This window comes from Polyodon spathula, chromosome 10 (assembly GCF_017654505.1).
Source record: "Polyodon spathula isolate WHYD16114869_AA chromosome 10, ASM1765450v1, whole genome shotgun sequence".
In the NCBI taxonomy this organism is placed as follows: Eukaryota; Metazoa; Chordata; class Actinopteri; order Acipenseriformes; family Polyodontidae; genus Polyodon; species Polyodon spathula.
In genome coordinates, this window is record NC_054543.1 from 34,845,738 (window position 1) to 34,989,916 (window position 144,179).

Sequence of the window (144,179 nt, forward strand, 5' to 3'; positions counted from 1 at the left end):
TAGTGGTACCCCAAAATGTTACAAGTGGTCTGAGTAGGACAGTAAATGTCCAATCCTGTCTTTTGTCCTTACCCTTATAAAGGTTTACAACAGTATTCTTGCACTGTATTGTTTTACCATGTGGTTATACTGTGCATTTTAAATAGTTTACCCTGGTTTTCCATGTTCAGGAAAGGCTGGTGGAAGTTACAACCTTTGCTAATTATTACATATCTACTAGATCTATTATCTATCTATCTATCTATCTATCTATCTATCTATCTATCTATCTATCTATATATCTATATATATATATATATTATATATATATATATATATATATATATATATATATATATATATATATATATATATATATATTATACAACATCAATAGATCACAACACAGTATCATAGCATCACAAACCATATGAGCTAGACGAAAATACTTTTACTTCGAAAAATACTTTACTTCCTCGACTACAATTGAAATAAAAACTATATGCTTGTAATAACCTATACTGCACAGAATCCACGTGTTTATGTATGCTATCAGTTCATCATTTATGTTGTATAGTAGGTATTATTCATGTCCAAGTCCACGGCATCGTCTTTCCATGTTTTCTTTTTTGTTTCCCAAAGTTTTTGTAATTTTACATATTATAAAGTAATTTTTGTTTGGTGACACATACAATTGCTTTATTCATTCTGTTCAGGGAACTGCAAGAATCCTCGTGTATTCCAAGTTTTTTTTTTTTTTTTTTTAGCTCACGTCAAATCAGATCAAATCGAACTTGTTTAGATTCCAAAATTGACACATTGCCGTCGTACGACAATTATGGATTCGGTGTGTAAGGTGCAATAGGGAATGCGCATGATCGGTTTTTTTTTTTTTTTTTTAGACACTCGTTAAAATCTGATGCATGATCAGATCTAGTGTGCAATGCTCTTTAGAGTATTCATTTGGGATTGTATCAAACCAGTCATTTGCCTAAAGCAAGCATTTAGAATGGATTACTAGGTCCACATCCAAGGACGATCCAGCAATTTACTGGATAGATATTTATTAAGCATATTATATGGTAAAGCAGATTGGTTGGCTGTCTAAATTATTTACATTTCACAAGGCTTATTTATCTTAAGGGAAATAACAGCACATTGTACGGTAAAACGTTGAAGTCACTAAGGCAAGTAGAGAAACGTTTTGGTTAGTGCCTTTTATTACGATGGCAGAAACTCTGATCGAAATGCTTGCCTACTTGTCTAAAGGTTCATTTAAGGCCTCATGCCTGCATTTTTTTTCGTCACATAAAGATGTGATATGTTGAACATAGGTAAGGTAACAATTCTCTTTTATGACCATATTGCGCGCGATGTGTTATGCACCATATAGACCAAGTCGACGTTTTGCAAACAGGAGGTAAACTAGGGCATATCAACTATGAAGGCAGTGAAATAACATCCAGATGAAAAGGAAACATTGACAGTCGATAAAGTGAACAAAAACAGTTTTCTCGCTGCTTTGCAATTATATCTCGGGAAAAGAACACCCTGTAACTTCACTTCACTTATTAGATTAAATAGCAACTCAACGTTGCTGCTTGGTGGGCAGTACGGTAAAACGCAGCCATAACTGTCGAAATCGGGTACAATACTCTGTACTGTGATTTTAAAATAGTGAAGAACACGTCCTTGTCTGAACAACACTCCGGCTCCAGCTGCAGTGACTCGCCCTTGTTATGTAGTTACTTTGTATTCCAGCCGGAAGCGGAAACTCAGTTGCTTTATAAAAGTTTACAGAAGTTTGGCAAATCCAGCTGAGCTGCTCTTCCTGCATCTGTGTCAGAGAGAAACAATAAAAGAAAAACACACGCACAAGTTAGTGTCAGATGATGGTAAGTTGATGTTTCTTGTTTCGGTATAGCTGTCAATACAATTTCTTTACCGACGCTAGGCTATAAGCACATTGACTGGATATGATTGGGTTTTGTAGTAGTTGAGTTATGTTACTGTGACTGTGCACCGATGATCCTAAACGTAGTAAGTATTGTATTTTTACATTGTCAAACCTAAAGGACCGGTTTATTAAAAAAAAAACTACTTGTGCTCATAAGAACAACATAAGTGTTAGGGCTTTCTTGTTGTAAAGTTTGGCTCAAGATTGAGCCATGTCACGCTTACATGCAGTGTGTTGTGGAATCATAATTTTTACACAACTTTGTAACTAGATCAGGAGTAAAAGTTGTATTTTAACGAGTGAACACGTGGGCCAAAATAGTTCCATAAAACAAACGTATTGTGCAAAGTTGTCGTTATTTCACGTCACAGAAATGTGTACTTTATCACCGCAAAATAAACTGCTGAACGATCAACTTCTCCACATTTTCATTTTCTCATGTGAGGAATCCTCATTGTCTAAGTTGTGCTAGTCTTTACTGGACTTGTTACATATATTGATTCAGGACTGTTTATTGCACGGTGAGACCTACTTCTGAATAAGGCGGATGCAGCTGGACAGAGGCTCACCTGTTGGTTTAAGGTTTGAGTTAATCTGATTTGTGATGAACGGACATTTGTTTGGGGGGGGGGGGCAAAAAAACAAAACAAAAAAAAAACTTCTGTGTTAGGATGTATTGGTTGCTTCCCAGCTCCGTACTAAAGTTTGGGGTGAGTCAATGACAATTTCTGAGTCACTGTTAGCAAATGTCTCTTTTTTTTCAGTAGGCATTGACCTTACCTAAAACAATAATCAGGAAGTCCCAGTGCACCAATGAAATTCGCTGCAATTGCACGCTATTAATACCTAATCAAAGAGAAATGTGACATTGTGATGTAGATATCTTGCATGTTTTATCTGTCAATAACAGCATTTTCTGGATAGTTTCACTTCAGGTCTAAACTAACAGGCAGAAAATGTGATGTTTATCTTCATCAATAGCAAAAAGATTTCTTAAACAGACAGTAAAATAATAGTACAAAATAAAAAAATACCAGGAAGACTAGATTCTGTTACATGCACATCAAGAAATATGTTACATAAGGACATTCCAATAGGGAGAAGAAACAACGTAGAAATGGAACATTAAGAAGTTCTGAAAAGTTTCATTGAGGAATATTATAATATATGTTTTCAATCAAGGAAGTGATGCAACAAGTGGTCTACTTTACGTAACTCTATACAATTTTTTTTCAAATCAGAAAGCTATTTACCTTGCTCTGAATTGACTAGAGAAGCAACGTTGCCTGTAGAATGTCTAGGGTTAAACATTGAATGTCTTGTTTTTACAACAAGAAACATTCATTAACTATCTTGCCAATTAAGAAAAAAATGGCCCCTTTAAGCCAGTAACCTGTATACTGTAACACCTTTCGCACTATCCTTTTTTTCATTTTAAATTAATCTAAGAGTCCACATTTGAAACACTCTGTACTCAATCGTGCCGGTCTCCCTTATGTAAGGTTATGCAAACCACCAGATATTTATTTTTCCATTAGGTATCTTCTACCGACTAGATAAGTGTGTGCCTAAATCAATATTTTCTGTTTCTAGGTTGCCCTCTACGTGAATTTGTTTTAATGCTGTGCATGTAGAAGGGAACAGAAGAGATGATGAATTGCTATAGATAATGAAATCATTTCACTTCCATTTGATATGCCAGTCTATAGGCAGTTGTGCAAGAAGCACATTTTGTGTTTAACATGTACAATATTTAGTACGGGATTCTGCAGTCACCGTCCATGTTTGAACTATCGCCCAACCACCGCTTTTAGCTGAATGTCAGTTTTTCACTGTTTTATAATAACCATGAGCAAAAAAAATAACCATGTGCAAACAATGCCTGAGATTTCAAATCTCGTGCTTCAAATGAGTACAACAAGCTGTGTAGCACAGTAGTTGCTCTGTGCATCGACTGAATACATTGGAATTACTTTTTTTTTTTTTTTTTTTTTTTTTTTTTTTTTTAAATAGACTTCAGTTTTAAAGGTTTAATGTGTGTTTTATGAACATGTAAAATGACATTCCAGTGGAAGTACGCAGCATCCTTTCTTTCAGGCAAACACTTTACTTTTGTATTTAACATTAGAACCGCCGCGGTTATACTCATACCTAGAACTGCCATAGGCAGTCACTGTGATTGTCTTTCATTTTAAACATCAAACAAAATGAAAGACAAACTTTCGGATACAACTCAAAAGTTTTATTCCAGCACATTGTATCAAACATCCGCACAGCCGAAAGTATAAAGCACCTCATATAAAGCACTACTTTTAAAAAACGAAAAACTATAAGAAAGTAAACATTTCAAAAGAAACTAGTGTGTAAACGGGTATATGTACATACAAAACTATGCAAAGAAAGTCATTTTTAATTAAAACGAAAGTAACATATTTTCTCTTGCATGTGTCTCGTTGCAGCACAGAAGCGAAGTTGATTCGCTGCAGCCTCCTGCTGCTTTGTAGTTTTATGATCGAAATATTTCTGCCGAAGCTCTGTATCTTGATTCTTTAGTGTAACTGTGTGCTGTGCTTTACCGTTTGAGTTTTAAACATGCCTAATTCTAAACTTAGAATCCGTGGCGGTTCCTTGGGGTAGGCAAGGGAGGCACTGCTGCCTTGATTAATTTAAGCAAAAAAAAAATGAATAAAAAAATCACATACTTAGTGATCACATACTTTTATTGGCATAAATATTACTTATTTTGCATGTAAGATGCTCCATGTGGTTGAGAGCAATATCAATTGACGGAAAATCTCACTTCTCTGTGCTGGCTGAAGGAAGGAAGGACAAGGGCGATTCTGCCTACTTCTGCAGTGTGATTAGCCAATCGCACTACGCCTACTTTCAACGTCACTCACGTAAAAAAAAAAAAAAAAAAAAAATACATTTAAAAAAAAAATGGAACCTGGTCCCGTTTTTGCGAATTCGTCGCATGACAACGACACAACTGAGCAATCGGAGAACACGAATCAAGCCTGTTTCGTTATGTGATGGGGTAGCCACCCCTTGTGTTGGTATTCATTTTGTTGTTATTATAATTATATCAATATATCGTATTTATGTGCAGACGGGCGAAATATGTCCGATATGATTATTTATTAATTTAAGATGATTGCGAAAAGCCATGCATTTATGTTTTGTTTATTTATTTAAAAACCTTGTGCAGAAGGTGATCAGTTGTTGATTTAATTTGTTGCTAATCGGGAGACTGTCACCTGTATCAAAACCTGCAGCTTTCTGCGCTGTAGGAGTGTCAGAGGTGAGACGTGAGTTTTAATTAAGAAAACCATTACTATAACTGAAATATACTTCTTTAAAATTGTTAGTGTTTGTTTTACTTTGGCAAGAGTGACCTTTGCTTTGTGATTTTGTGTTTTGTTTAAACTGTTTATTTTTTGAATTATTAAATACGAGCACAGCAGCGCCGTTTTGCACGTACAACCATTGTTGTTGTTAAATTTCCTGGTCTGACATCACCCACACGTACCATTGAAAGCAGAGGGCACTCTATTGTGTTTGTTTGTTAGTAATCCTACTTTCTGAAAGATCTGGCAAATTTCCAGCGGTTGCGTCGTGTCTGAACGCTTCTGGTATGCACAGTGTTTTCAGAGCGAATTTGTTCTGTTGCCCCTAGGGTTGCCACCTGGCCTCATAATTCCGGAGCACTTTGGGACGGGACATGGTTTAAGTTGCCCTTAAACTGAAAGCAATAAATAAGTGAATTGAGCACTAAGCACTTGCTTAATTTATGCTGCTTCTTAATTATCCGAATCATTGTGATAATACAAATCTTAAATAAAAAAAAAAAAAAAAAAAAAAAAAAGCGTCTTGGAATTTTTATTTTGTACAAAATGATATTTCAGTTCTCAATATTTAAAATATGCTATTTATATCCTATTAATTAGTAATATATAGTCCTAATTTACATTGATTCTCGCAATTAAATAACAACACTGATCCGGTGTTCACGCTGTCTGGTGTCAGGAATAGTGAACAACTGCTCAGTATTAACGATTTCAGTGGGAGAAGGTGATATACTATTAGAAACTATAAAGAAACTTTAAAATTAAAACTATTAATAAAATAAATATTGATGTACTTATTTATTTCATTTGTTAAAAGCTATTATTGTATTGTCATGCTGCCTTGAGATAATTAATCACCAGAATCAATTTAGCAAAGGTTTAGGGCTCAATTCACATGTTGATTTCCATCATTTTAAAGGCAACTTCAAAATCTGTTCTGTCTCCCAATGTTCTGGAATTATGGGGCCAGGTGGTAACCCTAGTTGCCTCTGGTGTGTGTGAAGGCCTTTAACATGTGTTGATTTGTGTGGAAGATGGCATTAGAGAAATCTAGAAGTGAATGACAATACCAGTAACTCTCTTATTTTAATTTTTTTTTTGTGAAGTGTAAAAAAAATAATAAAATAAATAAAAACCATAACCAAACATACAGATGCTTAAAGTGCTTTATTTCAAATCTTCAACACCAGTTTTTCCGGTATAATTTAAAATCTGATGTTATTTATGACAAGTAAACTTGTTGGTTGGCAGTGAATTGTACTGTATGTCTGTCTGTCTATCTCTTTATCTCTCTATCTATAATATGTCATTTTCTTTTTAATCAATCATCATCAAGGGGATTTTTTAAATTTTTTATAATAGGCAGTCTGTCTGGGTTGTTGTTATATGGTGTTGCACAATTGCATATTAAATATTAGTGCTTTGCTTTGTTGGTGTATAATAAATAAAACAAAGTGTTTGGGTAAATTGAGGCAATTGTATTAAATAGCATATTTTCAAATGTAATAGGAAATAAGTCGAACCCACTGTCAAAGTTTTGCCTTCCCAATTTTTGGGGCCACCAGCTGCTAATGTGTAGAATGAGATTACAGTGGATTTACACAGCATCCCTTTTTTCAGGCAAAAGGTTTACTTTTTATTTCACTATTTAATAAATCTTAACTGCATTTCTTGATTCTTTAATTGTGTGCTGTGACTTTTGTTTTTTTTTAAATTTTAAACATTATCTAGCTAATGTTAAAAATATTACAGTAATGTTGGTTGTTATTTCGCCCGTCTTGAGTCAACACCCCTCCCCAACTTTTGCCTTGACGTCAACTCCACAGCCTCCGGGGTGTTGACTCTGCAGAATCCGGTAATATAAAGACAATTGGTGAGTTAAATAACTCACAGTTGCTACTCTGTTAGACAAACAGGTTAAATATGAATATTGTGCAAGCAGTTCAGTAACTGTATTGAAGAAAAAAAAAACTTATAATGGTCAAGTCTAATCAAAGATCAAGCAAAGAATTTGGCGCTATTTGAAGCAGGAATGGTAATCTCTGCTCCACACATTGTAGTGCAACAAGCCACCCAAATCTGACAAGGAACTAAAAATGTAATTAACAATATTAAACACAGACCTGCGTCACTTTTTGTTTTAAACTTTGCCCTATTGGCAGTATATCTTATGTTTGCATTGTCAGGAAAACATCTGGCTAGCGGTACTGTACTAATCTTAAACATATACTCTTCAGCAAGAAGTCAATCTAAAGGCATGATCAGAAATCTTCCAATCCCTGTAGAATAATATTTTAGTCACTGTTTAACAGTGACTAACTAATGACCTTCATTCTAAATACAAGGCATTTAAAAATAAATCCTAATTTTAAATACCCTGAGGGTATGTATGATTTTTAAACTATTGCCATACTGCAGGGTGTTGTGATCTGGTAGGATTTGAAAAAGATGATCTGGTTCATGTTGTGAAATGTTTTAAAAATGAGGAGAATGTTTGGCTTGTTCTGTATTTTAAATTAATCAAACGACAATAACATAGCAATACATTGGCAGTAATATATAATTTTATAAAATCGCTTGGATAAATTAAGTGCTGTGATTGGCCGAACAAGATCACATGACCATGCGATAATTGTCTTACCACACATCTATGACACCATAGACCAACTTACCTGCCTGATCTATTAATATAGCTATGCCTTAATAGTAACAATTATCTAAACAGTATTTCTGTTGGTAAAAATGTCAACATACAACTGAAACAGCATTTAAATCACTCAATCTTTTTTTATTATTTTATTTTTTTCCCATCTAAGAATTACAGAAAAATTGGCAAATATACAGTGGTATTTATTTAGTCGGGGAACAGAACAAAGAAAACTACGAGGCAAGCAGTAGCACTATTCAAACACCATCTGAGAAATCACCACGCAAGTCTCACTCAGCATGTAATATACTGTATATGCAGCAGCTACATCTATTTTTTAAACTAAATAGTGCCTTATCAAACTGATTAGCGAGTATGCAATATTTAAACTCCACACAACAGATACATCTCACCACTACCCTCCGATTTCAGAAACATGTTTAAAACAAAATTAAAATCTCTCCTGTTCTCTGCTGACACAACCGTTGGGCTTTTAAACAAGGTTGGGTTCAGAATGGAATTCTGTTGTGCTCGCCGCGGACGGGAAGGAGTGCAGTACTGTGCAAACTGACATGGAAGTAGTTTAGTCCACATAGCATCTAATTCTGGTTTACAATCTAGGGAAATTATGCCAGTTACCAGCATTGGTGTTCAGACAGCCTCAGAAATTACTGGTCAGCTTCTCTTGAAGACTGCAAAGCCTTGAAGTAGGATCATTTATTACAAAAAAAAACAAAAAAAAAACACACGGAAGCCCCTCCCTGCCTAGTTGCAGAACGTTTGAAGGGAGTCTTGAATCTTCCCTGTCAGACGAAAGTGGGGTGTTAACAGTAAATTGAGGCCAAATGTCATTTAATCTCAAAATGTTACTACAAATGGCAATGTAATGTTTAATGCAAAAAAAAAGTACAAAATATTACAATCAAACAATAGTTAGTCTTCAGGAACTATTTTTTCTCAATGTAAGGATACATAATATATTTCTTTTTTTTTCCTTAAAGCCAGTTGGTGCAATTATTTTCATTTTTCGCCATTTTATAAGGGAAATAACCCATGACCTGTGGCCTTGTGCCTCACAACGCACACAGGGTGTGCGGTAAGAATTGTCTTACCGCACTCCCTGTCATGGGTTATTTCTTCTAACACGGCTTGGAAAAATAACCACCTCTGATTGGTTAAACAGCATCACATGACCGTCAGTGTGTGTGTGTGTGTGTGTGTGTGTAATATATATATATATATATATATATATATATATATATATATATATATATATATATATATATATATATGTGTGTATACCATGGCCTGCATACTAATGAGCCACTTCACATTGAATAAATCACTACGCACCACTACATTCTAAATTCCATGACAAGCTGCCATTTTATTTGTTGTTAGTTACACACCACTGCCAGAAGTGAGTGGCATTTCATTTGTTCCCTTTAATGTGTTTGGGGATGAAAATCCACATAACTGGTACAACACCAACTTTCTGAGTGAAGACAGCTGTTCATCTGAAAAAAAATAAATTAAATTAAATAAGTGCACCAGCAAGACAAGACACAACAGTTGATGAGGAACAGCTAAAGGAAATAGAAGAAAACAAAGATTGAAAAACAAACAAACAAACAAAAAAAAAAACCTACAGCATGGGCTGGTTAATGTACTTAAAGAAAAAAAATATGGACGTTCATTTTATGGAAATAAATGAAAAATAATCTCAACAACATAAGGGAATTTTATGCCAGTGCAAGAAGTTAAACTAAGGACCAGTATTCAGTCTCCAGTTTTATAACGCTAAGCTGGACTAAACACATATTTTAACAGTAGAAGTTTTAACATCTCTGCTGACAGCAAGTTTAAAACCAGCGGTGATGTATTCATGTCAGTCTGTAAAAAAAACTCTTAGAAAAGCAGGTAACGACATGGCCAGACACGACCCACCGAATTACCGGCCTGGATTTTAAATATCTGAGGGAAACTGACACTGCGGTCGGATTGGTGCGTAAAGTCTGGTTCGAACGTCAACTTAATCTGGCACGACTTGGATGCAAGGGTGTCTGACAAATAACAAAAGCATATTTTGAGTTCGAAAAGAATGAAAACGCACTAGAATACGTGTAAACTTTACAGCAAATGCTTGCATATAACAAGTTAAGTTATCCGGCTTCAGTCTTTGTCTAACTGCTCTCCCTGCTTTGTGTAATTTGAAACTCCGCCCATCGTCCAGTTTGTACTCAGCTCTCCAGTTTCTAGTAAGATGGCACTTTCGATGCAGAAATTCACAATAAACGAACATGTGCAATTTAATTTATCACCACCCCAGGCATGGTGTATATCATTGCAACCGCACAGCCTGTCGTGGTTTATACCTTATAAATAATTACACACAAATGTATGTTTTAATGTGTGTAAAATATATATATATATATATATATATTTTGCTATTTATTTTGCTAAGTTCAAACAAGTCTCTGTCAAGTTCCCATGGTAATCTTTTTTTTGCACCCTTTTTTTTTTTTTTTTTTTTTTTTTTTTGTAAATGTAGGCTCGATCTGGGCTACATTGCACATATATAGCAAGCAACTAGGAAGTAACAAGTAAAAGACCAAAGTAAAAACAGTGTTTTGAGTAACTTCTAAGAAGAACCACTCAGAATGGTTGCTATAGGACAGTAAAAACAGTAATTTGAGCTACTTCAATGTTTTTCACCATTATGCTGTTACAGCTGTTCTTGGTGTACAACTTGTATGCAGACCTCGGCATTCTCCCCAGGAATTCTGTACAGCCGGGCGGCATATACATTATAGCCGGGAGTACTTTTAACGAAAATAAACTTGCCTTAACTTAAATATATAGTACGACAACATTTGAATAATGTGTTGTCTTTCATTGACTATCTTTGATTGCGCTTTTTAATGTTCCACATTTACTTTTTCATTACTGTTTTCTATTGTGGTAAATGTACCGTGCTTATTTAGGCACTGTACGATTTGGCTGTGGAAAAAATAACGTAGGTTTATTGGGGTTAACAAAAAAGATACATTTTCACTTCCTTTTTTAGCTTAATATATTGAGTTTACTGCTTCATTTAAATTGATTTTAAGTTTTCAGGGCATTTTGTTAATGCGTGTCTATTTTTAGTTTTTCGTTCTACATTTTGTGAATGCAAGTGTTCATTTTAACCACAGTACTCGCACACGTTTTGGTAACCATAATTTCCATGAAACGGGTGTAATAAATTACCTCTGCATTTGAATATAAACTGAGAGTTCTGACGATATCCCATCATGCCTTTCTTAAAGGCATACAGCCTCTATATATGAACCACCAATATCTCTCAAGCACCTGGGTACATATTTTTATGCTATCACAAAAAAAGGAATCTGCTTTTTTTTGGGGGGGTGCATATGTATAACTATTATGTACTGTATATTAACTTGCCGTACAATAACACGACAAAAAATGGGCAATGATAATACCCGAAAATAATCTTTATTTTTAATAAAGTAGCCGGCGCAAATAGTGTTAGGTGGTGGATTGCGCCGATTGCCGGCTTATTTTGAAAACCCTGCATTCTTTGTCGCTATTTTTGGTTTGAAAATCGTATTTATTTATTTATTTATTTATTTTTAGCAGTCATCTTTAACCTTTTAGACTCTAAGTGCTTAACACAGACCCCCACCCCGCCCCATCCAGCATTGCACAAGTGGTCTATTCTGCTCAAAGTGCAATTGGTCATTATTGTTAAAGGCATCTGCAAGATCGTTTTTTTTTTTTTTTTTTTTGAGCTGGTCGGCTCTCCCAGCTGAAAATTCCTGGGAAAACCCAGGACCTCTACTGTAAAAAGTAATGGGAATATGCTTTGCAAGTTAATGCCACGCATTTACTTTTGTGTGTTTGTTTTAATTGGTAAGATCGATAAAGCTAAGCTTAAAAAGCCAGAACATTTCAATTGTGTTTGAACTGTTCTGGTATTTTTTGTGTTTAATTCCTGCTCTTGGAGTCTAAAGGCTGAACAATTCCATTAGCAAATGATTGAAAAACTTCCATGGCCTGCCATTCGCAGTATCTCAAACATCCACATGTGGAAGAAACAAAGAATAGGGCTATTTTTAGAACTGTATTTAATGTGACTTCAATAAGGTTTCACATTGCTTTCGAAAAGGAAGGTACTGTACGTCTCTGTGCAAAGTTCCTCATATGGAGGTTTAAAAGTTTCTATTTTGATGTTGAAATATGTTGGTGGTAAAATGTTACATTTACACTGCTTGTTGATGCAAGTAACTTGAAAATTCACTTGTTTTTGAAGGAAGTTTAATGCGTTGCAGAAGTTTTTCATAAATGCAGTAAGTAGAACCGGTTTCTGGTTTTGATTTGTATGGGCCCTTCAGAATCAAATGTTTAAATGTAGTTCTCTTATTACATGCCAATGGCTGTTTAGGTTCCAGCCTGTTCCAATCTTATAACTCTGTGTTAAACTTGTGTCTTTATGTATTTGGTAAAACGTTTTTAGCTCTGCAATTGATCTTGATAAACTGAATTAAACTTTAAACTGAGAGCAGGTGTTTGGTTCCTGAGACAGCCTATTACACAACAGTACTGCTCTGCTGGCAAAAATGTTTAAAAATCAAAACTTTGAGCAGCAACTTTGAAGCCAATAGCCATAGCAGCCAAAGTTCTGCTTTTCATGTCTGTAGCTACTGTAGAGTGAAACATATTCTCTCTCTCTCTCTCTCTCTCTCTCTCTCTCTCTCTCTCTCTCTCTCTCTCCTTTTTCATTTAAACTATCCTTTTTAAATTTTGATGCTTTCTGTCATTTTGAGAGGGGGGGGGGTGCACGATGAGCACCTGTTGTACACATGCAAAATGTTTTTTTTTCTGTCTTTTTTTTTTTTTATGGATATGTACAGTTACTCATTTTAAACTGTTGTATGAACAGCGTTGTCAAGGCACTAACCCAAGTTTGCCATATGGTGGCTTCTCAGAACTTTAGTCTGTACAGTGCTGGCTTCCCTTTTGGTTAATGATTAAAGCGGTTATTATAAATGCTTCCTGAAACGGGCACAAAACTCACATAATGTACCTCGTCCTTAAAAGTACAAAGACATGGCTTTATGAAAAGGTATTTACTATTCCTCTTCTGTTTTGAGAACTTTGTGCACTGGATGTGAATAGTGCTATTAATGTAAAGCTGTACTTTGGCCTGCAAACCATTTTCTGTTGACATGACTGTTGTCACATGTAGGGATTCAAATTGATGGATTTTTATGGGATTTTAATCTGGTTGGTGAGTGACCTGCTTTCAGTAAGAAATTGTGCATGTATTCTAATTGTTAAACCCTTGAAAGATACCTTTTTCAGAAGTTTACAGTACATAGCTGCTTTTAGTATTTATGGAAATGAATGTAGCTACGGTGTATGAAGCATTTCTCCTGTGTTGAGCAGTCCTGGGGAATTCTAGAATGCTTTTTTTTTTTTTTTTTTTTTTTTTTTGCTAATCCTTTGAACATGTTTACAAAAAAGCAAAACTTAATCCAAGACATATGTTCAGAGACAGTTGTACAGTTTGCAGTATTTGAGAATTACACTGGTAATTTCTGTTTTATGCGTGTGTTAAAGTATTGCCCATGCAAACTAAAGTTCTGTATGTCTGTTACATGTAAAGGAGTAATGCAAAACAGTGTTTAAAAATAAAATTCCTGATGGAAGCGATATTAAAATATATGCAGGTATCAAGATATTGCAAGTCCAGTATTATGAATAGGCTCACGTTCACTCTAGGAACCCAGTTTATAACCTGTATGTTTTTTTTGAAAGCCCATGGGTTTAAAATGAATGCCACCAATAGGTGTTCCCACCAGAGAGCTGCTGGACAGTATCCAGTATAGTTGTTGCAAACAATGTTACAGTTAAACATTTGCGTCACTTTGCAAAGTACTCTGTAGATGGTCTTTTTAGATATATTTTGTAGCTGAATTCAGAAGGTCAGCTGTGGTTAAACGTTACTTTTTACTGCTGTGCTCTTTATTGAAGTTGCGTTTTGGAACTGTTTGTACCAATCTGCATAATTCAGCAATTAGAGTAATGTGACTTTGCAGCAGAATATTGTAGCGTTTGTTGGAAATGTTCACCTTTTGGACACGTCAGACATCAGCTGAATAGGAGAGTTGAGTTCTAAATGCCTTAAACAGTCCAATCTTTTTGTGGTGCTTGCAGAATATGCAGCCTTGTGAACTGTAGCTTTGTTTTTTTTTCTCTCATGGATGTTTCCCTTTTATGAAAAAAAATGCAGATGCAGAGTTGCTTCAGAGCAGATTTCCTGCCTTTCCTTTTGAAACCCATTAATTTCAAACCATGTATGGTACCCATTTTCTACTAATTTCAGACCTTCAGTTAGGTTTTAAAACTGCAAGTTTGTTATATTTTCAGCTAATCTTTTATCCAGTTGTTGCATAATTGTTTATTTACTGTACTTGTTGGCAGTATACTTTTTCTTTTGTAATTGTTTAGTATGTGTTATTCATTTTACTATGCTCTAAGAATGTCTTCTTGTAAGTAGATGGATCCTGAGAGGTGTAAGCAAGAACATGGTCTTGATGTCATAGACTATAAACTTATCCACTGCAGGGGATGAAATTCCCAGTGGTGGGAATATACAGTAGTTAAGGTGGTTGTCTGTCAGTCCTTTTGTACATATTGTATGTCTTCCCTGCTTTCCCTATAGCTTCCTCTTGTCAGAGGAGCTGTGGTTTTACCATTGGACTTGATCAATCTGGTGTTTTTTAGGCACTGTCCTGAGCAAATAGTTGGTCAACATGTTAGAAACGCTGTATCTAATAATTAATGTAGGGAAGTTGCCTGTGGAAGTCTGTTTTCTAGAACAGCTAATGTGCAACACTAAAAGTACAATGGTGCTCCCATTGTAATGCCTGTTTGCTGCATAGTAATACATCAGTGTAACCCTGACCTGTGTTTTGCTGTCTATAAAATATGTTTTTAATTGCCACCAGCCACAGTACTTGTCCCATTAATATTGAAGCAACCCTAGACCATTTACTTTTGAGTCCATGCCATTTCTGCTCAGTATTGCATCCTTTTAAAGTAGGAAGTGCCTGGGGGCTTTTGTTTACATATATTAGCATGGACAAAAATGGAATTGGAAAGCATGGGACTCTGTAATGGCACTGTACTTCTTCATATCTGTCAGTACTGGAATGGGTACCCTGCCAGGAAAAAAAATAAAAATAAAAGCAGGCAATTGTGTATGGGTTATTCTGTACTAGTGATACAACAGAAAATATATTTAAATATACGATTTCCCTGTATAAATAAATTAATACATATATGTTAAACTTTTTGCAAATTTACTAAACTTGGTATTACAGAAAATATAATCTAAAAATACACTTATGCATTTACATTTAAATATGTCCAGCATTTTTATGGTGGTAAATGGGATGTACCAGTGGAGTGATTTTCAGTTTAGCATTGCACAAAATCGTGTTTCTCTTGGTGAATAATGATTTATATGCAATAAAGTGGATAACTGTGTATTTTTGTGTAGTGTTTGTCAACATTTTGTTTTATTTTTATGTAAAAAATGATGTGCTGAAAATGTGTGTTTCGTAGGTAATCGTGTCTGTCAGAAATGTTGCATCATTTAATAGACAATGTAATAATTATTTAAGACATTCATGAAAGTCTGTCTTTAGACTCAAGTTTTGCAGTGCTGAGTTGTGTATCCCTGTTAATTTTTTTGTTTTACTAGTCCAACTTTTCAATAGCAATGTCTGTCCAAAATAAATAACGTGTGTAACATTTAGGTCCTGCATTTATTAAACAAATAGTGGAAAGATTAAAAAAGTCACATGTAGTGCTTTACAGTAGGATGTGTGACATCATAAAACACACTTAGTTTTTCACATGGCACTAAAAAGCTGGAAAGTGTTTTCTGTCTAAGAATTTACATGCGTTACGAATGTTGCATATGAGTCATAAGCCCTTCTATAATTGTTAGCTTTGATTTGAGTTGTGTGATATTTGGGACATTAGGAGGCAATGTGGTCCAGGGCTTTAACCCGAAGGTCACCATTCAAATCGCACCACTGACTTACTCGCTGTGTGACCCTGAGCTAGCCACTTCATCTCCTTGTGCTCCAGCCTGCAGATGAGATTTTAAATCTATGTCCTTTTGTAAGTGACTGCATATAATGCACAGTTCACAGCCTACCTCTGTAAAGCACTTTGTGATGGTGGTCCACTGTGAAAGGTGCTATATAAAAATAGATGATATTATTACTTACTATTATTAGTAGTAGTTACTATTTTTAGACAGTTATAATTCCCATGCTTGAGCTGTCCTAGCTTCACTGATCACTTTGGCAGACTTGCTTAAGTCGCGTCTTTATTGAAGACCTAAACAAAGTGACCCTGGGTGTGAATATGCGGTCTTCTCCATCTTGCTTTTGTCCTCTGACGGTTTTCCTACCTGTCCTCCAATAACAGCCAAGTGTCGCTGCATCAGAAAGTGTACCAATGACAGGTCTCTGCAGATGTGTGGTTTTATACAGCTAATTACTCGCTTCTACAAGGGTTTGCCCGTTATAGGAAGAGGTGCAAAGTTTTTGGTGGGTAAGCAAGTGCAAGGCCAAATCCTTACATCTCAATTCTCTTAGTATTCCAGATCCCCACCCTATTCTTCATTTTGAATGCATTCAGTATTATAAAGTGCTGATTTGATGGTGGATGTGCAGAATGCCAGGTGAAAACCATTCTTTAAATATGCCATATTTTTAGTGGCCACTAAAGTCCCACTTTGTCTGCTTATTGCAGTTTGCGCGTGCAAAACGCTGATTTTTGGCTGCAATATCGGTGTTTTGCAGCCGCAAATCCCTTTGCATGTATCCTTACATCAGCCCCTATATATCCGTCTAAAGTTACAAATGTAGTTTATTCGGTTTACAATATAAAATGGTAGATAAATGCTACTATTATTATTATTATTAGGCTTTAATAATACTTACTTTGGTTTATATTACTTTATGGAAGATTTTATTTGTTACTGGGACAAAGTTAAGGACTACAAGAATGAGCTGCTCAAAATAACTATCGTTAGTTATAACTAGACTTTAAACAATCTGTCTGAATTTTAGTTTAGCAATTTTATGGATTAATATCCAATATACAGTAACAAATGTTGTGTATAAGTATAATAAATATGTAACTAACTAAACGTCTAATTGACATTATTGAGGTCCCAGTACTTTTTCAAATGTATGTCGTAATGTAGCGGATACATTTTCTTGTTGACCTGCCTGTAATCAGAATTTAAATAATTAGTTTAACCCATATTGATTATAAAACCACTAGAAACTTTATCCGATTCTCATCTCAAATTGGAGGGTGGTATTGTACAATGTCCCAAAGAGCTGCACACACGTGTGCAGACCTTTTTGTAAGGCTGCAAACCTGATGGCCTGCAGGACTTTGTGCTCAAAAGCAGATTTTCAGGAATGATACAAAACGGCAGTGTTTGAAATTCGATCCCTGTTGTGTGGTTGAGTGTTTTGTAGTGTGTTGCATTTCAACTATGTGAGTCATCTATGTGGTGTTTGTTGGTTTTTTTTTTTTTTAAATAAAGTTGGTTTCATGCGCAGGGGATATTGCAGAAGGGCGGTGGCATTTTGAACTTATCCACTATTGAGCAAGAATTGTCATGATCTTAAATCTTTAACTCCCATTATCTGTGGCTTCCATCCCCCTCCAAGTTAATACACTAGGTAAAATACTTTCTCTTTCTCTCTCCACACTTTTTTTTTGTTTTGTTTTATTCTATTTTTGGTGCAGACACATGCCTTCGCAATATCCCTGTACCCAGGGATGGTCATCCATACTGGTGGATAATTAAGCTGCTCTCTCCCCTGAAAGAGGGAAGAATGAATGACAGTATTTTTTCTTTGCTCAATTAGATTGTGTAATTTTAACCCTCCTGTTGGAAAACATGGATCGAGAATTGATTAACAGTTTGCTATGCATGTGGACTGGCAGAGCTATACTGGTGTTCTCTTCTGAATAGAGACTGATTTTGCAGATAGCAGACTGTTTGGTCCAAATTGCATGTACTGCTAACAATTGATTCTTGCCCAGCATTGACTGCAAGCTAACAAGATAACAATGCTGTGGACCAGAAGGGGCCAGGCTCTAAGACTTTTGGAATGCAAAGCATAAAGGGGCTAAAAGGCTCCCAGGGACTGGCGTTGGACCCAAAGGTTCTCGGAGAGATCCAAAGAGATAATGCCACTGGAATTAAAGGGTGAAGATGACAAAAACCAGATGTATGGACCTTTTGGGCACCAGGGGTCTGAAGAATGCACCGAGTTCAGAGGTCGACACACTAGACTACACACAGACACACACACACAATAAATTAAATATATGGTAACAGAATAATGTGTTGTACCTTTGCTATTGATAAAGTGTCAGAGAAAGAGGAGGTGGACCATCTGTACAGAAGGGTATTTAATGTCATGCAAAAATTGTAAGAATGAGTATTCTGTTTGTCCTGTACCTGGGACCAGACTCCCTGCATATTTCAATAAACCTAACAACTGATTGAAGAAAATGACTGTGCATTTTCTTGAATCTACTTACTCACCATTCTTTTTTTTTTTTTTTTTTTTTTTTTTTTTTTTTGACTGTTTTAAGACTTGTCTTTTGGTGTGTTGCCTAAATGTTGGATAATCGCATATCGGACCCTATAAAATGTTGACTTCAGTTTGACACACGTCTGATTATTTCATTTTGGCCTGTTCCAACCCTTGTCTGGTTTTCAGGCAATACAAAAAAGATACAATATCAAAAATACATGGCTGAAAGGACTTTGTTTTAAAATTAAGTAAGCTTCAATTTAGATGTACTGTATTGAAATGTAGTGCATACTTTTAAATCTGATCCGTCTTCTAGCAGTGTAAAATTCCCTGTTAACGACCCAACGGTAAAATGAATCAAAATGTTACCCATGCACAGAACTGTGTATTACAAAAGGTAAAGGTAAGGAGACAGTGTGGTCCAGTGGTTAAAGAAAAGGGCTTGTAACCAGGAGGTTCCCCGGTTCAACTCCTGGTTCACTTGCTGACTCATTGTGTGACTCTGAGCAAGTTACTTAGTCTCCTTGTGCTATGTCTTTCGGGTGAGACGTTGTGGTTAGTGACTTTGCAGCTGATGCATAGTTCGCCTTGGATAAAGGCATCTGCTAAATACACAAATAATAATTTAGCACAAGATTTAAAAAAAAAAAAAAAGTATCCAAAGTCAGTATTCAAATTGCAGAATATAGTGTTCGATAAGGCCCTGATGTCACAGTTCACTTGCAAATGACAATGCACAAAAGCAACTAAAGATCAGATTAAATAAAATACATTGCAGTATCTAAATGATTAACTGTTACATTACTGTAGCTTGGCTCGTTCGCTTTGTTTTGGCTGCATTTCCCTCATGTGAAACGGGAGGAATCACTTGTGTAACTGCATAATAAAAACTGATTGATTTGATTTTTTAAATTAATAAAATGGGGATTGATTTTATTCTTAATACAAGATAAAATGGGAGAAAAGACTTGTATCTGGGCAACGGATATCCGAATGCTGACTATAAATTGGTATCTGCCTGGTGTGTGTTTTATTTTTTAAACAATGTACTTTATTAAATGCCTCTGGAAGGTACATTCATACAGTGTGAATAAATGTTTTTGAGGTTTATTTTTCATGTAAATGAGCCTGTTACTTGTAAAAGTATATCGATACTGTAAACTGTTTTACACAGACTTTCTCCTGCTACTTTCCAATGTTCATACTGTAGGTGGTATTTGGTAAATGTTTTTGTTACAATTTTACTAAGACGATAGGCAACAAATAAATAATGTTATGAAATGCCATTTAACACCTGATGGATGTAGTGTACATGTTTTGAATAAAAATTGTAGAAATATTTAAAGTTTAACTGTGTTAAACTGAAAGTGTGTCTAAGAATATTTAATCTATCCAGTTTTCTTGGGATTTTAATTATTTTCCTGTGTATTGCAATTCCTTTGAAATTTGTAGGTCCAAAACAGGAAATGACTATGCACCAGCTTGTAATCTTTTAACTAAACAGACACTTCCTGTTAAACCATGTATTCTTAGAGTTACGATATCTTGCCTCCTGCATTATATATAGAAATGCATATAAATGCTCCTTTTTTTTTTTTTTTTTTTTTTTTTTTTTTTTTTTTTGACTTGGCTGGGAAGAGGATTGGGTAAATATCATCTCTTTTTATTTGGTATGAGGGAGGTGGGCATACTGACTGTAATGTGGGATATGTGGTTTTGTGCAGTAGGTGATTTTTTCAATGTGTATTTAGGTAACAAATATACAAAATACATACAATTTACAAATAAATTATGTATTTTGGTATCATATTTAAAATAAGTAAGTAAAGCTTGTACCAGTGTTCTCTTCTTTTTAATTTCCAGGTTAACATAGCTGTGCAGTAGTGAGACAGCAGCCTTCACTATGGAGGACTCTGTGGCTGACAGTCATCCACATCCTTGGAAAGTTGCCACAGAAAAGAGGAAGGCTTGGGCTAGAAGCAGAGACTCCTGGCAGGCCTCTGAGTCGGTAGATGTGGCTACAGAGGAGCAGTGTTCTCCAGGCTCTAGAGAAGAAAAACTTCCAGTCTCTGTAGATCCAGGTAAATAACTAATACGGAGGAGCTTAAACTTTGGACCATGATAGTACTAGATGTATATGAAACTTGGCTGTATAAATACCTTTCTTGATAGCTAGAAAGATATGTCTATATATTTGTGCTCTGTATCTGTCTGACAGGAGGTGCATTGGTTTACAAGAATAATGTGGATGTAATCCAACTCTGTTCAGGTTTGCTCATTATAGATGTATTTTTTTTTTGTTTTTTTTTTTTTAGGAGGAATACCTAATGAGAATATTGCAATATGGCTTAAAGATTGCAGGTATGATGAGTTATGTTTGCTGACTTCTCAAGAAAATGAGTTTCACTACAAAAAACATGTCTTTTTAAAACTAAGTGTCTTTTTTTTCCGTTTGGAATATTTTTTATAATTATCTTGCCATCGTAACCTACGGTATGAATCTACAAACTTTTAAAGAAGTTGCTGATATTTTAAACTCTGCCCAACTTTGAGGTCTGCTTTTCTCTTTTCTGTTTATATTGGGCAAACTGAAATAGCATCCAACATGTAAGGTGCTTGTTTGAATCTCTATCATATCCATGAGATGGAATAGCTATTCCATGCATAGTGGAAATCCTAGTATTAATGTTGAGTTTTTAAGCGTGCTAAATATAATAACGTACAGTAAGTTCATATGACAGGCAAGCTAATGCACACAGTCTTCTGTACTGTTTTTGAATAAGCTGGTTAAATACAAGGTTAGTAACTTTGCGGTGAGTGCAGAATTGGATTGTACTTTTAGGTTGTGAAATGTATGTGCACATAGATGTCTAACATGCTTTACTTTTTTAAATTGAAGTGGATTTCTGAACTGTCATTTCTGTGGTTTTCAGGACACCACTAGGGGCTTCTCTGGATGATCAAAATAACCCAGCACTAAAAGGTAAGTTGCAAAGTTATCAATTTGAAGATGTCATGCTGGAGATACAGTAGACATTACTGTACAGCATGTGTGCCAGAACCAATTACAATATGTGGTTATGTCTGCTCCTGTCTTTATGAGCTAACGCTCTGTTCTTGATGAGAACGCTCTGTTCTGTTTTTTCATTTTGAAAGTGTTTTGACTTGTTTTTAACAGTCTTTGTTTTAACTTGGACCTCATACTAGGCTGAAAGGCTCGGCACTAGATGAATATGTAGGTGTGCATTATGGCTTGCCAGTTAGGATTGAGAAAGTACCACACCTTAAAGTGTATTGAACTTTGGAGTCCTGACTGCCAGGTAGCTGCTGAGCACAGTAAGAAAGTGAATTGCAAAGGCAGCACACCAGAAACCTGTGTCAATAATGCCCTTTTATTTGGTGCGCAATAATTTTTGTTGTGTGTTGGGTTGCTACACAAAACCAGGACCTCATGACAGCCAGCCACAGTAACATACTGCAATAGTTAGAATCTACAGCTACATGGGTTGTTATCAGAACAGTGATTGCGTAGGTAAGAAGTACACAAGAAAGTGCTTGTGTTTTTTAGATCTTAAATTCTTTTTTACAAAGTTGTTCAGCAATTGTCAGGAGTGTGTGTACTTTTTAAAAAACATATATACATGTACAATACTAGGAACAGTCTGTATTTTAAGTTAATGTTCCAGTAATCTTGGTTTTAAGCAGGCTTTGTTTTTTAAAAAAAAGTTTGTACTCAATCATAACTGGTTCATTGATTTGTATATATTTGGTTAATCTCAGCAATTCAAATAGGTAAAATGATTTATTTTTTTTAAAAAATTTTAGTCTGTTTGTGTGTTAACTGTACATTTTAGCTAATGTTTGTTTTTTTTATCCAGTCCTAAATACTATAATGTCTCTTCAGGAACAATAAAAAATGGGGGTAGCTTTGAAGATGACTTGTCGTTGGGAGCAGAAGGTGAGTAACCCTTAAACGAACAACTATTGAACATGCATTTGCTTTTTTTAAGGAACTAGTTTTATGTATTTTTCGATCTGGTCAAAATATAGGATTTCTTTGTAAACGTGCTATGTAGCAATATCATTTTGTGTGTGTATATGTGTAATTATATATATATATATAATATATATATATATATATATATATATATATATATATATATATATATATATATATATATATATATATATATATAATGTATGTATATATATATATATATATATATATATATATATATATATATATATATGTATAAAATGAATGAATGACATTCTGGCTTCACTGAAATGTTTTCTTGCTTTTAAAACTCAATCCTAATCCTTGTCCTTTTTAAAACAGTACCTGCCTTGAACTTTGTTTCCATGTTGGCCAATTTTAAACAAACACAGTATAAACATGTTTAAACTGTTGAAGGTATCCAGCCTTCATTGTGTTAGTCTTCACAGGAACTGAAGTGGTGTTTCCATTGAAATATTCTTTAGACATCTGTCGACATGCTGGAACAAGTTAGCTCAGTCTGCAGTAGCTTGGGATTTTCAAGTTCAGGAGTGCTGTAGGTTGATTTGTCATCTCAGATTTTGAGATAATAGGATTTAGACAGGCCTGTCAGTGAAGATTTATTTTCCAGTTGCAGGAAAAATAAAAGTAGTTGCATTTATCAGTGTTCTACTAATTGCCAGGTCTTAGGACAGTTATTCTGCTAATTTTCAAAGTGACAACTTGTATTCTTTTGAGAAACAGTACAGTACAAAACACTTTGCTTTGTACTGTGCTACGTGTCTGTTTCTTAATAGATAAGAAAATGTATGTCTGGCAGATTTTAAGTCCTTGTTTGTAAAATTCAATTCCTAATAGTTCTGTGATTGTTATCGGTTCACATAATGTTTGCTCTGTAAATTTTGAATAATAGATAAATTGACAACCACTCAAGGATTTGCTGGTAACTGAACTAAAACCTGCTTTACTGGCAATTACTGACAAGTTACAAATCTGTAAAACAATATATTTGTTGTGTAATAATATCCACAAATTGTTGAAATTTATTTATTTATTTATTTATTTTCCCCCCAGAGATCTCTAAAATCGCTTGTAACAAAATGTCTTGCCACACATCCAAAATATGATAGCTTAAAGTGCAGTAGAAATAAAATAGGTTTTGGTGGAAACAATGGAGGTTAGCTTGTGACTTCGTAGTCTTACTGCTGATGAAAGAAAGTCGATTTTGAAGATTATTTTTTTAATCTTCTGCAGAAAAGGCCATATTTGTTACTAACATGTAGTGTACTCAAATGTCATTGTATTTAACACAGATGGATACAGATACCCTCCAGTAGTACAAGTGACCAGCCCCCCATGAAGACAAATCTGTCCATGCCTTTCAATGATGGAGATTTCCTCCATTTGGGCTCCTTCTCTCTTTACTGTGGTGGTCATAATGGAGGGATTCGACTGAATTAGATTGCTGGCGCAATGGTCATTGCTAGACTTTTTTACAAAAATGTGCATGGCATCAGACTGCAATATACAAAGTGAACAAGACCAATACTGTACTGAAAGAAGCTCAAGGGTGGGAAGCAAACACGATTGACAAGGGATTAGGGCACCTTCAACGGGTGATGTTCACAACTACGAGCCTGAAGAGACTTGCATGTACATGGGGTGTTTTACAGGGCTCAGCTGTTGTAACATCTACTGCTTACTGGCCTTGTGTAATTAATACATTCATTCTTTTTCCCACAGCTAATCATCTTCGTCCAACCAGTAACGAGACAGGGACAACATGGTCAGTAAGATTTATTATTTGTATTTTTTTTTTTTTTATTCCCATCAAATGTGTGCACTCATTTACATTATTTATTTGAACTTTTTGTAGTGGTATTTTTAACATTTGACTTTTTTCATTGTAGTTTTGGAATGTTGGCCAAAGACAAACGGAATTGGTTTCATCAAAAGGGAAGCATGAACTCCACTGGCTCTGGGAAGAGTAGCACAACGTTATCGAGGTAAGGGGATTCAAACACATGTTTCCAACCTTGTATCCATTTACATTATACAGTTGGCACTGGAAAGCAGTGCAAGTGTGTGTATATAAGGCGGTTTTAAGAAGCTGGTCTTTTTTAAAGCAAAAGATAGAGTACTCCATTAATGGTTTTCTCAGTTTGCCAAAATGTTTTGAACCAAGATCATAGCAAAATATTTACAGATAGCCACACTGTCTTATACAATGTTATCATAACTTGCTCCACGAACAGCTTATTTAACTGCTTTTAACTGAATTCTGCAGTGTGTCAGAATTGTTGGATCTTTACGAAGAAGATCCGGAGGAAGTCCTGTATAATCTTGGGTTTGGCACTGAAGAGCCAGACATCGCTTCAAAGATTCCATCCAGATTTTTTAATTCCGCCTCTGGTGCCAGCGGGATAGATATCAAGGTGTATTTGAATGCTCAAATACAGCGTATGGAGGTGGAGAATCCAAGTTATGCTTTGACAAGTAAGTCTGCTGCTTTTTGTAAGTCAAAAAAAATTATAACCACATTGGATTATTTTATTTTTGTATGCTCTGCCAAAATCTTGCTAAGAAACCAGATTCAAACAAATGGGTGTTATGGTATAATACCATGTGTTGCTTGAAACTGGTTTAGTTTTGCTTCTGGCTTCTTGAAAGTATACTTTTTGTAGGTGAGTTTTTGGTTTTGATAAGGTGTTTGTTTTTATAAACCGCTACATTGGGATCTTCTGTTAATGAGTAATGGTGGAATATCTGTGGTCGGCCTGCACTTTCACCATATTTCTTGCCTTCTGAAGCTGTGCAGTCTGGGTGATTGAGTGAAGTTTTTTTGTCATCAAAGCTATTAAATATTGAGTTAAACATATTGACATTCTTCTGGATTGTGTTGTAGCTGGGAGTCATGGTAATTTATTAACTTGTAGACACCTACTGCCCTCCACCCTCCTCGGGTGAATTGCCTCGGACATTTTATTTTATCAAGACTTAATGTTGAAGTGGTTGGAGGTGTGTCAGTTTTAAGTTCACTTTTTGTGTCTCCACACATTTATGTCCCCAATACCATTCACAATTGGTTATAAGGACCAGGGACAAACAATTTGCTGAGAAAAGAATTCTGACAAGGATACTGTTTATTATTTATAAATTTAACTTTAGCTCTGTGACTCTGGTGTAAGCTTCAGTTTTAGCAATCTACTCTCATCAAATTACTTGCCAATTGAGGTTTATTTTGAAAGAACAGTCTGGTTTCTGAGAATCTTTCACATATATATATATATATATATATATATATATATATATATATATATATATATATATATAAAAGCTATTTCGAGTTTCTCGCTGACGGGTTGCTCGGCAGTTTGATTAGAAATACATTGCCATGGAGACAACCGTTAGCTGCTCCGGCCACTCTGAAAAGGTGATAAATGCTGTTTGCAGAAAAGCCCCTAGAAACATGTAAGGACAAAGAGGAAAAAGGAGTAACATGCCTTTTTTTTATAGTTAAGCAATAGAGGCTCTTATTCTCTGCCATTTTCATTCTAGTAAGCTGTTAGTGGTAATAGGAGTACAGAACAGAGGGTACTGTATCCTTTACACAGGTCTGTAAAGGCATATATATGTGTGTGTGTGTGTGTGTCACACATTAATCTTCATCTCTTTTTTTTTTTCTTCTTTTTAATCTAGGTCGTTTTCGTCAGATTGAAGTACTCACGACTGTGGCCAATGCCTTCTCTTCACTTTATTCTCAAGTGTCAGGACTACCCCTTCAACAGATTGGGAATGGAGCTACACTGCCTTCTGAAAATGAGGACAAAGATGTACCTCCTTTCAAAAGAAGTAGCTCTGCATTGAATGTTGCTAGCAAATTAAAGAAAACCATATCGAGACTTAATCTACATGGAGCTCTGCAACCGGGTACTGAAGTTAATTCCTCAACCGCTCCTGCAAGTACAGGTAAAGAAAACAAAGCTGTTTTAGGAACAGAGGCCAATACAGGGAAGGCTGAAGAGAGGAATGAACAAAAAGCACAGAAACCATTGAGAAAAAAAGATTCTCCTTCACTAGAGACAGTAAAGGAAGAGGTGCCTGTTGGCCTGTGTTCCACTTCAGAAAATGGCTGCCTAGAATTGAACAATGTGTCTCGGATAGAGGGTCATGGGAAAGTAGGACTGCATGATGAATCTGGTTTTACTGATTCTTCACTTCTAAACAAGGACTTAAATGCATCCACTGAAGGCAATCTTGAGACCAACTGTGAGCACAAACAGACCGTGACATCTACACCTGAAAAAGAGCCTTTGTCACATCTTCAGAATCCCTTGCTTGCACATGTGTTTTCACTTCAAAAGGATTCCTTTGAGATGGAAGAGGTAGGAGTTTATCATTAGTGTACAGTGTGTGTTTTTTACAGTTAATGCAACAGCTCCCTGTGCTCTGTTCGGTAGAGATGTAGTAATGATAGTAAATAAGTTGCAGGATGACCTTCTACTATGCGTGTAGAATCTAAAAATAGATTTGTTCCAAGCATTGGAACCCGTTTTAACATCACCCCCTATGAACTTGCGGGTATTATCATGTTGAAATGTCAGTCGTTGGGGATTCTCAGACTCCTGTGAATGTCGCTGCCCTTTTAGGGCAGTGGTTCCCAAACTTGTTGCTGCGTTGAGACAGCCTCTGTCACTCACTTGCTCTCCAACTGTGCTCAAGCATGCCCTCCTATTTATCTGTTTGCATTAATCTGCGCCCTCCATCCGCTTTCACCACAGTTTATATAATATATATATATATATATATATATATATATATATATATATGATGGATACACTTTATTATAATCACTATTCGTAGTTATATTCACATCAGTACATAGTCCCTTATTCTCGTTCTTCATTCCAGAAAATAAGGACGTGTAGGATTTAAAGAACATTTAATTGTTTCGCAGCAAAACCCTATAAATTGAACTGTTTTTTGTTATTGTTATTACAGTATACCTTTTATTTATATCAGTGTGGTTTTACTAGTAGTAACGCTCTTGGTGCTTAATCTACGATCATTGAAACACATTTAAATTTTGTTTGTGGAATAAAAGGTATATTGTATTATCAATACTCCAGCAATAATAGTAATCCATTTTTTAATTGACAGTTTTGCTGTGAAGCAGCTAATGGGCTTTTAAATTCTTAAGTCCTTACTTTTGCATTTTAATAAAAGCAGAATAAAGAACGAGGGTGCACCATTTTAATAAGTGAATAGTCTTTATTAATGTTAATGCAATTATGAATAGTAATTGTAATATTTGGCCAGCTTAATTTTATTCTAACTTTATAAAGTATTTATTTAATAAAATGTTGCACCCTCGTTTGTCAGTTTTTAAAAGTTAAGGACCCCCCCCCCAATTCATAAACTGCAAATGTATAAAAATCAAATTTTTGGGGGGGTATTTTATTTGTTAACAAAATGTATTTGATATTTAAACCTGCCGCTGCTGCACTTTCTAGGAACTATTGCCGTGATTAACTCCCACATCTTTCAAATAAATAAGGGCTGGGCGATAGACTCGCTGTGCTACGATAGGTCGAAAACGACACAAGCTCTGTGGACTGGGGTTGGTCAGATTAAACATGACCCTTGGGTAGTTGATCAGTCAATCACCCTGGAGACGGGCCCACAGAGTACCATTTACCACAGAGCTTTTACAATCGCCAGAAAATAAAAAAAAGTATTTTGCAGTCCGGTATTGGCACCCCCTAATAACCATGTCGCACCCCACAGTTTGAAAACCTGTTTTACACTGATGCATCTCCATTCTACCCAACCTTTTAAAAACAAACAATGTTGTATCAACACTGTTTTGAACACTTATTTTACCAGACTCTTGGTAAATGAATAGTCTTCTCTTCTTGTTGTTATGCTCAGTTTGAAGTACCATTAACAGGGTTTGGCTGTAGTTAAATTTGTGTGTTAATTTTTATATAAGTTTGTAGATTTTGACAGACTGAAATATGAAATGCCATTCTTGAATACTATAATGGACTATAGATTCAAATTTTTAAAACAAATTTTGAAACTTGTGTTTTAAAACATTTCTCTCGCTCATATTTCAAAATGTTACTAAATATTATCATTTTAATATTTTAACAGATTCAAAGCAATGAAGGAGAAACTACATCCGGAACTCGCACTACTAATTCTAGAACTGGTAAGTTGGAAATACCAAGTGAAGTGTTTATATTGCCTAGTTGTAAAGGGATACAAAACCTGTTTTACAGTAGCACCCCTTTTATCTAAACTTCCCTGTTCTAACTGGTCCTCAACATTTTCCACCAGTATAATCTATGTAGGCGTGTGACGGAGTGCCCCTGCCCTGGTTGTGTTTTTTTTAATTTTATTTTGTATCACGGGATAGTTAATGTATACTGGTACGTGAGCACGGGGATATGAATGTGTGGAACAGTGGTGACAGGGGGCCAGCTAAAATCCTCCCTGAAAAAACACTTTGCAATGTGCCTGGAGCTGTAAATTGAGTAAATGATTGATTAAGGCACCAACCACAGGTATATAGATAGGGTGAGAAAAGGGGTTTGTGTATTCGGAGTCAGAGCGTAAGTGGTGAGGAGGAGTGAAAGAGAAACTAAAACTGAATTGTAAACAGTTGCTACGTGTGCTGGTATAAGACCAGCACAATACTTGTTTGTTTTGGTAATCGTGCCTTTTTGCTTTGTATCAGTGTGTTGTGGTGTTCAACCTTTTTTATTTGTTTCTTTATAATTCAAACTCACCACAGTGCATTCAGTCCTCTCAGTACTGCCTGGAGTGTTATTTCTTCCGGGTCTGACGTCACCACACACGCCAGTCTGTCCCAGAGCATAAACTGTTTTATGCAAACCATTTCCAAGTCTCCAAAGCCATTTCGATGAAGTGGGTGCTGCTGTAATTTGCATAAACTGGAATTGTTAAACCTAAGGAATATTCCTTACGATATGATTCACAGCTGGCCAAAGTTCAGTGGCCCTAGCTCCTAAAATCGTATAACCGATTGGTATTGCCATTGTACATTATGTGGAACTGGAATTGTTTCACAGCTGTCTTAACAGTACTAATTATGGTAGCGCTGTCGGAGACCCATAATGATAAAGTAAACTTGGCAGTTCTATGTATGTTGATCTATTATAAATTGAACGATTTTAAAGTTGACTATAAAAGCACCTTATTTGAAGAGGGGAATCTTGGCTACCATGAAGCAGTCTGAAATGTGTGTGTGTGTTTTTTTTTTTTTTTTTTTTTTAAAACCATACTGCACTTGTAGCGACTACATTATTGTGAAATGTTACACTTTGTCAGAGGACCTTGATTTTTAACTGATGTGACTTTTGATGCTTCAGCAGTATAAGGCTTTTAAGAAATCTTGATCTATATAAAAAATAAAGCAGCATAATAAACAGTCACATTTTAATAAAAACATATGGTTACCATGGGATACATGCTCCCTCGAGAAAGATATGTGAAATATCCAAAGTATTAGGCAGCTGCTTCACTGTTCTGTTGATGTTCAGATTGAAACCGAACTGTTGGGAACATTCTGTGCTCCTCATCTGTTATTTACCTTGCCAGCATCTAACAAAGTCGAACCCTTTTTGTGTGTCTAACTAGTTTAACAACCAGTTGTTGGTAATATCCATTAACTCTCAGTTGAGCTGCGTCAGGTATATTTGGACTAGGATTTGACACAGCACCCCGTATTTTAACATCTCTTCATTTTAATCATTACATTTTACTGTCACTGCATGTGCAATTCATATGTTGCCTGTGATCCAGTTGTCTTTTTTGAGAAGTCAGCCTCTAGCAATATAACCATACCAAACTATTCCAGTGTGCAGATCTATATACAGGTGCTTTTAACTTTACTTAGTGCAAGGCTGCTATGCTGTTTAAGTCATGTTTAAGCTTCTTTGCTGATGGGTCATCTTGCTTTAGAAAACCTGAAGTAAATTTATTTATTTTTTTTTTTTTGGTGTACTTGTTATTTTTATTTAATTCACGGGGCGAGAGCTGGGTTTGAAGTGAAAGGTCGTTACTTGGAGAGGCAGTTAGAGGAGTGGCCTCAGGGGATAGGATAGGAAAGGAAAGAGGTTCCTGACCGATGGCCACCTTCTTGGCAAGAGCGGCCTTGAAGTCAGGCTGTTAAGCAGCCTCGGGAACCAGAAAACACATAAGATAAATTGGCTTGGCGGAGCCCACAACAAGCTTTGCAGAGCAGCATTCGTGTAGGAGGAATAGGCTCTTGTGCTGAAGAACCTGGAAAAGGAAAGGCAGAAGAGGGAGCTGGAGATTGAGCCCAGTTGCAATTTGAGGAAGATGGAGAAGGAGCTGCTACAATATAGTGTGTTGCCGGAGGTCCCCTTTGACTTCGAGAAACCCCCCTCGGCGCAGGTGTGGATGGTGGCGGTCATAGAGGTCGGGGAAGCCTCACTTACCCCCAAGAGGAGACCTTTATGCAAAGGCAATGTGGGAAGAAGGAGGGGGAGAAAACGAACTGAAAACACTAGACAGCGAACTGTGAGATTCAGACTTAAATGAGAAATAGACTTACAGGGAAAGTAGGATGGAGCCCCAGATCTCGTCCCATGAAATACACCTATAGGCTATCACTTCATGAACATTAAGACATGTGCAAGAGACAATTTTTTTTTTTTTCACCTTGAGGGTCAACTGAGGTGTCCTTAACTGTTAGTCTGAATGTTGAAGCTTTTATGTGAGTGATCATTTGAAGTTGTTGTTTTATTATTTTTTTTTTAGTAATTTTGATAATTTCTTTACGTTAAACAGGTCTGTTTTTATTGTAACAAACTGTTAAATAGGTGGTTCTCTTGTACTTCACGTATAACAAATGTTGTTCTTGCATGACTCATTCTGTAACAGGAGCTTTTCACAAATTATTAAACCACTTCAAACTACTGGGTGTTATATTGACCATGTGTAAGGGTGTTTTTTTTTTTTTTTTTTTTTTTTTAAATCATTGCTGAAAAACAATTGACATAATGTGCAGTTTGTAGTCTACATTTTATGAATGTGTTTTTATTTTACTAGGGAGAGGCTTTTATTGGCAAATATTGGTATTTGACATTTACACTTAAATTACTGTTACTGTTTTACAGAACAATTGTTAAGAGCTGTCAGTCAACACTCTGATAGCAGTGGATTTGCTGAAGATCCTTCTGTGGATTGTGCTTCAAATAACCATCTGCAGGTATGAGTTTTGTAGTTATGCAGTGGATGGATTGTACAACAATAGACCAAGGCATATAGAAATACTTACAAAGTCATGTTAATTCAATACTCTAACTAGTTTGGCATTACAATTAAAATGTATTGGCATTGGTCACTGACAGGTCATGAGAACACTATTTATTCTTTCCCTTCCCCAATAGGTCCAGGAGAGTTATGATAGCTGTGACAGTGAGACGACAGTGACGTCAAATGCTGAAGACATCAGAACTCCTATAGCAGTGGACCAGCCTGTCTTTGGGGTGTTACAGGGTATTGAGGATGTTCTAATGCCATCCACAGAGGATGCTGCAAGTTCATCCCTGCCTTCACTAGATAAGGATGGCCAAAACATAGGAGAGACAGAGTCTGTCAATGTAGATGTAACTCCTTTGGATGACCCAAATATAAGAGGGACAGAGTCTGCCAATGATGAAATCCCTCCTTATATCCTTCACCAGATCCCTAAAGCTATGGACTCTGTCTCTCATCCTACAGAGGATCAAAGCATTCCTGCAGGTGAACAAGATCTACCTTCTACGTCTGACAAAGTGCAAGTTGCTCTTTATAGAGCCCAGCTGAAGTCCTGTAATGTGTCAGGTGAAGCTGTAGGTATGAAGGTTAAAGCAAGGGACCTGCTGGAGGAAAAAAGGAAACTAGATCTGAGAAGGCAATCTTTCCTACCTTCAGGGAGATACCCTCTAGTAAGATCCCAATCCTTGCCAACTTCACTGCTCAGCCCCGTTCGTGTTGTGTCGTCTGTTAAAGTCCGCTTAAGTCCCGGAAGTGAAACTCTATGCAGCCCACCTTCTTTTACTTATAAATATACCCCTGAGGAGGATGAGGAGTCTATCGCGGAGGAAGAAGAGCAGTCGACTTGTACGTCAACACTTTTTATCAGCCCAGCTTCTCAGACAAACCGGTCCATGCCTGGTTTTGAAAGTGGTATAGATGGAGGGTGCAGTAGGATACATTCCTGTCCGATGCACATGCCTTTACACATGTCCCAGTCTGCATGTTCGCTTCACAGTATTAATTCAAGTTGCTATGACCGGCCACTATCTGAGCATATGAGAACGTGGAGTACAAGCAGTGTTCCCAATCTCCCTCCTTGTGGGTCACATGGATTTCCTTATTCTTGCCATTATCCTGCAAAGCCTGTCATGTATCCCACCAGACCTCTTCATTCTCCTTCCACAACAGAAATGCAGTTGAGGAGAGTACTGCATGAAATAAGGAACACCGTGCAAAACCTGGCCCAGGTATGTTACTTTTAATGTCATGTAAACATTTTAATAGAAACTAATCATAGCGAAATCCACATAATGATGAATGCTTTAATCGAATGTTTAACTTTCTAAATTGGCTAAATATCCTGTGCTTAAAAGGTGTTTGTGTTTTGACTTTGTTTTTCAGCCTAATAACAATTGCTGGTAATAGAATGTGTTAAATGTAGTTCATTTTAAAATGTGTTACACTATTTATAGGATATTTTGTTTTTTATTTTGTTGAAACTGCTTTGTATAGGTTATTGTTTCAGTAGCCCATCATTTTATGTGTAGTGGGCTATTGCCTTATAGAGTGAAAAGCTGATTTGGTGGCGTGAGAGATGAATGATCAGAATATAGGGTAAATCATCTTATGAAACAAGATGTCAAAGGAGCATGTCATACAGTGGGTTGTGAATCTGGTGATAGTTGTTTTGTGGAATGTAGACATGCTGAAGATGGCAAAGGAGTCATTTTAGCAATTGATAAATTGCAGCTGGCCACCCCTGCTTCATTTTAGATGGCTAACCTGTCCATGAAGGCCTTTTATATCAATCTAGCCATCTTTCTTGTTTCTAGAATCCTACCATGAGAGGGAATGAATCGCCTGCACCCATGTATAGTTCTCAAAGATCAGTCCTGCCTTTGTATGAAGTAAGTTGTTTCTTTTTGTTTTGTTTTGTTTTTAAATAAATTTCAATTAGTTAGCTTTTTTTGTTTGGGACAAATGTGTTTATACTTATAATTTGTACTCTGGTTAAGATACATCGCCCTCTGAATGGCAGAGTAGAACATGTGAAATACTGAAAACAATAGATTAGTGAATGACCCGTACACAGCAACTCAGAATGCTGAGGATCTTTCATCCAGTCTGAGCACACATTTTGCCATTCACTTCTAATCCTTATGGTATTGTCCACATACACAGAGGTTTGCCATCCTATAATGCTATAATATATAGTACAAGTATTTACTGCCCACGTGGCATCAATTAACCGAATTGGTGAAACATTTGAGAGATCATTACTTATTTAGGACTGAAGTATGTAATACATTGAGAAGCAGCAGATTAATTTATTTATTATTTTTATATAGAATACCTTCCAAGAACTGCAGATCATGAGGAAGAGTTTGAATGTGTTTAGAACTCAGATGATGGATTTGGAGTTATCTATGATGAGACAGCAAACCGAAGTGTACCCCCACTTGACAGAAGAGGAAAGGTGCATTTCAAATTTGTATCCAAGTATTTGTTTGCCCCGCTTTTAAATATTAAACATTTGCCACATTTTAGTCTTGGTGGTGTGTTCTTCTCTGTGGAACTTGGCCATTGAGCTGCTGTTTGAAGTTTGGACCACATGGCTTTTATCTGTTTGCGGTTTGCATTGTCTTAATTGTTTTCCAGGACCACCTTGTGAATGAGGCCTCTGCTTCAATGAGTACATCTCCTGGTTGAATAATGTTTTGCTACTCTGATTTTAATGTATTTGTTTTTCTATATAATGTAGCCTATTTTAAAGTATGCTGTAATCGCACAATAAGGCATTGGAGTATGAAGCTTCGGAAATGTTGTATACGATGCTGGATGTGAATGTTTTGCTGCGTTCAGGCATATATAGTATTGAAATGCATCATATGTTGTACTTCAGCCTTCTTGAGGCAATGTTGGATCACGATATAGTTTTAAATGCATGTACTGTGGGGTGTTTTTTAGGCAAGAAGCCGATCAGCTGCAGAGTCTGAGGACTGCGGTGCGCCAGGAGCTGCAGGAGTTGGAGCTGCAGCTGGAGGACCGGCTGCTGACTCTGGAGGAGCAGATCCGCTCCTCACACCATGCCTCCCTGTACCGACCACAGGTGACGTTTGTAAGTCAGTTGCTTCCCTTTGGTTATGTTTAGTAATAAATATTTCTGATTATACTGATGTTTTATACCAGGTCACTTTAATGTCTGCTTCCACTTTTTTAAAGATGGTTTAGAGTAGAGTAACATCAATCTAATTACCTTAAAGCCTAGTCTTGTATTAGATCAAGTTTGATGGGAATTAATACTTCTTGCAAGTTTACTGTAAACCATTTTTTTATGCAATACCCTAAATTCCATACTATTTATTTATTGCATGATGTGGACATTTTTTCTATGAGAGAACTTCACTAAAGCACTGCTACTTTTTTTTTTTTTTTTTTTTTTTTATTATTCTAGGGAATGCAAGGAAGTAGAAGCATGGATTGCTTGTCTTGTTCGTCTCCAATTAATGTAATTGAACCAGTAAGTTGATGCTGTTTTTAATACTAACTGGACAATGCGTCATCCATGAGAACAGAGGCCAGTGAAGTGTACCTATCCCAAATATCTTATTTGCACAGCAGTTTGACTTATTTAAATGAACTCGTTACCAGGTCCTGTATCACTCGGGATAAGATATAACCACTCCGCTGTAACTGCATTCCTGATCTTGTACATACCCTAGTGACCTTCATTAAAGGGCATGTTCTGCTTTTCTAAGAATTTAGATCATGGATGCCTAATCTGTGCGTAAAGATTCAAGATAAAACCTTCTACATATTGCTTCTTACTGTGGGAGTTCCATGTTTGGACAGAGAGGGGAGGGTTTTCTTCTCTAGAACAGACCAAGCTTGAATTCTTTTGTCCTTGGATTTTAACATTCCATCCACCTTGTTAAATCTTGTGAATGTGTGGAATTTATGATTTTATTCCTGTATTTTTATTTTATTTTTTCATTACAGGTCACAGAGCTTCTGCGTGAACAGTTGTATTTGAAATCTGAACTTGGCTATGAGGACCCTGCAAGAGATTCCTGTAGCAGTGCTACACCTTCTCTGGCCTCGGAAGTTTCTTCAGGCGCCTCCAGCCCTTCTAGAACAAACAGGCAGACCCAGAAACCACACACCCCTGACTGGTCATCACAGAAAATGGAACGCTACCAGGCTTCTGTCTCCCTCACACCCTCTGCACCAGTTAGGCCTGGAATGGTGGACCATGTTCATGATGAAGAGTCGAAGCCAGTAGTGGAAAACCTAAGGGCAGAGCTGACTGCTGCTGCTGCTTTGTCAGCAGAGAAAACTAGATGTCCTGAGCTGCAGCAGGTTATAAAGGAGGTGAGCCAGCTTGTGGGGTTGAGTTGGAGGTATAATGCTGTGTAGATGGAAGGGAATCTAAACTGTCCTTTTTGTGGTTTTAAATATTGTACTGCTGCTTACTCAACAGAACGATTTTCTGCAGGTTTAGGAAAATTGACACTTTGGATAATTCTGCAGCCTGTGGTTGTTTTTTGTTTGGGGTGGGGGGGGGGGGGGTGGGGGGGGGGTGGGTCTCTATACCTTGATAGTATAATTGTTTTGAGGAAGTGCATGGTTTTATAATGCGGATATCTATTACATGGTCAATTCTACAGGAGTTTAGAGTTTAACATGTAATGGCTTATCTAAGTCTAGCAAACATTTTAGACCACCTTAAATTCTAGGGAATATATTAATCTGTAGATACAAGGAGAGACCTTTTATTAACCAACCCTGATGTATTGCACTTTAATTTTGCCTATTTTATAACACTGTGTGAATATAGTACAGCATAAAGATCTACTGTGTTTAAAGTATCATTACGAAATATCTTGTATATAATACAATTCTGAATTGTTGATGTTGATCCTGTTCTGCTACATTTATGTACAGTCATGTATCTTCCTAATGAACAGTACAACTTGTTCTTGAGTTAACAAGTACACTTACTCAAATATGCTACACAAGCAGATTAACTATTACTTTTGTGAAACAGTTGATGAATTGTGCATGAATCTTGTAAGTATATTGTTTGAAATGAGTCGTGAATTGCATGACTGTTTTTATTGGAAGAATTATACAATGGTGTACCACTGACTTGAACCAGACCACTTGATGAAGTCTGCAGAGACATTTTTAGGTGGATGTTTGTAAATTTGGTAAGGACACTCTTGCACTTGTGTTTTGATATACCAGGCGCCTAACTTAAGAACTTTTATATGTAGAATTCTGGCCTCTGTTTTTATTTTTTTTAATTAGAACTGCATGTCTATTTCAAAGCTTTATATGAACATTTCTTACAAGAAGACTATAAAGAGAGAACAACGTTTTCATTATACTGATGGCTCTAACTTTGTATTTACAGTTGTGGCACTGGACATGCATTGCTGAAATTTTTGTGTCTGCTTTTTAGATCAAGGAAACTCTAGCTGAAGAAATAAGACGAGAGATTGTTAATGAACTTCTCGCAGCTGTGTCTTCTCCAAGTAGGTCGTCTGTGGTTAAAAGGGAGATGCCATAAACATGGTAACTATAAAAACGGTCATCTTTAGATCTTGGATTATGTGAAAAATATATTAAATATGAATGGCTGCCACAGGGTATCTTTGGGACTATGTAGTCTCATGTCGGGAGATCTACATTACACCCTAAGCATTACCATAAAAATGGAAGTGCAGTCAAAAAAGCTTATGGTTTTTTTTTGTTTGTTTCCTTCTTCCTAGCTTCAACTGGTTACGTCTAGAATTCAAATAGCTAATCAATCATGTAGCACCTGCTCTTTAGTCCGACAGCCACCAGATGTCAGTTTTAACAAGAGTTCAAGCAGTACAGCTTACTCGGGGATAATGAATAAAACTACCATTGCATTCCAGCTGTGACCTAGAAGCATGTTGTAATTAGAAAATTGAAGGGTTATAATGTGAAGAGAAATTTAACTTGGACTACATTTTATAGTGAGGCATGTTTTCGGTGGTTCTTGCTGTAGTGGAATATAAACGAACATTTTTAATGGTGTGTATGATGGCTTTTATAATGTTTAGTGCCATCTGTAAATCATTCTCTTATTTTGTGTTTTTGCAGTTTAACAGTGGCACACAACCCTGTGGAAGATCCATCACTTGCAACACTGTTCACTAATGAAATGCACTGATAACAACCAAACTTTTTTTCTTTGCTACAAATGTAGTACTCCAAAGCTTCAGGACACTAATGCTGCTGTGATGAGCTACTGTTTAGTCTAATTTTAAAATTAAAAGTAGATATAATTGTTCCTTCACTTGGTTTAATTAATTTCCTGAAGATTTGCAATTTTTTATTGTATTTATGGTTGATTCAAGTGTACATTCAAGATTAAACTTGAAAAGATGTTTGCCTTGTTAGTTACACCTGTATTTAAGCAAGGTGTCTACTGTAAAGCTGTGTTTTCTTCATCTGGCTTCTTACAAATCTGACCTCAATGAGGTGCTAGCTGTGCAATAAGTTTCACTCTGGACTTGAAATTAGTAACTGCTGTTCACTTTTGCCACCAAGTACCTTTTTGTTTTATTAAATAATCATTAACTGTTCCTTTTTTTAAGGGATAACTGTACAGTTAGATACTATAATACAATGGACAATTTGGCCCCAAAAATGATAATTATATTAATTATTCTTGTGTGTACTTCATAGCTTTAAGGACAAATAAGACACTAAAATCTAATAAAACTAAAGTTGTTAAGGGGAAGTTATGAATAGATGCACTAACTGTTCCAGGCTGTACTGTGAGCTTTATTCCACATGTGAGCGTGTAAACTTTACAGTGTGTGCAGGGTCACAGCAACACCTGGAATGGATGTGCAAAGGGATCCCTGTTGGAAATGTCCTCTCAGCACTTTTTGTGACTTATTGCCCCCTTCACACCATTGATTTTTGTCATATCTTTCTATGCTCCTGGTGTTTTATAGAATGCATTTTGAATTCTATAGTAACCTGTTCCCAAAAGGATGTGTCACAGTTGTTCTTGTAATACAGGAATATTATGAGAATTCATTATTCATGAAACCAAACACTCGTACATGAATTCCAATGTAAACCTGTCAGTAAATGACCTATTGACTTATTTTAGTTTCTTCTCATTTCTTTCTTTTTTTTTTTTTTTTTTTTGGATTGCAGTCAAACTGATATTCACTGTTGGATGAGAAACTTGTTCGTAAAAAGTGTTAGGCTGTGGTATTAAACCCTGATGTGTGTTTTGTTCAGGAGTCACCAGGGTTTTGGATTTCTCAAACAATTTTTTTTTTTTTTTCTAATGTTAATTTTATATTCTCTGATTTTTAGATACTAACCAATTTATGATAAATGCATTTGTAAATGGAAAGCAATTAAAAGGGACATGTTTACCTTTGTCACTTGGGATGCATGAGGGAAGATTTATAAAGCAAAAATTAATAAAGATTATTTATTTTGCATACACTTTGGAATGTTGTTTTTATTCAAGAGTGATGTGACCTTGCAAAAACTTGAGATGCACACAAGGTGGATGTGGTTTTATTGGTGTTTTGTGAGGTGTAGTAATATTTAGTTTGAACCAAGGTGTGTACTAAGTCTTATTCAAGCTTTATTTTACCAGAGAGTAACCTTCGGAAAAAGCACCATGTATGGTTGGTGGAGAGTGACGCCTACAAATAGTAATTTTCTTGTTCTTGAAACAAAATGAGAATTGTCGGTGGAGTATTTGACCAGATGGGAACATTCTGCCCACTAATATGGTATTCTTTCCATTACTAATTGATGTGGAAATTACTGATATATTGAAGTAAAGCCAACCTGATAATGCCTAAAATGTGGAGGTAATGTTTGTTAATTTATGTGCCATTGTCTCTCCAAGCCTTGGCTAGGTTTCATTATATTTCCACAGTAGCAGTGTACTGAATGGAACTTAGAACTTTTTAAACTATAAAATCACAGTGGTCCTGTCGTAATCTTTTTGAGAGTGCGACCTGTCTTGGTTTACTTCGCTTGAAATCTGGAAGCAGTAAGCAAGACCTTTTACTTCAGTGGTACATGGAAATTCATGGACACACATATGCTCTGCTCTACCCGTGGTCACAGACACGCCCTATTTTAAAAACCTTGGTTTTCTCCCTCTGTCCCATTCATATGTAAAAAATTTTGTTCTGCTTCCTCCGAACTCAGAATCACAGAGTCTCTAATTCAAGTCGAGATGGACAAAGAATTCATGGCCAGTCCCTTCCCAGCCCTATCAGAATAGCACCCCACAAAATATCTGGGGAAAAAGCACCTAATCATCTATCTTTCTGCCCCAAGAGGCAGTTAAACTCAAGTCGCAAAGCCCTAATTCCCCACAATCAATTCTCCTTATATCCCCATTTCGGACTGCCCCGCTCAAGCAATCTTCAATGTGCGATTCCCTGTTTCTTCAGTAGGTGTACCACCTTCAAGAAACTTTCGGACCGACTAGAATTCCTCAATCACTCGGGACACTGTCAAATCCGAAGCCAGCCTCCCACTCTACAATCCTGGAATGCATTCATCAGCTCATTAACAACTTCCAAATATCGAAAATCAATCCTAAACATAACTGGTTATCGCCTCTCGGCCACCTCAATTTCACAATTAGCATTATTCCAAAGGCAGAACATTAATATTGCATCTTCTCACTCTTTCCTCAACTGCAAAAACCTACGGTAGCTTCTCGCAGGGAAAAAAAACACACTTTCAGAACCAAGAAACCCTCCTCCAGAGCTTCCAATGCTCCAGCTTTCTTCCAATACTCATGGCAGCCATTTCCACAGTCAAGGTTAACGCTAATCCCCATCTAATATGCCCATTCATCCTCTTGCATACTACAAGCATTAATACATGGTGAGAGACATGGTACAAGACTGGAAATCTCTTGATTGTGAGTTAAGGACTTGCACAATTAGGAGAATGACTGAAATCTCTGAATGTGAGTTCACTTTTTCCATTCCAAATAGACATTATAGTAGCAAACTGCTGATCGATCCTGTATTAACTAACATATAGGATGGTCAGCATTTCATCTCTCTCATCTCTGTCAGCTTCTGCTGCAGCTTCTTCTGCATCTGCTTTCCATCCTCATCAAGTATTGCAGTCGTCTGTCCCCTCCTCATAGCAACCCAGCCAGCCTCTGCTTCAGTTTCACTTCCAACCATCAATATTCCAGAATTTAACCTTGCTTCATCTTCTCCTCAGTCTGCAGCATGTGTTCACCGCCATGCTCTTTCCCCTCAATTACGCCGTCAAATAATTGAAGAGAGGTAAGAGTTGTTTCACAGTCTGGCTCCTTCAGCAGCTCCAATCCCTCTTCAGCTCCTTTGCTATTGTGCGCCTCACACTCAGGAATTTCCAAGAGCCTTCCCTCTTCATCTCCATTCAGACTACCCATCTACAGATGTCCTTTCCCAATTAATTTCAATTTTGCGCTCAGGACGTTTCAATTCATTTGATGACCTGTTGATGGAGGCTATGTGCCTGTCGGCTTTCTTCAGATTTCTAAGAAGTTCAGAACTCGCAGAACCATCACTATCCAGTTTCTCCTCCAGAAAAATCAGCAGCAGGCATTGGTTTGCTATCCATCTCTCCAACCTCATTTCCAAAGCAGATATCCCTCCTCAATTTTTACACCATTCATCCATTTAGAATCAGTGCAACCTCCTCAGCAGCTCACGCAAACATAAATCAAAACCTAATTAAGTCCATGCGTCGCTGGTCCTCCGCAGTTAATTCATATATCTGATGTTTGTCTATCGCTAGCATGCCCAGAGTGAGGACGCCCTCTCTACCAGGGCTACCAGAGGTTTCCCCCTAATAGAGGGTTTTTTTCCTCTCTCCCGAGCAAATGGCTTACACATATTTTTCCCCATAACCAGTCTTTTCTGTTTGTCTCTTCCTTGTTTTATGTTACATGTTGGCACGTGGTCTTTGTTTGTCTTCACAGTTTTGGGTTCTGCGGGGAGCCGGTGGTCCTTCTGGGGGGATAGCAAGTCTCACTTCCCTGGCCTGGAGTCGGTTCTTTGAATGTTCAGAGTGGATCACCGGCCAAACTATTCTTTCACAACTCATGTGCTATATCTTGCCTCAAGACAATAGGCTCTTTCTCTTACTTTAGTGCTAGAGTCCCACAACTAACGGTCTTCTATGTTTTCCGACTGTTTTTTCTTTGAAGGTTATGAAACCGTCCCATCCTCTGAGGGAAATCTAGCTGTGGGGCAACACCTGTTAACAGCTCTCTTGAGAACCCAGCTGTGGGGCAACGCCTATTAACAGCTGTCTTGAGAGAACCCAGATGTGGGGCAATGCTTATTAACAGCTCTCAAGTACCCAGCTGCTGGGCAACGCTCATTAACAGCTCTCTTGAGAACCAGCTGAGGGGCAATGCCTATTAACAGCTCTCTCGAGAACCAGCTGCGGGGCAACGCCTATTAACAGCTCTCTTGAGAGAACCCAGATATGGGGCAATGCCTATTAATAGCTCTCAAGTACCCAGCTGCTGGGCAACACTCATTAACAGCTCTCTCGAGAACCAGCTGAGGGGCAACGCCTATTAACAGCTCTCTCGAGAATCAGCTGCGGGGAAACGCCTATTAACAGCTCTCAAGTACCCAGCTGCAGGGAAACGCCTATTAACAGCTCTCAAGTACCCAGCTGCAGGGAAACGCCTATTAACAGCTCTCAAGTACCTAGCTGCAAGGCAACGCATATTAACAGCTCTCTTAAGAACCCAGCTGTGGGGCAACTCCTATTAACAGCTCTCGAGAGTCAGAGTTTCTGTCAATTCAGGGACCCAGTAGACCAACACGTATGGTCTCTAACCATTCAAGAAGGCTCCCCCGGGTGGATCCGGGCCCATCCTTTTCTCTCCCCTTCAGCATCTTTCCCCTGCACATTCCTAAGCACTTTTATCCCTGAAGCATTGCCTCAACCTCTATACACCAGAGGCCAACCCTCTACCTAACCCTCCCTCCTGTGAACTGGAACTGGGTACCTTTTGTAAAAAAAAAATCTACCAGCATTTGTTATTTGTCTGTTTTTGAAACTACCTATTCAAAAATGTAAAAGTAATCCGGTTTATAGCCTACCTATAACAAAAAAAAAGCCATTGCACTATATGCTTCTAGATACGTAAATATTTGGGTGAGATACTTCAAATAATACATTAGAAAATGTTTTTTTCCCTTCTGTTTGCATGCACCTAATGCAGGTGTTTGTGCGAATCCAGACCCTTTTCTTCTTTCAGTTGGTCTTATTCATAGAAATGGTAACTTCAGTTTCCTCCAAAAAGGTAAAACACCCCCATGTTTTAACTCTCTTCTCATTTTGCAGAGTCTTCAGTTTCAGGAATTATTTGACTTGATGCTGCCTAAGAGATAACGCAGACTGGAAAGCTACACAATTTATGCCGCTTCTCAGAATGCAAATCCGCCTTAGCTTTTAGATTTAATCTGCTACCGTGTTGTGATTTTAGTCTTGGCAAGGTAAAGTAGTGATGGCTGAATAATTGCTGTATGTTGGAACTATGTTTAATAATTCTTCTAAACTAAAACACATTTACATAGGTAATAGCTGAGAAGCTAGTAAGAAATAGCATTTAACCTTCTGAACTATGCAAGAGTAACTCTAAGATAAGCTTTATTAAATATCTGATTTAATAGACAATATAGCCAAATAATGAACAGTTATTATCATTCATTGGAAGGGTTTCAAAGAGCATGACTGGGTGAATCCTAAATAACAAATGTTTTCAAACTAACAACACTCAGCTCACCTCTTTACAGCACACATTACTCACATTCTTCAAATTACAAACTACAGATAGAAACTACAGGCATTGTAGCAAAAGGGAAGGTAAATCACTGACCAATTGGTTCCTGTAGTTTAAAGGCAGCTCGCTGGGTGACTAAACAGCAGGCAGCAGGTGTTACATGAACCACATTATACAGGGGTATATAAAGCTGTGCTGCTTCACTCAAGGTACAGGGCTGTGTTTTTACATGTTATGGAACTTGATGGTTCAGAGATGCTAAATGGACTGGTTAGTTTCCAGGTGTATTTGTGTACTGCAGGAAGGTGTATCCACATGTCTCTAACATGTCTCTAACCTTTCAATCTGTTTACCTAAAGTCTCATGAATAAGCTCAGTTTTGTAGAACTCTTGATCATTCAGTACCAAATTTCATTGAAATAAAAATGTATGTTTATGAACTGAAGTCGTTTTTCTTTCAGACATCAGAACTTTATCAATCCATTCGTATTATTGAAATGAAGTTAATATGTTACTGTAGTAATGTTTTATATCATGTTACTTTCTTTTTATAAAATAATACATTGGTTTGTAGCTATTAACTTGCAATTTAACACAAAAGAAGCATAATTTGTTACCGTGGTAGTAAATTAGTTAACAGTAAATTAACTGAGTGTCCCTTTTAATGTAGACCTTTCTCTTCCTTTTTGTATCAAACACAAGGGGAGATTATTCTCAGTCACATACTCTTTGTAATTCCTTGGAATGGAATGGTAAATTTTATATATATATATACACACACACACACACACACACAAATAAGAAAAAAATAAAAAGCTTCCTGAACTGTGTTTATCAATTATTAATGATACATCAGCAGTATCCAAAGGGAGCTTATATTGCACTTTTCAACTGTCAGCTAATAATACAGTACATAGACTGGCTTATTCAAATCCCATGGCACCCGACCATTCAAGGCCAGCAGTGCATTTGAAATGAGCCTGTGTGTAATTCCTGGCTGGAGTGTAGAGGTGGACTGCTACACAACTATCTTTTTGTTCCTTGATGGTCGAGCGAGGGAGTTCTGTAGTGTTGCAAGAAATAAAAAACAAGGGCACATAACTGTATATGTGGATGGAGCTCAGTTCATGCTGCTAGAAAGTCTTTCACTTGCTGACTAGGAGACTTGAAGGCGGTCTGTTCGCTGGAGAACAATCAGTGTGTTCTTAAGGGGAGAGCCAGAGGATATTTCCTGGTAGCTGTTCTCTCCGAGCAGTCTTGGTGGTGTCTCTCCTCGTTCGCTTCTCATTATGGAGCCCAACAGTCCCAAGAAGATTCAATTTGCTGTGCCTTTGTTTCAAAGCCAGTTGGACCCACAAGCAGCCGAACAGGTAAGGGACATAAATGTTACAATTTAACCAAAAAGGGTAGTTTGTTTATTACAAAACATATGTCCTGTATATCAATTTAAAAAGTGTTTGCGTGATTTTATATTTGGAAATCAATTGTATAGCTGGGAAGTTGTATGAAGCCTTTAAAACCAGTAAAAAAAAAAAAAAAAAAAAACAAAGAAATAAATGTAATGATATTAACAAAAAATTTTATTTTCATTTATTTTCCTGCTTATTTATTTTTTGTTGTTATACATAACAAAATCCCAATCTTCATCTGTGCTTGATTATACCCTATGTGTATTTTATGTAAAATTATATAAGCGTGCCCTAAAATTAAAGAAATAAATAACTACACACAGAGAAACTGTCACTATGGACAAACCTTGGGAAGATCACACACCCATCATGGATTGCACTAAAGTAAATCATTAAACCCATGTTTATAGGAATGGTGCTTTGTGAACAGACATCCTAAAATTATATTGACAGTAATGTGTTTAAGGCACAGCCAACTCATTGATTGACATATTTTGACATACCAAATACATATATAGACCAATAGATGCCTTGTATCATTAATTTTTTTCTTATTTTAATTTGCAGTAATAGCATTATCGAACTGTGACTGAAATGAGCCGAGTTGACTTTGGCCTCAGCTTTTATAACTGGAGGGTGCAGAGTTCAAATGAAATCAAGACAACGTATTTCTTACTGGAAAAAAAACAACACATTAATACATCTAAAAGTGATCCAAAAAAAAAAAAAAAAAAAGACCATTTATAGTAAGAAATTTCTTAGAAAAAATAATAATATTGGGGTTTTAAACATTTCACCAGACGTCTTTTGAAATCGCAATTCCAATCCTGTGGCAGTGTTTAACAATTTAAGATTGACACATTTATGTAAGAAAAACAGAGCTAATCATAGTTCAAGACAAAGGCTTTTCAAATTCACTCTGTCTCTCTTCCACAGATCAGAAGAAGACGACCCACACCAGCAACACTGGTTATTTTCAGTGATCAGTCACCACCAGGTAACTGATATTATGGAAACTGTTTGAGCAGAGTTCCTGTCCAAGAGCACAGATGCTGAAAAGTGCCTGTCTTCAGTCTTTTGATAAACCATTTGGAAGAGCACATACTGCTGTTGTCATAATGTAACATAATTTGCGCTTACGGTAATAAAAGCCCCCCTTTCATATGTTGCAATGTGTGGGATATATCACCAGAATAGGTTATGTAGTCATTGAGCTTGGAAAGTCATTATAAATGGTTTCTAAGTACAGTGCTGAAAGTTTGTGGAAGAGGGTAAAAGGAGCCACGTGTTAAAGTAGACGGTGACCTGACTCTCAATTAGAAGGTTCTAATTAATTTGACTTACTGCAGTACAGTATATGCTGTATGAATGTGTTTTCAAAAAATGTAAGTAAATGCTTTAATACAATACCTGTAAAATGTACCAGCTCATTTTGTTTAGCTGTAGTGTTCAATTACAAGTTTAAGGTTTGATTGAAAGTATATAGTGGCAGACTATAATAAGTTTCATTTTGTTGACCAATGGAAAATCCATATATACAGCGGCTGTCAAAAGTATTCAACCCCCTTGGACTTTTTCACATTTTATTGTATTTCAAAATGGATTTAATTAGGAGTTTTTGCCACTGATCAACACAAAAAGTCCATAATGTCAAAGTGAAAAATAAAATCTACAAATTGTTATAAATGAATTACAAATGCAAAACAGAAAATAATTGATTGCATAAGTATTCACCCCCTTGACTCAATATTTGGTAGAAGCACCTTTTTGGCAGCAATTACAGCCATGAGTCTATTTGGATAAGTCTCTACCAGCTTTGCACATTCTTCTTTGCAAAAGAAGAGTTGGATGGGGACTTTTGCTGAACAGCAATTTTCAACTCTTTCCATATATTCTCAATTGGATTGAGGTCCAGGCTTTCACTGAGCCACTCCAGGACATTGACCTTTTTGTTTTTAAGCCACTCCAGTGTGGCTTTGGCTGTATGTTTGGGGTCACTGACCTGCTGGAAGATGAATATTCTCCCAATTCCAAGTTCTCTTCCAGACTTCAGCAGGTTTTCCTCCAGGATTTCTCTGTACTTTGCTGCATCCATTTTGCCCTCTGTCGTCACAAGCTTTCCAGGCCTTGACACAGAGAAGCATCCCTATAGCATGATGTTGCCACCACCATGCTTCACGATAGCGATGGTGTTCTCAGGATGATGTGCGGGGTTAGGCTTGTGCCAAACATAGCGCTTGGCGATGAGGCCATAAAGCTCTATTTTGGTCTCATCAGACCACAGAATCTTCTTCCACTTAGTCTCAGTCTCTCCCACATGCCTTCTGGCAAACTCTAGCCGAGATTTGATGTGAGTTTTTTTCAACAATGGCTTTCTTTTTAGCACTCTCCCATAAAGGCCAGTTTTGTGAAGCACCCGGGCTATTGTTACTCAGCTGTGAAAGACTGTAACTCCTTTAGAGTTGCCATAGGCCTCTTGGTGGCCTGTCTGACTAGTGCCCTTCTCGCCCGTATACTCCGTTTTTGAGGATGGCCTGTTCTAGACATATTCACAATTGTGCCATGTTCTCTACATTTCTTAATAATGGACTTTACTGTGCTCTGGGGGATATTCAATGCCTTGGAAATGTTCTTATATCCTACCCCTGATAGGTGCTTTTGAAGAACCTTATTCCGGATTTGCTTTAAATGTTCATTCGTCTTCATGATTTAGTTTTTGTTAGGAAATGTACTAACCAACTCTGGGACCTCCCAGAGACAGATGTATTTAACCTGAAATCATGTGAAACACCTTAATTGCACACAGGTGGACGCCATTAAACTAATTATGTGATTTCTAAAGACAATTGGTTGCACCAGAGCTTATTTTGGTGTGTCATAGCAAAGGGGGTGAATACTTATGCAATCAATTATTTTCAGTTTTATATTTGTAATTACTTTAGAACAATTTATAGATTTTATTTTTCACTTTGACATTATGGAAGTTTTTTGTGTTGATCAGTGACAAAAATAATGTCACTGATGGGGGGTGAATAATTTTGAGAGCCACTAAAAACTTTGTCCTTTTCATGATTTGCCCTGAGGTGGTTCCAAATGGGGGGGGGGGGGTGTGTGTGTGTGTGAAATGTTTCAATTTAGATTGTAAAAGTGTCTGCATCTAACATCAGGCTTTTAGATGACATCATTTTCTTGGGGAGGATACATTTAGATCTGTCGGCTGCATAGCACTGATGGGTCCCTCACGGGATCAGAGCTCACTGACTGACTGTTCTTGAATCATTCAGTTAAGTGTCAGCTTTTCTTTGGGCTCCAGTCTCCAAAACCTTTAAAATAGTTGATGTTTTTATTTTAATGTGATATCTTTATCCTGTGTCACTAATATTGTAGTGTTTTGGGGTAAAATTAAATATTTAATAGTGTGAATATAGCAAGCCAAATACAGACTCATTAGCAGCTACAAAAGTGAGGAAGGTTCTTGAATTATATTACAATTTTACTGAAACCCCAATCTAATAGACACATAAAAAGGTATGGTGTAGCTAAAACATGTACTGTTTTTTTTTTAATGTTTGTTCAAAACTGGAGTATGCATACTTGTTCCATTGTAATATATTGATACTTGCCAGTTTGAGATGCCAATCGTTGCAAAAATGGAAAACAGCCTCTGGTGTGACTTTAGGAGTCTAAATGCATTGGTATTTTTGGCCTACTGGCATAATAGAACAGTGTCCTTATCACTAATTAATGTCCATAGTGATGACTGGTTATTCTGCTCAAAGTAATTCTACTTATACACTAAGCTGTCAGTGTCAGTGCATTTTAAAAGGTAATACAGTACCTACTATATTTTGGCTCAGTTCAATACTAAAATGCTATATATAATGTAAGGCTTGAGAGCATTCTCCGAACAGATGTTGGAACATAATGAAGCGTCAAGAAGGTGCTGCTTTATAAAGCACTTATTGTACAGTCATTTTCTACCATACGTATAATAAAGCCTTCTGGTAACATCTTCACGTCACCTATCAAGAACATGAGCTCTGCTGGAATAAAGTTAGATCTGATAATAAGATACCACACAGCTAGAATGTAATACAGTTTACCCTTGTATACGGTTTGGATTTTAGTACTGTAAAGGTTACATATCAAAGGCAAAATTAAGTCTTACTTTAATTCCATGTCCTTATGTAGTATATTCTGTAAAATAGTCATATAGTATGTTATACTTTGAGTGTGGGTGTTTTCTGATGTAATACTACTTGTGTTCCTAACTTTAAAGTTAATATGAAGATTTTTGACAAATGGAATGAGTATTTGTTTACAAATATTTATACATGAAAGGTAACCCTTGCACTTACAGCAGCCCAGTCCCATGGCTGTGTTGGCAGGATGTACAAACCTCCTCCCGTTCAGTCACAACTTTATCTGTCTGTTGTTGCTTTTCCCGACTGTCAGGGGTTAAACACATTGCTAGTTCAGTAAATGTACTACTGCAGGATGGCTTGCAGGACTGTCAGTTTGTACTACAGCAGGCAATACTGACTCCAACAATGCCCTCTGCTATGTGTATAAAATCAATATATCCGGTTAGTGATGTAAAGCCTGCAGTGTTGTAAAGTATTTTAGCACTGAAGTACTGATTTGCAAATTGGTTATACTGCCAAGATGGAATTACATGTTTTATTCTTAAGTCTACAAGTTTCCACAATAATGTTCATTTATTTTTTATTATTATTATTTTTTTCTTTTAAATAAAACAAGCTTGATGTCTATGAAATTGAGGGTTAATTAAATCAGTTGCAGAATTGCTTCCCGAGATCACTAATCTGTAGTCTGTAAAAGATGGTGCTTGCAAATATAAAGACATTCGGCTGAACTATGTTACATACAGTATGTATATGGCAGATGACTTAAGCAAAAGAGAAACGCCTGAACTCATAGAAAAAGCACCTTAACGCAAAATTATCAAAAATAAAACATGATATTGGAGTAATGATAAACAGAAACACTGAGAATGATTAAACAAGTTTAAAAGGCAAAAGGACAGCAAACATGAAATGTAATAAGAAGCTACTTACTCTTTAAGCAAATATAGTATTCAGAGTCCTTATTCAAAAGTGAAGACGGATACACTTTATTTGCTCAGGCATACTTTTTAAAATTGCAGATTCTGTTTCAATTATTACCAAGGACAGCTTGAAAAGTTACGTATGTGTGTGGTGCTCAGCTTATTTTTTTAGGCTTAGTTAGACTGAGGCATCACCCATTCATTTATTGGCTGACCTTGCACGATCTTCTTTTGGCCCTTAGCAGTTTGCCTGAAACTACTTTATTTTCAACATTTATAAACACGGCATTACCTTTGGTCGCTTGTAACTGACTGTAATCATGTATTTTATCACTCCGTTTTCTGCATGGATAACTATGACGCATTTGCTTTTTAATGGTTCTGTAGAGTGGATATGCACTTGCCAATCCACTACCTCATTCAAAAGTGGAATGACTGTGCTTGGTACTGTACAACTAAACCATTATCCAACCATGTCCTTAATCAACTGCCACAAAACAGACAATATTCAATAGGTAGGTATACCTCCTTGGTTTCTGCCTGTCATTTAAATGTTATTTAAAGCCTTGGAAATTTGTTCAGAAGACTTGAGTTGCTGCTCATTTTTCATCAATCTTCCCTGAAAGAAAATGGCTGAAGTGGGTGGCCAATGCCTGACTGTTTTCTGGTTTACTGTTGTATTTACATAACAACAATCCTTCTCTTTGTTAAACTTTCTAGTGCTTTCTGTCATGATGCTCTGTCTTGCATATGTTCTCAATTGCTCTTTTATTGTCTATGCAGACATATTTTGAAAGCCTAAAAAGTTTATACAAGTTCATCCTATTCCATAAACCCTCTTGTTTATGGCACTTTGTGACAGGACAGGGTCTATTTATTAGTTCATATGCAGAACCAATGTCACCGTAATATTCACAGCTTGACTGTCAACATGTTGTGTGGTATATTACCAATAAAATACAAACATATATTTACTTTTTCCAACTTTATGGCTATAGAAGTTTACATAAATTGAGCATTTTTTTTAACTAACAGCATAGTATACTTGATAAAAATAAGTGTGGCGTTTGAACTGTCTGTCTTTTAGACAGAACATACGCTACACAGACAGTGTTGAATGTGTCACAAGTACCAGTTTAGCTATTTTTGTCCAGAAGAGAACAAAAGTTAAATACATTAGTCTTGTTACTGTATTGTATTCACAGGATGCCAATTTGTCCTGATAACTTTGAGCTTTAAGGTGCTGGGCATAGATTACAATTTCCTATATCTGGAACAGGGTTTGTGTCTGGCTTCATAATATGCAACTTGTTTAGTGGTACTTAATTTGCTTTCCATTTTAAGTCCTTTCTGATTAAAAACTTTTCTTTTTGTAGTTTGGCTTGGATTTTGCTAATAGGGCTGAAACTGGCTATAACTGGCTTTGCGTTATAGACAAAGAGAACAATGTAAGGTTAAGGACATATTTAAAAGGAAGATATTCCAGAAGCATCCTGTTGTTATTATTTCACTTAAAGGGAAGCTATGGAGCTGACATGACGTGAGCAGTTTGTGTGTCTACAGTAAGAGCTGTAGAAGCTTCCGGAACAGATACAGTAGGCGCTCAGTGTGTAGATGATCCTGGAGCAGTGGATCAAACAGACTTGTCGACTTCCTGCATTCTGCATTGTTTTGTTCATCTTTTTCCATCATTACTTCATTGCTGGCAACTGAAGCAGTGTGTCCCTTCCTAATAAAACTGCTTTTTAATTTCATTTCAGCTCAATACAAATGGATGAGTATTTATATTGTTATGAAACATGTAATTTACTTTATGCAAAACCACTTCATACATTAATATGCAAACATACATTTAGATAACGCAAGGGGTGTTGAACAAAGGTTGATTAAGGTAAAGGTTCTTCACATAGTGTGGGAAGCTGTCTATTATTCAATCATCTGGCTTTCTTAGAATGTGTGTAAAAAGATGTACTACTACCATGTAAGTCAATAAGTATTCATAGTGATTTCACTATGAGTGCCTTTTTTATTAAAAACACTCTGAACCATTATTTTAAGTTATATAAAATAAAAAAATATATTTTTCAGTTCATGCTTCTGTTTTGTTTTGTTTTTTTTCAACTTGTGACTTCATCAGAATCTTATTGTATTTTAATGTAATTTTTTATATTCCCGTGGGACAGTGTTTCAAGCACATATGTTAGCTACTGTAAAAATTACAACATAAATGTATGGGTGTTATGTGATAATAGTATGCAGCTGTCATCCACAAGTCAACTGTTGTGTCTCTTGAGGGGCATAACAGTTACTTTTAGATGACATAGTAGTTACATGGACGACTATGTGAGTTGCAGCTTCAAATAATTACATTTTTTTACTGACAAGAGAACACAGTTCCGGAGTGTTTAGAATGGCCTGACCTTCACAAAAACCTCTTATATTAACAGTCAATACTAGGTACTTACAAAATGTCTGTAGAGAGAATATCTTGTGATTAAGATTGACAGCACTTCAAACTAGAGTGAAAACAGCAATGCTAATTTAAAATAACTTACTAAGGCAGCTGTCAAATAGGTGCATCATTTTATGTTTTTTTTTTTAATGCTGACTTTTAAAAGAAAAAAAATCAAGACAGAAAAACAACTATTCATTCCTGCTTTTTTTCCCCATGACTTGAAGACAGCTGAATATTTTCAAATTTGTTATCCAAGCTGAAACATACACCAAGTATGAAACATGTGCTCCTAGTCAAATACATCAACATAAGTCAAGTGACATACAGAAACAATTTGTGTATATTACATTGTATGTATTGAATGGATTGACTAATATAGCGATATCCACTGCATTTGTGACAACAGCAAACCAATTTTTGACATGAAAGGTAGTACATTTGTGTATACTGCTGGTACACTATTAGCTGTTTAGTAAACATAATATTTTCAAAAATTCTGAAAAAAAAAAGAATGGTAATAGATGCATAATTTCTCTTAACCAGTCTATTTTGACAATTTTGACAACCTTTAAATTATAATATTTCTGATACAAAACCTGTTACCATGGCTACTAATTGCTTTTAGAGTCACTTCTAAAAGTGGGTGCTCCTGTTGTTTCTGTAGTTTCTAATGGAAAACATATCTTTTAGTTAATATAGTATTGCCAGAAAGTTACCTGTTTCATTAATCAGCTTCATAACACTTCACTAACACTAGTGGCTTTATGTGGCAATATGAAACCTGAGAAAATTGTTTAACAATGTACTTGTGAATACCTGTTTCTTGAGAAATGAATACTCCCCCTGTTAATGGAACAATATACAGTGATTTCCTCTGTTTCAAGAGTTTTCTTGAAAAAAGAAAGAAGTTGTTGCAACACTGAATGGGTAATTACCTCAACTCAGACAGGATTACATTTGATTCCCAGTGGCTTTTTGGGCGTAAATGAGCTAACGTCTCAGGATTCCACAACTGATATTCTTGTAGATAATCTTATTACAATAGATCAAAAACACATAAATTAGTACTTAATATAAATATATTTGTTTTAAAAGCAACGATGTAGTACCATACATGGCTTTAGGCAAATTGCATATAGAGCTATAGTAGATAAATGTTTACCTTGCATTTCATTAGGTTTCCAGCTCAGTTATATTTAGTTGATTGGGGGTGGGGGGGTGTTTTAATTAGTAGAGTTTGACAACTCCTTTAGTAAAAGTGTGAGTTTAATTTAATTTTTTTTTATTTTGTTTTATATAATCCTGATTTAAAAAGAGAAACAACCACAAAGGTAAAAATCATTTTCACATTAAAAGCCATTTACAGTTGAGTCGTTTCTAAGTACATACTTTTTACATGTTTTTTTTTAAATAAAACCAAGTGACTGAAATAACAAAGTTTGTTTGGGAGACTTGAAAAGCTTTGGTTTTACAATAAAAGACGAAATACAAGAAGCACATTCTCAATTATCCTGGATTAACAGGTGGGGTGAACAAAGCATTCCTGATTCCACTGGCTGTAACAGACGTAGGACTCCAAGTTCAGCTTAGATAGAAATATTCAGCTGTTTTTACAACTAATTCCCATTAAACAGATGGGGAAACAGATCAACCCATTTCAGTATCAAGTGTAATTACATACTGTATATGGGTTGTTGAATATATAAAAGACAGACCTGAGGAGCAGAAAGGCAGCAGGTTCACTTTGCTCAAAGTAATGATTATGAGTTTCACAGCCAGTACTTTGGTAACATTATTGATAGACCTACTCTATCTATTTTTAGTTTGTGCCCAGGAGATAAAGTTCAAGATCAACTGTTAAGCATCTGAAAATTGGATATGTAAAAGAAACTTCCTCGGGAAAAGTCCTAATAGTTTAAACTGTCTTTGTGAAATAATACTCATGCTTGCATTACAATTTCTACCATAATGAGTGCAGGACATTAAAATAGCTTTCTGGACACAGGGTGTCCCAATAACTGTTAGGGGTTAAATGGCTGGTAAACAGAAGTCCATATTTTTAAGAGCAAATAGAATTAAATAATTGTAACAGTATTTATCAAGAAAAAAATCAGCAGTCATTTAGCTTCTCCTTCGAAGAGGCAACTAAGCTGCATATTCATAGTTTAATACTGTTGCAAAGTCAAGTTTGCATAGATGCAACATATATTGTGAGTAGTGTGTAGAATAGCAGTCTAATATAATAATGGGAGATGTGGGGTGACACTCCATGGATGTCACCACTGCTAGTGGATCAAAATATTTAACTTTAAAGAGTTACATTAACAGCAGGGTTAAAACTAAAATAAAAAAAACCGAGACTACTGGGGAAAAAAAATATAAAAATCAATACCTTACAGTATATTATGTTTATACTGTAAAGTACAACATTTTCATTTGACCTAAGGAAGAGGCAGAGCTTTATATGCAGACATTTTAATAATAAAAAAAAAAAAAACATGTTCTAATTTTATGAGTGACTTAGAAATACTACTGATCTCATTATGTTTTAGTGAAGACACCATTATAACTTTTCGTTTTCTTCGCTAGTAGTTCATCAAAATGTCATGTTTTGTATTCAGTTCTTGTCAGGGCTTTAATTATATGTTTTGGAAGTCTCTACAAAACCTACTTTTGTGTAGCCTTCCTGTTCCTTCCAAATTTTCTATTCAGCTCTCTGATTGTATGTCACCCAATCATAAACTACCTACAGCCAATCTATTAGTGCTTATGTCATTGTAAACAGAACACATAATGGATACAAATACATTGCAATCCTGGTTACTGTTCCGTGCTCATTTGTATTTGAACCATCAACCGAAAGGTTTTTCTTTTTTTGACAGACACGTTGAGAAAACATCTTTCCTGAAAACACAGGCTATACTAGAATTCTATTGTTGTCCTTTTGATTCAATAAGTTTCTATCTCTGTAACGCTGCTCTGTCAATTTGACTCTGCCAATTCTGAACATAAAAACGTGCCTAAAATAAAAAAGCCTGTTTTAAGTGTATGTGTTATTTTGCAGTTTGTGAAAACTGCTGAAATCCCACAGAAATGAATTATATTAAAGTATTTTTACCAACAAGAAGTCTCTACACGTCCGTTTAAAACAGACAAGGAAAGAGTTGCTTGTATTTCAGAAATGTGACTACCATTATTTTTGGCTCCAGTACAAGGAAGTTGCTTGAGCCAGTGTTGGACTGGGGGTGTCCTAGTGAAATCCCTGATTTACTAAGTTGTTTTCTGTTTCATTCACTGTAATATACTACCATATGATGCACTATGTGGTTTTCCTACTTTTTCTTTTTTTTTTTTTTTAATTTGTTTTTAACCAATTTAATACCCCTTTATGTGAGTTAGCATTATTGTCTATTGTAGTTCCTGCTGTGATCATGATTTGTCATGTTTTGCCTTATTAATGACAGTCTTCTATTTGCTTTATTTTGTACAATGACTGAAGGGTTTGTTTGAAATCATAATTCTCCAGGAATAGGTTTAATAGGTTGGAAAACAATTGTACAGCAAGCTTCTGGTAATGCAGCTTTGTTCAGAGTGCCTATGCCATTCCAGTTGAAATGTACCTCATGCACATGGAACAGTGAACTGGTATTTAGTAAGGGTACTTACAATTAAACACTTGTCATTATAATAATGTCTTTTCTGAAAAACCTTTCTGATACTTGTGAAACTTGGTTGTATTTCTGGAAGGAGAATCCGCCCACTAATCAACACGTCATCTCCAAGTGCATAAAGGCTCCGTGGGGCTTCATTCAGGTCGTTCCTTTTGTTCGGCCTCTCAGCAATGCACGACGAGGCCAAATGGGGAGACTGCCATCTTTAGAGTCTGGAGAAAGGGCTACCCTCAGCCATGGATTCCCTAAGGTTTCCTCCTACCAGCAAATAGGGGGGTTTTCCTTACCTGAGTGTCAAACAGTTTGTATTTAGTTTCTGCAGGGTGCGTGGCAAGCTGGAGAGGCCAGGTTCTCCCTTCACCCCTTGCTGTAGGGGTCGGGCCCGTCTCTCAACTGCTTTCTTTTCATTCATCATTTCATGTTTTGGGTTCATGTTTTGGTGGCTTTGTCTTTTGGGAGGAGGTGATTACGAGCCACTTCCTATCCACAGCACTGGATTGCACGATATCGTTGTGTATTCACTAGCTGGCCAGCATTGCAGTTAGCAGTTGAGCACCCAGGGACAAGGTCTCTGGCCAAAGGTAGGTGGCATTGGGACACTACAGTTGTTGCGTTGACCGTTTATCACCATCATTTTATCCATTCATGGTTTGGCTGCTTTGTCTTTTGGGGGAGCTGGCTACGTGCCACTTCCAATCTGCAGCACTAGCCTACATCATATAGATCGTGTATGCGCTAGCCGGCCAGCATTGTGGGTAGCTGTCGAGCACCTAGGGAACAGGTCTCCGGCCAAATTCATCATCATTAATTTGTCTATTCAATTGCAATTCAATTCATTCACATTGCAGATTCTCCATCCTGAATTTCTTTTATGCACAGATTTCAAAAGGGTAATGGTCAGGGTTGCCAACTAGCTCCAGAATTTACGAACACTTTAAGGCAGGTCAGGTCTTTTAACTCGCCTTTCTAACCACAAATTAATTAATTTTATTGAGCGTGTAAAGTGAGTGTAAATTGCGTGATCTGTTGCTAAAGGAATGTAATTATTTTGCACAGCTGTCTGGGGGCAAGAATTACTTCCTGTGAGGATCGTTTCCATCAATCAGACCTATACAGCTTGCTGATTTGCTGTATTTGTCTGATTGGGGTGGGACTGTGCGAAGCAGAAATAAGTATTGCATTAATAGAAACTGAACCCCAAGGTTAAACGAGAAAGAATGTGGGTGAGTGCATAATTCTCTATAATGACTGAATTGCACTATTTTGATACATATTATTTACCACATAACATTCCAAGCAATATGATTTGAATACATGTTTTGATGCTCTCTGGATAGAATTGCCACTGCAATTAAACATTTGAACACGTTATTGAAGCCGCTCATGCAATTCACAACCACTTTATTTGTTGATTTAACATTAATTAATTTGTGGTTTAGTGGCAAGGTAAAAAATCTGACCTGGAAAGGGTCTGTAAATTCTGGAGTTGGCAACCCTGATAACGGTCAAAGGAGCTGAACGTAGTCTGTATCCATTCTTTCATCTGACCTGGATAGTTAAATACACACAAGAGATGAGAGATGGAATTCGTCTCTTCGGGTTGTGAAAGTATTGTGGTAGGACATGTTAACTGAGAAGTCTTTTGAGTAGGCTGGCATGTGAGGTTTTTTTATACTCAGTATTGTAGGAACAATGCAACTGGTCAATGCAGTGTGGGCAGCAGCCCTGAGCCAGTCATTGTTTTCTATGTGAATCTGTGTGTGTGTAAGATGATCTTTAGTGAACTTCAGCAAGGCTGTATTGAAACTCAAGGCAAATGATTATGTCTTTCTTTTTAGTGGGGGGATAGCCCATCTGTCAGTCACTTTTACCATTCGGTGGAGTGAGATACAAGAAGATAAATTGGGTGGTTTGCTGCAGCTGGGATTTCAAAAACAGCCTTTCCAGTTATTTATGTTGTCTCTTAGGTACACTCTCCACATTACATTTAACCTACAGCACTGTTCTTTACCACTTTGCTGTTGCCATGTGTGAGTGGAACCTTTTTTTGATTTGTTTGTTTGTTTTTATTCTGCTTCACAAGTGATGATGTTCTTGAATTCTGACTGTTTTAAGATTAGTGTCTCAAGGTTAGGCCTGTTTTATCTGGCCAATAGCCATTTTGAAAGAACACTGTACAAAACAGTGTTTCTGTGTTACAGAATTGCTACTAAAAAACAGAATTCTAGTTAAAATACCACAACTGTGAAGTTGAAAATTACAGATTTTTTTAATTTATTAATTTTTTTTATTTTTTTATTTACAGTTGAGTATTCTTGCATGTATAATATGTGTTAGTGAAAAAAATACACAATAATTTCTTATACTGCTACCATTCTAAAATATGGATAGTTGATATTCCACCATCTGTCATATTAGTTGTTTAGGGGTGTCCTGGAAAAACAAAACAAAACATGATATCCCACAATTTCACTCAAGTTCAAATCTTTAAGTCTATTGAGAATTAAATTGTGCATTATCGCTCCTCAGTCAAAAGATATACATCAATGACATTGTATATGCTCCATTGAAATGTATTCCCCCTCACTGTACTTTTAACTAAAGTGAGCAACATATTCTCTCCTGCAATATTCTTACATATAGATGTAATTATGCACATCCTAATTAAACGACAATGAGAACTCTTTTGTAAATAGCGAATCCATCACAATGCCTCATGCTCTTATTTCCATTTCCTTTGTAAATCTTGGGATCGCCCTTCCCTGCTGGACTCTTGCTCTGACGATGAGAGCTTCAGTAACAGCTGAGCTCCTTTGGCAGAGTGCTGTTCAGTTTAGTGTAGGAATCCTCTGGAAATGGAGCCAAAGGTGTCACTTACAAAAGAACATGTGATTAAAATATTCAGCTTCTTATTCTGCACCTCAAAGGACAATTCCTCTTGTTAATCATCTGTAATCATTAATCTGTATATTTTTAAATAAATCACTTTCAGTTGCAGGATACATATCATATAGTAATAACTCAGTATTATTATAACGTAAAACTATAACAAACACATTGGAATAGTAACTGTGTGAGTGTAATGATCATTTCAAGGGGATAATTAGAAGATTTGCACTCTGTAAACCCTATACAAAAAATGCATGACTGCATGACATTACTAAATAGTTAGTCAAATACAAATAACAGTATACTGACCCTATAATTATTTTGTTTTCAAATAATACACGTTTAATATAATTTATGGGTCACATACGTAAAACACTTCTTAAAACAAAAGTGCAATTCTGCAGGTGTTTATTCATCCTTGTGAATTGTATGTGCTAAGTTGGCAAGGCAGGATCTTTTAGGGACATGTACCCAGCCAAGGTACAGGCACATTGCAATATTGATTCAGTGTGTTTTCTGCACTAACTGTCTTCTTTTTCTTAAAAGCAGGTGAACAGAGGACAGTAAACTCACAGGGACAAGTAAGTTCTAAACTTCAGTTGTTTCTTTTTTTTTTTTTTAAGAATTGTACAGTAATCTTTTTTTTTCCTTTCAGAAAAGAAATTGCCCTACTTGATTCATAACAACTGGAATACATAGCTTTGAGAATCTAGCCCTGTATTTTAATCACAGCGTCAAAGTAATTTAGTGTAAATAACAAAAAGAACAGTTAGTAATATAATACAATTGATAACATTTACAATAGGACCCAATTAAAAAAACTATGAATATGGGTGATTTTTTATTTATTTTTTTCCTGCTCTGGGAGTCTTAAAATGTGGACCCTTTATTCCATTCATAAGAAGACTTTTTTGTATGTGTTTCCAGCTGATGCATTAGATATAGAGTTGTTATTGATTTAAGTGAAATGTGCCTTGCCTGAAATAGCAGCAGTTGAATTTGATCTCCTCCTGAACTGTTTTCCATTGTGTCTGCCAGGCAGAGAGTGCTGAGATGTCTCCCAAGCAAAGAAAACAAAGTGTGTACACCCCTCCCACTATGAAAGGTACTGTCCAGGTACTGCTCCTTGTTGTGTTTCTGCATGCGTGCCTGGGAGTGTCAGTGTCTGTCTGCTTTACATCATTCAAGCAGGGAGGTCTAGTTACCAGCTGTTCAAACTTACTTTGGGAACAATTGGCTAACTCTATATTATAGTTTATACAGGAATGTTAAATATAACAATTATTTTGTGTGAAATAAAAAAAAAAAAAATAAATACAAATTGAGGAGATAGTGTTGGATTCTAAGCTATTTACTTCTAATTGTCTTGTGAAAGTTCATTAAAAAAAATAAAATAATGGGCAAATAATGATTTGGATTAAATTACTTTGAGAATCTAGCTCAGTGTGTTTGAACGATAAAAAAGAGTGCCTTTTTCATGGTAAGTTGTGGATCAAATGTGTTTTGTCATGCATTAAACTGATGTAAATATGAACCCATGAATGCAGTTTATATGTGTTTTGATGGCAATATACAATACACCATCTATTAGATAAGAACTATTTCTTTGGTAATGAAAATCACATTTGATATAGTTTCATTTGGGCTAATTTCTTCTTCAAATGCTATATTTAAACCTCTCTGTTTTCACAAACCCAATCCATCATAGGTAATCAAATTAGTCATGGCAGTTTTGAGTAGCTTTGTAGAAATGTAAATATTGTGGTGGAATATGATGAGATTTATTCTCAACAACAAAACAACAAAACAGAGGCGATCAAGTTACCAAGTTACCAAGTTTAGATCACAGCCTACGTCTGTTAAACAGTATCTTTAAAAGTGTTCACAGTGTTTAGATTTGGTAGTGAAGTATTGTAGTAGATTTTGAGATAACAGGTTGTTACACCCCAACATATACAAACATGGTGCCTAGTTCCTCTTAACTCTGTAGAAAAGAAGTCTGATATCAGAAAAAAGCAGAATGTTATGAACATGACCTGAGAGAAAAATAACACTGGGCTCAGGCAAGGAAATACACATTAAGGATTTGCAGTCCAAAACCTAGGGCTGCATTAACGGAAATGTGTACCAGAACTGATGAAAACCTTTTCTTACACTTTTTGTTCAGGATCTCTCAATGTCCGTTTTGTGGAGTGCCTGTATTAATGCATAGTAAAGGTGCCAGAATATGCCTAGTGCTCAAATCAAAAAATAAATAATGTGATCCTAATTTAATTATTGAAGAAGGTATCTGTAAAAACTATTGGCTGTTCTTCCTCCAACAACTCCCCCTCAGTTTCCAAACAATTCAGTACTGACCTTAATAAATTAAAGTTATGCCACCATGTGCCCAGATCAGTACTGAACTGCAAAAAAGATTGCACTTCAGAATTAGTAAGCTGTTAGTATAAAAAAGTTACATTATCCTTCTAGAGCTTGGTACTTTACAAAGAGGAATTGATTTTTCTCTTGGGAATTGACAATTTCCTCTTACCCTAAATCAATCTAGTCCAATATATTCCCCCAATTATCTAAAAGTAAAGTGCACGAATGATAAAATAGGCACTTTTAAGGGATCGCATATCAAACTGAAAAGTATATGTCGGTAGCTGTATTGCTAAAGCAAAAGCACATTGCACAGCTATCATTAACCCTTTCACCTCTGGAATTGTCAATTTCCACTGTGTGGAAATCCCGTGTGTATCAGTAACTGACGGTTTTCAATAAAGCACATTCACCCTTCAAACTATGTGAAACAAATACATGCCAGTATTATTCTTTTAAAAACTTGGCATAGTAAATACAGGATACTTTGCAGATTGCTGTTTTGTGTTGGAGAGACATTTCTCAGAAACAGTTGAATGTGAAGAATTGACCCAAAGGACACAATGTGCAGTGTACTTCCTTTTTATTCGTGTTGAGATTAGGACAGCTATCTCCCAGGGAATTGTAATGCAGGAGTTTAAAAGGTGTGGTGCACTATACTGCTTTGAGACAAAAGAGCTTTATTACAGTAGTTATTGAAGCCAATGTAAAGGCTATGTATGCCTCCCAAGGTAACAGCAGTGTACCTATTTGACTCAGTGACTAAGTGGCAAGCTGGTTACAGGGGGAGAGGCTTGCCTCCTTGTACTGTATTTAAAGATAGAAAACAAATATTTTCCTATAATTGCAGACTTACATTGATTACTTGAATGTCCTTGTAGCATTCTTTATTATGGCAAAGACAATCTTTGAGTCAACTTGACCTATATTTATATCACCTAGACTGTAAAATAGAACCGACCTTCAAGGCATAGGTAAACAACTCAAGAAAACACACACAATATGGATATAGCTGTACATCTATCGTGTAATTTTCAGAATATAGTGTACACTCAATAAAATAAATAGTTAAAAAAAAAAAAAACTCCTTTAGAGACAACATTTTGCTGATCCTCTAACCCTCTGACATGCAACAATCTGATCTGATTTAGACTGAGTGCAGCAGTACAGGGATTTTAAGAGCAAGAAATCAAGATCACTAGAAGGCCACAGCGCTGACTCACGTAGGATATCCTTCCTGGAATAGATGCACTAAAAAGACTTTTATTTCTGTTATTGATTTAAGGAGAATGAGTAATCATGGCATTAGTTTGGCAGTGAATGAGCTGTATGCTTTGTACTTGCTATGCATAGTCACTTAAAAGCTTGAATTCAATAAAACTGGTATAAAGGGGGCAGAGTAACTGAGCTCAAACCAATATAGGACCGTGCACAACTACCTCAGGGTCAACTACGATCAGGCTAAGCCACCACCATGCCTTGCAGTAATCCGACTACGCCAGGTCTTTAAAGAAAAAACAACTAAATGTAATGCTTGCCCTAGTTTAACAGAACAGGTTATTTATTGTGAAAGAGAAATGCATGAACCACAAGAAAAGCAGAGGGCAAGTAAAAAATGGAGTTCAGTATTTTTATTTATAGATAAAATATGCTTTAAAATTTACAAAAATAGAATACATCAAACTGGTCTTTTTTTCCCAGGGCTTCGTAAAAACAGAGGCATAGTAGTTATCATCTACACAAATTAGACACCATCATTCACAAGTCAGCATCACAGTTTGTAAGCACTAAAGGGCACCTGAGCAGAATAAAACAATCCAGTCAGTTACACTGGTGAATTGGAGATGTGGTTGAGGACTGTGGTGAGTAGATACAGGTGAGTGTAGTGCAGGTACAAATCACACAGACAATTACAAACAGGTGCAAAGGTGTTTATTGAAATGGTTTACAATGTCCAGAGCCTTATGGCAAATACCTGTAAATAATAGATGATGGAAGTGATACAGCGGTGTGTAACACTTCAGTTTGTATAATCCGCAACTAAAAGTCTAGTTTTATCACCCACACAAAACACAAAGACAGTTCCTACGGTGCATGAATTAAGTGCTTGTGGTGAAAAGACAGTTCCTAGTGGAAAGTGAAATGCTGCTTTAATGCTGGCTTGCGGCTGCAGCTCCGGATGGTGCTAGTAACCAGACAAAACAAACAAACAACGTTTACAAGACAGACTAACAGAACACTCTCAAGTTTCTTTTAAATGCAGGGACTCCTTTTATGTTGTTTTTTAATCATTTACAAAGGAACAGATTACTTTGCTACGCCCCTATTTTATACCCTCACTCGTGACCTCTTGGTTAACGAGAGCATCTGCTTCTCTAATCCGCGGATGCCACGCCATTTCCTGTTTGGGTCATTGAGTTCGGATAACGTAGCTCAGTTCCTTTTCTAGTCGATCAACTTCCACCTACCCATGGAAATAAAGTGTTATGCCTTTTAGTCCAGGGTATTCTGCTCCTTTTATCTAGTACGATCTGAGGTCGGGAGGAAGATCTAACACCAAGCTTCTTTTGATCTCTGTCACAAGGAATCATTCAACAAAATGTAAAAATCTAAATAACTCGGTGCTTCAGTGGAACAAAACAAAACTTAGAGTTTTCTCAATCTTACCAATGGAGTTCAGATACAGAGCATTGGGCACGTATTCCATTGACTAAATAATCCCTTTCTCACGGCTATCAAAGAAATTAAATGAATTTTCATTTTACAGGCTAAATAATCACATAGGAGCCATTCTAAATCTCCCCCTACCCCTCTCACTACAGACAGAGCCGTTGTCAGCTAAGAATGTAGCAGCAGTGGCAACACATGAGCTACAATTGTTATATGCAGATGCACACCCCCGCCAGTATATGCTGCAGTTCATAAAACTTCACACACAAAGTAGCAGTTTCTCAAAACCCCCTATCGCCGCTCCTACTTCCAGCCTGGCATCCATGAACTGCTCATTACCCTGAACTTCCTCCCAGCTCTCTCCTCATTCTTCCTAATGAAGCTTTTTAATGTATTCAGCTACACACAATTTAACTAATTAATCAATTACAATGCGACTTCCTTACGCACATTCACACATGCTTAAAAAACAAACAAACATATCAATATAAAATAATCAAAGTGCAATAGAAAAAAGCCACTTCTATAAATTATAAATACAAAATAAAGTGCAAAGAAATCTTAACCCTGTTACACTGGCTGATTATTGAAAACAGCTATGTTGTAAAGAAACAGGTTTTGTCATAATTGACCATATCAAATACTTTGTTTATTTATCTGTGCCACTTAATAGTGTCCCTTCTGATGTAAAACATGAACATTTGTCTTTTCATTAATTATGTCATACCTGTTTTGGGTTTTTTTGGCAGCCTTTTATTTAATACATATAACGGAATGTCCTTTTTAATGTGGGTAATGTGTTTGGTGGCAAGGGTGTTACATGTACATGATTCATTAGCAATACTCAACAGCACAGTAGTATATTCCAGTCACGTGTTACCTGCAATATCCACAGTGGTGGCCATAGTTTCTCAAAATGTATAGTATTCAGGTTTCAAAACGAGTTGTTGATACTGTGAAATGGGATGTTTTTAAGGATAAACAACTGTTAAAAATGGTTTAAAGTTATTTTTGAAAAGTGTACTTTATAGTTACAGAACATGTTGCCAGGTGTTTACAGATGCAAAAATAGACCATGACCCTCATGGATTCTTGAAAGGGTTTTGTTCACACAGGCACTTAAGTAACTTCACTAGCTAATGGATATAAAAACTGTATAGTATTATAGGAAGACCGATTACACCCATTGAGAAAGGTAGGAATGGTAACTGTTTTACAGGCCTTGGTTATATTTCATTTCTTACTTGCAATTCCTTTTGTTTAAACAGACATAGAAAATAAGCTCCATGTGCCAAGTAACTAATGCGAGTCTGAGCTAAAACCAATTACCTCTTACTATAACCACAACCTGTATTTAACTGTACACTTTTATGTTTTTTAAAAAGTGCTTTTACAGATGGCCTCATTTCTTACCTCTGATGTAATTCAGAACTTTTAAAATCACCCCCCATAGTTGCATGATCCCACTGTAGAGGTAATATGTTTGTGTTAAAAACAAATAGGAACACAGACAATACAATTTACTAAGCAAGAGTGTATAGTAACGCGCACCGTTGTAAAGAAATGATAAATAAATAATAGATTTGTTTTTGTTTGGTTTTATGTAAATGGGAATATTCTATTTTTAGTGGGTAAATAAATCAGTACAACATGTAATTTGGCTATGTATTGTAATAGAAAATGAGTTGTAGTAGGTGAATAGTGCAATTTTCCTTCTTATTTTGACTATATAGTACTTTCATGTAAACTGACATTAATTCCTTTATTGATTCCCCTTTTCTGTTCTTTGATTTATCACAGACATGCAGTACCACCTCTTTGGCTTATTTGTATTTATTTTAATTGCACACATGTTTCTATTGTGCTGGATGGTTATTTACAGGGATGGCATATAGTCATACTCTCTATATGACTTAAAAATGTATTTCAAAAAGTCTGCTATTAAAATCTTATTGGCTTGGGGAAGGGCTTTAGACTAAGGGTCTGACCAAATCAAACCCTGATCGCTCTTGCTAAAAAGTGTTTTTGCGATAATATCGCTAGTTTCAATATCGCATTTACTTCATCCCAAAACCAAAACTAGCCATTTCCAATCAGCGAAACAGGGCGGAGAGACGTTTCACAGGAGTAGGAAGGACAGCCGAAAGCAACATGAAAATAGCTGTTGACCAATCCCCAGCCAGTATATGTGACTTTTTGAAGGGAGGGAAACAAGGCAGGAACATGCGAAAAGGCAGACGAAGACAGACAGGGCAGGATAAAAAAATAAAAAAATAAAAGTCTGTGCTGTACTACTGTTTCATTTGAATATCAGTGAATGCTATTACATTCAACTACTACTACTACTACTACTAATAATAATAATAATAATAATAATAATAATAATAATAATAATAATAATAATAATAATAATATGCTTCTATTTTTATTGTGTAAAATATTGAAAAATACAGACGCGAGTTTGAAAGAAAAACACACACACACACACACTTGGCAATAACCTCGTTTCCATGACGTCTGCAGCATCACACTGCATTGTTCTATCACTGTTATGAAAGCGTGCCGCATTGTTTTCATAATTTTTGTAAAAATCCGTACCGTGCCATGGCTTGTGTCGGCACCATGCAATGCCAGCATCTTCATATCAAACTGGCACAGAGTTGCCCAGAGCCCTGTTGTGCACAAGGCTGTATAAGAACAAAGATAAAAACAAAAAATGTCAGTTAACACAGAAAAATAAAAATGGGAGGTTCCATTTTTTCTAATGTTTACGAGCTTAGGCTGGGAAATAAGTGCATCGAGCCTAGGAAATAATTAAACCAAACCTAGGAAATACATTGATTGGATATATTAACAAACAAGTTAAATAAATAATTTAAAATTAATTTTGTAAGTGCAATTTATATCAGCGGTGGCCATCACACCAAGTACTGAGATCCATCCATTTTGGTGGTTCTGAATGGGCTCTGCGATCCACCCAAAAGCTATACCAACAATTACCCGGATTTAATCCAGTAATGCCCAAGCATTTTTTTTTTTTTTTTTTTAAATAATAATATAACATTCTAATAATTGTATAATAGTATAATATATAATATAATATATATCCAATATGTAAAGATAACTTATACAACAAAACAACCACAACAAAAATATATAACAATTGCGCAATTAAAGTAGATAAATTTGAAATGGCTTGTCCTTTAACGCTCCAGAACAGTAAGTTACAGTAACACAGTACCGATGAACGTTCATTTTCTTTGAAATAAAAAGTCAAGTAAACATTATTGAAAAACAAAACAAGAACTTAAAGAACCTCAGAGATGCCTTGTGTTTTTTTTCACATTTAGTGCAAACTTTTACATGCTTTTCTTTTGACCATTTGTTCTATCTCAGGCACAAAACAAGAGACAGTACAATGAAGTTCAGCCTCCAGATTCTGGTCAGAAAGTTTTCAGCAGTTTTTTGACTTGAGCTCAGTCATTGCTGAAAATGTGGTCTTGCACACATACATATAACTAAAAATTATTTTGGCATACACAAGCTTTATTTCTGGGTAAGACAAAACTTTCCAATCTACACAACTGGATGCAGTTCCAACTAAAAACTCCAATAGACTGTTCTCCAACAAAGCTATGTCAACTTGGCACAGTGTAGACAAGGATGCTGCAGAATGAATGGGGAAAGTGTGCAGTGAATTGATGAATGCAATGACATCACTAGTCTTATCAAAATCATTGCATCTCTTTTCAAATTGCTCTTCAGAGCAATTATACATTTCTGATAACTCTGGGAATCGACTGCAGTTTGTGACTCATTAGACAGTGCCTGGGTGAGCTGTTTAAAGTGAGTCATATCCTGTTGGCTTAGTTTCCGTGCATAAGAGTCAAGTTTACAGATGAAGGCTTGCTCATGGCAACCAGGTTGCTTACACACTTGTATTTTCCCTGTAATTGAGTTTTCAGGTCACTCAGGTGCTTCCACTTATCGATCAACAAAGGTCAAATCACGTACCCATTCAATATCCATGAGAAATACAACAAATTTTGTTTTTGCTATCCAGGAATTGCTTGATCTGGGGAAGCAATGCATTGAAGCGTTCAAGAACCTTTCCCCCTACTCAATCACCGAACTTCAGAGTACTGAATCAGATCACAGTTTTCTGTGTCAACTTCCTCCAGAAATGACATGAACTGACTGTGAAAGTTCCTTTGAACAGCGGTATCACTGCTATCCTTTAGGGCGAGAGGTCCCGAGTTCGTGCCAGCCCTCGGCCTGCATGTGGATTGCCTTGCCCTGGTTGATGTGCCTGTCTGCGTTAACAGAGATTGCTACACTGGTGTCAGAAGTGGATGCAGGTACCCCAGCACACACTCATCACACTGTAGCCTGGTGAGCAAGCCCGGGTGGATTTGAGGCTGGCAAGGGAGAGTGTAGCGTGCATGGGAGAAGGCAACAGCGGGGCTGGTAGGTGACGTGATCACACACAAAGACATAAACCCGATATACACTCCTTGCAAGAGAGTTGGCTCTGTTGTACACCGGTATCGGCGCTATGCTTTGGTGCGAGAAGTCCTGGGTTCGCACCCACCCTCCACCTGTTTTTGGATTGCCACGCCCTGTGTGATGTGCCTGCCTGCATTAACCGAGATAGCAACAATATTATACAATAAGAAGTCGAATGAAACGCTATCCAGTGCTGAAACAGATTTATACATTTTGAGGGGATCACTTGGCATGAAAGGTGGGCTTGTTCTTAGATGCCAAGAATTTGGGTTTCATACAATGTTTCTGTGTAGGCCTATATGTTGAATTACTTTACGAGAGTAAGCAAATGTTTAAAACTAAAAGTTAATATCTTTAAAGTGGTTAAAACATTCATATGTTCTTTGTTAGTATTCTAGTTAGTTTACATTTGCTAGCCTTAAGTTTGATCGAAGGTCAATGTGATGGAGCACTGTGCCTTTAAGAGTAGGTGACATCACAGATGATGTGTGAGTATGTCCATGGACTTAAAAATAAAAATGTACCGTAGTTGTAGCTTACTATAAAGATAAGAAATAAAAGAAAATATATCTATAAAGCTTTATCATCACTGAAAAAGACACTGCTCCACGCATAGCTCTCCATGAGTAGAAAATAGTTTATTGTTTGTATGTATTAAATAAATAATACAAATAGCTTCATTAAACATTTAACTCAAACTTTTGCAAGAAAAAAAGTAGTAAAGAAGATAATGGTCTTGTGCGTGTTTTGTCTAAGGGTGCAACAAACACAACATATACTATGATCATAATATGCATAATACATATAATAACATTTGATACTGTTAATTATTAATTTTAAATTATTCAGTGTTGTGTGCAAGTGTTTGATGTATGAGGTCAGTGGAATGTCTTGAGGCATGTACTGTTTTGATTTTTTTTATAAATATCAGGATGTTTAGTGTTGGGTTTTTTTGTTTTGTTTTTTTTACTATTTTTACATTCATAGTATTTGGTGTTTAAGCTGCACTTCATTATAAATGACTTACTTTTAAAGACAAATGTATAGCAATTGATTCCTTTTCAAAACTTTTTTATAATGTGATGTGAAAAAAAAAGCAACGATACGCCCTTATTGTCAAAAGTGATTTATTTCCTATATCCATAAGATTCACTCATTCAAAAACACAAAAGGATCTCTTGGCCCTAATTACACTGCAAATGATGATGCTAACCTTTTAATATAACCATACCCTGAAACTGGATTAAGCAATATATTGATATTTGTATTGCCAAAAGTGACTATCCAGTTATAATACCTTGCAAATTAACTTTATGTATTCTGGTGACACCCTCATTTGCATTTTGTAAGAAAGGTATTTTAGTGCTGCCCTTCCCATTATCCCATCATTACATCAGTCAGATAAATGTTAGAAAGACCTTTTTGGTTAACCCCTGTATTGTTAATTAAAGGTCATTAAGTAACAACAATACATTTGTGAGAAATCAATAAATTAACAAAACAAAACACATATTTAGGATATAGTGCACCCCACCACCTTACACGGATTAAACAAAATGTTTGTGGCTACCTGTACTGGTAATTAGTATCATTACCAGAAGTTTATTTATTAAACCAAGTGCTTTTGTTGAAAGCAGAGCTTCAGCTTGTGGTGGAGCAAAGTCATCTGAGGCAGGAGCAGCTGGAGCCAGATTACTCAGAACGTGACCCCAGCTGTTAGGACCAACTCAGTCCAATGACAAACGAATGCTGGCATGGCAACGGAGCCCTCCCAACAGCTACAGAATGGGGCACATGCAACTTCCCTGAACCCAATGGCAATGAGCCTTGTGTCAGTACTGCAGACCACCCAGACACAGCTGTACTGGGGATAAGCTGAATAGCAGTTCTAGCATCCTCATTCCCATCCATTACTCTTCTAATCACCACACAAGTCTGCTCCATTGTCAGATTCATGGACAAATAATTCCCTTTAGGGGGAGTCTTAGCCCACTCCTCTCTGGGGAAGCATCAAGCTGTATCAAGCCCCTTCTGCATCAATAATTCATAGTTTAATAATAGGTGAATTCAATTTATTTATTTATTTAAATCATAAATCACTATTATAGAATTCTTTCAAAGTATTATTATTTGGTATTTTGTAGCAATTTTATTTCTTCGTTTAACCTCATAGTTTGTAGCAGGTTGCTATTGCCCAAATAGGGCATTGCATGGAACAATGTTTCTAAAACTGTACTGCCAAAGCAACATACATGCTTAGCTTTGATGCCAGTCTGACAGCATGTATTTTTACATGCATGTGTAGGGCTTGTTTTTAGCAGGGAAGGGGGGTCTTAATAACCCATTTGCAAGCAAAAGAAGATTTACCATCCAGCCTGAAAATGAACCTAATGAGAGGCACATTTGTATTTGTAAAAGCAAAAGTAAGTGTGATTGGTCAGATTTATATTAAATTAAATGTTATACTATACAGGTTTAATCTGCTATTCAATTAAACTTAACAGTGGCAGATCTAAATAGTGAGACTTACTTGCAGTACTTCTGTGTTTTATGCAGACGTTACTATCAAATAACCTTACTGGTACTTTTTATTAACCACTAAAGAATAGAGTCAGTAGAATTAAAAGGGTAAGGTTTACAGTTAGAGTTATATGGTGCAAAAAGATTTACACATTAAGTACATTGTAACTATGCCTAATAACATTGTGATTATGTCTAAGTACACATGTATTTACTAAGCAACTACTATGTAAATACACAGTAATTGGAGACACTCAGGGGCCAGGATACAAACAAAGTGATTTGCGGCTGCAAAATGCCCATATTGCTGCCAAAAAACGTATTTAGCTGGTGTAAAGTGGGACTTCAGTGGTCACTAAAAACATGGTGTATGTAAAGAACAGTTTTCATCTGGCATTCTGCACCAGCAATCCAGTTTGCATGTTACCATCATTAATCCACTTAAATGGCTTTGAAATGTATTCATAGGAAGAAAAAAGCATGTAATTGGGCAGGGATCTGGAATACTAAGCAGGTGCAAACATTATAATGAGATGTAAGGATTTTGAGGACAGGCAGGAAAACCTTTGGAGGAGAAGGGCAAGACGGAGAACACCCCACATATTCAAACCCAAGTTTGTTTGGGATGGATTGTCCTCCATGTAACACCGACAGCATTGACTTTCTTCATTACAGAGGACCATATGGCCTCTTTGGTAGCATAACTGATGCTGGCTGAGGCTTTTCCAAAGAACTCAATTTCATGCTGGGTGACCTCATCCATAAGGACTCTCAGCTCCTCCTCAGAAATCTTTTCTTTTCCATGAGCCAAGAAGACTTTGCTGCCCTTCCTGTGACATATTTTGGTTTGGTTTTATTTTTGTGCTCTACAAATCTCATACAGTGCCTACTGCTGTCTGTTCTCCTAACTCACCTCACCTCTGGGCTGTAAGAGCGGCCGCTAAATAGCCTGATGCACAGGCGACACATTGCGACCCTCATTATCACGATTATTTGTGCGTGTTCAGCATTTGCATTGCTCATAAGCTTACATAGGCTGCAGTGCAAAATAATTGCCTGACTGCTATGCAATTTGGATTTTGCAGCCCCCAGTTGTTTGCACTGGGCCTATCCTTACATCAGCCCCTTAATGTTCTACTGTAAAATTTAATCTTAGAGATAGACTGGAAATTCTATATTTTCAATACATGATAAGAAAAATTAATGCTATACTTCTTGGGTAGATTTGTCATAAACATCATCCTGAAAATGGAATAACATCCTGTATGAGAATTTACTTAAATCTATTTCATTTAAAATGAGTAAACATTACTGTATTTGGGTTTAAAAAAGAGCAAGCAAAATAACCTATTTGTGGTTGTCATTCCAAACATTCGTCTGTGAGGATGTTTGTATTCAAACTTGTGGAATGACCTAGGTGTTTGTTGAGGTGCCACAATATGTGGATCCTTGCTGTCTTTGTGAAAATGGAACCCACTATATATATATATATATATATATATATATATATATATATATATATATATATATATATATATATATATATATATATATTCACTTCCATGTTACTTCTAGGGAATGAATATGAATTAGGCCACCTTATATTAGAGAAATTCACAATGTGTTTTTAGCAAGCAATATCTGCCTAACACAGTCAAATGCAAACAATATGAGAAAGCTTCAATGTTCCATCCTTTAGGGATCAGCATAGCGCCAGTTTGCTAGATTACAATCATTGGATGTGTGGATTTATTAGGGGTTTTAATGTATTACATCAACAGGCAGTGAACAGACAGACCCCCTAAAATGTAGTGATGGTGAGAGTCCCCTGCTGCGCTCTGGAAACACACAGCCGCTCTTAGAGAAAGGGTCAGATGAGAAGTCTGTGAAACCAAGGAGGAAAGACACCCCGTTTCAGCACCACCCACGCTTTGTACCAGGTAGGGCCTTTCAAGCTTAGTTTTAACAGAACACTGCTCAATAGCCTAAGTAAAGAAAGGAGTTTTAAACATTAACAAATCACATTAACAAATATTTTGAATTCTCTGGGAAATTAAACATGCACACACACAGAGTCTATATATATATATATATATATATATTATAATATATACATATATATATATATATATATATATATATATATATATAAACAACACACCATTAAAAAAAAAAGACGCCAGACACATAAGAAACACGATCAATTTACAAGTATGTGATTGCTCAGTGTTTAACATATCCATTATCATCCATCAAGTACACAGAAACTTAGTCCCTTGTAACTTGAGGCAGCTATCATTGAGCTGTGTGGGATGGAAACTGCTGATGACAATTAATTGTAAAGCAAGCCAGCATGTACTACCAACTATACCAGGAGACTTCAAATGGTTCAGCAAAAAGAACAGTAACAATGCATAGGAAAAAAACAGACTTTTAAGAATGTAAATGGTAAAGATGCTGGGGGATACTAAACAAAAATGAATGGTGAGGGACAATGGCACAGACTTCGCTTGGGCACAGTGCTGGCAGCTACATCCAAGAATCCCATTGTACCTCTCAGAGCACATTTCAGTACGAAGCTGCCACCTCCGCCTTTAGCTCTGGGCTTCTCTCAAGCCGAGATTGGAAATTACAGACTTAAACTGATTTGTTATTTCTAATCAAACATCACATGAGTTGTGTGTTTTTCATAACTTAATCATCTCAAAGTATCAGGGTGTAATGAATAGTTTTGTTTACTTGCCTCTACTGGATTGTTTGTCCATTGCTGACAACTCATTCAACATCAATTCCTCTGGCTATTTTTCTTTTCTGTTCTGTCTTTTTTTGTGTTCAGATTGTTTCAGCAAAATTCATACTGGTATCTTACAATATTTTACTAGTAACAAGAGCTTTATTTCACTTAATATAGCTTTGTTTATTCCCTTTCAGTTTTAACTGCTTGCACTCTGACTTACATTGTTATCAAGAACAATTTTTTTTCTTCTTCTTCTATTTTTTGGTTTACTAAAAATGTATTTAAAAAAAATCACTGTATAGGAATATGAAAAACAAATAGGCTTTTAGTATTTGTTATCTTTTTGTTCTTATTTTATCCGTAATGTTTATTGTTAAGTTGATCAACTTAAAATTGTATATTCTAGATTGGTAATGGAGAACGAATGGGATAGCAGTGGCTAACTAAAAATGCAGTCTTAATGCTTAACAAAAATCTCCACAAGGTATAATTCCATTTAATAAACTAAGCAATAAGCCATGACAGGGTGTGTACTGTTGTCTAATATCACATGCCTCAGGTGTAATGTCAGCTCTCCTATTCACATGTTGTAATGCTATTGTTCTCATTATTTGAATTCAATAATTAAGAACATGGATGGAATAAGGTGCTGGTCTGGTTTTATAGGTATTACTAAATCATTTTACTGATTATACCTAGAGCGGGTTCAATTGTGCACCACTGCCTTAGGGTTTTGTTAGAATGATTTTCTTTAATATGCATTAACAGCCAAGTTTTACCAGGTTGTTCGTTGTACATAATATACAAAAGTTACAAACAAAACATGCTCAATACATTTGGAAATCTTACACAGGTTGACGCTGCTTCTTCCTAACTAAGCAGGTGATAGGATGCATATGTTGAGTGTTATTTACAAACAAACAAGCAAAAAGTTTATATTCTGTATCCACAGCTAATGTTTAAACAATATCCACTTGTTGCTTTCCTTAATAACGCTGCTGTCAAAGCTAGCACTGTTCACTAACCTGTTCCCCTATCAGATTTCAAAAGGAATAATCCATACTTTTGGGAACCGGGGCAATTCAGGGGCTTCCAGGTCCTATACATTACCCTACTTCTGCACCCTGTTTGGACCAATATACTGTATATTCACTGAACAACTCTATAGAGGTCTTTAGACTTTTGAAAGGTTGTGACCCAAATAAATAAAACAGCAACAGAGTAAGAATTTTCAGAAATATCTGTTTTTTCGGTAAGGGCATATACTGCATTACGAATAACGTTGTATTTTATTCAATAAGTCAGTCTTCTCTACAGCTTTGTCTTTTAGTATCCAACCTTCTAAATGCTTCAGTAATCCATAAAAAAGTGCTTTGCTGCTGGCATCTGATCTTTGTTTCCAGATGGCTTGACAGAAGTACAGCTGTCACTCGATCCAAGAGCAGCAAGCTGTTCATATTTCAGCCACTTCCAAAATCTATACTAGCGCTAATGTAGGGCCAAAGGTGAATAGAAGAGGATGTAGGTCTTCCTTATCTGTGGTGCTTGGGGATCACAGTCTTTGCTCAACTCTGTATTGACAAGACAAGGAGTAAGAAAATAAAATAAAATAAAGTCTGCTATTGATTTTCTGAAGCAATTCCAGACAGCAAGTCTGAATACATAACCCTTTAAACATGATCTCGTCTTTCTGCATTTCTGCAGGGGTGAAGCTTATGAAATCACAGAAAGAAACAGCGTTCCCTGAGGAAGAAGAAGGAGTCAATGATAGACAGGAAGACTGGACCCCATAGATGGAAATAGATGTCTTAATGGGAGTGCTTCCGCTTTCTGTTGTTCAGTCAGTTAAATGAACTGCAAACCTTTTTCACAGCGTCGCAGGACTGATGAAACAGATCAATTCCTACAGAACACTAGAAAACAGGCTTTTAGTCTGACTAATTTTAATCGAAAGCTTTAAAGCTGCATTATCCATTTCCTCTGCAAAATCACTAATATAGTTCTGGTTCATACCTGCATATATACATGTTCTGTGTTAACTTTCTGATCTTAACCACAGTACTTCAATATCTAACTTTTTTTTTAAGAGTATCCCAACTTATTAACCGTTTAAAGACTTGTTGTTTTTGACCTGCCATCTACAGCCTATTTTAAGCACATAATTACCATCATCTACAGTACCTTTCAGTCACTCTGTGTAAAAAATATTGTCAAAATAGTAGAAAATGAAGCTACAGTATAGTTTTAGAAATAAAAAAAACCCTGCTGATTTATTATTTACACATGGAATGTATTATTTAATCTGGATCAGGGGTGGCCAGTCCTAGTGCTGGTGAGCCACAATCCTGCAGGTTTTCTGGATTTCTTTAAATCCTCAATGACCAAAGACCTAGGAAAAATGTTAGTGTTGACCAATTAAGAAAATCAATTAGGTAATTGAGAGCTCGGGTGGAACAAAGACCCTACGGCTCTCCAGGATCAGGATTGGCCACCCTGATCTAGAGTATAAACATAATTTAAATTCTTTGTGCCATATTTCAAAAGCCAACATCTCTGATTTCAATGTTGTAAAAATTGTATTTAAATGTCTTACTTTATATTCACACAGTGCTTGTTGGTGTATATAAATCCAACTGTTTTTTTTTTTTTGTAGATTATTCCATTAATAAAATAGGTTTTTAAAGCGTAAGACAGATAACCTATACTAATGATAAAAATCTTCTTAATTAAAATTGACAAATTGCTTGTTTTCCTTTACACCACATAAAACTGAGTAACTTTCTATTAGCCTGTTGAAAGAAAATAGGTTCTGGTAGTTATGATGAAGCTTGGATGATTGTTGGCTTATCATAACCTTTTGCAACCTCACTGTAAAATGCTGAAGTTTGGAGTCTACATATAGTGTAAGAGTTTATTCACATAAAACAATTGATGGAACACTAATTGCTTCACTGTATTTTTAGATAAATGTAATACAATATGTTTTAATCATGGTTCTTTCACATCAGAGGCCGGGTGATGCAGAAAAATGGGAGATAAGAAAAGACATTGTTTGTGTATACTAGCCAGAGAAAATCTCATTGCATATAATCTGGAATGAGAGAAGAGTTGGGATATACAAATGTAAAAGAAACAGAGAACGGTATATAATGTTCATGGAACTGAATGATATGCAATGCAAACACAGATGTTGTCATCCATTAAGATAATTTTAATGCATTTTATTTAAACCAAAGAATAGATCAAAGCAAAAGGTACATACTCCCCTTCCATCAGCATCTTGACCAAAACAACAGCTTTTACATGACTTCTGTTGTGAGGATATAATGCAGCTCAGTCTGAATCAGAGGTTGGCACCATGTAGAGTGGTGACAGACAATTAAAAAGTAAGAATAATTATAATTAAAAAAAAAAAAAAACACCTTGGCCACGGTCAAACAAAATGAAAGTTATATAGAATTACGTGTGTGTGTATGTGTGTGTTAGACCACGGACATGCGTGTCCGAGTAGGGACAAGTTGCCGACCCCTGCTTGGATCCTTATAATGAATGGGCCTTAAACCTCTCCAGGCCAGCTGATTGGAACTGGGGCTTCTCCAGTGGTAGTTAAATAAATCGATTTACTTCCAGAGTACACATACGTGCATATGATGCATTTTCCGTTATTAATTTATATGACATTTCACATGAGGTTACTGTAACTTCAACCTTATGTCTTCATTAAATCGCATGAAGTAATTCCTGCTCTATACAGGATTTCAATGCTATGGGATTACTAATCTGCTTTAACACCTACTCAGATAAGTACAAACATATGCTATGATTCTACAGCCCTATTGTAAATAGTATGTTTTATGAATCTGTTTTAAAGCAACAAATACATAACAAACTGATTCATTATATTATGAGTAAGTGCCTTTTCAAACAACAAGCCTCTTTGTGAGCGCTACTTAACAGAGCTGTTTATTTTTATTCATGTGATAGAATTGTGATGTCATTAAGTATTTTGAAATGTCTTATATTTCAGACAGATGCACTAATTCACTAATGTTTGGTCTTGTGATGCTGTGGGACATGTGCATGCTTGCCAAACTTGGAAACTGTTCAGCGGGATGCTCGTCTCAGGGGAGTGGGAGGGTGTGGTCATACGCATCATACACATGGGAGGAGTCATACGCAAAAAAACACTCATTATCATGGCAGTAAAAATAGACATAATACAGCATTCTTACCTTTGTATAAGTTGCTGATCAGCAGATGTGTCAGCCACACGAAGCGCACATTGTGTGGTTTTCACTAACTCTACTGTGCAGAATGATTTTTTTTTTTTTCTATGGGTAAATATCGAGACTTTCTTCCTATGCATCGGGACGCGGGACATTTGCTAGAAAACTGGGACTGTCCCGACCACATAGGGACTGTTGGCATATATGCATGTGGCCAGCACTTTCACACACCATTGTTTGACTTTCTGTAAGCTTTCAGATTTGGAGTACAATTAAAATGCTTCAACAAAAAATATAACAATTCAACATCAGCACCTGAGTCCAACCTGTGATTAATTTAATATAAGTATATGTGGTGTAAGTTGCTGTCCCTAAATCTCTTTTGAATGTCAGACTTTTAACATTTCACAGAATTTACATGATATTGCACAAATTCACACATCTCTGAATGATGTATTTGTCTCGCTATTTCTGCAGAACTGATCATAGTGGGGTCTCAAGGAACATGGTGCAAATAATTAAGATAAGATAAAACATAAATATCGTTCTGGGAAAAGATAGAGAATGTGAGGTAAATGGAGCAGTAAAGGCAGCGTAAATAAAACTGGGGGTTACTACTAAATTCAATCATTCTTACAAAAAAAATTAAAGATTGATTTTAATGGCATCAAAATGCATGAAAGGGAGAGAACCTGTAAATTGTCCAGAGAGCTGTCTATTTATTTGACAGTGTGAGCTCGGGTAGAAGAGATTATTCATGTTCTGCTTTAGCAGATAATTATTGTGAACCAGGAGCTGTGGTTTCAAATTGCATGTCAATATTGTTACTATAGACCTTTATGGTGAATTCACCATATCCCATTACATTCTCCCTCAAGCATAAATTCCCCTTACCGAGGTAATCACACAACCATATGCTTCAGTTATTTCAGCACTGAACAGAACAGATTTTAAGTCACATCTGCCCACAAAGACTGACTGTTAGATAACTTCAAGAGGGGCCAAGTTCCTGTATGAAAAATAATCCAACCAAACAGTATATCATATTACATCTATACTTTTCACTTGAGTGGTAACAAATCCTTTTTTTATTTAAATAAAGTATTCTCTAATTCCACTGAAAGATCACAAGGTAATGTATTATGGTAATGTAAAATGCACTGCTGTTTTTTATTCGAAGTGGTTAAACTGAACACTGTTATATGAGGAGGAGGTTAAACGTAAGCAAAACTTGCAAAGAAAATGTACAAAATGAAATTAAGTGGTTGCATAAATATTCAGCCTCTTAAGTCAATACTTGGTAGAAGCACTTTTTTGCAGCAATTACTGATATGAGTCTTTTTAGATAGGTCTCTACTAGCTTTGCACAGTTGGATGGTGAAATTTTGCCCATTCTTCACGGGAAAATTGCTTCAGTTCTGATAAGTTTGTTGGGGATCATTGATGGACTGCAATCTTCAAGTCTCACCATAAATCTTCGATTGGATTCAAGTCAGGACTTTGACTAGGTGACTCAAGAACATTAATTCTCTTCTTGTTTAACCACTCCTGTATATCTTTGACTTTGTGCTTCGGGTCATTGTCCTGCTGAAATGTGAATTTCCTCCCCAGTTTTAGAGTCTTGGCTGACTCAAACAGGTTTACCTCAAGGACTCGCCTGTAGTTTGCACTATCCATTCTCCCCTCTATCTTGAAAAGCTTCCCAGTCCCTGCTGAAGAGAAGCATCCCCATAACACGATACTGCCACCAACATGCTTGACAGTGGGGGTGGTGTTGCCTGGGTGATGTGCAGTGCACCAGACATAATGCTTGAAATTTAGACCAAAAAGTAAAACTTTTGTCTCATCTGACCACAAAGCCCTTTTTTCACATGTCTGCAGTATCATCTACATGCTTTTCCACAAACTCCATATGTGCTTTAAATGAGGCATTTTGAGCTTTTTTCTTGCCACCCGTCCATACAGGCCAGCTTTGTGTAGGGACCGGTTTATTGTTGATGTGTGAACACTGACTCCCATCTCAGACACAGAAATATGCAGATCTCTCAAGGTCGTTGTCGGCTTTAGTTTGGGAGGGCGACCTGATCTGGGTAGTGTCTGGGTGGTATGATGCATCTTCAACTTCACGGTTGCTTTGTTGGATCACTATGTGAGTTTCAGCTTGAAAGTCTTTATATAACTGAGTGAAATTATCTACAAGTTAAACCACTTTGAGTACACAAATGCTGAAACCTTGTTACTAATTTTGTGACCTTTTAAACAAATCATTTGCACCTGAGCTGATTTAGGGCTGCAGTAGCAAATGGATCTTACTTATTTATGCTCTATATGCATTTTTTAACTTTATCAATATGGAGTAGTTTGTGTAGATTCTACATGTAAAGCCTAATTTGAAAGCGCTGTGGAGTACGCTCAGGTGCCAACAAAATGCGAAAACTTTGCAGGAGGTTGAATACTTCTGCAAACCACTGTGTGTGTGTGTGTGTGTGTATATATATATATATATATATATATATATATATATATATATATATATATATATATATATATATATATATATATATATGCCCCCCCCAAGATTAAAAAAAAACTATTAAATAAATAAATAAATAAACTTAATGTCCTGATTTCACAGCCAGTTGTGGTCTTCCTCAATTCATATTACTGGACATTGTTGAATTTGTTTTTGGTTGGTCACTGAACATCATACTTGTGAAAAGAAAAGGAGTACAGAGGATCGTTGGCCACTCCTTCATCGATTGCTCAGTAGTAGATTCTGTTCTTGCACAGTATATCGGAAGTGCGATCTTGGATTCCATGTTAATGATGTCAGAAAGCAGGTGGAGTGCCTACTGTACATGATGTGATAGTAAGTGTGCAGTTTCATACATTTGTTCCCACAACATGTGTGACCAAACAATACAAAATATAGCTACCCTGTGTAAAGTGTAACTGACAGATGGCTCAGTGAGTATCTCACGCCCCTAGTGTCCCCAGATGATAAAAATAAAATATGCTCAGGTAAGTAATTCCCAGCAAGGGTGATATATAATTGTTAACCTGTTGTTTTCAGATTATCTAAACCTGAGTGGGACAGCACCACTGCTTACACCTGCGGTAAATCCAGGCATGCTGGCAGCTTATCAACATTTCATTAATCACAGACAGGTAGGCAAGCTCTTTGCTAAGAACAGGAATGCAGTTGTGAGAATGAGATTTCAGTTACTGAAACCACAAAAGGTATTAGTTGAACTTTTTCAGAATTTGCTCCTGATTTGTCTTAAAGAAGTCAAGTAGTAGTAGAAGTAGTAGTAGTATTTGTTAATTAGTTTCATGGAAGAGTAATCTTTAAAGCTGCTATGGGACGTTTAAAATTTAAACATATTGTCTGCTTGTTCACTTCCTTTATAGGTTGAAATACCTGCATTATTCATCAGAACATTCTGTAGCAGCAGTATGATACATTCAACTTCAATAACTTTCATTTATTCATTGTGTTATACTTGAAAAGCTACAATCCATTTAAAATTAAATGAAAATTAAGTCGTGGAATCATTCAGCTGCCTTAGTTATTTGTTCAGTCCTGGAAAAGGTGTTGCAACACCTCTGCTGGTTTGTGATGCTTGGTATCCCTGAATATATATAATCATCTACTCAAAGATGAGCTGGCCATCTCACAAAATGTTACACATTTTCTAGGCATGAGTAACAACTGGCAGTGGGACATGTTTTGTCCATTTACCTTTGTTTACTAAATATCTTGATATGACATAAATTATTTTGTCTATTTTTGATATGGGGGCAACCATCTATTCAGAAAAACCAACATATTTAGTAAACAGGGTTTGAGTGGGGGTAAATTAAGCATAAACACACACGACTCTAAGCATATCTATGCTTAAAAAAAAAAAGACCACTGGGACAGACCAGAATATAAAGGAATTTGAGAAAAAGAAAGTGAAAAAATCAGCTGTTAATGATTAGCAAAGCTGGCCCTGTACATTGAGGTGGCAGTATTGCAGTTTGAAAATGTTTGAAAAAAAAAAAAATCACACCAAGACTAAATGTGTTACAAAGGGGAGAGGAAATCCCACTTTTAATAAATAACATTACATTAAAACATGAAGAAAAAATCTGGGATGCAAAGGTTCAGTTTAAGGTTTCTCAGTGTCGTCCTCAATACTTGCTGATGACTGTTTCTCTCCTAAAAGAAATAACAAATGAAGGGCTTAAAAAAGTAGATATGGACCAATAAAACAAATAATACAGAACACATTCCTTTCCTTTGGTGAATTCTTGATTACAGCAACTTAAATGCCCTAAAAGCAACATTAAATCTCTTTAAAAGCTAGTGCAGTTGTAAGTCCATTTAGTACATTTTAAACTGAATGCATTGCTTTGTCTAAAATGTGTATCATGAAAGTTGATACTTATGGTCAAAGCAAGTTATTAAAAACCAAAGCCTCCTTATGATCATATTTCTACTTTGCCTGAATCCAGAGAGAATCAGATGATTCTGCCGTTTCCATTGCAGGCAACAAGAGATGCTATTTCTCATTTTTTAACAATCAAGCATAGCAAATGGCACTGGCTTCAAGGTAGAATTTGCTAAGTTGAGCGTTTAGTCTTTTGAACAGTTTCTTTGCTGTCTTGTAACATAATTCACTGACACTCTGATGTTCAATGGATTCTGCAAAGGCACATAATGGCGGACGACTTCTCTACTCTAGTAATTGCACATTCTGTGGCCAAAAGACCTCACTGTGTGGCTGTTTAAACAGCTTTAATGTTAATTAAAAGTCCTGTGTCATAAGATCTTACCTTTATCCTTGCCCCATGTATTGAGATAGAATATTAAGTAAACTATAAAACATGTGTAAGAAATCAGAATTCTAAAGTTAACAAAACAACAGAAATATGTTTGTTTTATATCTAATGGAAGTTCCGGAATGCAATCTTAATTTGTGTGATTTATAATGTGTTAATATATTCTATGTTGCCATACAAACAGAACGCTACATTAAAAAAATATATATCCTTGGAATTTTGATGTATATAGAGAAGTACTTGCAAAAAATACACATCTTAAAATATACTTGTTCCTGCATCATGACACTCTCTGGTTGGCAGCTTCATTTAAAAACAACCCACTGCCATTATTACTCTTGTTACAACAAGCACAGTACAACGGAGAATAAAATACGTTCAAAATAAAGCCATGGACATTCAACCAAACTATCCAGAGAACTCACAAACAATGAATTTAAGAAGACATGCAGAAGAATTTAGAATGTTTAAAAGAGCATGAAAATGAAAATACAAGGGGGAAAAAAAACAAAAAAAAACACTTGCCGATATACAGTACACCTCACAAAGTTGTATTTCATTTAGTGGGAGAAACAAGAAATACATATGCAGAATATTTTAACAAGAAGGCTATTCATAATTAAGGCTCCCTAAATCTTAGCTATTTTTAAGGAATTCACAACCACAATATATTCTAATCCAAAATAACAAGGTGGGATATTTGTTTTAATGATGACTGCCAAGACTGGAACAGCATTCAGTGTGATACCTCTCTTGGCATTTACTGTTGTCACCATAAATAACTGCATCACAGCCATGACTCACATGCACCACCTTGTGGTTTTTGAGAAGTGAGGCAGCTGCTTGTATAGCACATGCCTAATTTAAATCTCATGCATAGACCTTTGGCTTGATTAAAACTCTTTGCCCCCTGGGCAGAATCCATTATTTAACATGTTTCTAGAAGTCCACTCTGCCACAGCACTCCATTAGATAAACATGTCAATAGAAAAGAATCAGCTATAAAATGCCACACCACAAAAAATGTCCATCTGTCATAGACTTCCTTTTGCACTGGGAATCCTGTGACACAGAATGTTAAAGAGCCAGTATGCCTTGTGATGTACGGGCAGTGGTTTGGCTCTGCTAAAACCTGATCATTGTTAAAGAAATTACCGTTCCATGGGGGTCTGTCAGAGACACATTCCTGAGCAGTGGAATCAGAAAGTGAAGAACCAGCTTGTTGCAGTGTCCTCTGTGGCGCAGAAGTAGAATTAGAGTTCTGGGAAGAATTACAAGAAGTTTGGTTCAGTTCACAGGGGGACTTCAACTCTGATTCACTGTCCTTCTCAGAATCTGTCCTTGTTAATTTGATTTCTGTAATTTCTGTGACGTCACTTTTCTTGTCACTGTGCTTGCAGTCGTTGTTGGTTGATTCTCGTTCTTTTCTTGCTTGTTCTTTGAAAATAGAACAAGGAATGTAAATGAAACACGAAGGAAACAATTTGACAACTGTGATTAAATATTAACCCATAGGTTACAAACTGCTTCACGTTTTAAACAATTGATGTTTTCTCATTATTATCACATTATTGATAATGATAATTCAAACTGTTTCTTTTCTTTCTTTTCTTTTTCTTTTTTGGTACACCAAAAACACTGGTTTCCCCAACTGGATCTAGTTGTATTTATTTGATATTTGCTTCAGCATTACCTAATGAATATCCATACCTTGAACAGCTAACTCCTTCCATCTCTCCTTGTTCTGATGCATTATATCCACCCATTTGCACCTGAAACCTTTCAGATCTATGCTGGCCAAGGAATAGTCTGTGGAAGACCCTTGAACTTCTGTGGAAATCTTTTTACTGTGTTTTTGTACAGCTTCAACAACACCGCCTGCTCGCCCGCTGTTCAAGCTGAAAAGGCAGTGCAGCGTATTTATATCAATGGGGATCAGTTTAAAATTAAAGCCTTTTAAAATAAGAACTTATTTAAATTTTCTGCATGTACACACATATTGCATAATAACACAAAGCAAATTAAATATCTATTTTAGCTAACGAGGTGTTCACGTGTGGCAAAAATGCACTAGCAAAAATCACAAGGCAGTGATGTCATCTCCCTAGCATGATGCCTCCTAGTCCTATGCTGGGAATAGATTCTTTCAATGTTGTGGGTTTGTGCTGATTTGAGAACGGAGAGGAAGACTCATGAAATTAATTGGAGACTGAAGTTGATGAGAAGCAATTACCCTCCGCTGTACGAATTCAAACAGTGTGCTGCTTTTCATACAAAAAATGAGGCTCCCGATAAAATGAAGGTTTGGTTGTGCAGTATTTATTATTAGCCTATTTGTTTTTCTATGGGTCTCTCGTTATATCGCGCCCCACTCGATATATAGCGGATTTATATTGTACCCCGACACCCGCGATATATATTGAGGGGGTGGTGTATTAACATAACTGATGTATGTATGAATTTGCAATGATGGGGTACCAAATATAACAACATTCCACAAAAACCATAATTCCTACATAAGGAAAAAAAAAAAAAAAACACTAACCTGGGCTTTTGGACCCCAGAACCCCTCGAATGGACATGTTCCTCTATAAGAGGAGTTACTATCTTCTCCATCACATCAGTCAGAACAGAGAAAGTTGGTTCTACAATGAAATCAATAAAACCTATAGACAACAACATTATTTAGATATTACTTAAATCTGCAGTTCTTTTATGTACATGTATTTGGACTGGCATCACCATTTAAAAACAAAAGAACAACTTAAAACAGCCAAATCAATGTTGACCTATCTCTCGATACTAAGCATATTATTCTGCCATCTAACATAGATTCTTCTGTAGTATTGTTTCAATTACATAGTGAAGCTAGTGTTAAATTATGTGATATTTTTGGATAAAGTGCATGGAGGTATTAATACATTTTGAAACGCATTTACCTAGATAACTAGGCATCTACTAACAAGTTCCATATCAATTGAAAGAAAGAAAGAAAGAAAGAAAGAAAGAAAGAAAGAAAGAAAGAAAGAAAGAAAGAAAGAAAGAAATGAACACAACCTATCTGTGACTGGGCTACCATTGTGGACTTGCGATCACAAAGGGGTGAGAAAGGCAGTCCTAGTTCAGCTTCTTTATCTCCCTAAAAAGACACACAGAAATAGACACAAATAGCAGTTAGTAAAAATAGTGTGATAATCCTATTTTTTCTGTGGACAAACCCTATTAATCAATGCTTTTTTAAAAAAAAAAAATATACAGTTTCTTTTCAATGATGTTTAAATAAAAGCTGTACAAGTAGTCATTAGATATCCCAAAATCAAGACACAGTACATATCCAAAAGACTGTTTCTACATAAAGTGGCTCTCAAAAGTATTCACCCCCTTGGACTTTTCCACATTTTATTGTGTTACAACATGAAGTCAAAATGGATTTAATTAGGAGTTTTTTGCCACTGATCAACACAAACAAGTCCATAATATCAAAGTGATAAGTAAAATCTACAAATTGTTCTAAATTAATTACAAATATAAAAGAGAACATAATTGATTGCATAAGTATTCACCCCCTTTGCTATGACACACCTAAATAAGCTTTGGTGCAACCGATTGTCTTTAGAAGTCAAATAATTAGTTCAATGGAGTCCACCTGTGTGCAATTGAGGTGGTTCACATGATTTCAGGTTAAATACACCTGTCTCTGGAAGGTCCCACGGTTGGTTAGTACATTTCCTAACAAAAACTACATCATGAAGACGAAGGAACATTCAAAGCAAATCCGAAATAAGGTTCTTCCACGGCTGAGTTGGGAGACACTGTGCATACGGCAACAATAGCCAGGTGCTTCACAAAACTGGCCTTTATGGGAGTGGAAAAAAGAAAGCCATTGTTGAAACAAATTCACATCAAATCTTGGCTAGAGTTTGCCAGAAGGCATGTGGGAGACTTTGAGACCAAGTGGAAGAAGATTCTATGGTCTGATGAGAGCAAAATAGAGCTTTTTGGCCTCAACGCTAAGCGTTATGTTTGGCGCAAGCCTAACACAGCACGTCATCCCGAGAACACCATCCCTACCGTGAAGCATGGTGGTGGCAACACCATGCTATGGGTATACTTCTCTACATCAGGGCCTGGAAAGCTTGTGAAGATAGAGGGCAAAATGGATGTAGCAAAGTACAGAGAAATCCTGGAGGAAAACCTGCTGAAGTCTGGAAGAGACCTGGGACTTGGGAGAAGATTTATCTTCCAGCAATGTCCTGGAGTGGCCCAGTCAAAGCCCAGACCTCAATCCAATTGAGTATATATGGAAAGAATTGAAAATTGCTGTTCACCAAAGGTCCAATGTGACGGAACTTGAGCAATTTTGCAAAGACGAATGGGCAAAAGTACTTTCAGTGTCCAGATATGCAAAGCTGGCAGAGACTTATCCAAATAGACTCATGGCTATAATTGCTGTCAAAGGTGCCTCTACCAAATATTGACTCAAGGGGGTGAATTCTTATGCAATCAGTTATTTTCTGTTTTGTATTTGTAATTAATTTTGAACAATTTGTAGATTTTATTTTTCACTTTGACATTATGGACTTTTTTGTGTTGATCAGTGGCATAAACTCCTAATTAAATCCATTTTGACTCCATGTTGTAACACAATAAAATGTGGAAAATTCCAAGGGGGGGTGAATACTTTTGAGAGCCGCTGTATGTAATCACAGAACTACAGTAATGGAATTTGAGGGGTGTCCTTGTTAAAACCTGATAGCGACAAAGTCATTTTCTTTAGAAAACTTATCCGTGCTTCTTATTAAAAAAAAAAAAAAGAACACCAATTTTCCAGAATACTAATGATAATATTAAACAAAATAAGGTGACTCTGAAATTATCAGATATCAGGCCACCTTAAACATATGGTTAAACACTTTTCATTGCACATCACTTTTAATTATTACTGTATTTAACATTTAAAATAGCTGCTGTCCCAATACTGTATAATGAATGCTACGTGCCCTGCCAGAGCAAGTTGTTATGCTGCTCAACCTCAGACATAAACATTTTGATTAAAGGGGTGTAAGCTGTTTAGATTTACTTGGGTAGGTTTAGCAGCATGACATAAACCATATCAAATCTGGATAAGTGCCTCGGTAGCAAAGAATCTGAACTAATAAAACCCCTTTCACTATGAAAAGTGAGCTTTGCAGAAAATTGTTTTATAAGATACTGAAGTCTTCCAAATTGTAAATGAATAAAAACAATTATCCCTGATAAATATTAAATGAATAATGAGTTTTATAAAAAAAAGAACAGCAAATAAAGTGAATCTGTCAGTTTTGCCATTCATGATGCGTACAGGACAAGGCCTGCAGTAAAGCATTTGTTGTTTGCAATGTGGTTACTGAGAGGGCTGCCAAGTATACCAAGCAGAAAGAAAAGAAGAATCTTGTGTTAAGGCGACACCTGTCTAAAGAATTCCTCCATCAGAGCTTCTGTCCATCGGTGGTGAAGATCCCACGATTTTGCTGGATGGCTTATGTCGGCTGTATGCAGCATGAGGGACATGGCTTTTGACTTGTCTACTCTGTGAACCAAAGATAAGTACTGATTAGCCAATAAGGAAGGCAACAATTCCACCCTTTCTTTCTGTATTTTCTTTAGAGTATGGACAAAAGGAAACACACTCTTACCCTTCAGGTTGCTGCAGAGCATTTTTTATGTTTTTAATGTGCTGGAAATGGCCAGACATATCTGTATATAAAACCATATCAACCACCAATGTACGGAGCTCCCTGTGTATAGCAATATAGAAAAAAAAATATTATCGACAAGAAAAAGAAACCACAGTGGTTTGAGATGCATCTGGAAATAGTGAATCATGCTTTTAATCCATGTTGTTATTCGTGTGATTTTCTTGTTCCTGAAATGAATACATACAAAACACTATATGTTTTTGATTAATGAGATGCATAATTCTGCACTGCTAGTTCAATGATCTTAGCTTTCTGAAACTACATGTGATAAATGACATTTTCTTTTTTCAAATAGCATGCACAGCTTTATCCACAAACACTTGCTGTCCCATGTCACGTGTTCTTTTGAATGTAGGACATATTATTTTCAATAGTACTGTGTTAGAAAAAAAGTAAGGTGTTTTCAGACAACACCTGGTTTTGAAATAATATATATGTTACTATATATAATATATATATATATATATATATATATATATATATATATATATATATATATATATATATATATATATATATATATATTAATACTGTCATTTTTCTATTCAGACATCTCCAGTGCATCATGAGTGTTTGCTCCAAGTAACTGTCAATTTACACAACTTCTTGGATCCATGCCAGTTACTGGCTTCACTTCTCTCACCAATGCAGCTGTCATACATTGAAAAGTTAGACCTTAAAACAGAATATTTCTTACCGCCAATCATCTTTTGACAGGTTGGCCAGGATATTCATTTCAGGCTCTTGCATAAGTCTATACGCAGCACTAATGTGGTGATTTTCAAGGACAGAACGGTCATTGTACAAGATTGAAACATCTGACCTACATATAAAGAAAGCATGTTATTTTATTTATTTTTTATTCTTAGAATTTTCTCATTAAATATCCCTTTGAAGATGATTTCTTACAATTGGTAAAGGTCAGCACAGATAGCTTGGTAATGCTGTTTTCAATAATGCAATCACTTACACTGAAGTCATCCTTTGACAGTGACCCCAGTTAAGATGAATATCAATCATTTTATGTTGGTGCTACAACCACCTGTAGCTTTAGCTGGTAAATATTTTGTATTCTGACACTGATGAGGAAAGTAACATTCCACAAGAATTGTGGGAGTCTGGAACCAACTCCCCAGTAATGTTATTGAAGCTGACACCCTGGGATCAAGAAGCTGCTTGTTGAGATTCTGAGATCAATAAGCTACTCACAATCAAACGAGCAAGACGGGTCGAATGGCATTCCTTTCAATTGTCATTCTTGTGTTCTTAAGTTCTTATGATAAGTAAGTAGCAATCAAAAGATTACATTTCTAATGACAATGTTACAAGAAGCTTGCAGCCATTAATGCAGTAAAACAAGGTTTTCTTGTGCACAGGGCTTCATCACCAGATAGAATTCCCCTGCTTTCATGTTAGATGAAAACTAAATGATAAACCTGTTGGAAAAGAACCCCCTGAACTACAGGTTTACTAAAAGCAAAGTGAAAATAAGCTCTCTACCCAGAAAGGGACGCCCCCAAATATGAGTTGGAATGTAGGTCATTTTTCTTGACTAACCATAGTTTTTTTTTTTCTTTCACTGCACTTAATGTGTCTGTATTGTATAAGAATGATGCTACAGGAAATTAGACTAACATTAAACCATAATAGTACAATTTCATACTGACACTCTAAAAAAGAAAAACCACGATAGATAAGAAGTTTACCTGGTCTGAATGTGGAAGTTGTTTGTGGTCCCTGTATGTTCAAAATCATGAATGGCAGCTGCAAAAACCATTGCAAAAATGTCCAGTTCTGTTAAGGAGTGCTGTTAAATAAGACGGTATAACTTTAATTTATATTTAAATATGAATGTGTCCAATGTAATGCAAAAGAGATTCAATAATATAAATATTATGACCTAGCTGTCATCCCGCTTAAACTGGGATATAGTGCCACTCAGTGGCGCTCAAAGATTTATTTTTCAACACTTTGCAGCCTTCTTTTTTAAATAACTTCACAGAAATGTGTGGAAAAGCTGTTAGACTGTTAAAAATAAATAAATATAAACCCATATACTAAATGTATAAAAATGTTACACATGCACATTTTAAAGATTCCCAAATTCATGCAAAACTAAAATTCCGCAGAGTGCTTTTTTCAAACAATATCAGTTTTTTAATTCATTTAATATATAACAGAAGCAAAATTTACTGTTACCCTGATTTCCTTCTTAAAGCTCAAAGCGCTGTGAACTATAGAGGAATCACAGATCCCAGTTCAACAGGTAAAGTTCTTTAGAAAGAAAAAAAGTACTTAAAAATAAAATGTATTTATAGATTTAAATAAAAATAATCTATACTCAATACAATGAAGCACAAGTCCAATTAAAATCCAATTCCAGTCTAATTTGATCAATCCAGAAGCAGAGCCTGATTCATTTTAGTTTCTGCAAATAGAGTGAAGTTGAGGCAGAAGCAGTTTTGATTAACGTGCAGGCAACTGATTTCACACTGAAAACAAGAAAGAAAATAGAAATGCAGTAACAATTGTATCGATGCTCACAATCATACATAATCCCAATTTGAGCTTGGCTACTGTAAAGGTTTCAAAGATCCCCATATTTCATTTGTATTATTTTTTTTTATATAAATTAATTAGTAAGCTGTATAGAAAGGGTTACACACACTGATAGCTATGTTTTTGTCTTACCATCAAACCAGTATGAACCATAAAATAGTATAATGTCTGGGTAACATCAGCTGCATGGACTAGGTTGTGGTAAGGGTTTTTGTACTTGCTATACCCAACTTCCAATGCTTCAACAAAGTTGAGGAGTGCGCTTATGGGGACCTAAAGGGGAAAAAAAGGTGTTTGAATTGATATCCAATAACCTTAAAAGCAGTTCAAGTTCTAGTCATTAAGCACTAGCTAAATAAATGAATCCACAAGGAGGAAGCAACTCGCACTGACTGTATTCAAGCAAGAATTTCCATAGCAATGAATTGTGAACCATTTAATTTCAAACAGAATTGTACTTGCGCATAATTTAACGTATACTAGTTTCATTACATTTGATTTGTTTTAAGGCAGCTTACTTCAAATACACACTGATAAAATACATTGAAAAAAAACAACAAAACATGATGCTCATTATGATTTTCTTTCCTCCCTTTGAATAGTCAGGATCTCTTTGTTAGACTATTTTAGGTTTTAATTTTGCTAATTTTGCCTTTTGAGAAAATCATAAAAACATATCTGACCCTGAATCGAGAGATAAGATCGTATCTGGTGAAGAGTTCATAGACCAAGAACCTCAAGGCATGTCCTCCCACTTCATTTAGGACAAAGACATTGAAAGACCATTTGTCTACATCCTGCAGAGTACAAAACATTTGGTTGCAAGTAGGATTATAAAACATGCATATTAAAAGCATACTGCTCTTACACCAGGTTCACTTACACAGGGCTATCAGAGGTCAACAGTAAGAGCCCAGGAGACATGACCAGCTGGCACAGGTTTGAAAATGCCTCTATAATGGAAACAGTTTTCTATTAGCAGCATTAAAAAAATTAAATAGTGTCTCACCTTTAAAACCTCAACAACAGCCGGAGGGTATGTTAGCCCAACCAAGACAGAAGTCTTTCGAAACATCCTACGATTACAATAAACAAAAGCTGTCAATGGATTTCTGAAGCAGGTTACTCTCCCTGCGGGGCTCACATATTGCAATATTATCACTTGGTAACAAACTTGTATGGTGCCTATTCTTGTCTGATCAAACACAAATCTATAAATTCCACCATCTCTATTGTTTTCTTAACAATCCCCTTAAAGTATTTCACAGTTAATCAACTGTACACCATTAAGTTCAATTTAAATATCCTTTTCAAAAGTAGTCGATTGTCTTGTATAATCTTTTTTTATTTTTTTTGTTAAATAACCAAAACTTTTTTTTTGCAAGCATGTAAAGTATACCGGTGGTTTTGGTCTACTGTACAAGTTGCGACCAAAGCAAGATTTCAATTTAAATGCCTGTATTTAGAAATAATTGCTACAGACAGAAACTGCGGAAACACCTAACTTTAAAAAAAAAAAAAACAGAACTAGTTAAGTGACCCTATAGAAATTAGCTAAAGAGGTAAGCTTCATCAGCAGCCATGACTCATATTAATCAAGGATCTAGAATGCCTGAGGAGCTAATAAGCCTGTGGTTATTGTATAATCACAAGCACTAGGTGTATGCATTTACAGTATGTATAAGTTCTCTCTGCTTATTTGCATGAGTGTATGTAGCAATAGCACATATCATTTATCTTTATAATTTTTCTTTTTCTTTTTATATATTAGTAGAGAATTTAAGCATCTAGTACTTTACTTTTTATTTTTTTAGATTTCATGTAAGGTTGTGAATTTACACCCCATATTTGTTTTTAGAGAGGCAGGATTTTCAAAAAGTCATAAATGATAACTCCAGTGTTAATCAACAAATCATTATGTAGTATTGATTTTGGCATTTTCAAGGGGTCATTATTAAATAATCATGCTAAAGTGATTTCTGAAATGATGTTGATTAAGAAATAATGTTAATATCTTAACGAGCACGGCTTCTTGCAACTACAGTATTTCTTTTGTTTGCATGGGAATTTAAAAGGAAATCCATGTTAATTGTCATAATTTATCAGGAGTTAATTTGCACTTGGAAAAGGAGTGTTTTAATTAACAAAAGACTATAACTCACCTTGAAACCGAAATAGACCGTGGCTGTGACGCCGACGATACAATGACTACCTAGATAATTCAATATTTGTAGTTATGAAAATATTTTAGACTTTTTTTATACTTGTGGTTATAAATTACATTTGTTCACTTGCTTTAACAATTTGTAAGCCCGGAACACAGTGCCCAATGACATCACAGGAAGGGATGCATGGATGCATAAAGTACAGTAACAATGAGGCTAATCAATAGGCGAAAAGATAAGGCTATGGCAGTAATAAATATCAGTAATTTGTAATGTTGTATGCAGTGTACACTTTCACCTCCACATGCCTGTATTCACATATTATAACATTTTCTTATACTAGTCTACTGTAAGTGTTCAGTGGCTACTTCTAGTTCTATATTCATGTTGAGTTTATTTATCGCAGAGCAAATAGTACCAGAGAAAATGCATGACTTGAGGAATTCACCGAACAATTAACTATAAACAAATTGTGTATTGGGTTGGGGAGTTCTATCATAATTTTAAAAGCTTAATACATATATACTGAGCTGTTATATACAAGTATACATGGGTGTCACCAGAATTAATTCGGGGGGCGGGGGCAAAGTGTTCAAAACTAGTCGGGGAAATCTGGTTTTGTATCGAGTAATAATTATTACACTTCAAAACCTCCTTTCCATTTACAACTCAGACTTAAGCTGGCGTAGGCCCAGATGGCAGCAGAGAAACCTTCTCATTTTCAGGTAACGTTTCCACTTGTCTATCTTTATTTAATTCAAGAGCACAGACTGTGCTGCACAGTAAGTGGAATTTATGAATACACGTTAGCTACTGTCTCCACATCTACAGAATTATTTTAACCACACAGGGATGTGAAAAATGTGCTTTATCAACATACTTGAAACAAGTATAAATATACTTTGCAAAGAAAAACAACCATGTCAACTATAACACAAAATATGTCACCTATTGATATTGCATTAACGAAGTGCATATTAAATACACTGCTCCAACCTAACTGAATTTTTTAATACAGTCAACATGCATTGGTTTTTGTGGCACCAGAACCGGAGCACTAACACACCTACTACAGGTATAGTATTACAACCTTGTAAATGGCCAGCAGCAAGCTATTTAATTATACTTAAGCATTTTAATCTTAAGTATAACTTAATGAGTTGGGTAAAAAGTATATAAAAAATATTGTAGAAGACATGGAAACAAGTTTCCTGATTAAACATGTTATTTATAATGAATAACTATATTTACTATAGTATTCCTGTAGTCTGCACTATTGAACGTGCAAGAATCCCGGACAGTCCACCCGCCTTTGAGCAGGACAGCCAGCTTGTTATCCTTTTGATCAGCTTGGTGTGCTTTCCAATAGCTTTCTAAAACATAATTTCATCATCTGAATAGATGCCCCTCTGTACTACTGCATAACAGTAACTTAGAGAGTTAAATTAAATTAATATTCTTCTTAGGAGTCATTTACTTGCCTGGTGCCGGTAGAGTAGTACCATCTACCATTCATTTAACTTTTTTTTCTTGTAAATTCAGTTTCTGGGGGGGGAGGGGAGCAAGTGCCCCCCTTACACTCCCCTGCGGACGCCCATGTATACATGTATAAAAACTAACAACTACTGACACAATTGACACTTCAAAACATATTTATTTCTAGCCTACAATCGTACATACTAAAATACATACAAAAGTAGATGTAGAAAATTAATTCCAACCAATATAGATAGATGGCTTACCACACCCTGCCACAGTGTTCTAAATAAATGTACATTCTGCATGACAAATGTACAATTTTGATTGTGCTCACTGGTTGGAAAGCCGTCTTACTGTACACTAGTAGTTTCCATAACAGCGAATTATGCTTCCTTTCATTTTTCTTTACCTCGTTAACTTGCATCCTGCTTAACGAGTTACCCTTATTAAGTCGTAGGGACAGGATGTGATGTACGTGACCTGCGACAATTAAGCTTTTTAACGAGAAATGCGTTCATTAATGACCTTGTCGACTCAATTTCAAAGAATTAACGGATTAACTTAATTAACACATTTTGTTTGAAAATCACGTGTTACTAAAGCTCTTGTTACTATACCACGAGTTTAGATACAATAACACTGTTTTTTGAAAATCCTGCCAAGGTGTACTGGAAGGCAAGGGGCCTTGTCAGTTTATCTGAGATCTGAATGAGGTATAATTAGACTTATTGTTTATAAGAAACATACCTATTTATAAGAAACATACCTATTCTTCAATGTAGCTGTGAAAGGTCTTCTGTCCCACCCCCCCATATATTTTAGACTATGGTTTATATTTTCCATAGAAACAGGAAATACTCATGGCATATTAGATCTCTGCAACAACCACACACACTAGAACATATAGTAATCTGAGGGGGAAAAAAAGCTCACTGTTGCACTGTGCTAAAACATTATTAAAAATGTTGTTTTTTTAATTACTATACTTTTCACACATTTGTACTTTGATTTACCAATATTAAGCAGCTTTAAAGTAGAAAAATGTAAGGCTTTTTTACTGCCAGTACTTCAATGTTCCAGTTCTTAGAGTGCCTGTGTGGTAGTGCCGTTAGATTTTATTCTTACCTATCTACAAAGATTCCTGCTTGCACTGCGTGGACAATGCTGCGAAACTTTGGCTTCTCCTCTGGTCTCCTCCTAGCCACCTCCATCTTCTTGGTAAAGGTGGATGCCAGCCAATCCCGAACCTCCGAAGGGACTGCATCCGAGTGGATCTCACCGAGTTCATCTTCAGTGTCCAATAACTGTCTGGAATATGAATACTGTCTGTTGATATGAAATCACATAACTAATCATTATTTCAGTAAGAAACGATGACTGACATGAGGGCAGGTGGAGCAGTGTGCACTAAGCAATACACACAGCTGGCCCACAAATTGATCTTCATTTTCTAGGAATGATTTAATAAATTCAGCCAGCACTGCATATTATTCATGTGTCATGTTATTACAATGAACAGTTATCGAAAAGCTAGACAAATCAAAACACACAAAGGCTATTAATGAATAATTACATTTTTTTTTCAAAATAGACTTGAATGGTTTGTTTGCACTGAAAATTGCAAGACTTGTCACTTCTAGTCTATGAAAAAAACAAAATCATACTATTTGCTTGCCGCCACCCTGAAATATGTAGAATTATTTGAGAAAATAATAATGTTAAGCAATTCTCAACTATTATTGCATTACCTTGTTTGTGTTCCAAATCTCACAGGGTCAGCCTCCTATCATAACCACAAATTAAACCCAGAAAAACACCCATGGGACTGCCACTTGTCAATCAAAAGCCCTATAATGTGCTATAGGCAGTCCCCAACACAATTAGTACCCCAGACACACACATTGTTGTGTGTCTATGCAGAACCACCCTGGGAGCAGGTTGGTTCCTAATCCTGTTTCCCCTTTTACCCCAATGGGGGTGATAGATAGTTACACTGCCCCCCCTCTCAGACACATCTGTCCCTGGATTTGCTAAAATTACCTCCCTAACCAGAGGGGCAGTCCCCAAAATAAGGCAGAGACTTCCATGGTGCCACATCTCAAGCATTGCATGTATCATGTGCCAGGAGGCGCTTGGCTGCAGCGACTCCTGTTGTTATCTCTTCCTCTTCCTCCATCCCTGCCCTCTTCTGTCTAGGACATCAGCCCTCACAATGGTCACTGAGACGCCAGTGTCGATGAGACACGGAGATGGCGTGCCCGTCCCAGCTGGTAGACCACTGAAGTCGCTCCCTTCCTGGTGGGTCCCCACCTCGGGGTGAAACCAGCTCCGGAGATGTCTTGGCATGCCATCTTACGTTCCTTGTGGTGGGCCTGGCCTGAACCCGCTGTGTCTGGCACCTGCTCCGGGCTTTCTCTTTTGCCTTGTCTTTCAAACTAGTGTTGGATGCTGTGTTGGTTGTATGCTGTCCCCTGTTATCCTCAGGCCGTGAGGGAACCGTTTCTTTACATCTAGGGGAGCTGTTTTGGAGCCTTTCAAGGTGTTGTGCAAGCCAGGTTCCACCCCACGATCCTAGCTCCCTTCAGTTTCCCGAAGTCTTCCCTGTATTGCCGTGTCCCCCACCACACACCTAGCAAACTAGTCTCTGACTCTGAGTGGGTATGCAGACCGCTCCCTCTTCTTCCATGCATGACAGCATTGCCCTCACTGTCTCTCTTAGCCCACCCTGACTCTGGCTGTATGGCTGAAGTGACCAATCTTGTATTCCCCCTATTCTGAAAAGACATTCAAGGTCTCCAGCAAACCATGGCAATGTCTTGCTCACCTCTCTCTTTCTTGCTTTTAACTGCATCCTAACAATAGCTATTTGCTGCTCTACCCCATATCTCAGAGTGAGAGCCTCGCAGAGTGGCCAGAATATTCATGCCTTCCCCTTTCAAATTTGTAGCCAAGTATGAGCCTTTATTCTCCTCTGTCCAGTTATTTAGCTGGGTGATATACATCTTCTAATTGGACTTACCATCATAACTAGGTGGTTTTTGTCTCATTGATGCCTGTAGAGGAATCACCTCTGTGCTGTTTCCTACTTGGAGGCAGCCCATTGGAGTTTGGAGGCCTGGTTCCACTTTCACTTCTTACAATCCATAGCCGTACCGAGTGGGGTTAAACACATGCCAATTTTTGACACCATTGTAGTGTTCCCCATCAGCTGACACCCCAGACACACTCCGGACCACGTTGCTCAGGTACAAAAAATTATTTCATGCCTTTAAATGTTTACACTATACCGGCCCATTCTAGCAGTGTACTGGAAAGCTTGCAACTAGTTCAGCTCTGCTCGGACAACCCCCGCCCCCCCCATATAATCATTCCATACCATTCCATAGAGTCAACCTCCTATAATAACCCCAAATTAAACCTGTGAAAAACACCCATGGGACCACACTTGTCACTTGCATCTATGCAGAACCACCCCCAAAACTGTTTCCCCTTTTACCCCAATGGGGGTGATTACACGTTACAATATAAACAAGAACAACATTAGATATTGTTTGATTTGGAAGGTCTGTGTTCCCTCATCTGCAAAGTAATCCAATATGCTGACAAACTTAAATAGTCTCGACTTTAGATTCTGGTTATTTGTGGTATTGTAACTTAGTGGTCCAGATCAATTTAGACCGTAAATATTGGAAATCCAGAATAGGCTATTTCACACTGAAACTGGAACGAAAGACATTAGGCTCACCAATTACACAAATCTACAGTATAATTGCCATCCTTGTCGGCTTTTTGTCTTTCTGGTACTATAAATACTGTACCACCTGCCACTCTAAAGCTTTTTATTGTAACTGCCACTGTTTTAAATTATGCTGTCTTTACTGATTTTGTATTTTTGCTGCAATGTCAATGGCCAAGGATTGAATCCTTTACATTTTGGGGGGTGGGGGTTCTTTGATGTCTTACACATTGAGTCTATAACTCACAGATGTGCTCTCACCTTGTTTCGTCGATGTACACGGCTTCCAAAACAGATGCTGCATATTCAATGTTCTTCTTAAGGTCCAGCACATTCACTTCACCTTTTTCCAGCTGCTTCACCAGACATCTTAATCTGAAAGAAAAATAAAATACAGATTTTGATGGGTCATTCGGTTACCTCTAGAGAAATATAGGCAACAACAAAAACGATTGAGATATATTCATATTCCTAAAAGTGTAGGTGAAAATTCCAAGTAGGGATTTTTGTGACTGATCTGCTGTAGACCTGGAAGTTGATATCAAACTTAATCCTGGTATTATCCAAATGTAAGATACTTATACTTGTAATGTATGCAATCCATGATCAAGCAAGATTGATTGAAATTTCTGTACTAATGACAATTACTTAGCTCATTCAATAAAGCACGAGTAATACATAATTAAAATGACCTTTAAGAGCATACATCTTTTATTCTCCTCTAATGCATTGAGCTGCTATATTAGGACCAGCTCCATTATTACTAAATAAGTTAGACTGGTAAGGAGATTAAAATAGATCTAACATCCCTTTGTTTTTGCCCAAGGCCTGGTGGGTAATAAGAGTCTCTAACAAATGAGATTTTTTAAGTTGAAGGATAACATGTTGATGTTCCATAATGGGTCGTTTAATTGAAGTCTTAAAATGTACATTGTTTTGGTACACAGCTGAGATAACCTAGCTTTGTTTATTGGAACGATGCTTCATTGTTACACAGAGCTTATTGAAATTTTAGACTGTTTATCAATGCAATTGACTTTCTCATTATTGCACTGCACACAACTATAGATTATATACACCAGTCTCCCTGTTAACAATAACTGACATCATCACTTGTAGTGAGAAAAAAAAGCAGTGCCCTGTGGCCATTAGACTACACTTTGCCATGAATCTGCCCAGATAACAACACGAACACTCAAGTTAATGTCAAGCTGCATTTTAAATGAATGTTATGTTCTCTAACAATCTTGCAAGTTTATGAGATATTTTTTTTTAGGTAAACAAACAGATTTATGACATGCCCCCCCCCTCCCAAGGGTATTCAAACAACATGACAACATGACAACATGACGCAGCTCACAAATGGCCCTGTCTTTGTTGGTCAATCAATACTATGATGTTGTCCTTTGTTTAGGTCACAATAATGAGCTATGGATTGTTCTGACTTTTATGCAAAATCATTCACATTTAGAATTGACTTTTGTTGGAAAATTGCTTGCTTTGTTCTTAAATGCATTCTAAACAATTCTCGATAGAAAGTGCTATAGTTTTGTATTGATCATGTGGAAGGTGGACTGGTTTTATCCACCTCTTCCACCCAAGACTTTGAGATGTAAACAGAATAGTATTTGTCAATTTCTCTGAGTTCTGTCTTTGCACGGCTATGGCTCAGGACACATAACTCCAGCTGTGGTCATCTACCAGACGCTACAGCCCGCTTTGACGGGCTCTATTTACTTCTTTATTTTCTCTTTTAAAAAAAAACCTTTAAAACCTATATATACCTTGAACTTCTGATATTTTGCCGAGTAACCTTTCACTGAGGAAAATAGTCCCTAACAAAATTAGAAAAACAACACAGACGTAGAGAAAACAGTTTATTATTATTATTATTATTATTATTATTATTATTATTATTATTATTATTATTATTATTATGACATTACCAGATAAATTAACTGTAGGATTGTTGAATAGTCTACGCAGTATAGAGTCGTACTCGAAACTTGTTGTTGGAGGCGGGGCGTCATTCAAGCAGGCAGGGAGTGGATTGGCTGGTGCGGAAAGAACTGAAACAGGGTTGGCAGTTTGACTGGCTGGTTTCGAGGGAGGGTGTTGTTTGGATCCAGCTGGTTTCGAGGGAGGTTGTTGTTTGGCTCCAGCTGATGACAGAATTGTGGACCAATCGTGCCTTTCTTGTTGATTTGCTGTCCAGTAGCTGCAAATTGAGCCTTCATTGTGATGTCCTGTCACAGACATGATTTCACTTGTCTCTAGACCAGCATCAGAAAATATGTTTAAGTAGCTTTTTATGTTAAGAGATTAGTTGTAGATTAGAATGTTAAGGGAAAAAGACAGTATTTATGTGCGAATTGATTTAAAATTTAATTCACAGTTAAGCACTTCATTGTTCCAGCGGGCATCTATTCAAATTAGAAGCCTGCTAGATCTGGAATCTGACTGGCTGTTCGTACTCAATCTTTTTCAAATTTATAATATAATAGGTCATATCATGTAGCAAGGACAAAGGCATATAACATGAACAAGATCAAACAAATCCGGACAATAGTAGCAACTTGCTGCTTCCTGAGAGTATCATACCATTAAAATTGTTTATTCCTGTTAGAAACTCTGCCTTTGTACTTTCTTCAAAATAAAGCCCATAGTCTTAGTTTTCAGAAACTCACTCTATGGTTAACCGCAGTAGTATTAACAACTTACAATAATTGTCATTTAAAATCACCTTTTTGTATCTGGTGTTTGAGTCCTCCATGTCACTATTAATCAAATATCATACTGACAAACTAGTTTAAAAGAAAAGTCACAATTAATAAAATGCCTGTCAGCCACATGGAATTGATGCCCCATTACCAACATGTCTAATTAATTTAGCTTACAAATGAAGCAATCACAACGGATGCCTCTTGATAAGCTAGTCATAAATGGAACGAGAACATTACTGGTCCCACAGAAGAAAAGCTTGAAAAAAGGTCAAAGGACCTACTGACCATAATGACATCCTTTTTGACAATTAAGATTTTATTTAATACAATGCCAACAAACGATAATGTATTATTGAAGATTTAAAAAAAAAAAAAAGCTTTAAAAAAGAAAATAGAGGCTATATTCTGAAACATATGATCCACTTTGTGTATCTCATTTGCTCATTGATATTATTTTCTTCATTACACTTCAATCTCAGGTGTAATACATTTTTGAGCCATTTAAAGTTCTAAAAACACCTCAAAACATGACTCTAAATTACCTTTGACCCCTGATAATGTCACATAATCATATTACCCCACGCTGACATATTAAATAAAAAAATATCTTTTTACAACTTGTTTTAATCCTGTGTGTCTGATCACCCCTTCCTTTTTAAAATAATAATTTCAGATAATTTACATGAATAACTGTCTGCTTTTTCATTTATTTGACCACACTGCTAATGATGTACCCACTCTAGAAGGATGTATTAGGACCTAGTCTGTGAAAATGATCTCTACCAGGGGTTGAAGTTCATCATCAGAGTTGGTGCTCAGATGATAGTCTACTTTATTAATGAACCCTGTATAATTGGGGCTTGTGTCAACAGTGTGGAAAGCACATCATATACCCCTGTCTCACTTTCAACAAACAATTCACCCTGTGTGAGGAAAGGATTTGTTTGCAGAGCAGTGGGAAACAAGCAAACAACCCAAACTTAGTTCCTGGAGCTAATAAATCTTTTTTTTTTTTTTTTTTTTAGCTCTCAGGGACAAAACACGTATTTGTTTGGGCAATAACGAGCAAGAACAAACAAGCAATAGGTTATAACTTTTAGTATTTAGTATCATGCCATTTGGTAACATGACTTTCCCAAGCTAGAATGTAAACGTCATATTTTGGGCTCAGTATTTCCTGTTTCCTGTGTGTGAGGATCGACTTTGGACTGAAGATTAAATAGCCTTCTTCCCTCACATTTGTATCTGCCATGAAACCAGTCATATTTTTCTAATACCAAAGTTTCCATAAGTCTACAATCTAATCTGCAACCAAAACTTAAAGGTCAAATAAATAATTCCTCCACAGTATAATACATGATGGCTCTCCTTTCTATCACCATGATGGAAACAATAAGGAATCATTTAAAATCGCTCCCAGTTGCAAACAGATACAGAAATATAGTGTCTAGAAATCTACTGATGCACTGCCAAAACTAGACAATAAAACAGATAGCATGAATTTATGTATGTAAGTTTACAAACATTCAAATGGATCTTCTGTACTAGGGTGCTTTGTTTTGAATTGGAATTAGTTTCCTAAACCCATTAAGTGCCATTGTACTCATTTGAGGACAGTTTACTTAGTGATTTTTCAGAGCATTTTTAACTGACATTTATCTACCTGTTAGTTCAATCTTCTCTTTATTGTTATGATAACTTACTCTAATTTTGTTAGTCTAAATGTAATGTATCAAATGACATAAATACAGCTGGTGTTCTGATTGTTTCAGAAAAAAAGGTACTTAATGGGATAATAGCTGTTTAGGTTTATTATACATAATTTAATACAATTATATATAATAATTGGCATTTCAAAAGTGACTGCTTTCATGTTTTGCAGCAGTTCAAAACACAAAATTTCTATTGAATTCTATTGGATGCTAAATTAAGCAACTAATCATCTCCGTTTTAATTAAATATTAGACAATGAAACCAGGGTCAATCAGAATACAAAGGTGAAAACCATTGAGCTTCATTTGTAATACACAACTTTTTCTGACTTTTATTAAGAAAACGAATTGTCTCAAAATAGGTTTTAGAGGCGTGTCACGTCATCAAAAATAAAACCCTACAAATAATATTAAATAAAAAGACATCCCCTTTTCCTCAATGTTAATCACTGTGGGACATATTCCCTGAATATGATACTAATACATGAACATGAATTAGAAATGTAACTGGATTAATTAATGACACTATGTGTCTTGAGAAACAGGGCAAACAGCTGTGTCTTGAGAAGAGGGCCTCTTTCTTGCAGACATACTGAACTATGTGACCTATTGAATGAGGTGACCAGGGCTAGGTTGCTCCTGAACTGGATTAGGCTGAAAAGACAGTTTAATTATGTACAGATAATTCCCAAGTGGACACCAATAGGTTTGACTCAAGGAAAACATAAACTAGTGATGTCCCAGTGGAAAAGGACATTAAAACATCAAAGGACTGGGAGTTTAAAAAGCAAGATAAACAAATGATCTCATGAAGATGGCTATTTAGCAAAGAGAAAAATGAATGTCCAAGCAAAACTAATATTTTGCGCTCCACATCGAATGCTGAACAAGGTGCTTTCACTCTGCTAAGTGAAGCTGCAACTCCGGGACTCTTCCTAAAAATGGACCCAATTCCAGATTCTGCCTGAAAACTGACCCAAGAAGAGGAAGCAAGCTGCAAGGGAGTCACTACCACAGGCAACAAGACTGAGACCCGGCGAGAAGACTGCCGTAAAACTTACAGCGACTGTTATCAGACAAACCAGTCTGGGTCTGCTGTACACCTAAAACCACAGTATCCAAAAGAATCTGTGCCCTGCTACCTGCGTAACTAAAAAAATTCAGTGAAGAGGACAGAGTGGATGGGCGCTGTTGTGGATCCTATACCAAGGACTGAAGACTTTGTTGCAGCTGTTTATTGATTCTATCGAGAATTGAAAGCTTTGTTGCAGAGTTTGATCCAATATAAGATTTAAGACTTTGTTGCTGAGAGGAGAGCTTTTTATACAGGACACTTCAACAGATTGAGTTTCCAAAGTAACGGATCAAAAAGTCTAAAGCTTCAAGGAACCATTGAGTATAGTTCCAGTTGCATTTTCCTTTCATGGAACTAAATTAATTAATTGTAACACATTCACATAGAATGAAACGGTTAATTATTTAGTTTGCACACTTTTAGTGAAACTTGATGAAGTAACTATAAGAAATCTACCTCATATTGTTGTATGAAGAATTTATTTAAAAGTAAACTTGCCATATCCTTAATCGATATACCATTAGTAAGCTTTATGTGATATATTGTAAGATTGTCTGCATCAGTTCAGTTGAGGCTGAGCTTGTATGTGGGCGCGTGTGTGTGAGCAATTTACTAGCTATGTTACAGCTTGCTTGAGCTGCTGTGGTGGTTGATTTGTGTGTGAGGAGACAGGTGGTGTCATTTTTCAATTGCATGCTAGCCAGCATGAGTGCAGTGAGAGCTTTTGACTTGTGTTTGGTGCTTAGAGACTAAGAGATTTACTTTCTGACTTTTTCTGATTTCTCTTTATTATTTGTGTACTTAATAAAATACTACAATGATTAAACATTCCTCGTGTTTAGCATGTGTATGTGTGTTCATAGTAAATCCTCAATCTTTGTAACATGTCAATTAAATATTATTAATAAGAGAACTAATAAACCCAGATAAACATTAAATTATCAATTATTGAATTGTTCCTACATCACATACCAAAACTCAATTTGAAAAAATATAGATATACAGTATGAATCAACAAGAGGGGTAGTATGTTGACATTTAGACTGACTATATGATAGGATAGGTATGGTAAAATAGGACAGTGTTTATTTTGCCGAAAACAGTTATTTTTCTTTGGATTACAACCCTACAAATCATACCTTGTATAAAAAAAACAAGCTACTGATTATTCAAGTAAAAAATAATACTAGTGAGCTACTATGCATCTGTGCGTGGCTGTGGAGCTACTGCAGATGTACGTGTGACCATGTCAACTGCCGTGTGTGAACTGCCGTGTGTGAACTGCCATGCTCCGGCGCTGCAGAGATAGTCTATTGTCAAATTGCCCAAATGGGCTGGGCAACAGAGAACACAAAGTTCCTGTAGTGAGCAGGTGACTGACCTTGGGGGCAGTCTCTTTCAGGTCCGGAACTAGGGGAGAAGGCTGGTGTCATTCGTGTCCCAGAGGGAGCCTATGGCGGGGTTGAAGGAGGTCTCGCTGCGGGCTCTAGCCTGTGATATGGCTGAGGAGATCGCAGTAGAGCACATCCTTTCGATAGACCACCTCACCCACTTGCTCCAGTATGGTACACGGTCCCACCCAGGGAGCGTCCAGTTTGGGTGATTGTCCCTTCTTTCGGTGGGGGCTGTAAACCCATGCCAATTCCCCCGGCTGAAAGTGGCTTCTTCTCTCCTGTAGGTCATAGTTTCGCTGCTGTTGGATCCTGGTGGTCTGAAAAGGCGTGAGCGCTATCCAGGAGGTCTTGCCAGCACTGGGCATACTCCATTCTGGATGGTTCCTTTTTCCCCCAATAGCTGTCCATACAGGATCTCCCCTGGTGTCCGCAGCTCCCGCCCCATCATTAGCAGGGCTGGGGTGCAGAGTGGACTCCTGCACGGCAAGCCAGCAGGATTAGTGGCAAGTGGAGGTCGCGGTCATATTGGTGCTCACTGGTGGCGATGGCCAGTTGGGTGCACTGTGTGCAGTTAAAACGTTCAACTAAACCATCGCTTGGAGGGTGAAGAGGGGTGGTGTGGGTCTTGCTAATCCCCAGTCATTTGCAGACATCGCCAAAGACCTTGCTCTCGAAATTCTACCCTTGCTCTGAGTGGAGCTCCTGGGGAAGCCCGAACCGGGAGAAGAACCCATCAATGAATGCATCCGCCACCGTCTGTGCCTCCTGGTTTGGCAGCAAGTAGGCTTCTAGCCATTTGATGAACTAGTCTACAGCTGCCAAAACTAACTGTTTCCCAATGTCGGAGGTGGAGAATGGGCCTATAACGTCAATGGCCACCCTCTCCATTGGCTCCCCAACCTGGATCCCCAGTAAAACCGGTCACAGAGGCACGCCAGCGTCTTTGAGATGCTGAAATGCCCTACACTTGGCGCACCATGGTTGGCCTGGAATACGGCGCGCCTGATCACTTTCTTGTTCATGGAGTCCCTCCTTGCTGCACTGGTACACTCCTTCCATGGCCTCACTGAGGAGGCTTCCTGCCCTAAGTGCACACCATTCACGGGAACTCTGAAAAGAGCTGACGCTGGCTGGAATCCAGGGGCTGATGCTGGAATCGGCCATCTCTCTCTCGCTCTGCCCCTGTGTTGCAGGAGCTCTCAAAAGATCTGACGGATGCTGGGGTCTGGGGATTGGTGCTGCGACTGGTCTCCGCTCTCTTTCTCTGCCTACATCTGTTGCAGGAGCTCTTTAAATGGCTGGAGTCCGATGCTCGGTCACTGCCTTACTCTTGGCGCTCACCATTGGTAGCCCTTAAAAAAGACTGGAGGCTGCCGGGACCTTGGATGGGTAGGAAAGATTGGCTGCAATGGCAGTGGCCATCGCTCTGGCTTTCTGCTGGTGTTTCAACCATGATGGACGCCTTTTGCTGGAGCCTTTGAAAGGGCTGGCATGTACCAGAGTTTACACGAAGCCCGTTGCACTGGGTTGGGTGTCTGGTCCCTCTAGAAGGAGCGGCAGGCTTGCTCCGAAGGTCATCGTTCCTTTTGCCAGATCCAGCCGTCCTTTCACCTATTGAAAGAAATCCAACCACAGGATGCACTGGTCCTGGTGACCCAGACCTCCTAGTCGAAGACGGTTCCTCCCAGACACAGCAGCAGTATCCCGCTCATTCTTATCAGGATAGTTGTCCCATCACCGTTCACAGTTGCATCGTCGTGGTTGCCACTTTAGCCTGGCTGTTCTGGCCAGTCTGCTGAAGGATGTCGGATCTGACCAGGGTGACAGTGGATCCGGTGTCTATCAGCGCAGTGCAGGGCACTCCCTCCACCCCGCAGTTCAGATGGAGATGCACCCTGACATTGGTTCTCCCCATGATGACTAGTGTGCTGGTAGTTTGTTGGGGGCTGGAGACGCGGTCTGAAGCTTCCCCTTCTACTTCAGCCCTCTTCCATTTCCCGTCGGTGACTGGTCAGGTCTTGGCCGTGGTGCTTCTTGCCGAGGGCAGTAGGCGCTGATGTGACTGGGCTGTCCACATCCCCAACAGAGCCAGTTGGCGGTGGCTGTCCTGACCATTCTACCATGGCTTCTTGAATGGCCACGATCTCCCGCAGGGCCTCTGCCAATGAGGCTATGCTGTGGGCTGCGTTGACTTCCTCTCACCTACCCATCGTTCGGTGGGTTGCGGTCGACCACCTCTCTCTTCCTGGGTCACATCCTCCCATTCTTGGGGGAGTTGCAGAGCAGTCCGTAGTGACCGGGGCTTATCAAGGCACAGGTACTTGCAGAGCTCACCCAGTCTCATGGCTTCAACGAACTGGAACCAGGCTTGCTTCTCTTGCTCTTGGGCGGCAACATCTGCATACGCCTACCAGGCTTTCCTTTCCAGGTCTGTGGCTAATCAGACCAGGGACTCACCTGCCATCCATGTATGCCTTCAGAACCTGGCCTGCAGCAGATCTGGTTCCCTTATGTTGCCGAACTGACGTTGCAGGGTGGCCACCAGGGTGTGGTAATTACCCATATCTTCCTCAGCCAGGTTCAGCAGCACCATCTGGGTATCCCCTCTCAGCACTGCCATCAGCTGTTGTGCCTTGTCCTCTCCGTTCCACTTGCACAGCTTCCCCAGCACGGTTAGCTGTGCGTGGAAAGCCTCCCAGGTTGTAGTGCCAGCAAAACTGATCAGCTTTGTGGCCCACTGTCCTTCGGTACTGCCTTTGCCATTAGGTCGATTGGCCGGTATTCTTGTATGATTGCAGGCCCCCGCCATGGCATTCTGCTGGCAGTGACTGCTGTCCTTGAGTGCTGGTCTGAACTCGCCTTTCTTTGCTCTGGCGTGTCATTCTGCTGGACCCAGCCGGGCCCCATGTGCTCTGCCGCCAGCGACCACTGCCTCCCAGCACAGCTCTTGAGTTGTTCTTCCAACTGGGTGAGCTCCACCTCATGTTCCTGGATATACCAGGAGAGTCCATCTCCTAGCCACTCTTGCTTGACGCTTGGGCGGTCCGTTCTTGATCCCACTTCTAAAGCCAGTGTAGCATTCTGCGCAAGCAGGCAGGGAAGAAGGGATGCAACACGCTAAAATCAGTTCCAAATTTTTTATTTCGGGATGCTAATCTCTAGTACCCACTCAGAGACCACTGCTTTGACTGCTTCACTGCTTTCTGGAACACAACCAAATCAGGACAGCAACAACAACACATAATTGGCGGCGCAGCACCATTTTATAACATAGCTACGTCCGTTTACGTTAATCGGGTGCCAGAGCATAATAATAATAATGTTTAAATACCTTATTTAATAAGCAGCAGGTGTGCCGCATTAGTTAAATTAGCAACAGGTGTGCTGCATTAACCAACTCTGGGTTTATTTTTGATTGGCCATGTTGAAAAACCATCTTTCTGGGTCATGTAGTCCTCCCCATGACCTTGTTTCCCCTTCAAGGACTACATTTATTCTTTACATTGTTACAGATATAAACTGCACCCTATTTGGGGACCAACATATCGCCCCACTATAACTTCCCACACACTCTATCACAATATATATATATATATATATATATATATATATATATATATATATATATATATATATATATATATATATATATATATATATATATAGTACATTTGTATGATCACCAGAAACCTACACAGTGAATCAGTAAATTCCAAAAGGGCCTCTAAATAAATAAATTAGCTTTTCGTGACTCATTTGTAAAGCATATAGAGAACAAGTGTTCTATTTGGGAATGTTTGCATTCTGTGCCATGTTATAACTATAAACCTCAGTCTGGTTTTCAAGTGTCTGGTTACAGATTGGGTCTATTAGAGCTAATTTGATGTTGTGCATTTCTGGGAACATTTCAGGCAGTTGGCCCCAAATTTCTTTACTTCAGCTGACCTGTGAATATCCCACCTGTTGTGAGCTAGTATGCTACTAATTCCTATTCTAACAAAGCCACTAACAATAATCTTATAAACAGGCAATGCAGAAGTAAACTGATGCTAGAAAGCCATGTATATGGAATACTACCGAAGGAATCATATTAAGCATTATGAAGATTTGCTATTGGCAAGCCATTTTATCACAAATCCCATTGACAATGATGTATAGCTTTGCTATTTGGACAGTTATTTGTGGGACAAATTGCCTCAGTGTCTATTTTTACCTCATGTCAGTGTGTGTGGGGTGTTTGTGATTTAAACCACATCGGTTATGGAGACTGCTAGAATAATCATGTAAAATGGCTGATAACACTTTCCTAACACAATGTAGGTTTCATGTTTGGCTGCTAAGTGCAGTATGCAATTATGGCTGTTCTGGATGTTATCAGAAATAGCTACTGTATCAATGGAAATGAAAAGAAACACAGTATGAAGTCCTTTTTGTACTCTGTCACATGGGGAGCAAAGGGGGAAAAATAATTTAAGAAACGTACTTTCCCCCAACAGAGGAATATTAAACCTAAAATAATAAAAGCATAAAATCAATGCACAGGTTTAATAATATAAATATAATCCTGGCCTCTGTTTACAGTATGTGAAGATGTATCCCCCATGCAAAGCAGTATTATGTGCAAAAAAATAAATTAAAGGCAAATGCAGGACATATATATATATATATATATATATATATATATATATATATATATATATATATATATATATATATATAGATTAATATAGATGTCTTCATTTTGCAAAAAGTTGTGATGGTTATATACCTCTAGAAGGTTGCAGTTGATTTCCTGTGTTAATTCATTTATTAATTTCCGCAGCACTGTGATAACTGCAGTTCCTCCCCAACTCTTAGATTTCATTCAACTCACTTGTCATTTTACATAAAATATTCGCAATGCAGCAGAGTTGCGAGAAAGATGAGACAATTTGCAAGACCTTTTAATATTTGCCCCAAAGTGTGTAAAAATGTCATCTAATTTAAATTACAATCAAATAATAAATCTCTTTTGAGTTTCATTGGTTGTCATATTAACATGGATTGCAAGAGGCACTTTCTGAATTAGATAAGTAAATCAATAACAAGTGCAATTACACTAAGTGTAAAAAATTGATAGCATATTCAAGGCTTGGCTAAAAGTTGCTTGAAAACATAAATTACCAGGAATTATATATATATATATATATATACTATATATAATATATATATATATATATATATATATATATATATATATATATATATATATATATATGTATATATATATATATATATATATATATATATATATATATATATATATATATATATATATATATATATATATATTCCTTTTAATTATGTTTTATTACCAAACTTACCAAAACCTTTTACATATACACCTAATAAAATATATAGCAATCGTCAGTAGTATTTGTGTAGTATATTGTGAGCATGTGGGTCACACAGAGTAGACAAACAAGTGTTTTTCAAATCAAAACCCAAGGTTTATTAGTTTAAACAGAAAAGACAACCCCGTTGAACAATTCAAACAGGACTAAAAAAAAAAAAGCAGCAATGTAAACCAATTGGACCAGTAACCATGACCCGCTGGTGGAAAAGTGTTTTTGCCCGGCAATGCCTGGCCAATAATTGTCCCGATCGCCTGTGAGGGAGTATCTGTCTCCGTTCCATTGTTGTTCCTTTACACCAGCTCACTCGGGCTCTGTATCCCCTGGTTGGACCTCCACGCTGGTTGTTTGTTTACAAGCCTGTGGTCCAAACCCCAGCTCTGCAGGTAGGTCTCTGTGGGTTAGTCATGGATCCGAATGAGCAGACCCCGACGGCCCCCAGTAGCAAAGAGTGATTTGCAGACGCAAACAAAAACGGACAGCTTTTCACAAGAGCTATGTTAAATTCTAAGACCGCAGCTTCCTGCAGGAATGAACCCAGCTTATGTTGGAAACGGCCAGCCAATTAGCTGAGCAGGCTCTCTTTTACCAGCCCCTCATCAGCCAGTAACTGTGCTGATACAGGCCAATTAAGGCTAGTGCTATTGCATTGAGTTTAAACGGTATTTGCCTACCTAACCGCACCTGCAGCCTGTCCGCCTGTTAATCCCTTGACGTCGTGGCAGGCATGTACGCTGCCCATAAGTCCCTCCCATCGTTATTGGCAACACCTGCGAGCGTGCCCCCAATATTTACATATTGCAACATAAACCTAAATTATCAAATCTTTTCAGGGAATATGCAAGAATATATTATGCGTACAGTTTCTGAAATCTGGTAAGTTACATAAAAAGCTAAATATAAAATATGCCTACTGCATCCAATGAACTGACCGCTGTTTACCTCAGATTATTTTGCTTTGTTTACATAAGAACATAGGAAAAATTATAAACAAGAGAATGATATTCAACCAGTGATTGATCCCAGAACTAGTCTAGATTCAAGTCAGTTCTTAAAGGATCTTAATCTCTCAGGAGCAAACACTTTGCTTTGTAACTCATTCCATACACTCACAACTCTGTGTAAAAAACTGTTTCCTACAATTTAACCTAAGCCCAGAGTTTACTGTAACTTTGTTGACCTTATTTCCATGTGTTTGGCCAAAATAAACTAATTTGAAATGTCGTGTAAGAGGATGGAGGCCACCATACATTCCCCAAGTGAGCATTTTTACCACTGCACAGAAGAGCCAGGTTTGTTAATAGATATCGTATAACTTTAGTTGCACTGTATGGGACAGTACGAAGTCTATCAGGATTAAAGAAATCCTGTGCATAATGTTGTCTATTTTGCTAAACACTACTCTATAATTTCCCTTATTACATCGCCTTGTAACAGAACATTGATGTCAGGTTTTGAGCTTTAACAGTTAAGCTTGGATACTAAGACAGAATTATTTTGATAACAGGGGTCGTCACCCTGTATTGATTTTCTTTCATCCCGATCCTCAACAAAGGTCTGAGATTTCTTATCCAGCATGTTAACTCCATTATCAATGTGCACAAGGCTTGCATAAATGAAATTGGAAAGACGGACACAACAACAAAAGGCAGTGGAGTAAGAAATGAAGTAAGGATATATATAGAAAGTATTTTCCCATGAGTTTCTGGTGCCCTTCATGCTATAAAACTCCTTGGATCGGTCACCTCATTCCAGAGATGACCCAAGAGGGCAAGGGATGGGAATCAGTCCTGCCAGCAAGTGGAATGGTTAGAAATGCTTATTTCCTAAAGATAGAGCTCAGAGAAATACTTATCGATGTCATGGTCTGATAGACTTGGCAAAAGGAATATTAAAGACGAGTGGATAAAAAAATCCATGTTTAGTGGTTTAAAAGTTCCTCATCTGGGAAATCGAATCTGCAACTGCAAAAAATGCTTGTTTAAAAAACTTGTTTAAACCTGTGCAGCATTAAATGTAAGTGTGGCAGGGCAAAAACCCTAAAAGGTAAATAGCATCTGTGTGGGAATGTAAGGTTGGCAGGTATGGGGTTAAATGGGACCCTTCCAACAATCACAGGTGTGGCCATTCCCCAATTAGGTAATTGAATGATAATTGTGGAGTGGCCACATGTATAAAAAAAGAAGCAACATCCTTACATACATGGATTTGAATATAAAAAAGTCATTCAATGCTACAATGCTCAATACATATTATGCAGTGTAAACAGCCTTAATCAACCCAATGCATTTTTCTAAGTAATTCCAATTGAAGTGCTCAGTAAAGAAGTTCCTTTTGTAGGGACTGGATCTTCAAATCTGGTTCAAATCTTAATTGGGCTATTTCTTAGTATCAGACCACTAGATTTTTCAGGCAACAATTCAGGTAATTAAAGCCATTCACTAATTAACTCTAATCATTGTAGATTAAACTCAAGGCAACTCAATGCAGTGGTTTGGTTGACTGCACGGCTACATATTATCATATGTGATGACCAGAGTATGGTAGTAACTCCCGTCCAATATTTCAATATATGAGACTGCTTAATTGGACACTGCTATTTCATCTATTAGGAACCAAGTTCAGATCTAACTGTTTAATTCTACAAAATATTACCCAAATCAGACCATCGATTCTGCTCCTGTTGTGAGCATGTTGAAAACTGAGAATTGTCTTGGAATTCTGTCACTTTGACCTGGAGGTAAAAAAATCAAAGGTTTCTCACAATACTTGTAGAAGTCTACCTGTATAACAATAACCTCTACAGCCTACTCAGGTGAAAGACAGACAGACAGACGGAGAAGTGGATGGAAAGCATAATTTTAGTATTCAACAGCCTGCTGTGTTTCAGTATATAGCAAATGGAAGTGCAAGTATGGTAAGATTTTTGGAATTATTTAAGTTTAATGCAGTATTGTCTTCTTACACAGCGCAGCAATACTTAATTACAAACAGTACTTTAATGATGCTTCAGTAACCATTTGGTATGAAAAACAGTTCATCAGTTAAAATTGAACAGAATCCCAAATTCCTGTTTGACAACAGTCCTAGATGTTTACAAAACTGTTTTTAAAATGCTCTTCCTGTGGAGCCTGAGACAGTGGACAATGCCAATAACCCAGGCCACGGTGACATTAATCATTAACACTCAAAATGTATAACATTCCTATGGCTAACTAATGGAGCAGAGTTTTCAACCCTTTCCATGATTTCTCTCGTTTATTTAATAAACACCCCTATTTACATACCTTATTATATTGTTGATAGTTTGCATTGGAAAGCAATTACTTCTTAATAACTCAGGAGTACAGGAAATATGAAATCAGTACAATATGCATTTGACCAAAAACATTTCATGCACAAAAACAGCCAATGGGGCTTGCTCCTTAAATACTTGTAAAGTTACTCATACTGGCAAGTTAAGAATGTTTCTATAGATTTATACTAGGGAATCCATTATAGGTTAATACAGTTTGAATTGGTGGTTTTTGATAGTGAGCCTTAGGAGGTTGCCAAAAACTCAATCTTCCGTATAATCAGAAATATGCATGAAAACTATCACAAACCAAGGTTTAAAATCAGTTTCTGAAAAGCACTAGTAAACTTAAGTTCAGTACATGCAAAATCACCTGACATCACTACACAAGTTAGCTAATACAGCAGTAAGAAATTACATTACACACCTTCTGCTTATTAATTTTTTTTTTTTTAATTATTATTTTCCTTGACCAAAAACAATTATTTCAAAGTGCTGTACTGTCCAGCAGGTTTCAATATTTTTTTTCAAAACTTACACAATATAGAGCAGACATTAGTATAAGGCGCATTCCCACCTGAAATAATAATTTACTGTAATTTGTACCTGGTCACCTACAGAACTATGGTCAGCACACATTGATATTCTTACTGACTACCAGCTCACTATTCTACATATTCACACTAGCAGGAAATGACTGATGCATCCTGGAGAAACTTTAACATAAGGAACTTATTGAAATAGGTTGTATAGAACTCCACAATGAATTTTCAAATTTAGACTTGGCAGCAACCCGTAGCAGATTTATCAAGGTCAAAATACAATTTCCATCGTTTATAACATAAAAAACTAATAAACAAGGTAAGCTCGCTTTTATATCCTTGAAATAGTTATACAGGTTGTTCTTACGTGTATTGTTTTATTACTAATTTATCATTTTTATTTTTATGGAGCTGTCACAAAGACAGCCGGAGTGGGTGGCGTCAGACCAGAGCCAGGAAATAAAACAACAAGAGAGAGGTGGAGTTTGGTGGAGCTGAGCGAATGGTCTTGCTCAGTATTTAATAAATAAACAGAACAGCAAAATAAAAAGATTGTAACATACAAAAACACGGGGCACAGCACTGGTAGCCAAAATAAACAGACATACAAAACGGACCATATAGACAAAACATGGTGAGCTTCTTTTTAACGATTATTATTATTCTTATGATTATTTTTACCTCCATCTCCAATCCCGTTCTCCACTCACAGAACACACAAGCCCGAGTGGGTGAAAACATGTTGCTTTTATGCAGCTGAACCGAGACTCGACTGCTAATCAATCATTCAATTGGAGTCGCGGTACAACTGCATGTGAATTAATAAAGTACAATTCCCCGTGCTCACATATTATTACATTTTACTTGCACGTGAAGTGCTGTGCAATCCTCGTGCCTAAATACAAATATACATTTTAAACACTCATGCTACACAGACCCGTTTATATCCCGTGTACCAATGACTATACACCAACATTTAACACACCACACGCAACATATAACAGAAAATACACACAGGGGCGGGCACTTCGTCACAGGAGCCAACTGCATTTTGGTGTAAAAACCCTTGATAAATCTGACCCCATAAATGTGACTGGTTACTCTTTAACAGATGTGTTTCTTTGGCTTATTAGGCACTCTGATGCTACAGTGATTATAACCTTGGATGGCAACAGTGTGCAACATGTGACTTGACTTAAAATTTCTCATGAATAAATCTGATTAAATTGTCCCTGTTGCTCTGCTCCATCTCCAGTGTTTCATTTTATAGCCATTTTAAAACACAGTTTCAAAGATAACAAATTGGAAACTGTGTTAACAAAAAGAACAAAAAAAATCTAAATTTTTACCCAAAGATGGATATTGCTTTAAAAAAAAAAAAAAAAAAATTGAAGATATAACAATGTCAAGGCTGTTCAAAACAGTATACTTTTGTCAAGGCACATTACTGATCAAAATAAACCGATCTTGTTTAATAATAATAGCTGTCTTTTATAGTGTTTAACGTTTATTGTAATAAGTATGCTTGTTTTTTTTACATTTACAGTACTTGCATATTACCATTCCTCAGTGAATACAGTTCTAGAACTTAAGGATAGATTTCTGGAGTGACGCTTGTTCTTCAAAACAGCCCATTACTAACAAAGACAAAATAGGTATAGAACAAAAAGCATCGATTTTACAGCATGTGTTAAACCATGAGACAGTTGGAATTCTTAACTTTTTTTTAATTAATCTGGAAAGGTAGGTGTAATGAGTTATAAAGCAAATAATATAGAATAGGGATGACTCTTTTACTTTAAGTAGCGTTTTATGTTCATGGCAATATGTTTCGCACTGCAACTTGAGCAGCACACGTTTTGATTTAGGCATTATCTCTAAATCTAGTACTAACAAAAGTCAAACTGCAGTGAGTCTTGTGGGTGTCTCCTATTTCACATCTTTTGCCCAGCAGTTTTGAAAAGAGAAAAAGGGTTCCAAAAACAACTTAAAAACTGTCAAAGTGATTTATTCATTTTCATAAAACTACAAATAATTTTAAAAAAAAGGTCACACCTTTAACAACATAAGTCTTCTGAATTTAATCAAAGTTTGATGGTTTTTTAAAAATGCATTTTCTCCATCTACAGCAAAGGCCAAAAGTGTTGCATTACGCTAGAGAATTAATACATTTTGCTTCATAAAGTTGAATGAAATACTGTTATGTTAACAAACTGCATTACGTACTGCTTTGTTGTACTTAACAAAAAACTGACAAAAATTGAAAAATTTGACATTTCGAAATCTAACATGAAATACTGTACTACTATTACCTAGAATTTTGCCATATCATTTTGTAGTTTCTTTGATTACATGATGTTAAATAAAACATCTAAATTATGTTCATACAGTTATTTTTTAAATTATTTCTCAATCCTGAAATTCAAGACCATTCAACAGATTTGGCCGTAGCTGTATGTTGCTCAAAGGTGTGTAAACTTCCTTCCAAACATCACTCAAGACATGTCGATGAGTCCTGTCATAAACTTTCACTGAATTTTGGCTCACAGCTAGTCTGTGTTGTTTTAATAGTCCAGTCATAGTATGAGGATGATGACAAAAATGTACCAATATTGTACCAATTAATTTTTATTTTGAGGCATGGCTTCCATACAATGATGTTTATAAATACATTCATTATTTTGGTTTCTGTAACCCATCTGCAATTATATTGCAATGATTAAACTGAATTAAAACAAGTAACAGAAAAAAGAATACACATGATGAATAACCACTTGGCTTTTAACATGACAAATATGTATTATTAATTTAGCAGATGCTTTTATCCAAGGCGACATATAGAGACTAGATTGTGTGAACTATGCATCAGCTGCAGCGTCCCTTACAACGTCTCATGTGAAAGACGGAGCACAAGGAGTTTAAGTGACTTGTCCAGGGTCACACAATGAGTCATTGAGTGAGCTAGGGACCTCCTGGTTACAAGCCATTTTCTTTAACCACTGAACCACACGGTGGTTAATAGCCAGTCCTCTTAATAGCCATCCAAACAAAGCACTATACATCTGTTGCTGTAGTTGTATGAATGCTTATGGTATGAATGAATATTATCCAGTGTCAAATACCTGTAGAATCCAATTGTGTTATGGTTATATAACTGTCTAATTTAAAACAAAAGCATACTTTACAAGTTTTTAACAAGACTGCTGTGTGAAATAACTTGCCTCTTGAAATAGCCACTGCTATTAATTTTAGTTTAATGTGGGCAAGTTCAACAACACAAATGTTTTTTTATAATACTGCAAAGCTTTGGTTTTTAGAAGGTTAAAATACTTAAGCCAGGAATCATCCATTTTTGGATATTTAAACTAAACTACTTTATAAACCTGGCATGCCTAGTGTGGATGTATGACAGATGACGGTGTTGCAGTATACTATCAAACGAATCTCTCTGTATAAACAGCATGTTACTAATTTCCATTTTGTGAAAGTTGTTAAAATCAGACTTCCCAAGTTCTGTGATCCATCACCAAAATAATCTTAGACTGGCATAGATGACTCAGTTTAACAAACATTTTAATGGAATGGTCCTTCAGGCAATGGTGGGGTAGCGTTGGAATCGGAAAAAAGGTGGGTGGGAATCAGTGTCATATTTGGTTTCATATACTGTACAGTGACTCAATCCAACCCAAACACAGTTCTGACATTAATACGCACACACACACACATGCACACACATTGTAACCCCAACAGAAATGCCAACAGACCCTAAACTAATAATAATCATTGATTTCATAAATGTGAAGCCAAACTAATATGCAAGTTATCAAGCATTCATATATCTCTGCGAAGCAAGAACATTTTAGAACACCTAAATGCGATACCCCCCCCCCCCCAAAAAATAAAAAATAAATGAATTAGGGAGATTGAACTTGTGCTTGTGCTATCATACATGTTCAGGACAGATTCCTGCACATACCCCCAAACTCAGATTGTATCTTAATAACTTGTGCTAAAGTGTATATAAGTATATTGCGGATTGAACAAGTCTCAGAAGATAAAGAATATCTCTGTCTGCTTGAGCATAATTTCTTACATTCTCACCTCACAAAATAATTATCGGTTGTATAGTTTAAAGTATACAGTAGTCATGCGTTTGTTTGTGTATGGGTATGTTTATATACAGCATTACAAAAAAAATTTACAGAACAGGTATTGAACCCTTAAAACTGCTGAGAGAGAACCCATCTGTCTTTGTTACATACTCTAACTATTTATCAAGCCATTGGAAGGTGCCTTTGATGATATATAACAAATTGTTTTATTCACAGGAAGTTGAATGTCTTCATCGTAGTTGCTACCTGGCAGTGTCCAACACACAAGATAAGTGGAAAATAGTTGTATAAACCCCATAATTTATTTTATTTTTTTAACCACATTTATTTCCATTGGCCCAGAAGACATATAAGAATCACATTGTGTTCTTTATGGATTCATGGTGGAAAGAAGTATATAAAGAGGTTAAATAAACAAAGTACTACACATGTGAGTGGGATTTAGTTTGCTGCACTTTTTATATATGTTTTACATATGCTGCACCCTTATATATATATATACATATATATATATATATATATATATATATATATATATATATATATATATATATATAATATATATACTAAAACCTAATATAGAGGTAGAAGCACACTACAAACTGTTAATTTCTAGTTTTGAAGTATTAACCATGATTTAAACCTTTGTAAATCTAGTTCCACACCCCTGACTGAAAATAAAATGTATGTATGTATGTTCAGAGTTTCTTTAATTTCTATTTGTTAACCACTTCTGCAAATAAGGACTGCAAATTCATTTTTATTCAGATATTTTGCGAAAAATGCAGAAAAAATATGTTTTTAAGTGAGGTCTAGCTGTAATTCATGTTTTGACTGAAAACAAATAAACCATTAGGGCCCTTTTAGGTGGAAAATGCTGGTGTTAAGGTGACAGCATTGGCTATTCAAGCTCACAGCTATGATACACTGCAGATGTCATCAAGTCTTGTCCAATGGGAATTGGATTTAAGTGGTGCTCAAGATGTCACTTGTTATAAACAAAAAAGACAGCCGGAGCAATATTTCCTTTCCAAACACCACAGAATCCTAATAGCAAGTGCCAGAAAAAATGTTATTCCCATGTAGGCTTTCCAGCAGCAACCTATCTTGAAAGTTGGGGGGGGGGGGGGGGGGGGGGGTGGTTGACGTACGGACAATTCCACATGGGGAAAGCTGGCCTCCTCACTTGGAAAAGCAATAAAATAATTGCACGCCACCCATATGCTTTCCAACAATATCCTTTCATTTCAGCAACATCAAAACAACATTCTTCTTGAACTGTGTCTGAACAAACAAACCCTTAAGTTGTTCTGCTTGATTTTAAAGTACTCCTTCGTGTCACTACTCCTTAGTGTTTCATTAAAAAAAAAGCCTGATAATCATTTGCAGTGTTATATAGGTGAATAACACTGCAAAACACACCTAACAGCTGCTGCTCAGCTTTAAATTACATATACAAAAAGAAACCAAATAAACATAAAACAGTTAAACCCTTGCAATCTGTCCAGTCCTGTGAACAATGTTCCACATCTTATAGTCTTTTTACCTCCAATGTCTGCAAATGTTTAAAGCACTTTTACAACTTGTTCAAAGTACAGAGCTAATAATAAAATACTTGATAAGAGGAAAAAAACAGCCCCGCAACAACTATAGTCCAAGTTTTAACAACTTTACTGAATTATTGCTACAGTACTGAAGTGTCACACCCAAGATTATACCTCACTGATTATTAGGGATATAATATAAATTCGATGTCACGAAAAGGGGAGGAAGATTTAAATGAATTCCCCCTTTCTTCTACAAGTCACTTACCTAAAGATGGGTCTGTGGAGTAGTTTCTTCTTGATAGTAACACAGTCCATTTAAAAGTGAGGAAAAACTAAGTTTCTTCTTCCAGAGCAGCCTGGCACCAAACAGTTGTCCTCCTCCTCCTCCTCCTCCTCCTCCTACTACTACGACTACACCGTTGTGAGCACAGAGGTTGGACTTTTTGTGTCTGGAAAGCCTCCCTCTCTCTATGACAGCTTATTAAAACAAGGCCATAGAGGCCATATCAGAGAGGCACTTCTGTGCACCACCAAACAGAGCTGCTTGCGTAAAGCATTGGGAGACAAGTTGAGGCAAGAAAGGAACCGTGCAAGAGACGTCTGATACATTGCCAAGAGCTGCCCAGGTACAAATGTGTTAGATTAATGTAGTCATGTGAACTATGCTGCCATGCACTGAAGTTATAAAACCCTGCACCATAAAAGTGAGGAAGGATTTAAGCAGGAAGCGGCTTATCATTTCTCCAGTAAAAGTTATGCGACTGTTTTAGCGGTCCCATGTGAGAACTTTCTGAAAGTTGTTAAAAGTGAAGTTCAGTACACAAATTAATCTAGATGGATAAGTCTGGTCTGTAAGGCTAACTACATGTTAGGAAATTGTAATTATTTCACAATCTGATTTTTATTTGGTGTGGATGATGTCTAGATCAAGCTATGCAAAACCAAGTAGTACTCATCATTTTTGACACTGCTAATGATGCTGGAAGAGGTCTGGAATAAATGTAGTAGATTTAGTTTTTTTCAGTTACTTCTGCAAAAGAGGTTCCACTACTGCATATGAAATCTATTACAGGAAAGAAGTGTAGACAATAGTGCATTGATTATAGGTGCTGAAAGCCATCAGTCAGGAAGAAATATAATAAAACGTCCCATTATTTCATGAGAACGTTTAAAAACACCTCAAATTTCTCTCTCTCTCTCTCAAATTCAAAGGTGCTTTATTGGCATGACCACACAAAGTACAATATAAACATTAGGATCAACAATAAAAGTTGAAAGGAATAATTAAAGAGATAGAAATGTAAAATTCAACACTGAATACTGGTAGATAAAAAAAACTTAGCCTGCCCTACCCCCGTCCCCCATCCCCCGTCCCGGGGGTCCCCAGTCAGGGGGCCCCAGGTGTTCATGAGTAGCAGGGGCAGTCAGGGGTCCCCCCCGTCCCCGTCAGTGTCCCTGGGCAGAGTGTTCATGATTATGCAGCAGTCAGCAAACCAGATGGAGACGGAGAAAAACCTTGCTAACTATATGGTATGAACTTCAACTTCAAAAAGATTTAATGTTATTTATTCAGTTGGGCCATGGCATGCATATTAGTTATACAAAGATTCTATTGAGATGCTTAAGTGAATTTGTATTACAAGAAGTCATTTACAATAAAAGGAATATTTGTAGTATCAGGAAGTGTGTTTAATTCTCATTTTAATGAGAATTGACTATCTCTCTCTCTCTATCTATCTGGTCCAGTGAGAACAGATAAAGCAATAATACAAAGGGACAATACATTTGTAACAATGTTTACTAAGTTAGCATGCAGGTTTCACTCACAACATGGTTTGACTTTTGTTTGGCACTTTGAGACACTTAAAATCCCGGGGCTGTGAATTTGTCTTTCAATGGATCTCGTAGAAGCACATGGCCTCTGGTTTAAATAAGTGTCTGCCCTCTTTAGAACAGAAAGAAATGAGGGTTTACTGGGTTACAACTCTCATTGCCTGCTGACCACAGTAAAGGAGTAAACAATTACTGCTGCATGCTGTGAAGCCCACCCAAAATTACCTATATGGTAACAGGGTCCTGGGAGACAGACAACATGGTTTTAGGATAGGGAGATCGTGTCTAACTAACTTGCTTGATTTTTTTGAGGATGCAACATCGATAATGGATAATTGCAAAGCATATGACATGGTTTATTTAGATTTCCAGAAAGCTTTTGACAAAGTCCCGCACAAAAGATAAATTCTCAAACTGAATGCAGTTGGGATTCAAGGAAACACATGTACATGGATTAGGGAGTGGTTAACATGTAGAAAACAGAAAGTACTGATTAGAGGAAAAACCTCAGAATGGAGTGTGGTAACCAGCGGTGTACCACAGGGATCAGTATTAGGTCCTCTGCTATTCCTAATCTACATTAATGATTTAGATTCTGGTATAGTAAGCAAACTTGTTAAATTTGCAGACGACACAAAAGTAGGAGGAGTGGCAAACACTTTTGCAGCAGCAAAGGTCATTCAAAATGATCTAGACAAGATTCAGAACTGGGCAGACACATGGCAAATGACATTTAATAGAGAAAAGTGTAAGATACTGCACGCAGGAAATAAAAATGTACATTATAAATATAATATGGGAGATACTGAAATTGGAGAAGGAATCTATGAAAAAGACCTAGGAGTTTTTGTTGACTCAGAAATGTCTTCATCTAGACAATGTGGGGAAGCTATAAAAAAGGCTAACAAGATGCTCGGATACATTGTGAAAAGTGTTGAATTTAAATCAAGGGAAGTAATGTTAAAACTGTACAATGCACTAGTAAGACCTCATCTTGAATATTGTGTGCAGTTCTGGTCACCTCGCTATAAAAAAGATATTGCTGCTCTAGAAAGAGTGCAAAGAAGAGCGACCAGAATTATTCCAGGCTTAAAAGGCATGTCATATGCAGATAGGCTAAAAGAATTGAATCTGTTCAGTTTTGAACAACGAAGACTACGTGGCGACCTAATTCAAGCATTCAAAATTCTAAAAGGTATTGACAGTGTCGACCCAAGGGACTTTTTCAGCCTGAAAAAAGAAACAAGGACCAGGGGTCACAAATGGAGTTTAGACAAAGGGGCATTCAGAACAGAAAATAGGAGGCACTTTTTTACACAGAGAATTGGGAGGGTCTGGAATCAACTCCCCAGTAATGTTGTTGAAGCTGACACCCTAGGATCCTTCAAGAAGCTGCTTGACGAGATTTTGGGATCAATAAGCTACTAACAACCAACCGAGCAAGATGGGCCGAATGGCCTCCTCTCGTTTGTAAACTTTCTTATGTTCTTATGTTCTTACTACTCTCAAGTGGCTCTCTGGAGTTGCTTTAGAGCTAACTGTGACTTGTTTATGGTAGCATAGGGGTATAAAATGACCCAACAAAGTCTCCCTTTAACAGTAACACTGCTCTTCTTCATAGGTGGGGCTCATTTGTAAATAAAGTATAGTTGGGGCTCATTTGTAAATAAAGTCTCTGAAATTAAAATGAGATTTATGAAGTGGCAGAACAGCAGCGCCGGCCCTAAAAGGGTCCACAAATAAGACTGATTTCAAATTGGTCTTATTTTGGCGCAAAGAAAAAGTCAGAAAGCAGCTGACAGGAAAGAGCATTATGGCAGTCATAAAGGGGCCCAGAAAATTCACTACATTTTTTTAAAAAATTCACGAATGACAATAATAAAAACAACAATTAATTTCAGGGAGTGTCATGAAACTGACATTTTATTAAAAATAATTTTAAAAAAAAAACAACATTTTATATTTACATTATATTCTACTGTTGTAAGTTGCCTAAAATCTGTTATCATTGATAGTTCATGAAGAACATCACCCAAAAACCAAGACTAAAGCATTTTAACATTTAGCCTAGCTACTGAGCCAACTCTTTAAATATGTGCATTGTGACTCGATTCGCTATTAAACGATCTCTAAAACTGTAACTAACTTCTGCTGGAAACAAGCAGTTTAAAATGGTCTGTGTTGGCTGCAAAAAAAGAAAAAGAAACAGGCAGACAAAATAGACTTTTTACAAACAACCTTGAATGACAAATTCAGAAACAGAGGGAGAGTACTGGGAAGAAGGGAGAGTATCTAGGGTCTGCATTACCCTTTCTGATCTCCCTGAGGATTAAATTATAGCTTGATACTAGCTATTTCATTATGTACAATTGTTTGTATTCGTAATACATAATGGTTCATTATATCTTTTTCATTATATATATTTGGTTTTATCCGTCGTATAATAATAATAATAATAATAATAATAATAATAATAATAATAATAATAATAATAAATAATAATAATAATAATAATATAAAGTCAAGGAACTTAGTCAACTCGGGTCATTGCCTCTCCAAATGACCTACCTATTCTTCAATTGAGGTAGCCCATTTGAAGGGGAGGCACTATTTTTCAGATTAGTCTGTTAATCTGTGCTACCAGTAGCCCATTTTAAGGGTTTCAGAACACTTGTGCAGCTGAATTTTTTCACTTTAATGTGGCAGCTTATGCCCAGCCTCATTCATTTTGGGCCAGTTAATACATTCGGGATGGGGTCAAATTTGTGCCGCGGCACAGCACTACTTTACACTCCACCAATTAGCGCTGCAATCTTGATACATGTCTCCCATTATGTCAAAATAAAGTAGGCCTACTTCATTCACTACAGTAGTTTCAACATCAAAGAATGGAAAATCTTGGCAATTTGAACCTAATGACGTATACAAGCTTTTAGCATTAAGTATTCTGAAAAGCTATGCAGGCTCCAGTAAGGCAGTAGATTGAAAAATCTGACATGTATCACCTAAATTAATATTCTTATTGTTCACATTTTTTTCACACAATTTCTAAAGCTTCAGAATACATTTCTATTGCTTATTCATCTTGGATTGAGCACTTTTCAAAATGTATTATGGGGGATGATTTAAAACAAAAGTTACTGCTTTGCTCTTGAAACAATCCCAGTTTCCTTTATCCATGTAAAGTTTAATCATTTTTGGTCAAGTGGTTCCCAAGATATAGGCTCAGATATTCGAAGTGATGCGCGATCCCCTCACAAAATCTGTGCCTTGCAAAAATTTGTGCTTTCGCACAAAAACTGATATTTTCCAACACGGCACAAAACAGTTGTGCAAAGTTGAAAAATAGCAGGTTTTTTGCTCAATTTGCAAATGTGTTTGTGCCTCGCAAAACCACCTGCACATTCATTGCCAATATAGCAGAAATGTACAAGAGCTACGTGTAAATGCGCAGAATTTGAATACTATACGATAATGGACTGTTAACAATACCCTGCCAAGCAGCTATCATAGGTGTACAGTACTTACCAATATTCCTCAGACGAGTCTACACTCAAATGTAACCTGCACATGGAATGCAGAATCAAAGCTTGACACACATCGGTAGCATTTGCACCCCCGAAGTTGCATGCTCACCCCCACAAATATAAAAATAAGCCACTAACGGACAGACAAAATATATCTGTAGCATCAAACTCCACTCTTTATGTGCTCTGAGTAGCTTCGACCTGTGCTCCTTACACTATACATGAACACATTTACAGAAGTGTGGACTGTAAAACAAACCCACAATGCTGAAAACACTATTCAGAAGCCCCAAAGATGGAAATCTCAGCATGGAGCTGGCCAAGAACGCTGCCTGTTGATGCAGTCTGCACATGTGTATCCCTTACTCACACTCCTGCTGAAAGCCCCTTCCAACTGCCCCCCCACTCACCACACCCCCTGCTCCTACCACACCTATATGACATAGTCAATAGCATGGAATGCAGATTGTGTGTGTCAAAGTATGTTTCTAATATCAATGAGAAATAAATAACAATACTTTAAAAAAAAAAAAAAAAAACACAGTCAGCTGTGTCCTTATACTTGAGTGTGGAATTACCGGGTGAGTGGTAGGAAAAGGAAAGGGAGCCTTTGGAGAATGCAACTACAGGGATAGTTCACTGATTGAGCCATTGCGCACTGAGGCCCTTTGCCAATGTTGCTGAGGATAGGGCATTTAGCAAACCGCATGTAATGGAAACGTTCTGTGCATTGCAAGCCAGTCACGCTTATCTCAAAACTGCCATTTTCAGTCAAATGTGGCCTTTGGAGCAATTCATATACTTTTGTGTTTAAGCATATGAAATTTGCACACATGCATACATTTGCATCTAATTTTTATCATTATCATAGGTATAAGCATGGCTAATAAGCTAAATATTTAAAGGGCTGTAACAAAGTGCCCGCCCCTGTGTATATTATCTGTTATGTGTTGCGTGTGGTGTGTTTAAATGTTGGTGTATAGACATTGGTACACGGGATATAAACGGGTCTGTGTAACACGAGTGTTTAAAAATGTATATGTGTATTTAGGCACGAGGATTGCACAGCACTTCACGTGCAAGTAAAATGTAGTAATATGTGAGCACGGGGAATTGCACTTTATTAATTCACGTGCTGGGATTCAAGTGAATAATTAATTGGTAATTGAATCCCAGCACAATAGTATATATAGATGCACGTTGTCACATACTGGTGGTTGGGTGTTCGGTGAGCGGAGAACGGGATTGGAGACGGAGGAAATAAGCAGCAGCAGCAGCAGCAGCAGCAGCAGCAGCAGCAGCAGCAGCAATAATAATAATAATAATAATAAGAGGAGAAAGTATCCGCTCACCGTGTTTGTCAGTGTCTGTCCGTGCACCGTTTTGTTAAGTTTAGTCTGTTTTTGTTTGTCTATTTATTTTGGCGTAGAGTGCCGTGTCCTGTGTTTTTCGTGTTTGTTAAACCTTTTATTTTGTATTAAACCGGCGCCAACAGGCGTCTTCATCATTTCATTTCATCCGTCCTGTGTTTTGTGTATTGCATTACCTTTCCTGGTTCCGACGCCGCCCACTTCGGCCGTCTCTGTGACACGTGGTGTCCTGCGTGGGATTTAACAGCGCCTCCAAGCGTCAGACCAGGAGAGGTTTTTTTTTTTTTGTGTGGGAGAAAAAAAAAAAAAAAGGGGGCGTCTTTGGATTACAAAAAAAAAAAAAAAAAGAAATGGGGAGAAGCAGGAAAGACGATAAAGAGGTGAGGGACAGGGAGGAGGAGTGCCGCCTAAGGGCCAGACATCCCCGGCGATGTAACCAGTCCTTGCCGGGGTGCCTCCTCTGCAACCAGGACCATCTCTTTGCCAATTGTCCCTTCCGCTGCCCCTACCAGGAGGGAGAGGAGGAACTGCCACAGAAGAGGAAGGCAGAGGTCCCACCGCTGTCTCCACAGCCGCACCAGTCTCCTGCAAGTGAGGGAGAGCCGCACCAGTCCCCTGCAAGTGAGACTACAGCCGCTCCCACCTCCACCTGGAGACTACACGCCGCTCACCTCCATGGGCAGGACTAGAGCAGCAGGAGCTGCCTCTGCCACCTCCACCACAGGAGCAGAGAGACTACCTCGCCGCCGCCACCTCCACCGGCAGGAGCAGAGCAGCAGGAGCTGCCTCTGCCTCCGCCACCTCCACCGGCAGGGGCAGAGCAGCAGGAGCTGCCTCTGCCTCCGCCACCTCCACCGGCAGGGGCAGAGCAGCAGGAGCTGCCTCTGCCTCCGCCACCTCCACCGGCAGGGGGAGAGCAGCAGGAGCTGCCTCTGCCTCCGCCACCTCCACCGGCAGGGGGAGAGCAGCAGGAGCTGCCTCTGCCTCCGCCAGGGTGAATGCCACCAGCAGAGGGTGAATGCCTGCTGGGTCCCACTTCCCCACCAGCAGAGGGTGAATGCCTGCTGGTATCACTTCCCCCCACCAGCAGAGGGTGAATGCCTGCTGGTATCACTTCCCCCCACCAGCAGAGGGTGAATGCCTGCTGGTATCACTTCCCCCCACCAGCAGAGGGTGAATGCCTGCTGGTATCACTTCCCCCACCAGCAGAGGGTGAATGCCTGCTGGTATCACTTCCCCCACCATCACGAGGAGAGGAGCTGGAGCTTCCTCTGCCTCCACCTCCATCAGGGGGAGAGGAGCAGGAGCTGCCTCTCCCTGCACCACAAGGGCCAGGACTAGATGCTGGCGGTCCTCAGCAGCCCTTGCATAGGCTGCTGAGGGAAGCACGGGGAAGAACCTCCCGGCTGCAGTGGCCGAAAAGAGGGCCAACACCCGCACCCCAGCTTGTCCTGACTGCCAGCCTCGCTTCGCCCAAGGATGCCAGCCTCGCTTCGCCCAAGGATGCCAGCCTCGCTTCGCCCAAGGATGCCAGCCTCGCTTCGCCCAAGGATGCCAGCCTCGCTTCGCCCAAGGATGCCAGCCTCGCTTCGCCCAAGGATGCCAGCCTCGCTTCGCCCAAGGATGCCAGCCTCGCTTCGCCCAAGGATGCCAGCCGCTCTGCATCGCCTGGGGTTGCCCGCCGCTCTGCATCGCCTGGGGTTGCCCGCCGCTCTGCATCGCCTGGGGTTGCCCGCCGCTCTGCATCGCCTGGGGTTGCCCGCCGCTCCGCATCACAGCCGGAAGTACTGTGGCCGGAACCCCACGAAGGGGAGCTGCCGGCCACGAAGAAGGGGGAGGAGGTCTGGAGACCGCCAACCCCAGCAGCAGTTTCTCCGCCGGAGATCGTGGGGGAGGTCCGGAGACCTGCTCCCTCTGCAGTTTCTTCCCTGCAGGAAGAACGGTGGTTGAAGCCCCACCAAGGGGAGCTGCCAGCGCCGAAGGAGGGGGAAGGTCAGGAGACCACACCCCAAGCAGCCTTTCCGCTGCTAGGACTACCCTGGCAGGAGAATGCTACCCTGCTGACAGCATTACGACCTGTGGGCCCCTGGAAGCCTCTGGTCCTGGCCAAGGACTTTGGGCGGGACTTTTGGGCTTTTAAGGGGGGAGGTGGCCATTGAGGCCATGTGTGCTTTGCACAGGAGGGGGTATATGTAACAAAGTGCCCGCCCCTGTGTATATTATCTGTTATGTGTTGCGTGTGGTGTGTTTAAATGTTGGTGTATAGACATTGGTACACGGGATATAAACGGGTCTGTGTAACACGAGTGTTTAAAAATGTATATGTGTATTTAGGCACGAGGATTGCACAGCACTTCACGTGCAAGTAAAATGTAGTAATATGTGAGCACGGGGAATTGCACTTTATTAATTCACGTGCTGGGATTCAAGTGAATAATTAATTGGTAATTGAATCCCAGCACAATAGTATATATAGATGCACGTTGTCACATACTGGCGGTTGGGTGTTCGGTGAGCGGAGAACGGGATTGGAGACGGAGGAAATAAGCAGCAGCAGCAGCAGTAGTAGTAGTAATAATAAGAGGAGAAAGTATCCGCTCACCGTGTTTGTCAGTGTCTGTCCGTGCACCGTTTTGTTAAGTTTAGTCTGTTTTTGTTTGTCTATTTATTTTGGCGTAGAGTGCCGTGTCCTGTGTTTTTCGTGTTTGTTAAACCTTTTATTTTGTATTAAACCGGCGCCAACAGGCGTCTTCATCATTTCATTTCATCCGTCCTGTGTTTTGTGTATTGCATTACCTTTCCTGGTTCCGACGCCGCCCACTTCGGCCGTCTCTGTGACAAGGGCCAACACAGAGTCAACAGAATTCAAACAGATGTATCTATGCTGTGCTGTTTGCTGGGAAGGGAGTTTATTATTTATCTTCTTCTGTCTCCATAATTCTGACAGCTGTCACACAAATATGAGTACATGTTACCTATTCTAGTTCATTTACATTTTTTGACTTTCTTGTCCCGCTTATCAAACTGCTATTGCTCTGTGTCTGGACTGATTTGATTTTTGTAATGTGTTTTTTTGTAAGAACTCTAAGTTGCCCTGGATAATGGTGTCTGTTATAAGAAAATACATTTTACTTTGTGTAAAATGGGCTGAACAGGCAGTGGAATAAAAAAGAAGGAGCACCCTTCGTGCATTTTACATTCAGAATGCAGACAAAATTTAACAATACAGTAATAAGTATCCTAACCTACTACTGTAAAACAGTGTCTTTGACTGTCGTCCACTCCCGCCAAATTGTGCTATACATTCATTATATGTCTACACAGCGCAAAACGGATTGTGGCACACAAAAAGAAGTTCTGAATATGGTATATCACATTTGCGCATAACCACCATTTGCGACGCTCAAAACCCTCTGCGCAGTGCGCAAACCTTTTGAATATCTGGGCCATAGCCTTTAACTGCTTAGCCAATCAGCTGTCGGTACAGTGATAACCTAGGTCCCATAACATACATTCATAAAATACGGAATAAAGTTTTGTACAAAATAATATCAAGTGCCATTATAATAGGTTGAGATGTGCTGAAGGCATAATAAAAAATCAATACCATACGTGTGCCTCCACTATATCTCTATTAACAGGAGATATCTATCCCCCGGCAAGGAAATAAAGACAATAATATCAATTGTTATGTCAGTTTTTAGGGTGTGGTTATCGAAGCACCACATTCATCCTCCCCCATGTCTATTTATAATAATAATGGCTTTACTCATTATTGAAACGTGTTAACTGCAAAACATGATGGACATAAAACTATAGCTGACATGAACACAGAAAGAAAATTGTCAAACCCATGCGGGACTGAAACTGTGGGCGCACAAGTCATTAGCTACACAGCAAGGACTGATACGAATATATATTATAATACTTGTTTGTTTTTTACATTTCTTTTCTGTTGTCCACAGTGCCATTTACACTCATGGTAAAGGGTACTGAGAATTGCCGGCAGTCACTACCAGCTATTTCTCAAGCCGTAGTTTATATTTTAAAAAGTCAATGGCAATTTTTAAAGACCTGAGAGCAAGATACAATATTCACTCCCTGGAGGTTACAGACTTTCACCAACTGGTTTTAATGAACTAGATTATCTAGTTTTGATCGGGTGAAACAGCAACAATTGCAAGGCACTTTATATGTGTTATGCAGCATGGGTTATTTTTAAAGCACAACCCAACATGCATTGGGTCTGTGCCAGAAGAATATTGGTATTGGCTGTGGTGCATGGAATTTGTTTGGGTCTATGTTTGGATGCCATTCTAATTGTTTTACCATATGCTTTTCCAATGTTTTTACAAAGTACTAACATATCCTTATATTAAATATGCAATTAAGTGCAGTACCAGTCCAGACTATTTAACCCATACACTGCAATGTTTGTTCATTTTAGTGATCCAAACGCATATTCTCTTTACATTAAGTCTACACTGAGCCGCAAAGTCATTTCTGACTATTCCAAAAATAAAGTAATACACATGTTAGTCCAGTTCAGATATGAATTTTGAAAATATGTTTAAAACACATTGCAAGTGGTGCAACATTATGATACGTCTGGTTCAGTTAACTTATTTCCAAGTGCCAATGCCAAAGGGAATACCTACTAAAATAACTGCACAATTCCATAGTTGACCTCACTTGTGCAGTTTTGAAATAATCATGTGTTATAGCATTACCCCCCCCCCCAAACAAAAACAAACACTGCCCCTCCCACTGCATCAAGTTATAGTATGAACTGCTTGACTTCAAAGAAATGTGTTCACCCTTTATTGAATTCCCACAAACCCTTTCACTTTGGCCATGAAAACTTCAGCTCTTTCAGATAAAGCACCAGCAAGATTTCTTTGATGTCAGGTCTAGTACTTCATGGATTGGCTTAGCACATTAAAGCATTTTTTTAAAGAAGTATCACAGTAAATGATAACCTTGGAAATAATTGAAATCTACAAATATCACTTTATATTTTGTCAAGCTCACAGCATTTCTTTCAACACTACTGAATTGCAACTGGTGCCTTTGCTGACACAGAAACTTTAGAGGCATTTATACCCACATCCATTCATTCAGAGAATAACATTTTGCTTGGCACATGACCTGTGCATGTTCCAGTATATATATATACATACATATATATATATATATATATATATATACATACATATATATACATACATACATAATTAACACTTCTAATTTCCAAAAGAATCTTGGTAAGTTCAATGACAAACCAGAAGGTTTTTTCAGTGTCTTCAAAACAAATTTAAGCGTTACGATTCTTATTATGATTATGGTTAAGTATTGAATTTAAAGTGTAATACTACTAATAATACTCAAACTAACCTTGACTTATTTTATTTCTCATAGTGTATTATATATCCCTTCTGGTGAGAGATCGCTCAGTGTACATTTTGGCTCAGACACAAAATAACTGTTTAATCCAAGTCCCAAATATGTATAATTTTTTAAACTAAAACAGAATCATTTTCAGAAACCCCCAAGGACTTTTATTCAGAGATAAATGTATACAGTATTTGTGTATTTATGTAAAGGGCATTCACGAAAGTTACAATATAATAAAAGCTTGTATAAGTAAGTATGTCCATAAGCAGTGCGTCCAAAGCTCATTTATTAATTCTAAAGGGTCCAGCAATGCTAATATGGTCAGACAGGTGATTTTCCAATACTATATTAATATAACTAAGGAAAGATTAAAACTAAAACAGCTGTTAGGAAGTACCTGTAAATGTTTTAAGGTAACCTTTTCAAGCTTTGCTATCAGAGGAAAGTAGCGGTGCCACTGTAAACGTCCTGATCATTTTAAAATTATTATTATTGGTTTTATAGTTTGGTGTATTTGCATTTTGTATTATTATATTGAATTGTGTGCTGTGGCAAGGATGGGGTTAATTCCCCACTCAGTAAAAAAAAAAAAAAAAAAAAAACCTTGTGAAGAATGTGGCTGGAGCCTTAATGATGTAATTGATTGACTGACTGATGGGTAGTTAAGGCTATTCATTCATTAAGGGGTTGGTTGGAGGAGAGATGTCACCATGCCCGCCTGCCCGCCTGCCCGCCCGTCCTTTGTGACAAGGGGTTACAGAAAAAATACTTGGAGAATGTTTGCTGTCTCTGACATGTAAAGGGATATACTATATCTAAGACACTGTTTCAATTAACAAGGGCTGAAATACATTTAAATCAATATGCAGATGGCCTGCCTGTAAACACATTATGGACATATTTCTATATTTACGACAACTTCTGGCACCCAGAATGGAACATTCTTTTTCTAGAATTTTAATGTCATTACACTATAGCTTTCTAGACAGTTGAATCCCACTGTTAAAGTATTTCAATGCTAAGGTACTTAATGGAATAGCTTTGGAGTTACGAATTGTGTATCATTTACCAGACATATTTAGTTTGAACTTAAAGCTGTTGAAATGTATTCATATTAACTGCATGAAAAACAGATTATCAGAACATAGTTTAAAAAAGGAACATTTAACAAATAAATACATTTACCCTTCCTCAGAGACTAATAGAACAATCAAGTTACAACTGTTGCTAACCTGGATAGCCAATGATTAGGTAAGTAAGTAAATGTATGAGCCAACCAAAGATCCTCTCTACCAAAGAGCCGTGAGTCCAGCTGTGGAAGTCCAGTGAGGAGAGACCTGCGAGGAGAGGCTGTTGGAGGAAATCTGAACCTAGCTGCGCTCTGGAAGAGACCAACTACTAGACAGGTCTTTATCCTCCTCCCACCGCTCCTACTCCCACTACTACTGTACATATCTGTCTCACCTCTCCTGCTATGACTAGCTCTCACATGTGTTACTCTGTTCTCTCTCTCCAGTCCTCTGTCCTCTCTCTGTCGCTGCTCCCCTAACCCCTCTAACCATCTCCCCTCCTGGTGCCCTCTGGAACTGTTACTCTTTTGCTAAGAAAGCTGATTTCATCTCTGCCTTTGCCTCCCACCTCTCGAGTTCCTTGCTCTCACTGAAACCTGGCTCTCTTCTGATAACACTACAACTCCTGCTGTCCTGTCCTCTCTTTATGTCTTGTCCCATACTCTGCGTCTCACTGGGCGGGGACTGGTCTTCTACGCTCTCTCATTTATTTTACAAATCAAATATGTAAATAAATAAACATCTAAACAGACATTGTTTACAACATACATATTTATAAAACTGAAACGACAGCAATACATTTTTAAATTTTCAACAGCAATCAGTTTGTTATCAGATGCGCAAAAGCAACTGAACAATGTAGATCAAGGGTGTCAAACCCACTTCCTGGAGTGCCGCAGTGTCTTCTGGCTTTCATTCCACCCGAGCTCTCATTTACTTAATTGGCCTAATTATTATTTGATTAACTGGACACATTTAACACTTCTCTTCAGGCCTCAAAATGTCTCATAAGTAGTGTACCTTGAATCAAGTGCATTTTTAAAAGCAACAACTGTAAAAGACCTTGAAACAAATTGAATAGGTCAAATGGAACAAATAATTAGATCAATTATGTTAATTGAGAGCTTAAGTTAGAATGAAAACCAGAAGACCTGTGGTCCTCGAGGACTGGAGTTTGAAACCTCTGATGTAGATAAATAAACTTCTGTAAAGAAAACATTTTACAGAAGCGCACAGCACAACAAGTTATAAAAAAAAGTCTAATTTATTTGTCTTTTTCTTTTTGACAAAATGGTATTCCTTTACCTTCAGTCTAAGGCTGTTCACAATCAGTACTGATAATATGCTTCTCCACACCACCTTTCTGCACAGGGCACAGCTGAAGGAAGTCTTATTTTTATTGCACTTGCCAACCTCTTGTGGCTCAGCAGGGTTGCCAGCTTCAGCTGTGGGTATAAGCTTGGCAGTCTCCTTCTGTTCCAAATGCTTCTTGCAAAGTTCCTGTGCTAACTGTAAAATATATTCTCTCCTTGGTAAATTCTTCTTTGTGCATTATTTGTAAAGTACCCAGGAGTTGATGGCTGCTAGATCCAATATATTATAAAACACCTTTCACAGGATATTTTCATGCCATCTGATCCAAAACATCAACTCTATATTTTCTTGCGTTGTAAAACTCCACAGTCTCTGGTATTTATATTCACTAGTCCCAGTGCTAATTGACTAACCAAAACAGCGCAGCTGGCAAGCAGGTGCCAACCTTTGAAAAGGCTGACTGAAAAACAATAGACTGTCAGTCATTAACTCAGGCAGAGAGTAGAGACTAATCTAATTGCAGTTAAGCACATTTCAGATTGGTAAATAAAAATAATAAAGTAGAATACCGTTCTATATAATCACAATACAATTGTTTTCTGTGTGGCAGTCAATGTGACTGCTCCCGGGGCATAATGTAATATATCTCCTTTATTTCTGCACTCCCCTTTCATGCTTTGTCAGAATATTTAACGCTGTCCGACATCAAAAAGACAACAAGCACAGGTCTCTAGTCATTATTTTCTCCGGAAAAAGCCGAGAAAACCTTTCAATGGCAAGTGAGATAAGCTGAAAAAAGGGGGGGAGCTGAGCAATACATAGTCCCTTCACCACAGACATAACATGGACATAAACAAGATAGCTGCTCCCGCATTCAGCGCTCAAAGGTTATCACAGACATTTGCCAAGCTTTTTGAGATGTAATAGTACTAAAATAATGATTTCAACTTCTTTCTCCCTCTCCATCCCCTCCTACCCACAAAGCTGGCCGTCAACTGGACCTCACCTTCCCCAGAGCCTGCTGCCCCTCCAGACTCTATATCACCCCTCTGGATCACTATTTCATCTATTTTTCTCTGTCTGTCTCTCCCCTCTCTCCCTACTCCACCTACCCCCACTGTCACCTCCCGTCGTAACCTCCGCTCTCTCTTTCCCTCTGTCCTTGCCTCCAACGCTCACTCGCTCCCTCCCCCCACCCCCCTCCCGACCGTACTTACCAGTGTTGCTCAACCTCTACACCTCACCCTCTCTCAACAGGAGTCCCCTAAGGATCAGTCTTGGGTTCTCTCCTGTTCTCTCTCTACACGCGCTCCCTGGGCCCCCTAATTGCATTCTATGGTTTCTCATGCTATTTCTAAGCTGACGATGCTCAGATTTGTGTGATGGACAACAAGTTTTGCCATTTTCTTTGTCCGTCAGATAAGCAGTTTTTACTTATTTATTTGTCCTATCTTTATTCTGTTGCTAGAAAGGCACTGCGGGTATATTTGTAGAGAGCCCCACAAGTCACCAAAGTACAAAGATTTTCAAAAGTGTTTACATCCCACCCTTCTGATTGGCTAGCTGTGGAAAAAAGTTATATACTATTGGTTACAAAGAAACCCAGAAATGGCTGCCAAGAGAGCCTCTGTCAAGGAACAGACTAATCTTTAAATTTAAGTATTATTTATGTTTTTTGTAAATTAGAAAATAAGTGATAATGATTTCTTAATACATGAACCTAACATTTAAATGCAGCAATTTAGAAAAGTTACAAAAAAAACAAAACAAAAAAAAAATACAAAAAAAATAATAAAACACCATAGTAGCTAAGGATATTAATAGATTAGAAAAAACTGTGTTGTGTAATTTATAACACTTCGTGGTCAATGCACTTTTAAAAAAACCTGTAAAGTTTACTGTTTACTGTTACTAACCTATTTACCATATTTCCGTATTTTTTTAAATTTAAACGCTATATAATTTTTTTTTTTTTTTTTTTGATACTAGATTTGAACAGAAGCGATATTAGTCCAGTTTCAGACGGATTTACCAGAGGCATGCTGAACTGAAATTGAAATTAAGTACGCATTAGAGCCGCTCTTCATTAAATTCAATGAACTAATGGCGAACCGAAAGCGTATCTCACTTATTCTAAAGGTCTTAAATAAAACTGCATCATAGATAAATTATGAAATATGGTTACTATAAAGAAAAACTGTTATTTGAGAGCACTAGGCCTACATAAAGCAATTTGTGCATTTCAAACAAATACACAGGTAAACAAGTTTTAATCACATTTAACTGTCATTTATGATATGATTTATTGTAAATATTATTATTATTATTATTATTATTATTATTATTATTATTATTATTATTATTGTTATTAATAAATCTGAATTTAAAAGGGACTGTTTAGGGACTGTTTTTACCCTTAAGAAGACAATGATCTAGCCACCGCACTACAATCTAGTCACCGGGGCTATCTCCATTTTCGGAAGCTGTAGTGCCAAGGGCAGATCAGTGAGCAGATTCCCCAGGTAGAAGCGTGATTTTCGGTCAGTTAAAAAATAGAGCTCAGTGCTGCTGCTCAGAGTTGGGCTACGATTTTTTACAGCTGCGTTTCTATTAAGTCGAGTTAGAAGAACACAAATCACAGCATCCCCATTTAGTGTATTGTTGTTTTATTTCTGCCCAAATGTACAAGAGGATCAAAATTAACTGTTCAGATGAAACTAACAGAAGTCTGCGGTCATGTTAATAAATATATTGATAAATATATTTGTTAATTCAAATGTAACAAGTGTTTAGCTAAATCACTATACATGTAAATTAAGTTTGCCTTAGGCCTATATTACTCAGGATTTTTTTTTTTTTTTTAAGTCAATATTTAAGAAGTTCTTAAGAAGAAATTTAGGACGATTAAGAAAAATGGAAGAACTGAACTTAAGAACAATCTTATGAAGATTTTAACTTTCATACAGCCCCTGGCTCGCTGCTCCTCCGTGGGCTCTGCCATGATTGATTAGCATTGCGGGATACATGATACTATTTAGCATATCATTTGTATATCGTTTGTCTATATTAGCATTAAGTTCAGCTTAGTTCAGTTTGGCGCTGGAGCTCCTTATGAAACCAAGGTGCATCAGAGCTCCTTGGAGCGGCAGAGGAAGGCGTGCTAGCATCAAAAGAGCGTCAAGACGAACTTAATTGTTTCAGACGGCACTCTACCCATGTACTTAATTGGGACTTAATTGGGGTGTTAGATGAGGAAAAATAGCTAAAAAATGTTGTACTGATTAAAAGAAAAGCATACAACAGAAATAAACAAAAGAAAAATGTGTTTGCAGAATAAGATGGTGCCTACTGTAAATATTGTGTGTATTTTGGTAGAAAACATCATAAAAAAGGGCAGAGAAACTTGACAGGTTTTACACAAGTCCTTAAAAAATCTGGGGTTCAGCATTTACAAAACTGAAAAAACGTCAAGAAAAATCTGAATTCCACAAAGCAGCAGTAATAGTTGGCAATGATTTTGTTTCTGTGATGCAACAAACTAAAACATCTGTGCATCAGGAGTTGGATTCAGCTTAGAGAATTATACACAACAGGCAAAAGCTATTTTTATTTGAATAACTCCGAAGTATTGCTTATTATGGTTGTACTCTTAGTATGTTACGTAAATTTTTTGGCAAATGTGTTCCAAACTGCACTGAAAGGAACATTTCCTTAAAGTATAGATTTGATGAGGTGAGGTGGGGTCACAGGAAACCTTCTGTATATCTTGAAGGGTTTATTGAACCAGTCAAGCTACAAGGCTAGATCCGCCCCTGATAATCAGTAATTGATTGATTGTGTTCACTGTTAAATAAAACCAAAAGTTATATTCTACTTTTTTATGTGTTTATTGTACAATGGAGAGTCGGCAAATAGATTTTTAGGACAAGTATATTTTTTTAGCATTTGATGAAGCTTTGGACAACAAGTTTGTTTTAAAAATTGCACGCCCCTCAAAACATATTTACTTTTACATTGAGTTTAAGGAAATATACAGACAAAGCAAAGCATTATTCTTAATGTAACAGATACCATATTTTTAAATGAGACTCGTGTAGCAAATCGAAGTGCAACATTGATTTATGGAATAATTATATTAGCTACAAATTATGACCCTGCCAGCAGGTTCACTTTATTTTTTGTCTTTTGTGAACAATGTGATCAGGATTTCTTTGTAACCCTAATCAAGGACAGGGTTACAACTGGAGGGCCCTGCTGTTCTGGCCTTGAACAGATTGCAATGAAAAAAAAAAAAAAACTAGGCATTTTCAAACTGCACATTAAAGGCATAAATATGCAGCAAAATAAACAGATGCGCATTGTAATTGCATTCTGACAGCCCCATCTATTTGTAATGAGGGCAGTCAGAATTATTTAATAGTGAAAAGTATACATGTCAAGAATGGTAAAGGATTAGATTTCTCACAGTTTATATTTCACAGTATTGTAAAAGAGGATATTGCATTTTTATGCAGTGATTCAATTACACATTTATATTTTTGGGCTACAAAAGCATAACTATTACAACTAGTTATATACAAATGCATAATTCTGCACCCCCAGAGCCAGACTGACACATGACATGTGTATGTATGTGGGAATTGAAATGGCAAATTGTCTTTTGGAGTGCTATATGTGTAATGAATTCCATGCTGGCTCTTGGGGTGTGATGCCATTTAAGTTAGATCTCCCTAATAAAACATAAGGCTTACAATGAGCTGGCTTGGGGTGAAATGGGCAATGGCAGCACATTATGTTTGTAATTCAGCTAAATCAATTAAATGGGGATCATTAAAAAGCCACAGTGGATGATTTAATTGATCTAAACAATGGCAGATCTAAATACTGCCTTCCTTTAAATGGTAACACAGAACCGTTTTTGGTGCTTTTAATGTGTTTTCAAACAGAAATGCACCAAGTGAAGCAACTGTAGAAGTCTGATATTTAACCATGGTACATTGATTTTTATTATCTCAGGGGTGGTATTTGAATCTGTTGCTGATTAGATCAGTTGGACAGACTCTTTAGACAGCTGGAGGTTCCTTGCTTTTTTTTTCATTTCTTCTTAACAAATCTGGTCTGTGCAAGAGGTTTCATGTAGAATGTGAGGCCAGGATGAGACACAAAACTACAGGGGCCCCCTTGGAGGTGCGGAAGACTAGCCAAACCTGCTAATTAATGAGTGTTTCAGATAAATAGGAAGGGCTGACTGAATATCTATTTTAATTAAAAGCAATGAATAACTGCAAAGCAAATACGTCAGTGTGGTCTGCATTCACATATATTACAAACACACAGTAATCGCAGACACTTGACCTGAAAAACTGAAGATCAGAGAAACAGGTAGATATCAAAACTGTAAACTGTTTTAAGAGCCTTTTTTAATTTTCTTTTTTTTTTTTTTTTTTTAATTCCGTCTTCAAAAAGTTCTGAATAAAACTGAATGGCATAGCTTCTCCAGCTTCAAAGTAGACAGCTGTCTTGTGAAAGACAGTTATAGAGCTATGCAGAATTGTATTTCAAGTCGATAGGTGGAACTACAATATGTTCCAGTTTTGGGGTAGCGGGAATAACAAATACCACATCTTTATTTTAGTTATAACCTACAGAACCATTTACAATTTAATGGTATATGCTTTTATTGTGTCTACTAGAACTGTTTTTAATATTTTCTTTAATATCGGTACCTCATTAACTGTACAAGTCTTGAAATCTGCACATGATAAACGTTGTAGGGCATGCACTTTAATAGCAATGGTCAATAACCCAGCTAATGTAATACACACATGCATGCACACATACATACATTCATAAATTATATATAAAAAAAACTGTAGCTTATTCCACAGGAGTGGAGCAAGACAAAAGAAGCACTCAAACCAGCAGATTTTATTAAAAAATATGGATAATGTATGTAAAGTACAAACTATCCAACCCTACATGATCGTACTTATCCTCCGTTAGCAGAACCACAAAACATTTTTAGGCAGATAATAAATACAACCTCCTACTAAGATGACAAGCTATCTGCATTAATATACCTAATTCAGACTTTTGAATGTCTGTTTTTAAATCAATGCATATTTACACCGCTACTTCAATACGTCTACATTCCACTCTCTCAGATGTCACCTTTACTATATATATATATATATATATATATATATATATATATATATATATATATATATATATATATAATTACATTGTCTTTTAGAATGACTAACGGTAAAGAATCTAGATGAATAGGAATAAAGAGCAATCATATTATTGACTTACCTTTGGGAGGTGTTTTTGTATTTCTGCCTGAAAAAAAGGAGATAAAATCTTTTTTATCTTCCAAATGAATTAAAAATGTTTTATGTTTGATTGGATATGTAGGAGTCTATTCACAATGCTGGAACTATAACACTGTAGGGAGACAGTGTTGCAGAGGTGGAGGAGGGGAGATGGAAGCAGAAAAGCAAATGTGAATGCTCAGAGCAGATATAAAGGCTTCATTTAATTTGGTAAGCAGGGCCCTTCAGCTCACATTTCACAGCTACACTTTCTAGAATGCAGTGGGATGTGAGATTTACGTATACTGTATCTCGAAAAACTACTCACTTCTAAATCTTTTGTAGTCATTTTTGTATTACTTTAGTATAAATACATGTTAATTTGGATTCATATGTTGTTTTTTTCTGACTTTATGTGAACAAAAAGCCACACATTTGCCCGTTTTCCCATTGGAAATAGTGATATTTTGAAATATCACTGTCCTGGTCACAAAAGCAAAGTCTGTGGGGAATAATAGCCATTTTCTATACTTTTGAGGCAAAAGCAATTAGGAAATAACACTTACTACCCAGGAACAAAAAAAATAAATAATAATTGTTACACAGTGTAATCCATGTGGGTCAGTGAAAACAGATATATAAAAACTAGGTGGGTTCTAATGCAGAGCCTAGGGAGGAAAACACGTTCATTAAGGCAAGAGAGGCAAACTTTCTTGAAATCAAGTAGATTGTATCTGTATCTGTCATTGCCATTGATGTCGGTGTCTGGCAGGCTAGATATTTATCATATTTAATTTGGTAAATTTCCTAATTGAATTCTTCTCAGCAGAGTGGGACACTCTGCATCGCTTTATTGATCTAGGGATACTGCATGTTAGTAATTAGAAAAATCCCATCAAAGGGAAAACATAGCATGCATAATACAGGATGTTTACCATAAGGCTTCTTCTGGGTGTTCTGAAAACTATTGAACATCTGATCCATGATCACCTATGAGGAATGTAATAGTGCAAGATCTTAAATGTGTCTTACTTATTTACCAGTATATTGGCCCTTGAAATCACAGCCAGTCAGCAAATGAATTCCACTCACTGCTGGCTCAGAAGTTTAATAGGAGGGGCTGGTTTTTTTGTTGGTTTCTTTTTGTACATACAAGCCATTCCTTAGCAATACAGAATAACTGCCTCTTGAGGGGAAGTCAGTGGGATTAAAATGGATTAAAAGATTTAAAAAACTGACAGAAGAAATAAAATATGATTTTTAAAATGATACACACTTCATTCGTTTATCCAAGTATTAACCTTTCTTTTTCTTAAATGGTCCAATTTATTTTTATTTTTATTTTTATTTTTTTTATTTCATATGTGTTTTTTGGAGGGTGGGGCTGGGTATAGGGGAAAAAATGCATTATAATATCAGAATGAAAAACATGTAAATGTATTTGTAAAAACATGTACGCAATATTATTATTATTATTATTATTATTATTAGGAAATAAATTTGGAGAACATAATGTGGGAAACGTTCTTGTTTTTAAATTAAATCAGTGATAGCGTTCAACCAGCTTTTCTGGTACCCAATTAGCCCTCCAGTGACCTATCCTGCTCTTTGTTTTTTGGAAGTTTCTAGATTTGGAGACTCAAATATTTTTTTTTACAGTTCAATTGTTGTAGATTATTCAAATTAATTGATTTTACCATGTATACACTACACTGTATGAAAGTTAATTACTTCCTGTTGTTCTGTATATCACAAAACGTACAGAGCAAAGAGATTACTTTTCGAAATTTAAAAGAATAAGTAGTTCTACAGCATTGCAGCTTGAAATTAGAAAATAGAGATTAAAACATGCTGATGATTTGACCAAACATGAATTTTTATATCCTCTATTACAGCTTCTGAGTTAAAATGGTTGGTTTTCAGGTTTAAGATTTATGTTTCAGAACCAGGGAATCTACCTGGATTATATCAGACCTTTATTTTTAGGGGTAATCCTGGATAGATAGTTGTTGCTAGCCAAGTTCTCCAGTGCTGTAAAAATGCTCTAAAATTCTAGCTGGGATTGATAGATTATATCAACAATTCCTACCGTGTAAGTATTAACATTGTGAATCTGTTAGAAATATTTTCCAGCAATGGATTTTTTTTTTTTTACCCTACCTCTAATGATCTTTTTGAATAGCTTGCAGTGCTAGTCAGTGGGCAAGTGTTGTAACTGTGAATGTTTTAATTGCAGAAGGAATCTACACATTGTTAACTTTTGGTTTAATTGAATTGCCTATTAAAGCAAAGCTGCACATAAGGTGTTCCTTCTCTGTTCACAATGCAGAATTAGCCTGCCCCATTATTGTCTAACAAGTTAACCTTAATTTGCATTGCTTCTCTCTCTCTCTCTCTCTCTCTCTCTCTCTCTCTCTCTCTCTCTCTCTCTCTCTCTCTCTCTCTCTCTCTCTCTATCTCTCTCTCTCTCTGATGCAGATTCACATAGGCAAAAAACAATCCAGTTAAAGTGCATGTTTAAAACAAGACAGGACGTTGTGACTCTTCACTATTATAAGGGGAATGCTACACATTGGACGTGCAATTCTGTTTTACTATGCACATCAGAGCAGCAGATCACAGGCTGTTTCATATTAATTTATAATCACATTTCAATGAAGCAAGAAAAGATAGTTGGTTTTGGATTGAGGTCATGTTTCTAGAGCAGGTCCTGTTTGGAAAGATAAATATGCCAGAAGCACTATTTAAAAAACATATCAAGAAATAATCCTGCACAGGTGGTTGAAATGGCCTTATTCAGTTCATTGGTAATATTATGGTATTTGCTTTAATT

The 144,179-nt window shown here is 37.1% G+C and overlaps 3 protein-coding genes across 7 annotated transcripts; 2 read left to right on the top strand and 1 right to left on the bottom strand.

Moving 5' to 3' along the window:
• The first annotated feature begins 1,742 nt into the window (after positions 1-1,742).
• On the top strand, positions 1,743-39,376 carry LOC121322185 (protein ITPRID2-like). 3 transcript variants are annotated; one of them, XM_041261771.1, is made up of 19 exons: positions 1,743-1,874; positions 20,446-20,663; positions 20,898-20,943; positions 21,516-21,565; positions 22,487-22,540; positions 24,323-24,365; positions 24,490-24,585; positions 24,867-25,075; positions 26,279-26,964; positions 28,736-28,793; positions 31,750-31,841; positions 32,023-33,120; positions 33,706-33,780; positions 34,222-34,349; positions 34,841-34,991; positions 35,328-35,393; positions 35,873-36,244; positions 37,338-37,450; positions 38,006-39,376. In XM_041261771.1, the coding sequence occupies exons 2-18, from the start codon at positions 20,486-20,488 to the stop codon at positions 37,443-37,445; spliced, it is 3,510 nt and encodes a 1,169-aa protein (XP_041117705.1). In that variant the 5' UTR covers positions 1,743-1,874; positions 20,446-20,485; the 3' UTR covers positions 37,446-37,450; positions 38,006-39,376. The 3 variants fall into 3 exon arrangements, with proteins under 3 accessions (XP_041117705.1, XP_041117706.1, XP_041117708.1); XM_041261772.1 differs by having other exon boundaries at positions 34,841-34,982; XM_041261774.1 differs by lacking the exons at positions 1,743-1,874; positions 20,446-20,663; positions 20,898-20,943; positions 21,516-21,565 and adding an exon at positions 21,880-22,114.
• A 5,154-nt stretch (positions 39,377-44,530) lies between these two features.
• Positions 44,531-78,194, top strand: LOC121321536 (protein phosphatase 1 regulatory subunit 1C-like). 2 transcript variants are annotated; one of them, XM_041260528.1, is made up of 6 exons: positions 44,531-45,079; positions 46,055-46,115; positions 59,748-59,782; positions 60,240-60,306; positions 73,043-73,201; positions 75,703-78,194. In XM_041260528.1, exons 1-6 carry the CDS (start codon positions 44,999-45,001, stop codon positions 75,789-75,791), a joined length of 492 nt encoding a protein of 163 aa, XP_041116462.1. In that variant the 5' UTR covers positions 44,531-44,998; the 3' UTR covers positions 75,792-78,194. The 2 variants fall into 2 exon arrangements, with proteins under 2 accessions (XP_041116462.1, XP_041116463.1); XM_041260529.1 differs by lacking the exon at positions 73,043-73,201 and having other exon boundaries at positions 44,534-45,079.
• Positions 78,195-82,289: 4,095 nt separating this feature from the next.
• On the bottom strand, positions 82,290-120,906 carry LOC121321439 (calcium/calmodulin-dependent 3',5'-cyclic nucleotide phosphodiesterase 1A-like). Of its 2 annotated transcripts, none has more exons than XM_041260388.1 (15): positions 120,787-120,906; positions 98,990-99,103; positions 96,118-96,300; positions 92,358-92,424; positions 92,032-92,145; positions 91,481-91,621; positions 90,496-90,596; positions 89,487-89,612; positions 88,727-88,828; positions 88,500-88,620; positions 86,109-86,190; positions 85,597-85,717; positions 84,762-84,949; positions 84,207-84,488; positions 82,290-82,428 (listed from the first exon to the last, which is right to left on the bottom strand). In XM_041260388.1, exons 1-15 carry the CDS (start codon positions 120,834-120,836, stop codon positions 82,379-82,381), a joined length of 1,842 nt encoding a protein of 613 aa, XP_041116322.1. In that variant the 5' UTR covers positions 120,837-120,906; the 3' UTR covers positions 82,290-82,378. The 2 variants fall into 2 exon arrangements, with proteins under 2 accessions (XP_041116322.1, XP_041116321.1); XM_041260387.1 differs by having other exon boundaries at positions 96,118-96,318.
• Between the last annotated feature and the right edge of the window lie 23,273 nt (positions 120,907-144,179).

Excerpts from the sequence above, each read along its gene's own strand:
- LOC121322185 (XM_041261771.1), top strand. The coding sequence starts at position 20,486 with ATGGAGGACTCTGTGGCTGACAGTCATCCACATCCTTGGAAAGTTGCC. Across the intron at positions 33,121-33,705 it reads CCGTGCAAAACCTGGCCCAG|AATCCTACCATGAGAGGGAA; the intron begins GTATGTTACTTT and ends TCTTGTTTCTAG. Across the intron at positions 33,781-34,221 it reads CAGTCCTGCCTTTGTATGAA|AATACCTTCCAAGAACTGCA; the intron begins GTAAGTTGTTTC and ends ATTTTTATATAG.
- LOC121321536 (XM_041260528.1), top strand. The coding sequence starts at position 44,999 with ATGGAGCCCAACAGTCCCAAGAAGATTCAATTTGCTGTGCCTTTGTTT. Across the intron at positions 46,116-59,747 it reads CAGTGATCAGTCACCACCAG|CAGGTGAACAGAGGACAGTA; the intron begins GTAACTGATATT and ends TTTTCTTAAAAG. Across the intron at positions 59,783-60,239 it reads CAGTAAACTCACAGGGACAA|GCAGAGAGTGCTGAGATGTC; the intron begins GTAAGTTCTAAA and ends TGTGTCTGCCAG.
- LOC121321439 (XM_041260387.1), bottom strand. The coding sequence starts at position 120,836 with ATGGACTGTGTTACTATCAAGAAGAAACTACTCCACAGACCCATCTTT. Across the intron at positions 92,425-96,117 it reads GCAGGAATCTTTGTAGATAG|GATGTTTCGAAAGACTTCTG; the intron begins GTAAGAATAAAA and ends TTGTAATCGTAG. Across the intron at positions 92,146-92,357 it reads CTGTTGTTGAGGTTTTAAAG|GATGTAGACAAATGGTCTTT; the intron begins GTGAGACACTAT and ends TGTACTCTGCAG.